The sequence below is a fragment of the Centropristis striata genome, chromosome 19, assembly GCF_030273125.1.
Source record: "Centropristis striata isolate RG_2023a ecotype Rhode Island chromosome 19, C.striata_1.0, whole genome shotgun sequence".
NCBI classification, from domain to species: Eukaryota; Metazoa; Chordata; class Actinopteri; order Perciformes; family Serranidae; genus Centropristis; species Centropristis striata.
In genome coordinates, this window is record NC_081535.1 from 33,957,883 (window position 1) to 34,102,061 (window position 144,179).

General features: G+C 37.1%; 4 protein-coding genes across 7 annotated transcripts in view; 2 read left to right on the forward strand and 2 right to left on the reverse strand.

The window, feature by feature from the left end:
* Positions 1-9,103: 9,103 nt before the first annotated feature.
* On the reverse strand, positions 9,104-10,351 carry LOC131992839 (beta-1,3-galactosyl-O-glycosyl-glycoprotein beta-1,6-N-acetylglucosaminyltransferase 4-like). Its single transcript, XM_059358533.1, has one exon. It carries the CDS (start codon positions 10,349-10,351, stop codon positions 9,104-9,106), a length of 1,248 nt encoding a protein of 415 aa, XP_059214516.1.
* A 5,766-nt stretch (positions 10,352-16,117) lies between these two features.
* LOC131992128 (3-hydroxy-3-methylglutaryl-coenzyme A reductase-like) lies at positions 16,118-35,850 on the forward strand. Its single transcript, XM_059357576.1, has 20 exons — positions 16,118-16,238; positions 19,791-19,994; positions 20,506-20,617; positions 20,747-20,834; positions 21,669-21,753; positions 21,864-21,969; positions 22,586-22,692; positions 22,797-22,916; positions 23,976-24,112; positions 24,215-24,495; positions 25,270-25,415; positions 25,516-25,710; positions 28,940-29,098; positions 29,205-29,362; positions 30,151-30,256; positions 30,393-30,563; positions 31,835-31,975; positions 33,125-33,283; positions 34,070-34,224; positions 35,072-35,850. Exons 2-20 carry the CDS (start codon positions 19,833-19,835, stop codon positions 35,118-35,120), a joined length of 2,637 nt encoding a protein of 878 aa, XP_059213559.1. The 5' UTR covers positions 16,118-16,238; positions 19,791-19,832; the 3' UTR covers positions 35,121-35,850.
* A 2,737-nt stretch (positions 35,851-38,587) lies between these two features.
* On the reverse strand, positions 38,588-72,773 carry LOC131992129 (ceramide transfer protein-like). Of its 4 annotated transcripts, XM_059357577.1 has the most exons (19): positions 72,148-72,772; positions 69,788-69,922; positions 60,175-60,291; positions 59,557-59,622; positions 51,813-51,920; positions 51,509-51,647; positions 49,214-49,297; positions 48,415-48,572; positions 47,493-47,585; positions 47,312-47,398; positions 46,383-46,475; positions 46,118-46,189; positions 44,543-44,638; positions 43,722-43,854; positions 43,023-43,093; positions 41,493-41,621; positions 41,277-41,406; positions 39,875-40,011; positions 38,588-38,976 (listed from the first exon to the last, which is right to left on the reverse strand). In XM_059357577.1, exons 1-18 carry the CDS (start codon positions 72,256-72,258, stop codon positions 39,884-39,886), a joined length of 1,950 nt encoding a protein of 649 aa, XP_059213560.1. In that variant the 5' UTR covers positions 72,259-72,772; the 3' UTR covers positions 38,588-38,976; positions 39,875-39,883. The 4 variants fall into 4 exon arrangements, with proteins under 4 accessions (XP_059213560.1, XP_059213562.1, XP_059213563.1 ...); XM_059357579.1 differs by lacking the exon at positions 59,557-59,622 and having other exon boundaries at positions 72,148-72,773; XM_059357580.1 differs by lacking the exon at positions 46,118-46,189.
* A 45,639-nt stretch (positions 72,774-118,412) lies between these two features.
* Positions 118,413-144,179, forward strand: part of LOC131992505 (synaptic vesicle glycoprotein 2C-like) — a 69,726-nt gene continuing 43,959 nt past the window's right edge. The window contains exons 1-2 of the mRNA XM_059358109.1: positions 118,413-118,577; positions 135,011-135,867. Coding sequence (XP_059214092.1) covers positions 135,282-135,867 — 586 coding nt within the window. The 5' untranslated portion in view covers positions 118,413-118,577; positions 135,011-135,281. The remainder of the gene's footprint in view (positions 118,578-135,010; positions 135,868-144,179) is intronic.

Consider the following 144,179-nt stretch of genomic DNA (forward strand, 5'->3'; position numbering starts at 1 on the left):
GTATTTATTGAACCTGCTGACAAAAATAAATAAATAAATTTGCATATATGAATTCTAATTTGTATCATATTTGATACATCAGGTCCTTTTTATACAATTTGTTGCTCACAGTTTGTTTTTCTTGAACTAACAAAAACATAAAACCTAACATTTTTATCCTATTAAGACTTTCCTTTTAACATTTAATTCAAATATGAAAGAAAAAAATGATTTATCTGCTGATATGAAGTTTTCACCCAGCAATGAACCTGTATAATTTTTGCTACATCTGGTATTTTTGTGCAATTTGTTGCTCAGTTTGTTTTTAATCTCCAACACATGTATACATCAGGTTTTTCAGGAAAAAATTTATCAGACTGATGATGTAGAGGTCTCAACAACATGTTTATCAAATATGATACACTTGGCTTTATAGGGTTAAGTCTATTTATTATCTTTAGAAAGAATGTCTGATGGTAATCTGTTTGTTGGTTGAATCAAGCTGCTGACTTTTGGCACAGACTTTTGTTGGTGAGGAGGAAAGCGTGACTCATCCCTGAAGCCTCAGACAGCCTCTCTGTGGCGGTGGCCCCCGCTAACCGTGTCACACAGGAGTCAAGTTTCCATCTGAGTCTACTTTGGGGCACCAGAGTCCTGCTAATGCTCATAGTGAAACCACAGACAGCACTTATACCAACTGAGAAGGTTTCAGACTGAGCAGCTCCGGCTAACTGATCTACAACGACCTCTGGTTCAGCTGTTCTCAACCTTGGGGTCGGGACCCCAATTGGGGTCGCGAGATGATTTCTGGGGGTCGCCAAATCATTTTGGAAGTCAGCTCTGTCTCCACTGTGTTAAAGTGTTCATGTGTTAATGTGTTTTAGTCTTTTTGGTCACTCAATGTCTTTTTTTGGTCATTTTGTGTTGTTTTTTTAGTCATTTTGTGTCTTTTTTGGTCATTTTGTTTCTTTTTTTGATAATTTTGTGGTCAATTTGTGTCTTTTTTGGTCATTTTGTTTCCTTTTTTTTGGTCATTTTGTTTCTTTTTGGGGTCATTTTGTGTCTTCTTTGGTAATTTTGTTTCTTTTTGGGGTCATTTTGTGTCTTTTTTGGTCAATTTGTGTCTTTTTTTTGGTAATTTTGTGTCTTTTTTGGTCATTTTGTGTTGTTTTTTGGTCATTTTGTTTCTTTTTTTGATCATTTTGTGTCTTTCTTTTGTCATTTTGTGTCTTTTTTGGTAATTTTGTTTCCTTTTTTTGGTAATTTTGTGTCTTTCTTTTGTCATTTTGTTTCTTTTTGGGGTCATTTTGTGTCTTTTTTGGTCAATTTGTGTCTTTTTTGGTCATTTTGTGTCTTTTTTGTTCATTTTGTGTCTTTTTGGTCATTTTGTGTCTTTTTTGATCATTTTGTGGTCAAATTGTATCTTTTTTGGTCATTTTGTTTCCTTTTTTTGGTCATTTTGTTTCTTTTTGGGTGATCTGAACTGTGCCTGTGAGATTGTGTTCAGTGAGCGGGGGTCACGGACAAAATGCATGTTAAATTGGGGGTCGCGACTCAAAAAGGTTGAGAACTACTGCTCTGGTTGTCTCTCCAGAGGCCGCGTGAGGTTACCCAGAAATTAGAAACCAATATAACCGCAGTGCTTTTATTGTGAAAAAAATAGCAAACATTAGCATTAGCACTAGAGCTAACAAGCACTTTTACAATAGTTAAGACAACAAATATAGCCACTAATATATATGACAGAATAAAATAAACTTTAACAAACCTTGTGTCCTGTCAGTCAGCCACTATAGAAGCCTTTTGATACTTTATATCAACTTTATATGAATTACTACGCACTCATTATTTTTTCATTTAACCGTTCCACCTGTTATTTCCTGTCACTACCTTTCAAAATGAAAGCACCCTTTTCACACTGGACGGCACCTTTTCAAAATAAAAGCATCACAACATTGTTAAACACCTTGAAAATGTACAAACATGAAAAACAAGCTAAATAATACAAAAACATAAATAGGAAGCTTACTAAAGGTCATTTACAGTTGTGTTTAAAACTAGGAAATTTTAGAGTAAAAAATAGTATACATAGAATGCATTACATAATATGGAAAATAAAATCTAACAGATAATAATCAAAATAAACTTAAAATAAAATGCAATTAGTAAATCCACCATGACATAAGATGGAAAATAATAATAATAATAATAAAGTTAAAATAATACATGGAGTGCATAACATAAGTTGGAAAATCATTACTAAAACTGTTTAAAAAAATAAAAATACTAATAACATACATCATTTTAAAATAACTGCAGCAATGCATAAGCTTTAAAAAAAGTTTCTGGCCTGTATCAAAAAAGCTTTTAGCTTTGTTTTCAAATGAATATGAGCACATGGGCAGATGATAAATGTTACTGCTCATAAAAACAACCGATGTTGAAATAAAGAAGGATGACGTGCAGCCTCAGACCTCAGCTGTGGATCATCCTGACACGACACAAACAAGCAGAGAAAAACAAAGAGCTCAGTGATTCTTCTGCTGCTGGAACTGAATCTGGAGCTTCATGTGAGAGATGCTGAGCTAAATGTCAACTGGACAAGAAGTGTTTCAAATAAACACAGACACACTGAATGTCCATTCAGAACTCATGCATTAATATTTGAAAAAAAATCTACTAATTCCAAAAGTCTAGACTACATCTTTTTTTTTTTTTACTTAGATAGATAGATAGATAGATAGATAGATAGATAGATAGATAGATAGATAGATAGATAGATAGATAGATAGATAGATAGATAGATAGATAGTTAGTTAGTTAGTTAGATAGATAGATAGATAGATAGATAGATAGATAGATAGATAGATAGATAGATAGATAGTTAGTTAGTTAGTTAGTTAGTTAGATAGATAGATAGATAGATAGATAGATAGATAGATAGATAGATAGATAGATAGATAGATAGACAGACAGACAGACAGACAGACAGACAGACAGACAGACAGACAGACAGACAGACAGACAGACAGACAGATAGATAGATAGATAGATAGATAGATAGATAGATAGATAGATAGATAGATAGATAGATAGATGATATGATGGTAACAATGCTATAGTGACTATACGGTATATAATTGTAATAATAGTACAGTATATATTATATAATATGTAATAATAAATAAATAGTAACAATATAAAATAAAATAATTATAAATAAATAAAATTATATGATATATAATATATAAATATATAATAATAGTAATGGTAATAATAATAATAAATAAGGCCGGTATAAGAATAATAGTAGTATATAACAGTATATAGTAATAATAATAATAGTAATGTCAGCAACAGTATATATAATAATAATAACATATATATATATAATATTAATAATAATAAATAATAATAATAGATATCACCATAAAACTTCGCCGGTTTGTTATTTACATTAAAACAAGATTTTTTTGCATAACAAATTTTCTGAAATGTTATGTTTAGATATGCAAATATGCACTATGATGCATGTACTTCCAGGAAATAGATCTGAACATTGGACAAAGCTAATTTCAAAGTTATTCTTTTATGTTGTTGATATATTAGACTCAAAGTTTTTTACAGAAGGAAATCTCCTTTTATCATTTCATAAATCAGAAAATACTGTCAAAAGCCATACAAAAATAGTCTATTTTCTTCATGTTTTAAGGAACAAAACCCCTCTGTAAAACCTTCAGAATAAAGTTAGGAATAAAACTGGTCAGTTTGGTGTCTGTAAGTGGAGCTAACATTGAGATTTATGAGAAAAAAATAATTTTGAGGAAACGTCCTTTAAAGATTTCATACCTTCTTAATGTAAATGACTATTTGAAGACAAAACATTGAATCTAATTCATAGAAACAGCAACATAGAACATGTAAAACACATAATATTGTGCAGAAGAGCAGGAGCTTTCTAACAAAGCTCTGCAATGCAACGCTGCAATGCAACGCTGCAATGCAACGCTCCAATGCAGCGCTCCAATGCAACGCTGCAATGCAACGCTCCAATGCAATGCTGCAATGCAACGCTGCAAAGCAACGCTGCAAAGCAACGCTGCAATGCAACGCTGCAATGCAACGCTGCAATGCAACGCTCCAATGCAGCGCTCCAATGCAACGCTGCAATGCAACGCTCCAATGCAACGCTCCAATGCAACGCTCCAATGCAACGCCGCAATGCAACACCGCAATGCAACACCGCAATGCAACACCGCAATGCAACACCGCAATGCAGCGCTCCAATGCAACGCTGCAATGCAACGCTCCAATGCAACGCTCCAATGCAACGCCCCAATGCAACGCCCCAATGCAACGCTCCAATGCAACGCCGCAATGCAACGCCCCAATGCAACGCCCCAATGCAACGCTCCAATGCAACGCTGCAATGCAACGCTGCAATGCAACGCTAACTTTTAGTGAATTTAGGAGAAATCTACATATTTAATCTACAAATATAGTAAAATATACATGTTAATGTTTGTTTTCTTTCTGTTATTCTGAAGGAAGACATGATTTACAAAGTTTACCAGTGCATGAAAAAAATAACGTTTCTGCAATCATGAGGTGTCATATTTTATAGGATATAAAACATATTGGCACTGCAAAAATGTTATTTTTTTGCCTTTTTTATACACTTTATTGCAGGAGTTTACAGAATAGTTTAAATATTTTAATGGCAATCCCATCTATCGTTACCTTTGGCTCTCGTCCACTAAAATGATGTTTTTGCCGTCTATTGTCTGCCTGATACAGTGTGTTCAACAGTGTTTTCCTGCACATAGTGACTTTATTTATTTGAATAATTTTGCCAAATTATGTCAACAGTCAGCTGAGTCCATCTCCAGCTTGTCATACAGGAACACTAAAGCCAATCACCTGGACACAGGTGAAGCATTGTCATGCCAGCTCATGTAGTGTTCCCCTAAAATCAATAATTTACAGGAATGTGAAACCCTGTTGTGGCTTCCTGAGCCATGAACTGTAAATAAACTGCAGTGAGGAGGAAGTTGGAGATGCTCTGAAAGTGATACGGAGGTGTGAACAAACAGCCCCGTGTGTGTAGGAGGTAGGAACAGGTATAGGTTTGACAGATTTTCCTCTAATTTGCATATCACAGTCACAGGTAAAAAACACAGGAGACACTACAGTTACACCTGATGTCTGTGTTTCACTTTACATTTTGACATTTCACATGTTGGAGATCAGTCTTCAGCCTCACATGATTAATGACTCATTAACCCTCTATGGTACGCATTATGATGCCAGTTAGGAAAAAATGTTTAGAGTGTTTTTTGTCTTAAAATAGACTAAATAAACATAATCTGAAAAAAAAAAGTCAGACGTTTTTGGGGTTTGTGGCCCGTAGGCAACATTGTACCATAATGGAAGTAAAAAAAATAAGTGAAAAAGAAAGTTTTTAAAATTAATTTTAACATAATTTATTTAATAAACACGTGTAAAAGATTCAGTAGCTTCAACAGGGTACAATACATAACATTTTAAATTCAAAAACATTATAAAAGGAACTTTAACCGGTTTCTTGTCTGAATGTTGCCTGTAGGAAATATTGTACCATTGAACCAATGAATCATTGAAATTAATGTCTTGAACAGTCTAAGTGTATGAAACTATCAAAAATGAAGGTTTACTCTCCTATCAGTAGGAATATATTTTTTCCAGATGGAAAAGGGCCAGGAAATGACGTTTTGAGTGATTTTTTGTGGCACAAATTGACAAAGCTGTTTCCTTTGGAAAAGTCTGCAAAATAGGGTTTCAGTATGGCCTCCTGGAGGTCATGTGACAAATTAAAGCTTTGCTATTGGTTCCCTATACTCTTCCCTCTTTTTTAAAGTATTGCATCACTCAAAAACATGCATTGTAGAAATTTGACAGGCCAAAAATGGGTATGTTACCTGAGAGCAACACCGTACCATAGAGGGTTAATCACGTGTTCCTTCAATGAGTCTAAAAGTACTGTGCGTCCCACTTACCTTTCCTTGTCCCCGCAGCGTTGACTGCCACTAAGTGATAAAACATGCAAATATGGTGTGGTGAATGTTTTCAGCACTAACCACAGAGCGCTTTTTCCTGTCAAAGTGTGATCTTAATTTCCATTCACAGTGTGTCGAGAATTAAAGAAGTGAGATTTAAAGTCTTTCACCTTTTTTCTATGTAAGCAGCTCTGCTGGTCTTGAATAGGAAGTCAAACTGTACAGTTCACTGTGACAAACCATTACTCCAAGAAGTGCCCTTTGTTTATAACCATTGTTCTAATTCCCATGAAAAACAACTTGATTGGAGCCAATATGTCTAAGATGATTACTAGATATTATTGAATGTGCTTTTGTGCTTTCAAGTGGAATAACTTCCTCATTAAACACAGATGTGACTGTGTATGAAGTGTTTCACAATGTTTCGTCATTCAACCCAAAAAAACTAAATCAACCACTCCCTTTTGAAATTGAACAGGCTCTAGGACATTCAATGGTTGGATGTTATAGCTGCAAATATGTTTTTTAAATTTTTTTTGTGGTGCCTTACACTAACCAGGTGTTAAAAAAGTGTTAATTAGTAATTACTTTTCTGAACAATTCATATAAATCCATTCATGAAACGTACGTTAAAATTATACATCTGGTGTCGGTCTTTTAAAATATTATTAAATGAAAGTATAAGCAAGTTCATGATGCTCATTAAACCACAAAGAAACAGTGAAACCCCTGAAAGGAAAAAAAGATTTTTACAAAAACGAAGTGAAACTCCAGATGAGCTGGTTATGTTACATTGGAGTTTTTGCATTTCCCATTTTTGCATTGTATCTTGCAAATGTGAAACTGTATATTTCTGTCACCCTGTAGAGCAGAAAGTGGAAGTGCTGCTTCAAGCTTCAGTTACGTTATCAAGGACAATCTACAGGAAACACTTCGACCTGTTACTGGGACAGATAAACTATATTTATATAGAAACTGAAATAAATGCTTCACAAAGGTCTCCTGAGATTTTTTTTTCTACTGTGTTTACTGTACTTTACCTGCATCAATCAACTGTGCAGAAGGGAAAAAAAAATTCTTTAAATTATATCTTCATATCATTTAAAGTGTTTTTATGTGACTTAAAATGCACTATTATTAATTATTAATTGTAGTACCATTATTAAGTTGACTCAATAACAGGAAACATTTAGTGTAATGTGTCAACTTTAAACTCTTATACATATACAGAAATGTAAAATTAAATACCAAAGTATCTCTTAACTATATAAAAAAGAGGTGAGATTATGGATCATATCATCCATGGATCCTACCGCCACTTTATTAGGTACACACTTCACAGAAAAAAGTGGCTGGTGAGCGTATGTAATGACATTTATGAAGACATAAAAAAAAGAAGCTACACAGTTGTGTTGTGGTTAGCACAAGAGGGTTGCAATTTCAAATCCGGCTTCGTGTCCACATGGGTTCTCTCTGTGTCCTCCGGCTTCCTCCCACAGTCCAAAACATGCAGCTTAGGTTAAATTGGTGACTCTAAATTGTCTGTAGAAGTCAATGAGAGTGTGAATGATTGTCCCCTGAGCTCAGGGGAAGGTATTGAGTATTTTAAAGGTTCAAGTCTAATGAAGTTTTTCTTCATTTTGTTGAGTCCCAACTTATCTTATTTGTGAGATGAGTCTGAAGTCCACGCCATGTGACTAAAACCTGTGAAAGAAACTTGGTGTTTCCTGCATGGTGGGACATGAGGTAGGCGACGACCTACTTGATATTCAAGACACAAGGCATTGTGGGAACTGACTCTGTGAACTTAACAATGATAACACCATGAGAGAGGGGAACATGTAGATCAGTGGGCTCTGTCCTGATGTGATGTTTAGGGCAGGAAGATAGGGCCACATTGAGGCTTACTGAAGAATCAATGCTGGGAACTACAACAGATATACACTACCGGTCAAAAGTTTTAGAACACCCCAATTTTTCCATTTTTTATTGAAATTCAAGCAGTTCAAGTCAAATGAACAGCTTGAAAGGGTCCAAAGGTAAGTGGTGAACTGCCAGAGGTAAATAAAAAAAGGTAAGCTTAACCAAAACTGGAAAATAATGTACATTTCAGAATTATACAAGTAGGCCTTTTTCAGGGAACAAGAAATGGGTTAACAACTTAACTCTATGGAGTCTTGGGCTATTTTGTCCATTTTTGAATTCTTTTCATGTCTTTGTAAGTCATTTTGTGTCTATTTTTTGTCATTTTGTGTCTTTTCTTTTGGTAATTTTGTGTCTTTTTTTTCCTTTAGTTCAACATAAAATGTGATTTTGAATCTTTTTTTTATTTTCAAAACACTATCATGCTCAATAAAGAATTGTAAATGTTGCAAATGTGCATTACTTTCAGAGTAGACTGAGACATTAAACTGCATCATTTTCAATTAAATTCTGGAAAAGTTGGTGTGTTCTAAAACTTTTGACCAGTAGTGTAAGTCGAGCGGTGTACGGGACTTTGTTGTACTGTAAAAGAGCCATTCGGGATTGTGCGGTGTATGGAACACGAATGTGCTAATAAATCTTGCTGAACAGAGTATTGAGTGCTTTATTTTTGGCCAGCTCACCCATTAACTTAGTGCAGTTGTCAAAATTATCACAACAAAGCCCACCATACTGTCTTCTACAGAAAACACACTAAATGTAGTCTTTTGGGACCAACCAAACACAGCCTCAACACAGACAACAACACACGCACATAAAGTTTGAAAGATCAGTGAGATGTTCAATCTCCAGATGCTTGGTTAAGGGGTGGTAACCAAGGCTTATCATTTACAAATTGACCAATTGCGTTAAAGAGCCCACCCATTGTCCGGGATTTCGCCAAAATCCAAGAAGCTGTGTGTAATATCAAGGTTTTTTGTAATCACTCTGTCCTGTGGTGCCATCAGGGTCACTTGGCAGAGTCCAGCGCTGAGCATTGCATTTGGCTATGATTCTTTCAATAAATGGTTGACTTTATTCATTTGTCCTGAGTGTTTTGTAAAACCAAGTTTAGGAAAAAGAACCCGGGTGAGAGGTAGAAGCTGTAAAAGCTTTACGCTCTAACATTACTCCTCTAGCTTCTCCTCCAGGCACTGGATGAGGATGGGGTCCACTTTGGGATCAAATTTATTGGCGAACCAGTGGCCGAAGTTGAGCAACCAACGCATTTCAGCCGCGCCGTAAATACAGATGCTGCGGACGTGTTTCCCCGAGCAGCGCGGGTACAGCTTCTCTTCCAGGTTTTTCCATTTTACCAGCCTGGTCTTAATCATCAGGTCGGTGATATCGGGGTGTGATCTGGGTACCTCTCCTGGCACGCCAGGCAGTCGCACCAGAGTGGCCCAGAAGTGTTCATCTGGAGAGTAGGTGTCCTCCGACCACGCCAAGAAATCCTTGACCACATCGGAGGAGTTGATGTAGACGACAAAGTCCCAGGACAAGACAAAGTAGGCACTGCCGGAGAACACCTCGATGCCGTGCGGCGCCGGGGTTTTTACTTGCTTCGTTTTCACCGGCAGTTTCTTATATTCAAACCTGGCGTCCCTCAGCTCGTATTGAAAGGTGAACCTCTGCTTTTTATACTCAGAGGGTCGACACGTCTCCAGCATGTTGGCTCCATTTAACTTCTTAAGCTCAGACACCAGCTTAATGTTGGACTTGAGGGGGAAATCTTGTCCACAGAGGTTAATGACATACTTCCACTTGACCTCTGACTCCAAAAGGTCAGACAGACAGTTGAGATCTGCCTTTAGTCGACTGATGCTGGCGTAAAAGACAAACTCTCTCTTGGTGGCGATGAAGACGTTGGGCAAACAGCGAGCTAAACCCTCCACAGCCGCGATGAACTGAGCTGAAGACTTCTGATCGTAGTGGATGCAGTAGATGTTGCTGGGTGAGTACAAAGCTCTGATGAGTCTCTCTACCATCCAGGCAGATTTATGCACAACCAGTGAGTAAGCGAGAGGAAAGTCTCTCTCCTCCTCTGAGACAAACACCTCATCATAACCTCTGGACTTGAGGAATAACGAGCAGCTCGTCGTGAGGTTAACCAGACTTTCATCCGTATCCTCCACAACTTGTTTCTGTCTGATGATCAAAGATTTACCCACCTCCACTGGGTCCATGTCATATATAGCCGAACAGTTAATATTGTACTTGTGAAATGTCTGGATGTCATCTAAAGTGTCGAAACTTCGAGTGACGAAGTTGTTCTTCACACTGACCAGCAGCAGGAGAGCCAGAGCCAGCAGCAGCAGGAGGGAAGGGATGAATCGTCTTCTTGCTTGTCGCAGCGCTGGACATCTTGTATTCATTCTGTGGGGAGAGGAAACAGCATGAGAGGGAGCAGAAACCACAACTAACTGGAGTTTCATTAACAAGACGGTTAAAGTGAGAAGCTGACATGAAACTTGAAAGCCACGTGTTTGACTATATGTGTGTGGCAAGCCCCTTAGGGGAGGTTTTAGTTTTCAGTCTCTTACCTTTAAACATATCAGTGTATTATTTTGACTCATTTAATTGTTAATTTAAGATATCGGTTTAACAATTTTCATGTTGCAAATACATTCTCACATCAATCAAAACTAATTTACAGATATCTTTAAAGCAGCTATAGGGAAGTCTTATGGTGTGTTTGGAGAAAAACAAGCGTTTCTATGAGCGCCAGACTCCCTTTATATTAGAAAACCTTTAATTTTACTGCAGCAGGGCCTGACAGTCTGCAACTCTCAGTCCTGGTTCTGGTTCTTCTCTGCCCCACTTTTCCCCCAAGTGGGTTTAGCCAAACGGCTTTACCTTTACGGCTTTACCTCAGTCTTTACCTTACTTTGATACGATTCCCAATCAACACAACTTTCATAACGATATTGATAAAAACCCCACCTCCAAACACTTTATCTCACAGTTTGTGGATCTTTTCTCACTGGCTACCTCCTCGCTCCACATTAAATCGACAGGATCAGAGCGTGCTCTATCAATGCAAGGCTTCAACTTATTCCATTTAAAGTCATCCATCAGCTGCACTTTTCTAAGTCCAAACTCAACAGGATCCTTCCCTCGGTCTCTGCTACATGTGATAAATGCGAATCCAGCATCGGGACCCTAAGTCATCTTTTCTGGGCCTGCCCCAAGCTCAAGAGGTTTTAGGATGACATTTTTCATCTGTACAGCACAATATACAATAGACAGCTAATCCCTGATGGTATCTTGGTGATATTGGGTTGCTCCACCTGTTCCATGACTCTCCTTTTAGCTTTACAACAAGCCCTCATAGTTGTAGCAAAAAGAGTTATCCTAAGTTATCCTATCCTTCTTAAGAAAATGGCTAAATTACTGTTTTCAATTCCTGTCTTGAAGAGACTCGTTACACCCTGTCTGATACCCGCCCACAGTTTCTTAACATCTGGGGCCGTTTGTAGAACATATCAGGCAGGTGAAATCTCAACCTGGGAAATAGATTTATCAATTTGTCTTTTACTGTGCTGTCTTACCTGTTCTGTCTTGTATTTGCTTCAAAAACAAGCTACAGCTGCAAAAAAAATTTTTTGGACTAAAACAGTGATTTAAGTTGGTAAAACTTGGAAATATAAATGATTGACATTTAGGGCAATAATGTAAGTTAGCACAACAAAGGAAGCCAGTTGTCTGCTCAAAAACAAGTTGGTGAGTTGTTGTTACTTATATCTTTAAGTTGGGGTTCACAACAAGGGACAATAGTTCTGATAACTCTTATTTCTTTGTTGTGAAAGCCAACTTTTCGAGTTGCACTTGAAGTCTCATTGTGGCTGTACTGCCTCCAGCTGGAGTCCACACAAAAATGACAAAAATTTTGAAATTTTGAGTTCACCCAACTTCTCTTTTCTTGCAGAGTAGTCCTCCAGGGATCCTATTTCTGTCTTATTGCCTCACTCACTGACTTATAGTTGCGGTGTAGACTGAATTCTACATGCACTCTTTCAATGAACTGGCAGGTGTTTTATTTATTTATATATTCGTATTTTTTTATTATCTTATCGTTATTGTTATGCATATTATTTTTTATCTTTGTGCTGTTGCATGTTTGTGTGTTTGTATTTGATATTGGTAAAAGGAAAAACATTCTGAAATAAAGTACAACAAAAAAAAAACAAGAAGAAAGAAATAGCCAAACTTCTCACAGGTCATACAGAGACATTAGTATTTAATAACCAATCAAAAAAGTGTGTAGTTACTTTACTTTAATTGTATATATTAGTTACTCCTTCTTGATTAGTAAGAACAATATATACAGATGTCTACAGTGAACATTGTCAGTAATAAAGTACATATTGAAACAAGAAGTTAAACATTAACTAGTGCTGTAGTTATCTATGATGACTTGATACTAGTCGGAATAACATTATGGATATGTTGGTTTGTAATTTAAACTCGTGAGAAGGCATATCCTGCATCTAAAATTAAATTATACTTCGTAATGACTGAACACACGCTCACCTTGCGCCAGCTGCCGCTCGCGTCTTTTCCAAACTGTTTCATCAAGTAAAACCCTAAAAGTTGTAGAAACCAGGAAAAAAAAATCCGATTTCATCCGCCTTTCTGTGCATCAAAGCCCAACATGTAAAATAGAAATCGTTTCCAATAGCAAAAAACATGAGAAGCAACTTGCTGATGACAGTAGAAATAAACAGGAGTTGATGTTTATCTTCCGTGTAGTTTCCATGTTTTACGCACGACTGGTGCGACATCTATTGGCAATATTAACTTGAACCAGCTCTTCGTTAATCGTCATTGCGAAATTTAATTTTCAACATGTTTATTAAAAGCATAAAGAGCGTCATGAAGTCCAGCACGCTCTGATTCTGTGTGTTAGTGAGGAGAAGAGAGGGCGGAGAGGAGGAGTGGCTCAGAAGCTGCTGACTTCTCTAATTACTCATAAGAATTTAAAAAAAAAGTTGTTTGGCGTTTCATATCTCACCACCTTGGTCAAAGAACAGCTTGTTTTCAAACGGAATGAAAGAGCTCCATTTTTAAAAGTCATCTTAAAACCTATTTTTATTCCTTGGCTTTAAACCACGCATGAGACTCTGCTCTTGTTTTTAGTGTTTTATGGTTTGCTTTTATTTATTGTTTTTTAAATTGTTTTTTAAAAAAAGCAATGAATCTATTTACACTGTAAAAAATGTTTGTAGAAATTACAGTAAAACACTGTCAAATTATATCAGAAATAGGGCGTGAAATTAAAAATGTAATATCACCGTAGTAGACACTTTTAATTACCGTAAATCAAAGAATAGCACAAAACTTTTACTTTTTCCTGTCATAAACTTTAGAAAACACAGTTTTGCTGTAAAAAATATTAGATTTTTCATTTAAAATGAATGGAGAAATACCATAACATCACAAGGACATAACTACCCTAAAAATAATAGCAGACCAAATGACCTAACAAAGGACCTAAAATGACCAAAAGAGTCACAAAACGACCAAAAAAAGAGACAGAAAACGACCAAAAGAGACACAAAACCATCAAAAAAGACACAAAATGACCAAAAGAGACACAAAACTATCTAAAAAGACACAAAATTACCCAAAAAAAAGACAGAAAAGGACCAAAAGAGACATGAAATTATCAAAAAAAGACACAAAATTACCAAAAAAATATGTAAAATTATCAAATGAGACACAAAATTACCAAAAAGAGACACAATAGGGATAAAATGGCAAGTGATTTTTCAGTCTAAATGACAGATTTTGCTGATATTTACATTTAAATTTACAGTAGAAAACCCACTCACTGTATTTTTTACGGTAAAGTTCTGGCAACCACAGCTGCCGGTATTTTACCGTAAATTAAACAGAATATTTTTTACAGTGTATTTGAGTGTTTATTCCTGTTTTATTTATTTTATTGTCTCTTGTTCTGTTTGTTTATGTACAGCACTTTGTTGTGGCTGTGGTTGTTTTAAAGCTTTACAAATAAAGTTGAGTTGAGTTGAGTTGTGTGAGCTCGAATGGAGCTGTGCGTAAATTACAGACAGACAGACAGACAGACAGACATGCAGCTGATTAAAGGGGATGGAAACCCCGTGGTTGCAGTCATATGAACTCATTTAAAGAAAGTGAGAGATGCAAAAGTTCAAGGAAACTTAAACTCAAGGACACTGTCTTCTTTTTTCTTTGTTTCAGTCAGTCAGGTGAGACCTGTAATTGAGATCTTGGAGAAATGAAATAAGCAAATTAGTTTAGAGTTTCAGTAACAAGATCAGGTGACAAAAATAGATGAATACACTAATTCAATATCTGCTTAACCCATAAGAACCCACGGTGTCACAAACATTTTAAATGTTCTAGTAATGTTCATGTATGTTTTCTCAAGTACATAAGTGTGTTTTTCAGTGTTCTACGGCTACAGTAGCTTGTTGAGAAGCCCTCAAATGAGGCAGTGTTATTTATTTATTATCGATTTATTATTATTTTGTTACTTAAAAACAAATCTGAAATGGAATTTGTTGTTCAACAGCACTATTAATGTCACAGTTTTTATATATGTGGTGGAGATGCAAAGAAAAAGGCAAATTTGTGTTTCTGTAAGCAGAAAATGTGTCTAGTTTATTCAATTAAAAATAAGAAATATCTTAATCATAAATACCATAAACGCCCAATGTAACGTATATGTCACATTACAGATCTTTGTTATTTAGCAGTAGTATTTTTTTTAAAAACATCATAAATGTGGACTATGTGGTCCACTTGTTCTGTGGTATATCCCCCATAATTTTCATTTTTAAGGATTACTGGGTCTGGGTTCTTATGGGTTAAAATAACCCAAATCAGTGGTCCTGTCATTTCACAAAAAAATTGTGACATTCTTTCAATATATGGGACAAGGGGTCATGTGCTTGGCACATTTGGTCCTTAATCCAGTCAATTTAGCTTTATGTATGAACAGTATCTAAACTAAACTAACTTTATTACCGGTGATAAAAGTATACAGTCGGACGACTTTTAACCTCACAGAAGACCCACATGACTAAAAAAATGAAGAAACAGAAAGAGAAAAGAAAAACATAAATGTGTAAGGCAATTTAATATTAACGGCTAGACAGGTCACCAAATAATTAGTTATAATAATGTATAGTTATTGTTTATATAAGTCTGCATTCATGTAATAAAATGAAAATAAAAAACGTATCTATGGCTGTAGAATCAGTTTAAAATAAAAAATAAAGATAAATTATCAAAATTATTTTAATAACTTTTTGTGAGGAGTGCCCAGTGTGCAAAGTTTGGTGCAAAACGATAAAATAAAATAAAAAAACAATAGATTATAAAATGTTTCACCATGTGTGATTTATATTCTAAGTTTGGTGAGTTTTGGGGAATGTTCAGGCAGTGAAAAATGTGATAATTTGGGCAGAAGAATAAAAACATTTTACATTTTATTGTATTTTAATATTTTATTGCTTGAAGTATGCCTAGGTTGTTCTTTTTATTTAATTGTGTTGTTATTGTCTCTGTGTGTAATGCTGCTGCTACACTGTCATTTCCCATCTTGGGATAAATAAAGTCTATCTATCTATCTATCTATCTATCTATCTATCTATCTATCTATCTATCTATCTATCTATCTACCTACCTATTTATCTATCTATCTATCTATCTATCTATCTAATCTGTCTATCTGTCTATCTATCTATCTATCTATCTATCTATCTATCTATCTATCTATCCATCCATCTATCTATCTATCTATCTATCTATCTATCTATCTATCTATCTATCTATCTACCTACCTATTTATCTATCTATCTATCTATCTATCTAATCTGTCTATCTGTCTATCTATCTATCTATCTATCTATCTATCTATCTATCCATCCATCTATCTATCTATCTATCTATCTATCTATCTATCTATCTATCTATCTATCTATCTATCTATCTATCTATCTATCTATCTAATCTGTCTATCTGTCTATCTATCTATCTATCTATCTATCTATCTATCTATCTATCTATCTGCTCGGGCCCTAATAAAGCAGCCTTCACCTCTGGTTCACCTTTCACCCTCGCCACAACGCGATGACGTAGGGATTGAGTGACGCTAGCGTGACGTCAGCAGCGCCATGTTGGTAGAGTTGCGTCAGGATCAAGTCAGCTAGAAAAGCGACCTTTATAATCATGGAAATTACTCTCTGACAACGGTGAAATTAATATTTAAAGGTAAGTGAATCCGATATGTTATATTAAACACTTCTTATGAAGGTTTTTAAAAAAGTCCTGAGAGGCGAAGTGACCTTGGTGACCGGCTAAATTAGTTTGGGGTGTGACAGTGGATGTAGCTAATGCTAACCAATGCTAGCGCTAGCTCCTGTAAGCCAGCGGCTACAAATGAAACCAAAACTAAACGATAAAACACGTTAACCACCCTTTTACAGCCTTAACAAATAAATGATAAACTACACTTGAGTTTCTTGTACAAAATGTACACATAAAGTTTGGTTTTCAGCGATAGTTAGCCACCAAGAGGGAGCTTCCGGTTTAACTCTATGGAGTCTTGGGCTATTATGTCCATTTCTGGACATCCGGCCTGTATACGTCACTTACTAGATATAATATAATGTAATTTTTATGCTCAAAAATCATGATGATTTATTTTACCTTTGACTCCAAAAATTTAGTTAGAGCACTCTGTTTTTTTTTGTAAAAGGTTCAAATAGTAATGCACAAACACAATGCAGTAACTATAATGTTTATTTAAAAGTGTTTAACAGCTCTATTCAAAGATCTGTGTGTTTTACACTTAATATAATAAAGTAATGCTAAATTTTAGTCTTTATATAATTTTAGCTCACATTTTTTCTTAATCACTATCTAGATAATAATTTCCCTATTAAATAAACTTATAATTTCTATTGTTTTTGTCTTCACTACACTGAATCACAGTCAAAGTTTAGCTTTAGTTTTGAGTTCTTACATTATTATTTCTCTGACATAAAGCAAAATTGAAATCTAAAACTTTGTCACAACATAAAACAGACATAGAGGAGTTCATTTTTAGTTATAACTCAATTTCGACCAAAAATGTAGTTACTGCAGTTAGGCTTTGTAGGGCAGAATACGCCACTTACAAATATATAAATGCCATGGTGGTATACTTTTTTTTTTCCAGCACAACCTCACCTAAATCAATTTTTTGAGCCAAAAAACAACATAAATGTGATCTTGTGTCTTTTTTTCGTTATTTTGTCTTTTTTTAAGTCATTTTGTGTCTTTTTTGTGTCTTTTGTTGTGTCTTTTTTAGTTATTTTGTGTATTTTTTAACATATAAGAGGGTTCCATCCAGTTCTATCATTTTATACCAAATATATTTCACCTTGTCTCCAGTTTTACTTGGTATATCATCATCAAACTGAAACTGGCCTCATGTTTTTATGTCTGTATGTGATGAAGAAGTCATGCAAAATATTTTATGAAGAAGTCATGTCAAAATATTTAAATGCCATGGTGGTATACTTTTTCCCCCCCAGCACAACCTCACCTAAATCAATTTTTTGAGCCAAAAAACAACATGAATGTGATCCTGTGTCTTTTTTTCGTTATTTTGTCTTTTTTTAAAGTCATGTTGTGTCTTTTTAGTCATTTTGTGTGTTTTGTTGTGTCTTTTTTAGTTATTTTGTGTATTTTTTTTAACATATAAGAGGGTTACATCCAGTTCTATCATTTTATACCAAATATATTTCACCTTGTCTCCAGTTTTACTTGCTATATCATCATCAAACTGAAACTGGCCTCATGTTTTTATGTCTGTATGTGATGAAGAAGTCATGCAAAATATTTTATGAAGAAGTCATGTCAAAATATTTAAATGCCATGGTGGTATACTTTTTTTTTTCCAGCACAACCTCACCTAAATCAATTTTTTGAGCCTAAAAACAACATAAATGTGATCTTGTGTCTTTTTTTCGTTATTTTGTAATTTTTTTTAAGTCATTTTGTGTCTTTTTGTCTTTTTTGTGTCTTTTGTTGTGTCTCTTTTAGTTATTTTGTGTATTTTTTTTAACATATAAGAGGGTTCCATCCAGTTCTATCATTTTATACCAAATATATTTCACCTTGTCTCCAGTTTTACTTGGTGTATCATCATCAAACTGAAACTGGCCTCATGGAGTTTACAGCCAGAACTTCAGAGGTAAATTTACAGTCTGACTCACTCCACGCTGCTTTGTTTTTATGTCTGTATGTGATGAAGAAGTCATGCTTCAAATGGGGCTTTTGGTGACTCCATACAGACACTTGGTAGGATATGGTTGACCATTAAAACGTTAAAACTGGGCCAATATTTAGATTCAACTGGATATAATCAGAAGATGTTCACACCCTCACTAATGAGCAGTAGTGAGTGACTACATGTAATTAAACTGGCAGTTTAACCCTCTGAAGTGTTTTTTGCTCTTTATGCATTTTACTCACAGTGGCCTTTTATTTCACTACAATATATGAAATATATTATTAGTCCTGAAGCTCTATGAAAATAGCACAATGGTTGCTAGAAGTGGGGGCAACTCAAAAGTCTTTAGTGCAGAATACCATTTATAATGACATCTATATATAAAAAGAAAACCCCCAGGTGGAATTTCGCTGATAAGCTATTTAAAAGAGAAATATTATAGAATTTATATATCCAACACTTTTCCAAGTGCCCACATTTTATGCCACTGAAACAATGATAATAGAGAATGCAAAGAGCAACAAATGTTTAATTTTTCAGTATATTAAGACATTGAAACTCTAATGTGAAAAAAAAAATAGGGTTTATATTGCTACTACCCATTAATTTGCCTTTTTGTATATGTGTATCCAGATTTATTTATTTTATTATTTTTTATACACATTGTTTACACTGTTTATTATTATTATTATTATTATTATTATTATACTGCCAATCTAGTTCCTCAGTGGTTGGGACTTTTGTTAACAAAAAGTGCAAAGTCAAGGCCTTATAATGCTGTTTTTCTGGCATCATGTTGGCTAAAAGGTTTAAGACATTGCCACACATTTTAACACAACGGGCGATATCCTATATGGCAGCGGTTCCCAAACTTTTTTAGCCGCGCACCCCCTTCTATGTCCCAACTGGGTTGACGCACCCCCAATCCCCCACACCTTCAAAAAAACAAAATGCAATAAGCTTTTTTATAGCTATATTAAAGGCGGCATGTTTAATCAAATGACCAGAACACACATATAATAAGATAATCACCATCACAATAATGAGCTCTTGCATTTGAATTCATCTGAAACACAGTTTCAATATAATGCAACAAAGTTATGCACAAACATATAATATTTTGAGCTGCGTTGAACAAAAATTGCAGCAAGTTTAAACGAGCGTGGAGCTAAAACAACCCCATCATCATAACACGGGTTGGAAAAATGGAAGAAGAGAACTTCTACGCTTCATTTTAAGATGAAGTGCATTTTGAATAGCCTTCATTTGTTAATTAATTAATATTACAGTTTTTGATTTTACATTTTACAATTTTTATTCACACGTCTTTATTGTGTGTGGGTAAAAAAATGTAATTGTGTAATTATCAGACCGCCATTACATTTTTCATCTCGCGCACCCCCTAGCGGCAGCCCGTGCACCCCTGGGGGTCCGCGCACCACACTTTGGGAATCCCTGCTGTATGGCATCGTATTTATTTCTGTGGAATCTTTGCTATGCTCTCAAGTATTTTTCCAAACACTGCTCATTCTTTTTTCTTCCAGGTGTGGCTGTGACCTTCGGTTGCAAGAAGGCATCCGGAGACCATGTTGGCTCGTCTGTTCAGGCTCCATGGCCTGCTGGTGGCCTCCCACCCGTGGGAGGTTATAGTGGGGACCCTCGCTCTCACCGTCTGCCTCGTGTCTATGAACAACCTGGCCACCAGCAGCCAGATGTGCAGCTGGAATGAGTGTCCCAAAGTTGAGGAGGTGAATCTGTTTGAGAGGAGATAGATAGATAGATAGATAGATAGATAGATAGATAGATAGATAGATAGATAGACTTTATTTATCCCAAGCTGGGAAATTACAGTGTAGCAGCAGCATTACACACAGAGACAATAACAACACAATTAAATAAAAAGAACAACTAGGCATACTTCAAGCAATAAAATATAAAAAAACAATAAAAATACAATAAAAAAAAAAAGTGTCTAAAGAAGGAGTATGTATTAAGGAGTAGAATAGAATTCCAGTGCAGAATAAATATGAATATACAGTATAAAAATGTTGGTGCTATGAAACAAATGAGGTGCAATGAACAGTGTGCATAAAAAACAAAGTGCATAGCGAGGAGGAGGAGGAGGAGGAGGAGGAGGAGGAGGAGGAGGAGGAGGAGGAGGAGGAGGAGGAGGAGGCTGGTGTGGGTGTGACAGCTTACCCTGAATGTTAGCAAGGAGAAGGAATTGCTAACAAGATGTCTGTGCTTGTTTTCTTCCAGAAAGTCCACAGCAGTGATGTCATCATCCTAACGATCACACGCTGTATGGCCGTGGTTTATATCTATTTCCAGTTCAAGAATTTGCGACAACTGGGCTCTAAATATATACTGGGTCAGTATGATGGGATGCTGTAGCTGCTTCAGCACCTGTAATGGCACTGTGTTTTATATTGTCCTGCTTTAATATAACAATGACGCACACAGTTTATATTTTAACTATCATCGTTTTCTCTCCCTGTAGGTATTGCGGGGGTATTCACAGTGTTTTCCAGCTTTGTTTTCAGCACAGTGGTGATCCACTTCTTCGGGAAAGAGCTGACAGGTCTTAAGTAAGTGTTCCAAATACACTAACATATACTTATTGTTCACCAGACTTATTTACATGATGCAATGTTTCTAGGGGGGGCGAGTGCAAATTTTTTCCTAACCCATTTTACTCCTTGTGGCCTTGTTTGTCCTCTACAATATAAATGTCCTGGCTGGAAATAGGCAGGACTCAAATGTCTTTTGTGCAGATGCAATTATAATTGCTTTGATAATATATTTTACAAACATTGGGAGAACTACTATATATATATATATATATATATATATATATATATATACACAAACACACCATTTATAGCTATACATATTGAACTATTTACAGCTGAACAGTAGTTCAGTCACAGGTTTACTAAATTTTTGTCACGCCCCTGTTGGTCAGAAGAGTGCAGTATTTTAGTTTTTTTACAGGATCTAGTTGGTGTAACTGGTTTATGTTTTGGTAAACTTTTAGGTGAGGCATCTAGAATAAAGTGGAAAAAAAAAAATCAGAAATCACTATTTCAAGCTAGGACTTGGTTATTTTTCCTGATTGGGAGAATTCATAACACACAACCTGTTGAAGATTATTGTAAAAGCTGATCATTTTATATTCTCACAGTTTCTGCCTCTATAAATAGTGTAGTTTTGGCAATGTTTGTTTATTTTTTGGAAACGAAAAAACTGCCATTTACATGCCAGTGGGTTGTGGGATTCAGATGGTGAAAACTTAACATTGTCACAGGATATATTTTTACCCATAAGAATGTCAGAGTCACTGGTGATGTTTTGTGGATCTCCAACAATGTAGACCAGCTTCAGCAGCGTCACTCCCTGATGTTCTTTTTGTCTCTCTGCAGTGAAGCTTTGCCGTTCTTCCTCCTGCTCATAGACCTGTCCAAAGCCTGCACATTGGCTAAATTTGCCCTCAGCTCAAACTCTCAGGTAATGTCACCAACTAAACTCCTTTTTTGTGTGTGTGTAAAGTGAAATAAGATATGTTTGTTCGTAAGAAGTATGCAGTTGAGGTGACTTTTGTTGTGGCTCATATATAGGAGGAGGTGAGGGAGAACATCTCTCAGGGCATGGCCATCTTGGGACCCACCTTCACCCTGGATGCTCTGGTTGAGTGTCTGGTCATTGGGATTGGAACCATGTCAGGTGAGGATATTTCTTTTTCTTCTAAATTGTCCCAGTCATGGTCTTTGTTTTAGATTCTCAATGATGATGGTGAATTGAGTAAAAAGTTAAATCATCATCAGGAATTTTATTGAGTAGGATAAACAAGAGAAATAAGAGGAATCCTCTGGTTTTGGAGGGGGTCCTAAAGTACATTACAAAACAAAACACTCAACAATTTACAGACATACAACAACAAAGACAACAGGCATCAACACAAACATAACAAACAAAAAATGAACACAAGAATAAACACAACCCCTCATTTTTAAAAATAAAAAAATAAATATGACATAATATTATCTGAAACATGTGCAGTTTAACTCAAAATAAGAAGACAGGGCATATTTAAAACTATGAAAAGAAGTCAATGATCGTATGTTTAAAGGAAGATTATTCCTCCGATGGCGCTTTGAACTTAAATGCTTTTTTACCAATTGTTTTGTTCACTGTAGGAATGAAAAAGAAATACTGAGATGAGTGTCGTAATTGATATGTTGAGGAATATGGAATCAAAAATTGTTGTAAATAGACAGGATAATTGCAATGTATACATTTAAAAATAAACTATTTAAATCTATTTCCTGTTGTTTTCCAGGTGTCCCTCAGTTAGAGATCATGTGTTGTTTCGGCTGTATGTCTGTCCTCGCCAATTATGTCGTCTTCATGACCTTCTTCCCTGCCTGTGTCTCCCTGGTCCTGGAGGTAAGCATGATATGAAGCATTTGGAAGAAATCTAGTCAGAAACTTGTTTCACACATCTCCCAGTGAATTCCCATGTGTGCTCATGCTGCATCATGTTTGTCCAGCTGTCCAGGGAGAGTCGTGAGGGCCGTCCCATCTGGCAGCTCAGCCACTTCGCCCGTGTGCTGGCTGAAGAAGAGGACAACAAGCCCAATCCTGTCACCCAAAGGGTTAAAATCATCATGGTGAGAAACTGGATTCAGCTCTGTTACCAGACATGTTTTAACCCATTAAGGCCTAAAACGCCTGGAAAAAACTGCCTGTAAAACCTCTGGGCGATTCTGAAAGACCCCCCTGAAACCTGAAGTTTTTCTGGAAATTCAACACCTACTAAATAATAGATTTTTCAGCCTCTGTAGCAGATAGAAATGAAATTCAAAAAGTATTTGAGAGCTTATACCCGTGGCTTTCATGAGAAGTTGAGTTTATTTGTCCAAACCTTCAATAAAGTTTTTTAAAAAATCAACAAACTCAGCAAATGTTACATTTGACTGAATAAAAATCCTATGCATAAAACTAATACATGCCCATTAGCAAGATGCTAACATGATATGACCACTGGAAGAACAAGACATAGTTCTCATTACCCTACTGTAATAAAAAAAAAAAATAATAATAATAATAATAATAAATGATAATAATACATTTTATATATTGCACTTTTCAGGGTACTCAAGGATGCATAAAGTAATATAAGACATAAACAGTCATGATTTCTGATATCATCATCACAATCAATTATTATTATAAAAGCATAAATGCCGGTCGATTGGTTCCGAGGGTTCAAAGTCGGATCAGCAATAAAATCATCGGTGCTGTTTTCATCAGATCTCTTCAGTCACTTCCTGCTGAGCTCCTCCGCTCATAGATATATATATATATATATATATATATATATATATATAGATAGATAGATAGATAGATAGATAGATATGCCTCCGCTATAGTCGTCCACCGCCATGATTTAAAGTTCTGGAAAAGTCCCATGTTGCATTGCGACACTCCCGCATGTATTCTGATCATGATTCTGATGCATTTCATTGGCCAAGAGACCGAAAATAGGTGGAAAAAAACTACAAATACTACAAAATGACATATCCGCTGTCCCGGCCTTAATGGTACAGTGACGCAACAGCGCTCCTGGTTTTAATGGTAGAAATGTGGTAATGCTTTCCAGGCGTCAATGGGTTAAAACACTTAAAGTGTCTCATTAAAATGTAAAATGTGTTTGATGTCCTCCTCAGTCTCTGGGCCTGGCCTTGGTACATGCACACACTCGACTAGCAGCGGAGCATCCGGGTCAGAACCGCTCAGCGGAGGGCTCCGTAGCGAAGAGTGGACCGGGTTCTGCTGGGACCACCTGGCCTCTGAAGCTCAGCAGGTAAAGGCTTTAATCAAGAGGGATCACTCATTATGAACTAGCATGGACTCCTGTGCAGTAACTTACAGATGCACCACTCTGTTTGTCTTCCTGTCTGCCCAGTATGGACCTGGAGCAGGTTATAACGCTCGGCCTCGCCCTGCTCCTCGCTGTCAAGTACGTCTTCTTTGAGCAAAGTGAGACGGAGTCTTCTCTGTCCCTCATGAGTCCCAGTATCAGCTCTCCTCTGACCCAGAAGTCCAGGCTGACGGGGGACTCCTGCAGGAAGGACCTCAGAGCTCTGAAACCGTCCATGAACGGGTTCATACCTAACCACGCCGCCTCGCCAGCTGTGTCCGTCTCTAAACTTTCCCCTGAGGCCGACATGGTGTCAGGAAAGAAGGGTGAGACTTACACATGGTCCTGTTACATTTCTAACATCTGCTCTTAACCCATAAGAACCTATGGTGACACCAGTGGAACAAACACTTTAAATCTTCTAGAATCTCCCATATTCAGCTTTATGCTTCACCTTAACTCATTAAATCCCTAAGAGACGTAAACTGTGTGACTGGAAACAGAAATGTAAAAGTAGCTAATTTTAAAAAGCTTATTTTTTGTTACTAGGCAAAGTTTAAACCCATTTAACACTTCTAATCCATTAATAGTTTGTCCTGTGTTGCATTTAACTTGTTCTGATCACATTTCCTGAACAAATTAAAGTCACAATTTTGATATATGCTATGGAGATGCAAACAAAAAAGCAAATGGTTATTGGTTTTTATTTATTATTGGGTTTTTTTGTTATTATTTTGTTACTGAAAGACAAATCTGAAAAATAATTTTGATAAATGTTTTGGAGATGCAAAGAAAAAGGCAAATGTGTGTCTCTGTAAGCAGAAAATGTGTCTAGTTGTTTTTATTTTAAAATAAGAAATATCATAAACATAAATACCATAAACGTCCAATGTAACATATATGTCACATCACAGATCTTTGACATTTAGGGGTAGTATTTTCGAAGAAAAAAAAACATCATAAATGTGTTCTATGTGGTCCACTTGGTCTGTGGTATATCCCCCAAAGGTTCTTATGGGTTAAAGATAAAAAGGGCAAAAACTTTGTCACTGCTTTGTTGCTTCCCATAACGTTTATCTGTCTTTATTCCCTAACAACAGAGACTCCAGCTGCACCAGTGGAGAATGGAGCCTGTGCTCCATGTTTTGAGGATTCTCCTGCTCCGACTACTTGTGTTCCTCCAAGTAGCTGCAGTTCAGACGCCCGAACACTGGAGGAATGTATGAGCATCCTCTCAGATCCTCAGGTGAGCTCCAGTCAAGATGGAAATCTGTCAAAAACATCTTCAGTGATTTCTTAATCCTTCAGACAAACAAAAAACTAAATTGTCCTTGTTGTGTTTCCAGAGGGGGCCCAGCTGTCTGAGTGATAAAGAGGTGATGAACCTGGTGACTTCCCGTAACATCCTGAACTATAAACTGGAAGCTGTGTTGGAGACTCCAGAGAGGGGCGTGGCCATCAGGAGGGAGATGCTTTCTCCTAAACTGCCTGTTAGCTCTGCGCTGGCTTCTCTGCCTTATAAGGACTACGACTATTCTAAGGTATTTCAGACTCATGTATATTTTACTTTTAATATGGTTAATATTGTCTGTTTTGTCCAACAGACAAGCATGTTCATTTTCTTTTCTATTGTCCGTCCTTTTCTTGTGAAGGTAGTATCATAAGAAAGCAGGAAATAATTTCTTTAAATTTGGTACAAGCATCGATTTGGATTCAAGGCTGAACTGGTTAGATACACTACTGGTCAAAAGTTTTAGAACACACCAACTTTTCCAGAATTTTATTGAAAATGATGCAGTTTAATGTCTCAGTGTACTCTGAAATGAATGCACATTTGCAACATTTAAAATTCTTTATTGAGCATGATAGTGTTTTGAAAGTAAAAAAAAGATTCAAAATCACATTTTATGTTGGACTGAAGGACTAAAAAAAAGACACAAAAAGACCAAAAAAGACACAAAATGTCTAAAAAAAGACACAAAATGACCAAAAAAAAGACACAAAATGACCAAAAAAGACACAAAATTACTAAAAAAAGACACAAAATTACAAAAAAAAGACACAAAATGACTAAAAAAAGACACAAAAGACAAAAAAGACACAAAATGACTTACAAAGACATGAAAAGAATTAAAAAATGGACAAAATAGCCCAAGACTCCATAGAGTTAAGTTGTTAACCCATTTCTTGTTCCCTGAAAAAGGCCTACTTGTATAATTCTGAAATGTACATTATTTTCCAGTTTTGGTTAAGCTTACCTTTTTTTTATTTACCTCTGGCAGTTCACCACTTACCTTTGGACCCTTTCAAGCTGTTCATTTGACTTGAACTGCTTGAATTTCAATAAAAAACTGGAAAAATTGGGGTGTTCTAAAACTTTTGACCGGTAGTGTATTTCTGGTGAAAGGTCACTGAAACACGTTTTAGGCCATTACTTATGATTTCATAAATATGACAAAATGTCACACAAATGTCTAGTAGGAAAAGAAACTGGAATGATATAAAGTTGGCCATTATACAGCACCATGACTCAGGAAGAGGAGGGGAGATGGTTTTTATGCTAGTTTGGTGGGTTTCTGTGTGTATATGAGTGTATGTAATCGTAATAAAAAGGTGTGCACTTTACACACCACAGTTTCTGTTAAAATAATCATTTTGCTACGTTTGAGGGAGCCGATTGTACCACAGATTTCTTATCTGGATGATACTTTGTACTTTTGTGTCTGAAGCATCAAGCTTTTTAGAATTTGTAGCTTCTTTGCAGCAATATCCATATTTGAAGCATCGTCTAATTTGGCTCCAACTCTTTGTTGTGTCCTGTTTCTCTGCTGGTCCAGAGCTCATTCCTGTTGCTGCTATTGAACTTGAGATGATTATTGTTGCTTGACAAAGCTCTCAATCAGTCCTCTGAAATAAAGGATTGCTCCCTAAAGCCTAAGAAGAAGACAACATGTCAGCATTCTCTCTAAAGAAAACACGGAACCAACAAATTCTGAAAATCCTCCACTTAATACCTGTTATTAATAGTCTAGATGGGATCGTCCAAAAAGTGAAAGTGAGGAGCATTTATGGGTACAAGTCAGGAACCGGCCTACTTTACTTATTTCAAGTATGCTGAATCCAAAAAAAATGGTTCCCAAGCAAAATTTTGAGTTTTTGACCTTCTAATTTGCATATCAAAATGGCGGCCGTTGGTCTTTGGACCATTTCCCCTTAGTTTTTTTGTAAGTAGGCAATCAAAGATGAGGAAATTAAGTTTCTGGATCTATAGTCTAGGGTCAGACTAAGGATATAGTGGAGGCTCAGTGTCTTTTTTATGTATATATATGTATATGCAAAATACCAACTTTTAAGGTGAAATTAAGCATTATTTGTGTCATTTTTTAAGGCCGACATAAATACTCAATCAATATCACTTTTAAATGTTCCAGTTGGTATTTTGCAAATATATATATACATAAAAAAGACACTGAGCCTCCACTATATCCTTGCTCTGACTCTAGACTATAGATCCAGAAACTTAATTTCCTCATCTTTGATTGCCTACTTACAAAAAAACTAAGGGGAAATGGTCCAATGACTGAGCAAGATGGGCAATTTGGTGGCCATTTGATACAAATTAGAAGGTCAAAAACTCAAAATTTTGCTTGGGAACCATTTTTTTGGACTCAGCACCCATGAGATATGTAAGGTAGGCCGGTTCCTGACTTGTACCCATAAATGCTCCTCACTTCTTATAGGAGGCCTTTATTCTGAAATCCGTCTAGACCAGGGGTCTCAAACTTGCGGCCCGCGGGCCAATTGCGGCCCTCGTGACGATATTTTGTGGCCCTCACCTTGATATTAAATGTTTTATATGAATGGCACTTTACCGTGTTGTGTGTGGAAGGTCCCTTTAATTACTTTTTTTTGGTAATTTTGTGTCTTTTTTTATATCATTTTGTGTCTTTTTTTAAATAATTCTGTGTCCTTTTTTTAAAATAATTGTGTCTTTTTGGTAATTTTGTGTCTTTTTTAAAATAATTCTGTGTCCTTTTTGGTAATTTTGTGTCTTTTTTAAATAATTTTGTGTCTTTTTTTGGTCATTTTGTGTCTTTTTGGGTCATTTTGTGTCTTTTTTTTTCTGTTATTTTTTGTCTTTTTTGGTCATTTTGTGTCTTTTTTAATAATGCTGTGTCTTTTTTGGTAATTCTGTGTATTTTTTGGTCATTTTGTGTCTTTTTTAGTAATTTTGTGTCTTTTTTTTATATCATTTTGTGTCTTTTTTAAAATAATTCTGTGTCCTTTTTGGTAATTTTGTGTCTTTTTTAAATAATTTTGTGTCTTTTTTGGTCATTTTGTGTCTTTTTGGGTCATTTTGTGTCTTTTTTTCTGTTATTTTTTGTCTTTTTTGGTCATTTTGTGTCTTTTTTAATAATGCTGTGTCTTTTTTGGTAATTCTGTGTATTTTTTGGTCATTTTGTGTCTGTTTTGTGATTTTGTGTATTTTTTAAGTAGTGTTTTTTCAGTCATATTGTGCCTTTTTTTTTTAATTTTGTGTCGTTTTTGGTCATTTTGTGTCTTTTTCAGTAATTTTGTGTCTTTTTTTTGGTCATTTTGATACTGTCTCCAACGGCCCCCAGGTAATTTGAGTTTGAGACCTCTGATCTAGACTTTATAGGAGTATGACTGGGTGGTGGAGGGATTTCCAGTTTATCAAGTAAAACGTTTGTGTGTGTTCATATAGCAGCAGTCGTATCTTGTTTATTTAGTCCGTGCTCTGTTCTCTAGGTGATGGGAACCTGCTGTGAGAACGTCATTGGCTACATGCCCGTGCCGGTAGGAGTGGCTGGTCCTCTTCTGTTGGATGAGAAGCAGCTGTACGTTCCCATGGCGACCACAGAGGGCTGCCTGGTCGCCAGCACCAACAGAGGCTGCAGGGCGCTTTCTGTAAGAGAGGGATATCTAACTTTAGCTGCTGTTTACCTTTGTGTGTGTGTGTGTGTGTAAATGTGCTGAGCTAACTGTTTTTTTTTGTCTTTTCCTGTGTTTCCAGCTGAGTGGGGGCTGCCGCAGCAGGATCCTGGCTGACAGTATGACCAGGGGTCCTGTGGTCAGGCTGCCCTCGGCGTGCCGGGCTGCAGAGGTCAAAGTCTGGCTGGAGACCTCGGACGGGTTCAGCCTGATCAAAGACGCTTTCGACCAGACCAGCAGGTTAGAACAAACAATCCATTTCCTTTGGTCACTCAGAAAACAAAGCTTGGAAAATGTTTAATTTTAACTGTTGTGTTTTTAAGGTTAGAAAAATGCTTTATTTTTAACGTAATCTGATGTTTCCATCTCATTATTTAAATGTCATGATCAAAACAAAAGGTGGTAACACTTTACAATAACCATCATTTATAAATGGTAAATAGATAGTTTATTAATGTTTAATCATCATTTATAAACCGTATATAGGCCATTTAGAATGGTGAATAGAAAATGTAATAATGTTGAACTATAATTTATAAATGCCAAATAGATTACTTTACCATAAACAAACATCATTATTAGTTTATTAATAGCTTTACACTCATTATAACATTTTTAACACCATATTAAGTATGTAAATGATTTCAAAATGATTCTTATACCTTTAAGAAATTGCTTGAAACCATTTAAAGATTAAATATGTATAGAATTTTGTAAATGGTTAATAATAATTGGTTTATAAACCATCTATAAACATCACTTAGATGGTTATTGTAAAGTGTTACCCAAAAGGTTAATTTTAACAGCTTGTAAAATAAAACTAAAATAAATTGCTGTGGGTATAAATGAGTTTTGTACTATGTATTGGTAGTAATCAATTTAGATGTGGTGATAGATTTTTGTTTTAGGGACCTAAAACATGCTTGAAAATGCCAAAATGTCCCTGTTAAAAAGGCGTAGAAACCCTAAATAAAATGCTCTTGTTGTGGAGGACACCGTGATGACATGTGTCTGTTTGCTCTCTGCAGGTTTGCTCGTCTGGAGAAGCTGCTGGTCGGTTTGGCGGGAAGGAACTTGTACATTCGCTTTGAGTCTCAGACGGGGGACGCCATGGGCATGAACATGGTCTCCAAGGTGAGACCAAGTCTCAGTGCAGTTTAAATGCATCCTTTGCTCCGTGTTTCGTCAGATCACTCTGCTATCTGAACACAGTTTTCTTGTATCTCCAGCTGTGTGAATACTGAGGAGTGTTGGTGTTTGTGTTGTGCAGGGCACTGAGAAGGCTCTGCAGCGGCTGCAGCAGCAGCATCCAGACCTGGAGGTGCTGTCGGTCAGCGGGAACTACTGCACCGACAAGAAGTCTGCAGCTATAAACTGGATCCTGGGCCGCGGGAAGTCTGCTGTGTGTGAGGCCACAATCCCTGCCAAGGTGGTCCGGGAGGTAAAGTCAAATCAAATCAAATCAAACAAATCAAATAGTCTTTATTCTCATTATATAGAGCAGTAGTTCTCAACCTTTTTGAGTCGCGACCCCCAATTTAACATGCATGTTGTCCGTGACCCCCACTCACTGAACACAATCTCACACACACAGTTCAGATCACCCAAAAAAAGAAACAAAATGACCAAAAAAAGAAACAAAATGACCAAAAAAAAGACACCAATTGACCAAAAAAAGACACAAAATGACCAAAAAAGAAACAAACTGACCAAAAAAGACAAAAATTGACCACAAAATGATCAAAAAAGACACAAAATGATTAAAAAAAAGACACAAAATGATTAAAAAAAGACACAAAATGATCAAAAAAAAGACACAAAATGACCAAAAAGACACAGAATTACAAAAAAACACACACAAAATGACCAAAAAAAAAAAATTAAGTGACCAAAAAGACTAAAACACATTAACACATGAACACTTTAACACAGTGGAGACAGAGCTGACTTCCAAAATGATTTGGCGACCCCCAGAAATCATCTCGCGACCCCAATTGGGGTCCCGACCCCAAGGTTGAGAATAGCTGATATAGATCACTATACAACGAAATTGAAAGTGCCGCTGCATAAGGTGCATAGTTATGACAATCATAACACAAAACAACATGAGTAAAAACATTTAAAAGAATACCGAGATAAACAAGGACAAAAACAAGAACAAGGACATGTGATGTAATAAATAAGTATATAAAAAAATAAATAAATGGCTACTAAAGATGACTAAAACTGAACTCCTCTGTTTGTATTTTAAGTTGTAACAGTGGAATCTACCTTCCCATATGCCAAAACTATTCCTATTAGTCATGAATCAAATCAAACATTTTATTTATTTATCAGTTTCTCTTTGTTAAATCACATATTTCTGACTAGAACAACCTCTGTTGAGCACTTTAAAACATTATTAAAAACCTATTTATTCTCCTTGGCGTTCAGTCCCAGCTAGGCAAGAATCCTTAGAAAGGCTTTCTTTTTTACTTTTTTACCCTTTTATTTGTCTTTTGTATCTCTAACTCTGTTTTGGATTGAGCTTTTATTACTATTTTATTTTATTGTTTTACTGTTTTTAGTATTTTATTGTTTTTATTTATACCTATTTGTGTGTGATTTATTCTATTTTAATAACTGTACAGCACTTTGGTCAACTGAGGTTGTTTTTAAATGTGCTCTATAAATAAACTTTGACTTGACAACTAATGCATGTGCCTTTTTTAGGTGTTGAAGAGCAGCACAGCGTCTCTGGTGGAGCTGAACATCAACAAGAACCTGGTGGGCTCGGCTCTGGCCGGCAGCATCGGGGGCTTTAATGCTCATGCTGCTAACATCGTAGCAGCCATCTACATCGCCTGTGGACAGGTAGTGGATCACTAATAATAATAATAATAATACATTTTATTTGCTATGCACTTTACATTACAGGAAATCTCAAAGTGCTACAGGTTAAAAGCATAACATTCTAATTATAAAAAGGATAAAAAAGGAAGAAAAAAAACAGCTACAAACAGAAAACATACATTCATAATCTAAAAACCATCTAGATGGGAGGAACCAAAGGTTTTTCTAAAAAGGAATGTTTTTAGTCCATGTGTTTAAACCTTTAATTACTGCTTTAGACATGCAGTGCAAGTAGGCCTGGGATGATAACAAATTTTGCTGGACGATATATTGTCCCACAAATTATTGCCAATAAACGATATTATTGTCAACATGATAATGTATCATAATAATGCACACCCTTTCAAATACAATACACTTTTATTTCTCAGTGTTTTTTACCATTGTAATTGTAATTTTAACCCTCAGGGCCCACTAAGGACATTTTCAGCCATTTCAGAAATTTTTCACTTGAATTTTGGCAATAATTTTGGCTGTGATACTGCAAATGACATGATTTTTGGAAGAAGGATTTCTTTTTGGATATATTTTGAAATTCTAATTGAATTTTTTCTAATGGCTCTATAATACACTGTGTACAAGCTTACTACCCTTTCGAGCCCTTTGGGCTGAAAATGTCCACCTCCAAAAAAATGCTATAAAAACTTTACAGATTCATATTTTTTTTCTACTTTTTTCTGCATAAACCTCTTAAACAAATTCTGCCCTGCTCAAAACTACCAAACATTCAAAGATTTTGAGAATTTTAACCCTTTAAATGCCAGTTTGATTGCACAATGTCACTGTTTTTCAAAGGAAAAACACAAAAAAAATTGAGTTATTTTCCATATGATGAATAATTTTTTGGCCACTTGATAGCAGACATATCCACTTCTAAATAACGCTTTAAAAATATTACTGAAATATATGTTTTTCCAACTTTTTGGGGTTAAATCTTTTGATCAACTTCAGTCCTGATAAAAACTATCAAATATTCAATTATTTTCAGGATTTTAACCCTTTAAATGCCAGCTTGATTCCATGATGTCACTGTTTTTCAAATAAAAAAATGCACAAAAATTGAGTTATTGAGTTTATTGGGGCATTTATTTTTTATCACGCTTGTTCCAGGACCCGGCTCAGACGGTGGGGAGCTCCAACTGCATCACCCAGATGGAGGCTGCTGGTCCTCAGGGGGAGGACCTGTACATCAGCTGCACCATGCCCTCCATCGAGCTGGGCACCGTGGGAGGAGGCACCAACCTGCCTCCACAGCAGGCCTGTCTGCAGGTAACCACACCTGACTTGAGTTCACTTTTACAGGTGGACAAGATAGCCTTAGGGTGTTTTCACACCTGAAAGTCTGGACCAAGGTCCGTGTTCTGTTCCATCGTCTACATTTGGTCCTGTTGGTTTTGGTTTCACACTGCAGAGTGCTTGGTATTCGCAAGATGAGCTTCCTGTACCGTAATTCCAGAGCAGAAGAAGAAAAAAAACTTCCTGTCATTGATACGAAGGTCCGAACTAAAAAAAAAGTTGTTTTCACACTGCAAAAGGTTCGGACCTTGGTTCGCTTGGTCCGGACCGAGACCACCTCTTTTGGTCGGACCAAACTTTGGTCCTTTGGTGCGGACCGTGGTCCGCGGCACCTTTCACACCTGGAATTTAGTTTGGATCAAACTGAAAAGTCCTAAAGTCCAGACCAAACCAGATAGGTGTGAAAGCGCCCTTAATGACATACTAAACTATGCCTTTTTTAGGTGATTTTAGACAACATACCATACTATGATCTTTTTATGCATAGACTATAGAATAGCCTGTCGTCCAAAATTGCATGATAAATGCCATAGTGACGTCAAAATCACAAAAAATGTCATAGTATAGTATGTCGTCCAAAATCCCCCCAAAAAGTAACTGTATGCTACTATTACTTTTTTCCTATTTAGTATATTATACCATGACTTTTTCTTGTGATTTTAGACGACATATTATGACTTTTCATGTTGTACACGTGAGATGATTGATAAGCTAGTTTTGTACATCTTTAACTATAGCTGTGTCTGTTTGTCTTTATAGATGCTTGGTGTCCAGGGAACCAGCTCCAGCCAGCCGGGTGAGAATGCCCGGCAGCTGGCCCGGGTGGTCTGTGGCACCGTGCTGGCAGCAGAACTCTCCCTGATGGCCGCTCTCGCTGCCGGACACCTCGTCAAGAGCCACATGACCCACAACAGGTACCTTATTTAATTATGTTCTTTGTGGTATTTAAATGTCAGCAGTGGTGGTTCTAGACAGGGGCCTCCAGGGGCCACTGCCCCTGTGAAGAAGCCTTTGGCCCCTGCTGTGGCCCCTGTGTCAAATTAATAATAAAATGATCAATTTATAACAATGAACAATGGAACAATTCCAACTTTTTTTTTTTTCAAACAATATCTCATTGTACACAAAAGGAACCCAGAATGTTACATTGTATAATAGTTTAACTCTATGGAGTCTAGAGGGATATTTTGTCTATTTTTGAATCCTTTTCATGTCTCTACGTGTCTTTGTAAGTCATTTTGTGTCTTTTTTGGTCATTTGTGTCTTTTTGTGTCTTTTTTTGGCAATTTTTTTGTCTGTTGTTGTGTCTTTTTTTTTGTTATTTTGTGTCTTTTTTTGTCATTTTTATGTCTTCTGTGGGGTTTTTTGGTTATTCTGTCTTCTCATTTTGTGCCTTTTTTGGTCATTTTATGTCTTTTTTGTCATTGGTGTCATTTATGTGTATTTTTTTGTCATTTTGTGTCTTTTTTTAGTTATTTTGTGTTTTTTTTTTGGTCATTTTTATGCCTTCTGTGTTTTTTTTGGTTATTCTTTCTTCTCATTTTGTGTCTTTTTTTGGTCATTTTATGTCTTTTTCAAGACATTCAAAGATTTTGAATGCTTAAATATCATCTTTGCCATTTTTTCATGTGCTAATGTGCCCCTCTGATTAAACACTGGCCCCTCCTTGGCCCCCACAGTAAAACTGGTCTAGAACCGCCACTGAATGTCAGATATTTGCTTGTGATTTCTAAATTGTTTTCCCCCTTTTTTCACTCCCAGATCTGCAACAAACCTGACAGAAACACCTTCGTCTAAATCGATGACATAAAATATCGACAGTCCATCTTAGAGTCGGCCGGACTGAAGAATCGCTCCAGTTAACAAAACTAAGAGGACTGAAGTGTCTCCTAATGACTGACGTGGATCTGAAGGGAACTTTAAAGACTAAAAACAAAAGCCAACACATGCTGAAGACGTTTTTCCTTCCTGTGTGTCGCCCCACTGACTGCATCAAGACTTTTTGGGTTGAGACCGCTACTTATTTGTCTGCAAGTGAGCATTGCAGGAGTGCTTTTTTTTTTTGTTGGCGCTGATCTTTCAGAAAACTGTGAATATTGATGTTGGACTGGTGATCTCCACCGTGCTGCAGAGTCTCTAACATGAATCCTGTGCCTCTTAAGAGTTGTACGGCCAAAAGCAAATCGCTTCTCTTATCATAATGAAGTAAGAACTGCTCTAACTGATCATTGCACTCGCCAAAAGCTGTTACTGCTGCAGGGAACAGCTGCTCAAGTTTAAAATGCCAACTTTCTGCCTGAATGTATGTGGAACTGAGTCAGTGTTGGAGGAAGCACTTGCACAAGCCTTCCTGTTTTAAGGTGCTGCAGTTACTGTAGAATGACTTGGTTGGACAAATTGTTACAGACAGGTTGATATTTTTGTGTTAAGTTTGAATATTATGTTTATACTGGAAAATCAAAGCCATATTCGCTAATTTAATATACTTCAATGGTACACTAATATACAGTACAGGCCAAAAGTTTGGACACACCTTCTCATTCAATGCGTTTTTTTCTTTATTTTCATGACTATTTACATTGTAGATTCATCAAAACTATTAATGAACACATGTGGAATTATGTACTTAACAAAAAAAGTGTGAAATAACTTAACTAATACTTTGAGGAATCTAAAATATAAGACATGTTTTCAGTTATTTCACACTTTTTTTGTTAAGTACATAATTCCACATGTGTTCATTCATAGTTTTGATGCCTTCAGTGAGAATCTACAATGTAAATAGTCATGAAAATAAAGAAAAACGCATTGAATGAGGTGTGTCCAAACTTTTGGCCTGTACTGTTTGTGCAGAACACTTGGAGGATTCATTGTAAAGTGAAATTCAGAAACTGCAGCTTCCTGTTTTTTTTTCCCCAGAAAGCAATGAAGCTCAATCGTGGCCTTACATACAGTTTTATGTTGGAGAAGTTGAGCCTTAGCATGTTCTAGATAGAATATTAAATTTTAATTTAACTTAAAAAGACTGTACAATGTTTTATTTAAAAAATAAATAACACCATGTTACCTCTTGATGTTGTCTCTCATTTGTAAAACAAAAACAAAGACTCCAAAATTCACACAAATTGACCCAAAAATACACGAAGTAACCAAAAAAAGACACAAAATGACAAAATAAAACCCACAAAATGGCCAAAGACACAAATTGACCACAAAGAGATGCAAACTAAACACAAAAAAACACAATGACAAAAGATGCTAAATAACCAAAAAAAGATGCAAAATAACTGAAAAGAGATACAAAATTGCCAAAGAAAGACAAAAATTGACAACAAAAAGAAAAAACTGACCAAAAAAGACACAAAATTACAAAACAAAAACAAAGACTCCAAACGAGGAAAAGTTGAGGATGAACTTATTTATTTCACTTTTAAAACAAACGGGGCAGAATGCGACGCTGTCACAGCACATTTGTAAGTTGATCCCAAAGCATTAGTATGAACAAATTATTTACAAAAAAAAATCTAATTACATTCACTAAAACTAGAATTTTTCTGCTTTAGGTGACAGATCTTCAGCCTGCTTCATGTTCCACTGAGCTGAGAGGCTCCGTATCATCTGGCTTCATCCTCACCTTCATCATCATCATCATCATCTACTGAACGCTCTAGAATTAAATCTAATCTATCAAAGATGTGACTGAAGGAAAAAAAAAAAGCATTTGTGCTGTCCACAGGTGGAAACAGTACTTTAATGTATCCACAGTTACAGTTACTGGAGTTTTACTTTGAAAAATATTGTCAGGTAATTTATCACGGACATGAAAATGATTTAACTTCCTCTGAAGAAGGTTTAACCCATAAGAACCCAGACCAGTTATCCAAAAAGGAAAGTTATGTTATATATCACAGACCAAGTGAACCACGCAGAACATATTTATGATGTGGGTTTTTTTTGGTCATTGTGTCTTTTTTTAAGTAATTTAGTTTTTTCTGTCATTTTGTGTCTTTTTTCTGTCATTTTGTGTCTTTTTTTTAAAGTAATTTAGTGTTTATTCAGTCATTTTGTGTCTTTTTTGGTCATTTTGTGTCTCTTTTTTAGTAATTTTGTGTCTTTTTTAAGTAATTTAGTTTTTTCTGTCATTTTGTGTCTTTTTTAAAGTAATTTAGTGTTTTTTTTCAGTCATTTTGTGTCTTTTTTGGTCATTTTGTGTCTCTTTTTTAGTAATTTTGTGTCTTTTTTAAGTAATTTCGTGTCCTTTTTTTTTAGTAATTTTGTGTCTTTTTTGGTCATTTTGTGTCTTTTTAAGTAATTTTGTCTGTCTTTTTTAAGTAATTTAGATTTTTTTGGTCATTTTGATACTGCCTCCAGCGGCCCCCAGGTAATTTGAGTTTGAGACCCCTGCTCTAGAATATTTAAAGTGTTTGTTACATGGCTGTCACCGTGGGTTCTTATGGGTTAATTTCAGCTTGACGACTTTGAAAAATGCAAAGTCCAGAGTTACGTATTTGTTAATTGAAATACTTTTGTTACTGTCACATAAAAATGACTTGAACTAAACTCTGGACTTTGCAGCACAGAATGATTTCAGAAAATAATGCTTAAACTGAAATTAAATTGAAATGTATCAAGTTTTTCACAACACTAGAACCTGTAAAAATCTCCTGCTGAATCATCTGCTTCTTTCATCAGTAAATATTCTGGAGGACACATTTTAATTAGATAAGAAGGGAAACTCAGCCACGAGGCACTTCACTAATTTGTCCGTCTCAAACTAGATTCTCTAAGGCATCTGGGCTCGACTCAAGTCACTAAAGCATTCTGAAATGTTAGTGACACTATTTACAATTCATTAAACATTCAAAATATGTGCTATTACACTACAACAGTCGACAATGACAAATATAAAGCCAAGCACATAATGTACATTAACTCTTTTATACATGAGAAACTCATGGCTCGCCCCTCCGTCAGCACCATAACAGGTGTTTTCATGAGAGGAGGCGGAGCCAAAGAGGTCAAAGGTCAAGTCTTCTATCATGGGGCTCATGAGTCATCAGCCCTCTGGACTTTTTTTAACCAATCAGTGATGTTTTTACTTGCAAAAAAAAAGTTAGCAGCTTAAAAAGAAAGCTTATGAAAAAGAAAATCAACACAGAATAGGAACTATAAATGGCAAGAATAAAATATTTCTGTCTTATTAGCAAAGATCTGTTTGTTTCTTTTTTTTACAAACTTCTTATAGAACATACATACATTTATATATTAATATATCTGTAAGAAAAGAGACGTGGCGTTTCAGCCTTCTACATGAGCATGAAGAGCTGCTGCAGGAGCCTCCAGGAGGAGGAGGAGGAGGGGCCCCGGGGCCCTCTGCTCCATGCATTCAGCTCTAAATAATATTCAATATTTACCATTTTATCAATTAAATCAACAAGCAGTCGTTGCTCCTGAAATGATTCTATCCTAGTTTGACTGACTTAAGAACATTCTTTTAGATGAATGTGTCCCAGAGGTCAAAGCCTGTGTGAATGCAGCCACCAGAGGGCCCCAGTATGAGCCCTCCTCCCTACAGGGACTCACTGGGAGCTGAGAACTGGGAGGGAGGAAACCATTGAGAGGAACTGGTCAGTGGAAGCAGCTGATGTGTTCCTGATGGCGCCACACTGGAAAGATGGAGAACATTCATGTTATCATTCTGCAAGATAGAGAAGTTCAGCTTTTATTTGGAACATGTGCAACAAAGTAAACACAAAAACAAATACATCCAATGAGAATAATCAAAACAAAAACAAAAAAAATAGCAATAGTCAAAACAAAAGCTGTAATGTGAACGCAACATGTCCGAAAGGAGTAGGATGAAGCATAATATGCTTATTTAAACCTTCTCCACTACTCAATTAACATTTTTTCCCCCCTAAACATACATATTTACAAAAAAAAAAAAAAAATTTTTGAAAATAAATACACTACTGGTCAAAAGTTTTAGAACACACCAACTTTTCCAGAATTTAATTGAAAATGATGCAGTTTTATTGCACATTTGCAACATTTAAAATTCTTTACTGAGCATGATAGTGTTTTGAAAATAAAAAAAAGATTCAAAATCACATTTTATGTTGGACTAAAGGACTAAAAAAAGACACAAAATGACAAAAAAAGACACAAAATGACTTCCAAAGACATGAAAAGAATTCAAAAATGGACAAAATAGCCCAAGACTCCATAGAGTTAAGTTGTTAACCCATTTCTTGTTCCCTGAAAAAGGCCTACTTGTATAATTCTGAAATGTACATTATTTTCCAGTTTTGGTTAAGCTTACCTTTTTTTATTTACCTCTGGCAGTTCACCACTTACCTTTGTACCCTTTCAAGCTGTTCATTTGACTTGAACTGCTTGAATTTCAATAAAAAACTGGAAAAATTGGGCTGTTCTAAAACTTTTGACCGGTAGTGTATATTACATAAACAAATACATGAATAATTTATCATTTATGAACAGATAAGTAAGTTCCCGTCAGTCCTGAATCTTTATGATCTGATTCTATATATCCAGGTGTTTTACCTGTTTGCCTCAGAATAAGATGGGTTTGCCAGCAGTTTTCTCCTGGACGTAGGAGGTGAAGCGCTTCAGGAACTTGGGATATTCTCTCTTCGCCACGGCCCGGAGCACCGAGGCAGGAGCCCAGCCGCCGGGATTCACTAACACACACACACACACACACACACACACACACACACACACACACACACACACACACACACACACACACACACACACACACACACACACACACACACACACACACACACACAGAAGGAGAGGAGCAACAATGTTTAAACTAACAAGCACATGATGATTAGTGAGAAAAATGACATTTTTCACCATTTGGGGCATTTTAAAGTGTTATGCCTTATTTTACACTTTTTTGACACATACTATAGTCAGACTTTCTTTTTTTTTCCTACTTTCAAACGTCTCATAATATGATGTTTTCTGTTATTTTTGGACAAACTATACTGCATGATGCTGATGCTTGATACTACATGTATCACCAGAGTGTAATTGGGCCATTTTTAGGCATTTTAAGACCTTCTTTGGACTATAGTATGACTTTTTTTTTGTCTTTTTCAAATTTTGGACGCTCATAATGTTTTTACCTTGTTGTTTTGTTTTTAAAGATGTTTATGATTTTAGACTTTGTAAGGTGACCTTGGGTGACATGAAAGGCGCCTATAAATTAAATGTATTATTATTATTATTATTATAATTTTGGAAAAATTATACAATAACATGCATCAACAGACTCTTTAGGAATTTGGGGCAGTTTAACATTTTTCTCCATATTATAGTACGCAGTTTTTTCCTCCAAATTTTTGGACATCAGATAATGTGGTGTTTTTTTGTCAGAATATAGAGGCTATAATAATTTTAGAAATCTGGGGCAGTTTAAAATTTTTCTGAAATTTTTTCGCCATATGATGCCATTTATATTCTTCCAATTTTCGGACATCCTACTATAGTTTGTCAAAATGAATTTTGTCCAAAATTGCAGTTGTTCAAAATGCAATAAACAAAATGCTGTAGTATAATATGTCATAAAAATGTCATAACATTTCACACATACTGAAGACAAGATACAAAATAAATGCACAAGAAATGTTCAAGATTTTTTAAATACCTTTTGAGGACCTTAGTTATCCTTTCATTGATTAAAATGTTTCAGTAACCCTGAGTTTGTCCTCACATCACGATCACAAACTGTCTTAAGTGGAAAAAAATATGCCAATATATAACACTGAATACATGGCATCAAAGTAGTAGTAGGAAATATTTTCTCTCTCCTCTATTTTCTTACATTTGAGACTTTGAAAAGGACTTTTCTGAAGGTTTTTAAGCCTTTTAGACCTTCACATTCCCTGATCATTAACCTCAGTGGAAGCCCAAAGACTAGAATGATACTCACCATTGGCTACGTAGGTGATTTTACACAGGATGTTGTCTCTGCTGATCTCCTTATCTCCCTCCGGGGGGCTGACCAGCGTCTGGCAGATCATGCCGATGTTGATTTTGGCTCGAACACACCTGTTGGAAGGCTGAGGGACAAAAAACAGACAGGATGAAGAACAGAGCAGCAGCAGGATTCAGGCTCATTACATGTCTTGTAGGCTTGATGGTTCACCTGAGCTTCATCGTGGTCCACAGAGAAGTTGCAGACCAGCCAGGTGTCGGGGTCGTTCTCGTTGTTGGCCAAGATCTTCCTCATGGCCGACAGGTAGAGCACGTCTCTCTGAGAGGCTGGCCACACCCGCTGAAACACACACACACACACACACCAGGGTTATTATAGGTAACCAAAACTAGAACTGAAAAAACATTTTCGTTAACTGAAATAAAAATAAAAACTAGAGTTTTTAAAAAAACGATAACTAACTGAAACTGTGTTGTCATTTGTGTCCGGTGTTCAACTAAATGTTATTGTTGACTTATTTGTGTTCAAGACAAAAACTTGCATACGGAACTTTACATAACAAATGTACTTATTCAGTTATTTAGTAGTTTTATAGTTAAATTCACAATGTTAACTACATGTTTAAAACTGTGACCGTATATGTGACAAGTTTGGAATGAGAACAGGCTGTTAAATGGCAAACGAAAAGCTTAATTTATCTGCCTTCTTATCATGTTACTTTACTAATAATTGCCCAATTGTTTTGTCTTTTGTATTTACTCTCGAAGAAATTGCATGAAAGTAAATATTTCCCCTCAGCTCCACTGTGCCTGTAAAATTACGTTTGAAGCCCAGTAGTGAGCATTTTTAACAGTGTGAATGCTTTTTTTAAATTGGAGAGACGTTTACGAAGATTTATCTTGTGATTTTTTTAATGCAGAATGTCTGTGCAGAGCAGCTAGCATCAGATATATTTCTAAGAATATTTTAGTGTAAAAGTGAAGGTTTGTTCCAGAAATAAAGCATCATATTAACAATTCATGGAAAGCATTCAAGGACATTTTTGAGATATGCCAGTGCACCCCAAGGTTATTATAGTTAACGAAAACTAACGAAATAACGAAAACTAGAATTTAAAAAACATTTTCCTTAACTGAAATAAAAATAAAAACGAGAGTTTTTTAAAAAACAATAACCAACTGAAACTGTATTGTGTGGTTACAAAACTAACTACAACTAACTAAAATTATAGTGAAAATGTCCTTAGTTTTCGTTTTTTTGTCAACTTTTTTCATTCATAATTCAGTGTTTCTATTGGAACATGCAACACATGGTGAATATGTTTACTGAGACTGGGATGTTTACACTAGAACCAAAATACAAAACAGTTAATAACCTTATTGGGGCTGAGATGATAAACCAAAGGAAATAAAGGAAAACTTTATTATGACCTCTTTGAATCTGGCACCCAACATATAAAACCATTACAAAAAAACTAAAACTAATAAAAACTAAACTAAAACTAAGCGTTTAAAAAAAATAAAAACTAAACCAAAACTAGCAAACTCACTCTAAAAACTAACTAAAACTAACTGAATTTGAAAACAAAAATTCACAACGAAATTAAAACTAAAACTAATGAAAAATCCAAAACTATTATAACCTTGGCACACACAGTAGTTTATTTCAGATCATATACAATAAACAGATCCATGACATTGTTGAACACGGTTATTTTCTTTATGATCTTGTTGTTCTTACCTTGTGTGTTTGATAAACAATCACTGCATTATCTGACAGCGTCTCCACAACGTTGAAGTTTTCAATGGTGGCTAGAAGAGGAAAGAGGCAGAGAATGTGGAGGATTAAAAACTTCAAAAAAACAAAATGCAATAAAACATTTTATAGCCATATTAAAGGTGGAGGATGATGACAGGCTCAGGATCAGAGGCAGAAAGCAGATCAGTTGGGACAAATGTTATAATATTTGAGCTGCGTTGAACAAAAATTGCAGCAAGTTTAAATGAGCGTGGAGTGAACACAACCCGTCATCATAACACGGGTTGGAAATGATATAAGAACAAGAAGATAACTTCTTCTACGCTTCATTATAAGATCTAAAACAACCAAAAATAGATGCAAAAATGACCAAAGATGACACAAAATTATCAAAATAGACACAAATTGACCAAAAATACATGTAAAAATTACCAAACAACCAAAAAATAGATGCAAAAATGAACAAAAAATTACACAAAATTAAATAGCCTGTATTTATTAATTAATTAATACACGTCTTTATTGTGTGGGGGGAAAAAAAATGAATTGTGTCATTATCAGACCGCCATTACATTTTTCATCTCGTGCACCCCCAGGGGTCCACGCACCACACTTTGGGAATCCCTGTTCTCAATCAATAGAAATGGTGATAAACTAAGAGTGAGTTAGTTAAATACGTACTCTCCCAGTCGTTGCGGTACGCGGTGTCCCAGAAGTAGTGGCAGACCTCGTGACCTGTGACCCCCTTCACTGAGTGAGTGGCCTTCAGAGGGTCCAACACGATCCCGTTCTCCTCCACCTCTCTCCTGTACACCTGCACACACAGGACAGAGGAAAGGTGAAATCATTTTATCATCACATGTTCTAATGGGTAGAAGGGTTTCATTTGGGTTTTAAAACATCACAGCAGTGTTTCCCCAAAGTGTTTTTCATGCAGTGGTGTTAAAGTTTGGTTTTGTAGATTTTTTTTTTTAGATATTTATCGTTTCAGCTGGGCTCTACACACATATATACACAGCTGAAGATGTCCAGTTACATCTGATAAAATGCAAGACTCTAAGTCAGAGGTCGATGGAGGTTATTGAGTCAGACTTCAGTGAATGAACATAAACTGGTTTGTGTTTGTGAAGTGCAGAAATAAAGTCACAACAAGTTCAAACACGTTCCAGTGTCTGTCTGTTTCAGGCTAAACAATATTTGTCTTATTGACAAATAATGTCATACAACCTGTATAGCCTTATACTTAACTTAATTATCTCTAACTAGATTTATCAACTTTAAACACGTTTTAAGATCCTGCTGTATAATCCTTGTTCTGCCCCGACTCTGGCTTCTTAAAGTGAAGAAGTGAGTTCAATGCTGCTGTTGAATGCATATTGGAGAAACACTGCTGTGGTACAAAAGTAAATTCCAGATTAATTTTAATTTAGTGCGCAACTTCTTTTCTTATGCATGTACAGTTATAAATACCTGAATGACATTGTTAGAAATGTTCCTCCTACCTTCATCTCTCCCTCCTCGACAACCAGCTGCCAGTTGGCGTCTCCACCAACATCCTGCAGCGAGTAGGTCATGTGATTCTGCACCATCTCCTCCACCTAAACACAAGGAGCAGAGAGGAGGAGCAGAGAGAGGAGGTGATCCATGATGTCATGCTGCTATCTGAAGGTGTCCTCACACAAACTCTGTTTTAACCCATTGAGGCCTAAAACTGCCTGTAAAACCTCTGGGCGATTTTAAAATCAGCCCCTAAAACCTGAAGTTTTTCTGGGAATTCAACAGAAGTGTCAACTCTTCCTACTAAATAATAGATTTTTCAGGCTCTGTAGCAGATAGAAATGAAATTCAAAAAGTATTTGAGAGCTTATACAAATACTACAAAACGACGTATCTGCTTTCCAGGCTTCAATGGGTTAATGCTAGACGCTCTACTTCCTGCAGACTAGAACTAACAAAGATCAGGTGCCAAAATGAACACAGGACACAAAGCCTTTATCCTATCAGGACCTATATTATCTGTTACGCAATAGACCTGGCAACACATTAATATAACAGATAAATATGAACAGTTATACAGTCATGGTGCTACAGTGAGTTCCAGTGTAATCAGAATTAGCTTTACAGTTACTGGGGATTCAACAGTCATGCAAACATGGAGTTTAGTCTAGACCAGCTGTTCTCAACCTTGGGGTCGGGACCCCAATTGGGGTCACGAGATGATTTCTGGGGGTCACCAAATCATTTTGGAAGTCAGCTCTGTCTCCACTGTGTTAAAGTGTTCATGTGTTAATGTGTTTTAGTCTTTTTGGTCACTTATTGTCTATTTATTGTCATATTGTGTCTTTTTTTGATCAATTTGTGGTCAATTTGTGTCTTTTTTAGTCATTTTGTTTCCTTTTTTTGGGTCATTTTCTGTCTTTTTGGTAATTTTATTTCTTTTTTTGGTCATTTTCTGTCTTTTCTAGTAAGTTTGTTTCTTTTTTTAGTCATTTTGTGTCTTTTTTTAACATTTTGTGGTCAATTTGTGTCTTTTTTTGACCATTTTGTGGTCAATTTGTGTCTTTTTTAGTCATTTTGTTTCCTTTTTTTGTCATTTTCTGTCTTTTTGGTCATTTTGTTTCTTTTTTTGGTCATTTTGTGTCTTTTCTGGTAGTTTTGTTTCCTTTTTTAGTCATTTTGTGTCTTTTTGGATCATTTTGTGGTCAATTTGTGTCTTTTTTTTAGTCATTTTGTTTCCTTTTTTGGGTCATTTTCTGTCTTTTTTTAGTAATTTTCTGTCTTTTTGGTAATTTTGTTTCTTTTTTTGGTCATTTTGTGTCTTTTCTGGTAATTTTGTTTCTTTTTTGGTCATTTTGTGTCTTTTCTGGTAGTTTTGTTTCCTTTTTTAGTCATTTTGTGTCTTTTTGTGGTCAATTTGTGTCTTTTTTGGTCATTTTGTTTCCTTTTTTGGTCATTTTGTTTATTTTTTGGTCATTTTGTTTCTTTTTTGGGTGATCTGAACGACTCAAAAAGGTTGAGAACTCCTGGTGTAGACAGGTGAAACACAGAAAGAGTGAGTGAGCTGGACAGTAGGTTACCTCGGTGCTGAATCTGTGGACTTCGTGAGGAGGGACGCTGACTAGCTGAGCAGGGGAGGACTGACTATGAGGCTACAGGGAAGATGAGAATCGAGGGGATGATGGACAAAAAAATGAAGGAGAGGAAGAGACAAGAGTTACACAAAAGGACGTGTGATGTAAAACTGAAAGACGTGTCAAATGAGAAAACTAAAGATGTGAAGACATGGAGGAGAAGCGGTGAAAACAGCGTGATGAAACAGTTTCAGAGATAAAGGTTGAATACCTTCTCAGAGAATCTGTGTGATCCTGTGTTGGAGTAGACGTCTCCAGGAGGGACGGGGCTGGACCTCTGGATCCTCGTCTTCTCAGTGTGACACTGCATACAAACACAATATAAATTAAAAAATCATTAAAAATAATGTGTTTTTAAACCCTCACTTTAAAAATGTCTGGGTAAAAAAAGCCAATAATTGATATTTATATAATTCCCCACTTTCAACCAACCTAAATATTAACTTATATATCAAGTTTGTCATAATTATCAATACTTCTGACATTTTATTCCTTTGATTGTCTAAATATTCAACTATTTCTTTTTATTTATTTACAAGATTAACACTAACTTTATAAATATGATATGTCAGAACTACTTATTTCTGTATTTAATTTATTTATTGTAATGTCTTAACACTTTTTTCTTGTATGATGCTCAGGATGTTTATTGTGATGTCTCTTACTTCAAATTCTGTCAGGAAATGTTATGTAAAATTATTAAAATGGTTAAATAAAAAGTAAAAAAAAAAACATATATATACATATCAACCAAAATCTGATTGTAACTAACACATATTCATTTATTAATTTTATTCAACCCTTGATGTTGATGTTTTTTATGAGAAAAATACATTAATAAAATGATTTGCTGAATACTAAATGCTAAGGAATTATTATTTTTACAGTCTACATTGATTTTTATACATCATTTTATACATTTATCCTTAATACAGCAGCAGTAACCTCAGTGGAAACCAGGAAAAGAAGCATTTAATTCATCAGGCAAACAAGAGAAATGCACTCAATCTGGTGGAAAATAGTAAATTGCAATTTTGAAGCCAGAGATCTAGATTGAAAGCGTGATATAATAGAATGCATCATTTTATTGTGTGTTGCCGTGGGCAGCTAATTAAAAACTGTATCCGATCTCTTGCTTACCTGTTCTTCTATCTTGTCTTGTCTGTCCAGAGCAGCTTCAACTGCATCGAAGAACTCGTCCTCGTTAATCAGGCTGTTTGGACCCTCCTACAGATATAATGGAGAGGGAACGTTATTTAAACAAGTCTTACACAACCCACAATTAATGGTGTATAATAGTTGGATAGATTTTATGCTCCACCTCATAATCTGGACCTCCAAAGTGAGACTTTTTCTTCAACTCATTGAGGGCCGATTTATAGCCCTCGTCTATTCTTCGCCGCTTCTCCATCTCCTGCATACACAAAAACACAAAATTATTTAAAAAGTGGTACACTTATTAAGGTTTTTTTTTTTTAATGAGCATACTTGGCATCCTGTGTTTATTTATGTATTGGTATTATTAGCATAATTGTTAATGTTTCTGTTTCTCTGCTTTTTTGCCTCCCTATATATTATTATTATATATTATTATAATACTATGTTTTTTGTTTTGTTTTGTATTTATTTTTCTTTTGTGGTTCTTTGTTCTAATGTACCCTTTAAAAAACAAAAATGTGGAAAACAGCTGTGGAATAAGTTATGTATTGTACTGATGCTTATGAATGCTAATTTCCAATAAAAAATATATATTAAAAAAAAAAAGGTACACTTTCTTTGCTATACGCCTCCCCCCTTTTTTTTTTTTACATTAGGATGCTTCTCTACTGTAGATAAATGAAGAAATAAAACCATCAGACAAATTAAAATGTTTGTAACACAGGCTCCTTTAAGCAATCCAATTATTTTTTTGTTGTGCACTTTCAGATGATTGTGTCTCTTTATTTTTTAACAAGCAGGATGGTTTGTCGTTATGGATGCATCATATTTTATTAGTTTTTCACATGTAAGAAAAATCTTAATTTGTAAAACTCTAGGTGTCAAATCAATGTAGTGGAGTAAAAAGTGCTATATTACCTCTGAAATGCAAATAAAAGTAGCATTAAAATAAGTCTTTCAGTGCCTTTAATGCATTTACTTTTTCTGCAACTTGAATAATAAACATTTGCAATTAATTTAACAAACATCAAAAAAAAAAAAGGCTCCTTTAAGCACGTAATTGATCAGATGTGAATGTTCCTCACCTTATCCACTCTCTTCTGCCAGCTCTCTTCTCTCTTCACCATGAGGTCGATGCAGTGAGACAGAGTGGCGAGGATCCCAGCTGTGGTAGCCTTGAACGTGATAGCCTCACCCTTAAAGTCTATGCCATTGATTCCCTTGGGACTCAACGCCTGGAACACTGCACAAAAGAAAAGCATGGGAGTGAAACAAATGATACTTGTAGCAAACACAGAATATGTCTGGAGCAATGACACATGGATTCTTAAAGTAATATTCTCTATTATTGTCATGTCTGTGGGCATCCCAAAAAGCATTTCAATTGAGAGATTTTTGTATTTTGTGTGTTTGTCTACGCCCTTTTCACTGGTTGTAGGCGGCTGAGACTCTTGTCAAATATCAGCTATATCAGCTGAGTCTGTGTATCATTTTAAAAAACTTTTAAAAACCCACTTGTACAGACTGGCATTTGTGCAATGATTTCTAACGTCTTACACATGTTTTAATTTAATTTTAATTTTGTATCCTATTATTTTTGCTTGTTCACTGTTTTTGATGATGTTCTGTTATTTTTGTTTTAACTGTTGTCTAAATGCCTCCGTGATAATGTACTTTGTAAAGCACCTTGTAACCCTGGTTTTGAAAGGTGCTATAGAAATATAGTAATAAATAAATAAATAAAATAAAATAAATAAATATCAAATATTTTGCATATGATGTTGCCAGGCCAAATCCAGTTGTGATTTTCCAAATTTTTAGCGTGATTATGCCCTTTTTTGTCTATAAGGTTATAGAAAAAACTTAGAATTCTGCACTACTCACATTTTTCTTTGCTGCCATTGTTGTTGTGCAGAAACTCTCCATCTGGCCGTGTGTTTGGGAAGTCATCTTCATCATCCTCCACGACTGGAAAAAAAAAGGGGAATAAAATGTCAGAGAGGAAAGGCCAGTAGGTAGCTGCTCCACCAAGCCTTTTCTCTGAGGACGCTACAGAAAGTCAAGCAGCGGTCCAAGGCAGCGCTCGGTGGCCCGTTCACAGCGTAAGCTGCAGCACAACGCACCATCAGACTGACAGAACAACATGACAATGGTCTGGTTTCATCTTCAGAATGGAGAGAGACAGAGAGAGAGAGAGAGAGAGGAGAGAGAGAGAGAGAGAGAGAGAGAGGAGAGAGGGAGGTGAGGAGAACAAAAGCAGGGCTTCATCCACAGGCCGCCATCAGCAAATGTTCAGCCAGCCAAGATGGGCCGAGGCTGAGGGGGAGAGGAGAAGAACTGCTGCCTGACTCACAACACACCAAGGTTATAATAGTTTTGGATTTTTCATTAGTTTTAGTTTTAATTTCGTTGTGAATTTTTGTTTTCAGTTTTCAGTTAGTTTTAGTTAGTTTTTAGAGTGAGTTTGCTAGTTTTAGTTTAGTTTTTATTTTTTGAAAATGCTTAGTTTTAGTTTAGTTTTTATTAGTTTTAGTGTTAGTTTTAGTTTTTTTGTAATGGGTATGTGTCTTCATTTCCTTTGGTTTATCATCTCAGCCCCAATAAGGTTATTAACTCTTACAGTTCTGGTGTTTTGTATTTTGGTTGGAGTGTAAACATCCCAGTCTCAGTAAACATATTCACCATGTGTTGCATGTTCAAATAGAAACACTGAATTATGAATGAAAAAAGTTGACAAAGACGAAAACTAAGGACATTTTCACTATAATTTTAGTTAGTTTTGTAACCACACAATACAGTTTCAGTTAGTTAGCGTTTTTGAAAAAACTCTTGTTTTTATTTTTATTTCAGTTAACGAAAATGTTTTTTCAATTTTAGTTTTCGTTATTTTGTTAGTTTTCGTTAACTATAATAACCTTGCAACACACACACACACACACACACACACACACACACACACACACACACACACACACACACACACACACACACACACACACTGCAGACAAGATTCACTGAAAGTTTAGACTAAACTCCAAACATTTTCATAACCTAAACATGGAATATATGAGCCAAAGACTCACTTAGACTGTCTTGTAAGAAACAAGTTTTGAGTAAAACCACATTTTTGTCATCAATTCTTTTTTTTTTTCAAAATTTTCTTTCACCAATTTAGGGCTGGGCGATATGGCCCTAAAAGAATATCACGATATTTCAGGCTATTTTTGCGATAACGATATTCTTGACGGATGGTCTCAAAAGTTGCCAAATACAAAAAATGTACTCTTGACTCTTGAGTATGAGCAAATAATAAGAATAACCATTTAGGGGTTCCGGGGGCTTATTTTAATGAAATTTTGTAAAGGAGAATAAAGGTTCTCGTATGTTTTATTTAAGGCATCTTATTTTGACAGTCTTCTTGTAAATTATGTGGTGGATTCTCTTAACACACTGTGCTTTTATTTTGAAAGCTGCATGTGTTTAGCAACAGGGAGTAAGTAGCTTTTTGTGATTAAAACAACTTTAACCACTACATCAAGAAGTAGGAATGTTGCCAATATCATGATATGCATTTTTTTAACCATAAAAAAAAATATACTGATATTATCGTGAACGATACGATATGGCACACCCCTACACCAATTTCACTTCTACTTATTTTAACATACTTTTCAGTCACACTGCATCATTCCATTATGGCCACACATTGCTTCCTAATGCAACAGCGATATGGAAAAATAAATAATAATAGTAAATAATAGTAAAATAGTAATCTACAGGTTGTTTTCTGGATTTATAAATTTTTTGTTTTTTCTTAAACAGCCATCTTCAAATAGTTTATCAAAAGAAAATGCACCATGTAGAAACTTTTTCTTCAGAAGATAATACAGGAAAAGATACATGGGTATTTTAAGAATGATGTCATAACACAGTTTAGCAGAATTTGATATATATATAATAAAAAAATATTTTTTTAGCTCCTTAATATCGGTATCAGCCCATAAAATACAGAGCTGCTCTGGCTCTAACTTGAATGCTGCTGGAAAGGTGCAGGAAAGTGATATTTTCACAATAAAATAATCTTCACTTCTCATCTAAAAAGCACAAAAATCTGATCTCCTACAAAGTAACAGAAATGATTTTAAGGTTAAAAGGAGTGTGGGTGTTTGTGGCTCTTACTTTTATCTCTCTGCAGCTCGTCCTTAGACTCTGCGTCTGAACAGCTGTCAAAGTATTTCTGCAGCGTGTCCACCTGTCTGCACAAGATATCTCTGAAGGTCTCCATCTCTGCCAGCTTCTCTCTCAGGCGGTGACCCTTCTGAACAAATCAGAAAGCAACCTTTGTTTAGATTTCCACAGACCACAATGCAACTATTCCAGTACGTGTTTGCTGACTAAATTAACGGCTTGTGTGTGAGCCTACGAATACAAACAGATAATTCCTCATGTGTGCTTGGTCAGCCAGAGTAAACAGAGATCTCACCTTGAAGGAGGATGTGGAGGTGGCAGAGAAGCCGCTGGTGGCTGAAGTGAGAGACAACATGGAGCCATGTCTCCTCAGACTGGACTCAGAGCCATATCCAGAATCAGCCTGAAGAAACAGAAAAGAAATCACACACGGAGATGAGTTAGGGATTTCACAAAGTAGCCTAATTCAATAAAATACACTACCGGTCAAAAGTTTTAGAACACCCCAATTTTTCCAGTTTTTTTATTGAAATTCAAGCAGTTCAAGTCAAATGAACAGCTTGAAAGGGTCCAAAGGTAAGTGGTGAACTGCCAGAGGTAAATAAAAAAAGGTAAGCTTAACCAAAACTGGAAAATAATGTACATTTCAGAATTATACAAGTAGGCCTTTTTTCAGGGAACAAGAAATGGGTTAACAACTTAACTCTATGGAGTCTTGGGCTATTTTGTCCATTTTTGAATTCTTTTCATGTCTTTGTAAGTCATTTTGTGTCTTTTTTTTTAGTAATTTTGTGTCTTTTGGTGCCTTTTTTTAGTAATTTTGTGTCTTTTGGTGCCTTTTTTAGCCATTTTGTGTCTTTTTTGATCATTTTGTGGTCAATTTGTGTCTTTTTTAGTCATTTTGTTTCCTTTTTTTGGGTCATTTTCTGTCTTTTTTTAGTAATTTTGTGTCTTTTTGGTCGTTTTGTTTCTTTTTTTGGTCATTTTGTGTCTTTTCTGGTAGTTTTGTTTCCTTTTTTAGTCATTTTGTGTCTTTTTTGATCATTTTGTGGTAAATTTGTGTCTTTTTTGGTCATTTTGTTTCCTTTTTTGGTCATTTTGTGTCTTTTTTGATCATTTTGTGGTCATTTTGTGTCTTTTTTTTGCTAATTTTGTATCTTTTTTTAATCCTTTAGTCCAACATAAAATGTGATTTTGAATCTTTTTTTTACTTTCAAAACACTATCATGCTCAATAAAGAATTTTAAATGTTGCAAATGTGCATTAATTTCAGAGTACACTGAGACATTAAACTGCATCATTTTCAATTAAATTCTGGAAAAGTTGGTGTGTTCTAAAACTTTTGACCGGTAGTGTAAATTAGAATGATTCATTTAAACACCTCAGTTCAGCAGTGACTTATTAAACAATCTTAGTGATACAAAACAATAGCTCAACTATTACTAATCCTTTCATTTAAAGAACCAGTGTTTAGGATTTAGTGTCGAGATTGCAAACAAATGAACACCCCTCCACCCACACCGCCCTTTCTCAAGAACGTAGCAGAACCTACGGTGTTTATTATGGATATGATATTCCATTTCTGGTAGAAGCTCCTCTGAAATCCAACACACTGCTCCTTTAAACTGATTGAAGTAACATCTGCACTAGCTGTCCTCCTAATCTGAAGTGCTGTCATCTATTCTGGAGACTTCAACATCATATAGATGTTTCATTAAAGCATTAAAAATACAGTTATCTTCAGTTGAAGCACAACATACAGTTTGTCATTTCAATCATGAATTGGCATTTTCTTAAAACTTACTTTTGTGTCAAATAGGGCTGGGCGATATGGCCATAAAAGAATATCACGATATTTCAGGCTATTTTTGCAATAACGATATTCTTGACGATATTACGAAATAATTAAATTTTTTTAGAAATATGATTTTTTTTAAGTCTGTATAAATAAATAAAAATCTAAAATGTAGTGTGATGTGCAAATCTCAACACTTGCCAAATAAAAATAAAAAATATGTATGAGCAAATAATAAAAATAACCATTTAGGGGTTCCGGGGGCATATTTTAATCACATTTTGTAAAGGAGAATAAAGGTTCTTTTATGTTTCATTTAAGGCATCTTATTTTGACAGTCTTCTTGTAAGTTCTGTGGTGGATTCTGTTAACACACTGTGCTCTTATTTTGAAAGCTGCATGTGTTTAGCGACAGAGAGTAAGTAGCTTTTTGTGATTAAAACAACTTTAACCACGACATCAAGAAGTAGGAATGTTGCCAATATCATGATATGCATTTTTTTTAACCATAAAAAAAAAAATACCGATATTATCATGAACGATACGATATGGCACACCCCTAGTGTCAACATTTAAATGTGTACACAAGGTTGAAATCCTATTAGAATGTTACAAAAACAGGTTTCTAGAAAACTAACTTAACTGGGAACCAATCGACCGGCATTTATGGATGAGGAATATGTTTTTAGACATATTTTCACCTAAGAAGAGACAGATTTGTGGCCATCTGGAGATAATAATAATATTAATAATAATACATTAATATTAATAATAATGATAGGCTAATTGATTGTGATGATGATATAAGAAATCATGACTGTATATGTCTTATATTACTTTATGCGTCGTTGAGTACCCTGAAAAGTGCAATATATAAAATGTATTATTATTATTTATTATTATTATTATGATAAAAACATTTTTTTATTACAGTAGGGTAATGAGAACTATGTCTATTTCTTCCAATGGTCATATCATGTTTGCATCTTGCTAATGGGCATGTATTAGTATTATGCATAGGATTTTTATTCAGTCAAATGTAACATTTGCTGAGTTTGTTGATTTTTTAAAATACTTTATTGAAGGTTTGGACAAATAAACTCAACTTCGTATGAAAGCCACGGGTATAAGCTCTCAAATACTTTTTGAATTTCATTTCTATCTGCTACAGAGGCTGAAAAATCTATTATTTAGTAGGTGTTGAATTTACAGAAAAACTTCAGGTTTTAGGAGGTCATTTGAAAATCGGCCAGAGGTTTTACAGGCATTTTAGGCCTTAATGGGTTAATGTAATGTAATGAATAGCTTTGACAGGATACAGTGAATCACAACATGACAGTAAGTCAGTGACTATGGCAACACAACTGAAACATCATATAGATGTTACATTAAAGCATTAAAAATACAGTTGTCTTCAGTTGAAGCACAACATATTGGCGAATTGGCATTTTCTTAAAACTTACTTTTGTGTCAACATTTAAATGTGTACACAAGGTTGAAATCCTATTAGAATGTTACAAAAACAGGTTTCCAGAACGTTAATGTAATGTAATGAATAGTTTTGACAGGATGCAGTGAATCACAACATGACAGTAAGTCAGTCACTATGGCAACACAACTGAAACATCAACTGACTTCCTGTAAAGCTGACTGGTTCCCCTCTCCTGTTACATAACAGCCAAGCCCTCAAAATAGACGGAGAGGAAAGGTTCAGCAGCACAGAGAGAGGCCGGTTAGAAAGAGAAACAGAGGTGTGTGTTCCCCTTTAAGAGACACTTCTGCTTTCCACCACCAGAGGGCATGAAATGCCAACACACATGACTGGCATTAGCAGGAGCTCGGGGTAACTGTCGGTCAACGGCCAGGAGTAACTCCGCCTGTGTTCTCAGGGATTGAAGCAGTCGGTTCTGCTTTGCCCTTTAGCCAACACACTGCTACCCTACTGACTCCATCAGCACAGATTGCACTATCTCACTGTTTGCATGAGGGCTGCTTAATCTGTTTAATGACAAAAAATCCAAGCAAGCAGCCATTCTATTTAATGAAATCAGGAAGTAATAATTATCAGCATCCCTTATCAACAATCTGTACTGTAGAACCTACACACATGCACGTGTTGTTAACCCATAAGAACCCAGACCCAAATATCCTTAAAGGAGAATTATGGGGGATATACCACAGACCAAGTGGATCACATAGAACACATTTATGACGTTTTAGAAAAAATACCACCCCTAAATGTCAAAGATCTGTGATGTGACATAAACGTTACATTGGCAGTTTATGGTATTTGTGTTCATAATATTTCTTATTTTGAAATAAACAGACTAGACGTTTTCTGCTTACAGAAACACAAATTTGACTTTTTCTTTGCATCTCCACAATATTTATCAAAATTGTGACATTAATAGTGCTGTTTAACAACTAATTATTTGTCAGATTTGTTTTTAAGTAACACATTAATAATACATAAAAACAAATAACCATTTGCCTTTTTGTTTGCATCTCCATAACATGTATAAAAAAATTGTGACAGGAAATATGGTCAGAACAAGTTAAATGCAATACATGACACCCTATTAATGGGTTAGAATTGTTAAATGGCTTTAATCTTAGATTCTAGAAGATTTAAAGTGTTTGTTACAAGGGTGTCACCATGGGTTCTTATGGGTTAAGATGCATGCAGCATGGTGAAGCTGTGTGAGTTTGTGTGTTTGTTTGTGTGTCGGGTGATGAAAGCCCAAGTGCACTCACACTACTGACTTTGGACAAAAGGAGATAAATAAAGCCAGCTGCTGATAAAAAGCTGCCCCGAGCAGAAACAGACTTATCCGAGTCACAAAGTGGTTTTTAGTAATGATAAAAAAAAAAAATAGACATAGAAGATGACCTTACATTGCTGGAATTTCTGCCAAAAGGCTGTCACCGTCTGCATTGAACGTCATGGTAAAAATTTATGCTTACCTCGTATACTCTTCTATAATCATTTAACTCTTTTTATAATCATGCCTTGTACTACTTAATATATATTATAATCATGTTAATATACATTATAATCATGTTACGATGAATGACTTCATGTTATTATCTGTATAAATGCTGTAATGATGTAATTGTGTAATAATTGTTTGATTTAATGTGGACCCCAGGAAGAATAGTCTTCATCTCTATAAAGACTAATGGGGATCCAAAGGATACAATAAACAACTAGAATACGGAAATTTACTGGGAGATTGACGTATATTCCAAAAATGGTGAGTTTTTGAATATGATAAAGCCCCCAAAAAGGCGATTTACTTTTGGGAATAATAATAATAAACGGACCAATTTCAATAGGGTCCTTGCACCGTTAGTGCTCGGTCCCTAATAAGCCGCACATTTAAAATACAAAACAAGCACAGCTTATTGCAACAGAGATTGTATCCTAGAAACAAGTGTTATGATATTTACAAGTTTCACTCTGAAACCGTCAGAAGGCTGTAGTGTTAGCGGTGATGTGTTGTGTCTCCTTGGAGACGCTGGGCCGCTGAGTGCTCTGACTAATGTGGGCTAGAGAGAGAAGAGGGGCCTTCTAGGAAGAAGAGCTCTCTGGTGACTCATGGTGGGTGGGTATGGGACGGAGGGAGGGGTGCATTTGCATGAGTCACGGTGGCTCCCTGGGATGTGAGAGTGTGGAAAGAAGAGGGGGGATTTCCTAAACTGAGGACTACAAATGAGCATGCATGTGTTTTGTCAGACAAGGTGTGGTGACGCCTTCTCCACATGGCAGACAGACTCACAACTATTGCTTCACTGTGGATTAAATCTGCCTTAGATTAAGACTTTCAGCACACAACCAGTTCAACCAGTTGTTGATGTTTTGCAATAATTTTTCTACCTCCTCTCTGCCGAGCGATTCTTTACATGTACAGTACAGGCCAAAAGTTTGGACACACACCTTCTCATTCAATGTTTTTCCTTTATTTTCATGACTATTGACATTGTAAATTCATCAAAACTATGAATGAACACATGTGGAATTATGTACTTAACAAAAGAAGTGTGAAATAACTGAAAACATGTCTTATATTCTAGTAAGCAAAGGGTGGTTACTTTGAGGAATCTAAAATACAAGACATGTTTTCAGTTATTTCACACTTTTTTTGTTAAGTACATAATTCCATATGTGTTTATCATAGTTTTGATGCCTTCAGTGAGAATCTACAATGTAAATAGTCATGAAAATAAAGAAAAACGTATTGAATGAGAAGGTGTGTCCAAACTTTTGGCCTGTACTGTATGATGCAAAACACAATTTGCATATTTGATGGTTGGTTGCTGTGTGTATATATAAACTTTTGTAAGTCTTTCCTGTCTCTACTGGTAGTAAATGGGGCAATATTTTCCTGCTATTTAAAGGATGCATTACTCACATATTAAGATGTGTCTACATACAGTACAGGCCAAAAGTTTGGACACCCACCTTCTCATTCAATGCGTTTTTCTTTATTTTCAGGACTATTTACATTGTAGATTCATCAAAACTATGAATGAACACATGTGGAATTATGTACTTAACAAAAAAAGTGTGAAATAACTGAAAACATGTCTTGTATTTTAGATTCCTCAAAGTAACCACCCTTTGCTTACTAGAATATAAGACATGTTTTCAGTTATTTCACACTTTTTTGTTAAGTACATAATTCCACATGTGTTCATTAATAGTTTTGATGAATCTACAATGTAAATAGTCATGAAAATAAAGGAAACGTATTGAATGAGAAGGTGTGTCCAAACTTTTGGCCTGTACTGTATATATAAACATTTTGTAGGTCTTTCCTGTCTCTACTGGTAGTAAATGTGGCAGTATTTTCCTGCTATTTAAAGGATGCATTACTCACATATTAAGATGTGTCTACCCAAAGCAAGTGCTAATGACGTGCGGATTAATTAATCTGCGTATTGGGCAGGTCAGGTTATAAAATTTAACATCTTGTTTATAGCGGATGGCTTGCAGGTGGGTGAAATAATACATCATTAATGAGGAAAAAACATATTACATTCTCTAAAATATGAACAAAACAGAGAGCAGAGCTGCTTCATTTTCAGGAAAGCGTGTCCACATTGACATAAGAAAGTTATTTTTTGCAAGGACATGGCTGCTTTGGCTCTACCTACACTACATGACATTTCACACAGCACTTAAAGGTTGAACCTGAACTGCAGCCCTGTGTAACTTCACATTGTACTGATATTCTAGGCAAACAACAAAGTAAGAAGGTCCTGATTATGGCCCAGAACACACTGACTCTCCTCCAGGACAGGTTCACCTCAACTTTCTAGGGTTGCCCCCAGAAATCATTAACAGGGTTAACTGTGTGTGTGTGATTTGTGTGAAACAGATTTCTCAGCAAGCCTCATACCAAGGTTATAACAGTTTTGTATTTTTCATTAGTTTTAGTTTTAATTTCGTTGTGAATTTTTGTTTTCAAATTCAGTTAGTTTTAGTTAGTTTATAGAGTGAGTTTTCTAGTTTTAGTTTAGTTTTTATTAGTTTTAGTTTTTTGTAATGGGCTATGTGTTGGGTGCCAGATTCAAAGTGGTCATAATAAATTTTGCGTTTATTTCCTTTGGTTTATCATCTCAGCCCCAATAAGGTTATTAACTCTTACAGTTCTGGGTGTTTTGAATTTTGTTTCGAGTGTAGATATCCCAGTCTCAGTAAACATATTTACCATGTGTTACATGTTATAATAGAAACACTGAATTATGAATGAAAAAAGTTGACAAAAACGAAAACTAAGGACATTTTCACTATAATTTCAGTTAGTTGTAGTTAGTTTTGTAACCTCACAATACAGTTTCAGTTAGTTATCGTTTTTTTAAAAACTCTAGTTTTTATTTTTATTTCAGTTAACGAAAATGTTTTTTCAATTCTAGTTTTCGTTATTTCGTTAGTTTTCGTTAACTATAATAACCTTGCCTCATACCCCTTTCAGTGTTCTCTGTGTGTTAGACGTCTGTGTAAGACAAACGATTATCCTAACCCTGATACTGTTAGTCCAAGGTCAAGATAACGTTCAGCTTAATGTGCGCTCTGTTAAAAGCCTTTACACAGGCCGTGCACTAATAGTGACTGTGAAAAAAACCTTTTATGGAGTAAATAAACACAGGTTGACACAAACACGCACTTACTCCTACGGAGTACTGTGCTAAAGAAAAGTGAAGCGATCAATAAGTCCTGCAGACTTGTTAACAAACGCACCAGTGGTGGAGGGACGATTATTGTTCCCTGGATTCCTCCTTTCTCTCTCCTCCCCTCTCTGATACTCTGATAGAAACACACACACACATGCATACAATAAACACACATTCAAAGATCAAACCTTGTTTTACATTAAACGTATTGGTAACACTTTACAATAACCATCTAAGTGGTGTTTATAGATGGTTTATAAACCAATTATTAACCATTTACAAAATTCTATACATATTTAATCATAAAACAATTTCTTAAAGGTATAAGAATCATTTTGAAATAATTTACATACTCAATATGGTGTTAAAAATGTTATAATGAGTGCAAAACTATTAATAAACTAATAATTATAATGTAATTGTTTGTTTATGGTAAAGTAACTATCAATTTACATTAATATACCATCTATTAAAAACATAAATTATAGTTCAACATTGATACATTTTCTATTTACCAATCTAAATGGCCTATATACGGTTTATAAATGATGATTAAACATTAATAAACTATCTGTTTACCATTTATAAATGATGGTTATTGTAAAGTGTTACCAACGTATTTCTTGCAAATGTATCAAAGATTTTGTTTCTTCTGATAGCAGCAGTTTGCTGTGTTAAGACTTACCCTGTGCAGCTCGATGGAGTCGATCCACTGGTGTCTGTGTTCTGGGTCTTGTGCTCTGAGGTACCACACGCTGTCGTTTACGCTTATATCCAGCCGGCACTCATCAAACTCATGAGGCTGAAATGAAAAAAGGGGAATAAAGTTAGATTAGTTAGTCAAAATATCCCAATGTTGAGGCAGAGCGCATTAGATACTGGAGGATTCGATATGAATACAACTGAATGATGCCCAACTGCTACAGACATTTATATTTATTTATTGATATTATGTATTTACTTTTTGCCTCCATACCCCTCTGGATGTAGATAGTTAAATTGTATGTCTTTGTTTTTTCTTTACATATTCATATTATTAAAAAGGGAATGGACAATGAACATTTGGAACAAGAAGCTATTGATACAAAACCTTTGGCTCTGTACAATTTTGATACTAACAGCTGTAAATCCATTTGTATTTGTCAATTGTTGTGAAATTTCCTAATAAAAAGATAATTACAAAAAAAAGATACTGGAGGATTCTGAGAAATAAAACCAGGCCAGTTGATATTTGAAATAATGCTTTATACATTTCTTAGCTTGCTCTCATGTTCTATTCATAGCAAGAGAAAAAACAAATCTCTTTCCTGCTCAGAAAGAACAGAGAGAGGCATAATGTGAGAGGTGGTGACCTATGTAAATAGCTATTAAAATGACATGGAAATAGCAACCTGCTGCCCTCTCTCCTGCATGCTACATGGTGGGCAACAATCTGTTCCTGCAATGGCTTTAACAGCTAGAAACCTGGCAATCTACAACAGTCACAATGATGGGATTAGGCTTTCTTTAATGTAGGCCTATCTTTAGATCTCACAGAGATAGAAGATAAAGAATTGTGTACTAGAAGCACGGCAGCCTCCATTTTCAAATGATGTCCCTTAAGAGGAGAAGTGGCAGATAACTGGCCTTTTAAGGCAACTTGCAGGATGGAGCATATTCCTAATAGCCCTCCAGTGTATCGTCAGCGCTGTGAAACTGCTGGGCTAGCATAGCCAGCAACCAGGGACTGTATGTGTGTGTGTGTGTGTGCTGGGGGAGGGTGATAGTGGAGGTAATGGTGGTGACAGCAGTGGTATTTACCTGTGTAGTATGTACCAAATGCATTAGGCCTTGTGAAAGGACACCTCTACACTCAGTCCCAATGCTAAATCACTCTCAAGGTCTAACTGCAGTGAAAGAACAGGCTGATATATGTGTGAGAGTCTGGCTGGCTCGAGAATGAACTGGAAAAGACTGAATGAGCACGAATAACACAGACTGCAGTTACAGCAAAAGAGAAACCGCTTCAGAGAAGAGACTTCTGCATTCCTGCATTTGACACAGTACAGTAAATTAATCACCGTTTTAGTATATTTATAACACACAAGTGCAGGAACTTACTAGAGTCTGCAAGAACTACAACAGCCTCATTTCACTGATAAACCCTTTCAGTCGGAGAGAAGAATTAGTGATTGAAATTAACATCTGTAGTGTTTAATTAATGCATTTATCGATTCTTTGGGTTTGCGAATCAATATGGTATTTTGAGTTTAAAAAATATAATTACACTTCATCGATTAATCCTATCTACCAACCATGTTTAATCCATACAAGATTAAAACCGTTATGTTTCACTGAGACAAGCTCTAATAAAAGAGGCACATTTGATCATTAACAACTGCAAGCTTGCAATCTAATATCACCTACAACATGCAAGTGCCCAGGGAGAGCCTAAGCCCAAGTCATTACCAAAGATTGTATTACTTCAGTGAGTTGGCAGTAATAAATGGCCCACTATGGTGTCTTTAAGGGGCTTTCATTGGAGGAGTGCGACTTGGCTGTGTTGCACGACACCTGGACGCCACCGAAGCCAAGACCAGATGCTCCGTGTCAATAATGCACAATATTAGACTGAATGCGGAGAGCTTGCCAAGCCACATGCTCATTTCAAAGTTACCAGCTGCATGTGCATGAGACCAGCACCAGTGGAAGAGACACACAAGAAGAGGAAGCACAAGTGAGGAAAGAAACGAGCATGATGCATCCTTCACACTTAATTTGTTATAATGAAACCAAAAGATGAGCAAACAACTTCAACAGCCTTTTTTTCTATTTCTAATATAGTCTGTAACTGGGGTCCACCTTCTCATAAAAACAGGGACTTTTAGCTGTAATTGGGCAGTCATATATTCCATCATGTAGACATGTTTTACTTTCTGTAACCACTGAGTGATCATGGGGGGGTCTTTCTTCATCCAATTTATAGTAATAATTTTTCTTGCAATCATCAACAAAATGTGTAATATATAACATTGTTCTGTGGTAAACAGGTGGTCAGGAAACACATCTAATAAAAATAACAAAGAGTCCATTGGAAGTTCTACTGCCAAAATTTTTTCCAGTTCTTCTTTGACATTTTTCCAAAATGTTTGTACTTTCGGGCGGTCCCAAAATATCTGAGTATGGTGGCCGACCATGCCACAGTTCCTCCAACATTTGTTGCTGGGATTGTTTTTACACACATTCTTCACAGATTTTTTTCTGAGGATTTCTTCCGATACAATTGTAAAAATGGGTAGAATAAAAAGTTAAAAAACAGGCCACACATTTGAGAAAAAATATCCCCACACTCCATTAATGACTACTACACTAAATCCAGAGAATGCTGGAGTGTTGCTGCACACAATTTGCAAGTGTTGGGTTGTTTGTATGGATTTGAGTGTCATTTGGTTGCTAGGAAAGTAAGAAAATGTATTCCTCTAGATCACCTCTGGACTATGGGGTCATGAGTATACTGAGTGGAGAGACAGGTTGAGGAATGAAAGCCTGAACTTTATCGGAGAAGGTTGCACGGATCCAGGGCTACAGTAAACAAGAAACTATCACAGGAAGGTCATCGTAGCTGCCTTGCACTTTAAAAAATGATCTCAGTCTGGACCCAATGTGAAAGGCAAGTATTTAAAGTATAAAAAAATGTATTGAGTGTTTGGTTTGTGTGTCTACTTGTGCATTTGTGTGTAAGTTGAATGAACTTCTAGTGAAATATATTGGGATCAAGTGGAAGGGATTTCTGTTGCAGGAATACCTTCTATTTTTATTTTAGATGCATTGCAGTGAAACACTTTGAATTCCAGGACAAATCAATATTTACAGTATTTCGGTGGGTTAAAAGGATAAAAATAAATTAATCAAGAGGCAGTAGTTTTTTATTGTGCTATAAAGCTTTGCACCACAATGTCACTTAATAATTTAAACTATCTGGTACAAGATGTAGACTCTGAAAATAAGCAGAACTGTCCGCCAAACTGTTTAAGTACACCGTGGTATCAGTGTGATATCTGAGGACCACAATGTATGTGTAAAAAAATAACTACTGTACACAATTAACCACTGCAAATTACACCCTAACCCTAAAGTCCTGAGTCACCAAGATACCAGCGTAGACACACAGCCGAGCAATTCCTCTTTTGTTAATTAAAGCGATTGTGTAATCATCCTGGCTTATTTTTGGTAGAGAGTAGCCTAATGTCTATCAAATACCTCCCTTTCTGTGGGGCCCAGCAACAGCTTATCAGTGTCAAAGTCTTTGATTCTAGGGACTCATATTGTTCTCATCATTCTTGCTTCCTTGGGATAGTTCTCAACTGTATAATTGAAGGAAGCACAACATGGGGAGAACAGAAGTTGTTGTTGTACAGCAAGTAATATGAATGACAAAATCTAAATGATGAGAAAAAACAGCTTCATTCCGTCAGAGACAAACTTCCTTCTCGGCTTCAAAAAGACGGCCCTTCTTTCCTCTCCCTGTACGTGTACGTGTTTGCAGTCACAGTGTCCAGAACTGAATGAATGGGAGCTCCCCTTTTAAAAAAGCTCATTTCATTTAAGCTCATTTCAAGAAGTCATTTTTAATACCAAGGTTGAAACTAATGCAAACATTGAAAAAACCTTAGCAAGCTACAGGAGCTCAAACTGGATTTCATTACTCATTTTGTGCAAATTTTAACATCATAATTATAATTATACTCTCTGCAGAGGAGATTCAGACAAATATAGTGTCTTGTTCCTTTATTTTTACTACTCAGGAACAGCTTTCTGTGAACGTGGAGACCAAAACAGGATCCTAGTGGCCCTAGTTCAGGAAACACTGACTCACCAAGTGGTCCAAGTGAGCGACAAGGAAAGGAAAGGTTAAATAAACAAGGTGAGAACACACACACACACACACACACACACACACACACACACACACACACACACACACACACACGGTGCCATGTGGTTCTTGACCCTCCCCATGACCCCCCAATATAGGGGAAGTCACATGCCGTGATGCTGTGAGGAAGAGTCTCATTTCCTGACTGAAGACACTTCTGCAATTTCCACCACAAACCTGACGTCATTCCCAATGTTCTATTCAACCGCAACTTGACCTGAAATCTTTCTTTCACTCTCTCTTTAACCACCTCAACTGGTTCACTGTGGCTTCTAACGAGGGCAAAGCCAAACCATTTGCTCCAGTACCACTGCTCTGAAGAACTAAAAACAATCTGGCACAAAGTCTGCACGACTCACCAATTCCAGTGAGAGAAAGAATCACAAGTAGGCCAGTGTGCTCTTATTAACTGACCAGAGATCTAAAAATGGCAATGGTGGTTAGCAGCCTTTGAAGGTGCAGTGTAGTGGAGACACATTTCAACTGACAAACTAACAACCACACGCACCCACAACTAGGAGTATCATGACAATATAATATACATACACTACCTGTCAAAAGTTTTAGAACACCCCAATTTTTCCAGTTTTTTATTGAAATTCAAGCAGTTCAAGTCAAATGAACAGCTTGAAAGGGTACAAAGGTAAGTGGTGAACTGCCAGAGGTAAATAAAAAAAGGTAAGCTTAACCAAAACTGGAAAATAATGTACATTTCAGAATTATACAAGTAGGCCTTTTTCAGGGAACAAGAAATGGGTTAACAACTTAACTCTATGGAGTCTTGGGCTATTTTGTCCATTTTTGAATTCTTTTCATGTCTTTGTAAGTCATTTTGTGTCTTTTTTTGGTCATTTTGTGTCTTTTTTAGTCATTTTGTGTCTTTTGGTGTCTTTTTTTGTCATTTTGTGTCTTTTTTTAGTCCTTTAGTGCAACATCATGCTCAATAAAGAATTTTAAATGTTGCAAATGTGCATTAATTTCAGAGTACACTGAGACATTAAACTGCATAATTTTCTATTAAATTCTGGAAAAGTTGGTGTGTTCTAAAACTTTTTCACCAGTAGTGTACATGTCAACTGTCAACACAGAGTTTAATGGTTTTCTTTCTTTGCCACTGAAAATACAGAACATAGGGAGATAAATGGTTAAGAGTAGCCGATGCTACAACTGAATTTTAAAGTGAGCTAGTTAACATTCTAGTATGCTCCAGCCAATGATAAGGATCACTTACTGGACAACTTGGGTTTATTTAATTGGGAATTAACTGTTAATTATTATTACATTTGTAAAACTTAATGTTTATGCTATGTGTCCATAACATTTTTTCTCTGTGCACATCTTAACTCAACAAATGTTGGTTGCAACACTGAATGGCATCCAATTCAGTAAGCATCATCAGGTTCCCCAGTAATGAAGGTGGTTATGAACACAAAGAGGGTGCTTATGACCCACCCATACTATTGTGTCGACAGGTGGTGGACACAATGGAACCAACAGTGTATAATGCAATCCAATCCAGCAGCTCTGCAATGAACAATCCCTTTTAGTTGAGACTGTGTCAAACAGACTGTGTTTCCCGTCTGTTGAAATTTGAGACAGAAGTTTATAGAGTAGATCAATTTAACTGCACTTTATTGTAAACTGTTTGTGGCTAATTTATTGTGTGTCACATCCACTAACAGTGCTCTTTTATGGTACGCTGGCAATGACAGAAAACAGCCACTGAATCAAGCATAAAGAAACACAACACAGGAGAGAAAAATTGCCCACCAGCAACGAGCTGCAGGAGTTTTGGGTTATTAAACTGTCTCAATTTGTTCTTTTGACAAACGCTTCTGTGCACCTGTTCTTGTTTTTGCAATGAAGAAACCACACATTTCGCGCTGCCCAAGTTTCTCAACCTAAGTGCTCTATCTGAAATTTGTGAATGACTCATAGTGCAACTTAAACCACAGTCTTTCCTCTGAACTAAATACACATACACACAGAATGCACAATAGAAATTAGAAAATTATTTTTGATAACATTTTGGCCTTTACATAAAAATGGCAAACATCTGCTGGTAGTAGTTTCTCAAATGTGAAAATGTAATTTCTTTTTGTCATATATTATAGTAAATTGAATATCTTTGGGTTTTGGACTATTGATCAGACCCAACAAGATATTTGGAAACTGCACAGTGGGCCCAAGAAGAGGGCACTTTTCACTATTTTCTGACCTTTTATATGAAAAAATACTACTGAAAAAATAGTCTGAAGCTTGATTGTTATTGAAAATAAATCACTGGTAACAGGGCTACTGCATACAGTATGATGACAGGGTAGCCTTCTGTGGCAGGGCTAGTTTATTCTTTGTTATTTATTATTATATTTTCCATCCCATGGTATCAACAGCTGCCAAACCTTGGGATGGTGGTTAGCCACACTCAAATGTTGTCACAATAGATGTGAAGGTAGAAGTATTTCATACTCCTGACAAATAAAAAATGAACACACCTAGAGACATTATAATGTCTAATGTCTGAGAACATACTGTATCATAGTGCAGCTGCATCTTATAGTTAATGTCAGAGCCCTAACGGGGAGAAATCAAAGAAGGAAATACTGTATAGAAATACAAAAAAATATTTCTCTTAAAAAAAGGCAATAACTGTTGGTGCAGCTATAACTTTCTGTTATTTACACCCCAGACTTTTGAGGCATATTTCCACTGGAATGAGAAATGACAGCGTGTCGAGGTTAATATTTACATAAGCTGGGAATGGATGAAGCTGAACAAATACGGTTAATAGCAAAGCCTGCTTTTTGCTTCCTGGGAACAGTGACTTATTCAGTTCCCTTGTTACTGTTTGGAGAGAGACGCAGACAGAGAGTTGGTCAATGACTGACTTGGGTTCCCACTGAAACACGATGAAAGGTGAGATGGTGTGAACATCCAGCATTAAACACCGTCGACACATTAGGATTTATTCTCTCTGTGCTTAGCATAGTGTGGCAGGCACTTTAGGATCTCTGAGACAGGATATTACTAAAAGGCTGATAGGCATGAGAGTATCTGCTTCAATATACTGTAAACTTCTGCTATCAAAGCTACAAGTTCCAGACGTATTCTCCTAACGGGCATCACTGCTGCCAAAAAGATGCTGGCTTTACGCTGGAAACCTCCACATACAGTTACCAAACCCCATTGGATTAACACATGCATTGACATAATAAATATGGAGCTTTCAGTGGCAAGAATGCACGGTGCTGCAGCTGATACTATTCTAGCATGGCAAACAATGGCAGATAAGATCAAGGAATTACTGTAATCAATATTTTTATTTGCATTACTTGAACATGGTCTCTCATGACCTGTAAGAGTTTTATAGAGATCCAAGTTGGGGGGGTGGGGGGTCGTTGCCTGGTCCCTTTTTATTTTTAATTTACATTTTTCCTCTTTTTCTTTCTATTTATTTCATTATTATTATTATTACTATTATTTTCAATTTGATTGTAATGTACCTTTTAATTTTATCAGACTGCTGTACTTGTTCTGTCTTTAAAAGCAATAAAAAAGTTGCTCACAAAAAAAAAAAGCTACAAGTTCGTGGTCTACGTATGCAGTGACGCAGCAATATTAATCTCATGAGTTTTCAGTAAAGCATTACCACACAGCATGTTGTTTTGAAACTAAAGCGGTCATCTGACATGCTTATTGCCTTCAAGCAGAGCTTGACACATAATCAGGAGGGTTTTTTTTGTAAAAATACATTAACTTATCTCCTTTAGTTGAAGAACAAGTTTGAGAAACTTCAGGGCAAAGTCCCTCATCCGTTTGGAACTGTCAACAGGGAGTCAAGCCTTAGGCCTGCATATGGATCCAGGAAAGAGCCATAGTCTTTCCTTCATGAATTCAATAGAAACATATGGTGGATGCCTAACATCTGCATCATATCGAATATATCATAGAAACTTCCAAATGGGAGGGAGGGAGAGGGAGGTGAGTAGTAGCATGGTAAGCAGAAAGAGAAATGCCTTTGCCTTTCACGTTTTCTCCTTATGTGCTTCTCATGCGATCAACTTATCCCTTCATATTCATTTGCACCGTATATTACAGTGTTAAAAGAAATCATGGCTTCATGTTAATAAAATGACAAACTTTGGTCAGCTTAAATTGAAGCCACATTATTTTTGACAAAGTTCAAACAGCACTGCAAGAACTAGAGACATCGTGAGAAGAAGAAACATGTTTTAGCTCCTGCTCAAAGTTTTTCCACATGCAAGCCAAGCCAAATGCACCAGCAACACACAACTAAAACTTTTTTTCTATGTGAAGCAGATAATTTTTGTTCTTTTTTTTTCCATTGCAACACATGTTGTGACTGCTTGAGATTTGAACAAAGCATGCAAAGTGGGGGGAAAGTGTGGCCAAAGGTTAAACCCTGTGAGTTTTATACAGTGTGTGCAGGAACCAATCTTTTGGCAGAAAACAGACCAAGATGTTTGCACAGTTCTTCTACCAGCCTTCATCTACCTGTTGATCACCTCATTACCAACAACAAAACCTGCCCATGGTTCATTTAGGCAGATGAATAAATATAAATAAATATGTTGTAGGCACTGAAATCAAGATAGATTAAACAGTTCATCAGCTAATGGCAACAGTTATTCTTTAGCTGATTTGTAATAGTTTAATCATATTCCCACAAAATCACTGAACTGATTATCAAAATGTTTACAAAGCTATGTCTACTCTAAACAGCAGAATAATTGAGTCACACTACACTGATTAGCCCCTCCCTATTACAGCTAGTCAACCAATGTAAGGAGGTCAAAACTCAACAGAAATTCAACCCTTTTACTATGGCTCATTTCTCAGTCACTCCATTTATAAGCATCAATGTGGACCATTTGCTGTGGTGGAAATATATATTCTGTGGTTTTCACAGAGCATGCAACCAAAATGACTGAACACCAAACCACTTGGTTGTTTGGCTTTCTGTGAATGTAAGGTTGAACTAGAACAACACATAGTCTGAAGCTGAAGCTGCAGGTGAAGTGACACACACAGGGAGTCTGAGACTACATTTGCAATTTAAATAAACATCCATGTAGTGACCTTTCAGGGCTTGGATGTGTGCCACAGTGAGTTTGACTGTAATGGTGAGAGCAATAGTTCCTCTCGTTTTGAGCAAACGTGGCCCTCTTACACAAACAATGCGTTCATTTTTGTAAGACTTTTTCAAAAAGGCCAATATTTCACAAAAAAAAGGCTGCAATCAGAGAAGGCAGAACTTCTGTCAAATATGGTCTAATGCTTACAGTTAAAAAGACACACAGTTAAGATAAAGGGTGCCGTTTTGTAGTCCTTCTTTTTGTAGAAGAAACTTAATAGTACTCACGGTAATAACAGCTTTGCTAAGGCAGAGGGAACCACGACATCCATACTCCGTCTCATCCTGGGACTTGTAGTAGCTCAGTGTGTTGTTCTTCAGGACCACCCAACGGTCCTGCCAGCCATGGATGTAATTTGTCCACTGAAAAATAAAGCAATTTAATCAGTATCTTTGTATGCTAAGGGGCAAGGAAAGTAAACACCATTACATTGTAATAGAATATGATATTATGTGAACTATATACCACCTTAAAATGTCCTTAAATATTTAGTTGCTATTGTTATTTAGTTAAGACTACATCTTATCTGCCTTATTTAAATAAAAAACAACAACTCACAAATTAATATAATTCAGTCTACAACAACAAAACCAAAACTACAGCCTTAACAACCACCACAAGGTTGAATTGTATTGCCTAATTGGAAAGTAGCTTTCATTTTATTGGTAACTCAGCGTACATTATAAACACTTATACATTGCACTTCTGGAAAAAGTTAGGACACACGTGGGATTTTATGGACTCATTAATCCTCACAAGATTTATGACGTGTATAGGGTTTAGTATGATTGAAGAGGTGAGCTTTTCTGGATGCAGATCTGCTTAATCTCACAATATGCTTGGTTAGCGGGTCAGCAAGCAATCTGTTTAGAGACAACCAGTGTACAGCGACATTAATACCACATTAGCTTGGGAGCAGCTTAACTGTGGTCAATTTCGCCAAAACAAAGGCTTGTACAAGTGAGCAGAAGCATATGGCCAAATAGGTTACCAAGACTGTCTAGCAGGAGACTTAACTGTCTGTTTACCAAAGAAAAACAGAACAGGTCAACAGTGTACAGTGTTGTTGTTGCTTACACAGTGCACTCAGTTAACAAGCGTATTTTACTTGAATCAGCATCCCTGCAAAAGGTTTTCCTGCACCTCGCATACTGTCGTCAAAGCAATATTTACAGTATCACTGGACATTTTCCCAAACCACTAACACCATTTGCTGTATCCACATTGTTAATACAGTAGAAATGGCTCAGGGATATGCAGCATGCCTGCTGTAACCTTTGAAATCACCCCTTTCATTCATCAGCAAGAAGGCTTTTTACTCTTTTTGATAGGGAAACAGCTGCCTAAATTATTTATACCAGTAACAGCACTGTGCAAACATTGCCAAACAATGTGTTAACCTTATACTAGCATAGGTTTATAATATATAGGTATACAATGACATGCATAAACCTGGAATGAGCTATAAACTTTTACCTCCACTCATTTCTCTAGTAAATGAATTTATCCTGGAGGGGTATATGAGCTAATGTAGCTAGCTGCTGCATAACATACCCCGCTGTTCAGTTTCAATGGGGGGGCTTTCCTTTTTGCTCCAGTGGGGATTACCGGTCTACCAGCCTATATTGCTGAGCACTAAGGTGGATATGTTGACGGATGGCAAAGAACTCTGAATAACCCTGCCCTCAAAATAGACATGCCATTTGTTAATAAACCGTTCCCAGATTACCTTATTTCACCCTGTTAAAATAATCGCCTAACTCATTTTTTCAAGTTTTGCAGGAAACAACTTCACCAAAAGTGTAACATATGACATTTATTGATCATTTCACTCAAAAATGATGTAACAAAGGACGGCTATTTTTTTTTTTTTTTTGTTAGATTGGGGGGCTTTGTTATGTCTCTATACTGTTGGTATATTATATGTTTATATGTTTATATTTGTACACATTACATGTATAAAACGGAAAATAAAATATAAAAAAAAACAAAAAGGATGGCTTTTGGCATAGTAATAACACTGTGTGTAAATTATGTAACTTAAATTATGAAATAAATGACTTAGGCAATGTTTTGAACATGCCTTTGTGACTTAAGCAAGATATGGTAACACTTTATGAAGGTGTCTACATAAGAGTCACACAAGCCTGTCAGAAACATGACATGACAAGTATCATGAGCATTAATGTTACTGCAAAGTGTCATTAATGTTCATGACACATCCCATGTCATGTTTATGACACGCTCATGTCACTCTTATGTAGACCCCTTCAAAATAAAGTGTTACCAATATTAGTGTCAACAATAAAACACTGATAAACTAAACTGATAACTAAACAATCTCCCTCTAGCTCTTCTTTGCTGGGTTCTTATCTGATGCCTATGAATGTGGCAAATTGTGAAAGAAGTGATGATCTTAAAAGGGGTAAAATCATGATCTGATCAACTGATGGAGGAGATTTTACCATAGGTGGCAATGAGGAGATGATTTAGGCAAAAAAACAACAGATTTTGACAAAAAATTACACCACTTGGCAGTGACATAGATCGAGGAAATCCAGTTTAGCCAAAAGGTGAATAAACCTACCTTACTGAGGACTCCACTCAAGTCGACGACCCCCACCAGGTGTCCGGACTCATCTCTGGGCTCCACATCCTCCTCCGAACCGGACGAGTTCCAGCTCTGGTTGTCTGACATTTTCCTCAACGCTATTTAGCTTAACGCTTTAGTATAAAAACAACACAAAGTGTGCATAAGACGCTCCACTCAGGTGAGTTTAAGCTTGACAGGTAGGTTCTGGGTCTGTGTTACGGCCCCAGCCGTATAGTCTGTATTTGTGCGTGTGTCTGTGCGCATGCGTGCTGGAGAACGACGATTGTGGAGCGTTCCGGCGTTCTGTCCAGGTAACCGTCAGCCGTTAGTTACGTCACGTTACTGGATGTTACGTTAGCTTCGACGTAGTAGTGCAGAAGTGCCAGAAAAAAGGATGGAATGCGGATAAATGTGCTCCGGACAGCTTCAGCGGTCACCGGGGGAATCCTTCGCGGGCTTTTAGAGAGAAGGAGCGGCCGCGGCGGTGGTTGTTGTGCCCCTCTGTAGACTGGTGGTGACAGCTCTCCGGCTCAGCGCCATGTTTCAACTGACGGCTCGAGCTGCTTCTGCTTCTTCTTCTCGGCGGAGCTGAGCGCGTGCTTCGACTTGTGTGTGGTGCGCAGGGGCAGGGGCGCTGGCTCCAGTGACGTCACCAAATCCACTCCTAAAATGGAAAACAGGCCCCGCCCCCCCTGTTTATAGCGCTGAAAATAGACAAGAGGAGCACAGGAAAACACACACTCACAGGAAAACACACACAATGTGATGACTCTTGACTTGATTTAGTTTTGATGCACTGAAAAGGGAATCCCTGAACTCGATTTAGATGCATCAACCTATTTTTATGCTTTCCCTTCCAAAACAAACAATAACTTAAAGTGATGGAAAGGACTACTAATAAATAAACCGCTTGGTAAAATACATCTTCAACGCTGTTAAAATGTGCACCTTTTCCTCCCGAGACATCATAACAACGCTGTAACTGATTCAGAGATCATCTGTTTGCTTTACACTGTGGATTAAAAAAAGTCAGGACACACACACACACACACACACACACACACAACAATGTGATGACTCTTAACTTGATTTAGTTTTGATGCACTGAAAAGGGAATCCCTGAACTCGATTTAGATGCATTTACAATGCTTTCCCTTCCAAAACAAACAATAACTTAAAGTGATGGAAAGGACTGTTGGTTTACTTACAGCAGCTTTTTAACTGGTTATAAAACAGCCCCAATGTAATATTAATGCCTCTATATGGCCTACATCAGTAAATTAGAAAAGTAAACACCTTTACATTGTAATAGAATATGATATTATGTGAACTGTATACCACCTTAAAATGTCCTTAAATATTTAGTTGCTATTGTTATTTAGTTAAGACTACATCTTCAGTTCTCTGTATGTTGATTCAAATGGTTAAGAGGCTCCACTTTGTGGGGATGCTGACGTCCAGTTCATATTATCTGCCTTATTTAAATAAAAAACAACAACTCACAAATTAATATAATTCAGTCTACAACAACACAACCAAAACTACAGCCTTAACAACCACCACAAAGTTGAATTGTATTGCTTAATTGGAAAGTAGCTTTCATTTTATTGGTAACTCAGCGTACATTATAAACACTTATACATTGCACTTCTGGGAAAAGTTAGGACACACACACAAACACACACACACACACAACAATGTGATGACTCTTAACTTGATTTAGTTTTGATGCACTGAAAAGGGAATCCCTGAACTCGATTTAGATGCATTTACAATGCTTTCCCTTCCAAAACAAACAATAACTTAAAGCGATGGAAAGGACTGTCTGTTTACTTACAGCAGCTTTTTAACTGGTTATAAAACAGCCCCAATGTAATACTGATGCCTCTATATGGCCTATATCAGTAAATTAGATAATCATTACAAGATTGCCTGTGTTTTTTAAGTGGCCCTTGTCGCTTGTCAGGCCGCCATTGTAAATAAGAATTTGTTCTTAATGCCCTGCCTGGTTAAATAAAGGTGGTAACACTTTACAATAACCATCTAAGTGATGTTTATAAATGTTTATAAACCAATTATTAACCATTTACAAAGTGCTATACATATTTAATCTTTAAATGTTTTAAACCAATTTCTTAAAGGTATATGAATCATTTCAAAATTATTAACATATGTTAAAATGAGAGCAAAACTATTAATAAACTATTAATTATAATTGAATTGTTTGTTAATGGGAAAGTAACTATCAATAACATTAATAAACCATCTATTTGCCATTTATAAATGATAATTAAACATTAATAAATTATGTATTTACCATTCTAAATGGCCTACATACGGTGTATAAATGATGATTAAACTTTAATAAACTATCTGTTTACCATTTATGAATGGTTTATTTACCATCTATAAATGATGGTTATTGTAAAGTGTTGCCATAAAGGTGAATGAATGAATGAATGAACTACTAATGAATAAACTGCTTGGTAAAATACATCTTCAACGCTGTTAAAATGTGCACCTTTTCCTCCCGAGACATCATAACATGGCTGTAACTGATTCAGAGATCATCTGTTTGCTTTACACTATGGATTAAAGTGAATTAAATTGTTATGAAATGAAGCACCTCCTCTTTATAATGAGGGCCTCCAGAGCCCCAGGAGCCCCAGGAGAGCCTCTCTAGAGCCACTTTACCAACCAGCAAACACTAAAGTCAGGATCAGCACTTAGTGGAGACATTTATGAGGCCTGTCCACTGGAACATTAGCAGATATATGTGAGGTCAGAGAAGGTTTCATTTGCAAGACAAAGGCAAAGATATTATCCACTGACAAATCTATTTATAGATCCATGTTCATGTCTTTGTTGCTACAACAATCTTTCATCTACCCACGTTCATAAACCAGAATACATTACACATTTGCTTTAAGAAGGTTTAGGTTTTTAGGTTTTATTTTATTTGCACAGTTAGAATTACATAAAATGACAAAGATAACATATAATGTAAAGTGCAGGGAGAGGCAGAAAACCCAGATGGGCTTATTTAAAGCCTCCACCTAAAATTTCATCAGAAAGTAATAAACTGATAATAGAAAAAACAAATGTATAACATCAACAAGTTATAATGACAATAACAAAAACAATTAAAAACAAAAATGAACATGTTAAAAAAGTATATTTGTGTGTGAACTAGAATTTCAAAACAGCAGTTAAATGAGCTTTCAGACATCATAACTTACATAACAACATAATAACTTCATAATGTGCAATGTTGTGTTGGTTTTCTACAACATTTTTCTTTTTTATTTGTTTTTGGGTTTATCACAGTTTATGGTGTGGGGGAGTGACATTATTCTTCAGTTTAACATTACTTTGGGTTTCTATTGAAACAAATTTAAATAAAAATATCAAAAAAATAAGCACAGTAAGTTATCTAACTTGCCCATTTGATGTCCAAAGTGGCCCTTTTTATTTTATTGTCTCCTTGTTAATAAGAGCATTTAACAAATATTAATCATTTATCTTTAAATCAAATGAGTGAGTGTCATTTGTGTTGATTGATAATCACGTTATTTTCATAGTATTGGCGTCAAACAGCCTTAACTTCAAATCTTGCATCAGTTGTTATAAAGAGATAAAAAAAATAAAATAAAATAAATAGCTAAATAAACATATCAGTCGCTTCCTGACCATTTAGGGGGGAAAAAATAAAATAAAAATCTAAAAAATATCAGCATTGTATGTTGAATGTCAGTCAATTGCTGACCATTTATATAAAACATACATTAAAAATAAAATAAATAGCTAAATAAACATATCAGTCACTTCCTGACCATTTAAAATCTTTCATCAGTTGTGCTGTAAATAAGGAGTCACTAGCTGTATTCAGTGGTACATTTACTGTGCTTAAGTACAATTTTGAGTTATAAGTACTTTACTTGAGTATTTCTGTTTTATGTAACTTTATGCTGCTTCACTACATTTGGCTGCCAGCTTTAGTTACTTTTTCAGGTTGTGATTTAACATAAAAAACATCTAAAGTTAATAAACCTTTTCTTAAAACTAAACCTCATAACAGTATATTAAAGTAGTTAAATTCGCCCTACCTAAATAAATGCATCAATAACAATGATCCAATAATATATTTAGATTATATAAAACAATCTGAGTGGGTCCATTCTGCATAATACGTCATTTTACTTTACTTTTACTTCAGTAAGTTTTGAATGCAGGACTTTAACTTGTAGTGGAGTAATTTCACTGTGAGGTATTAGTACTTTTACTTAAGAAAGGGATCTAAATACTTCTTACCACACTGGCTGTAATTTGATACATGCATTGATACTTTTCGATATTGACATAATGCACACAGATGCATATGCATACACCCAATATTTATATTTATTTATAGTATTCAGTATGCTACTGATCTCTGCCTATTTGCTTTGTACACTGTATATAAAAAACATGCAAGCCATTTATCAAGCATTGTATGATAAAAGTAAGTACATTTATTAGAGTTTGGCATTTTTGGGAAGTTTAAAATGTTGTAAAGTGGGCGTGTCATGCTTTATAATAAAATATTTTATTTTTTTTATAATACAGGAGCTATTTAACATCATAATAAGTGACATAACACATTCATTAATGAACATTGTCCCTTCTCTCCGTCTCTTTCCTCCCTTGACATAATCCTGTCCCAGTCCTGTACTCATGTGAGCCATGAGTCATGTGATAATCCTTGTGAGATTTAACACTTAAATACACAAGCACACACACACACACACACACACACACACTTCTCTCAGACACACTCCTTGGAGAGGAGAGGTTTTAGCCCTGTCATGGGTTTTGTGAGTCTGATGCAGTTCCGTGAAATCATGAGATCTGGATCTGAAGAAACCACAAGACTTCTTTTAGCTGCACAATCCAACTCGTCTCTTCCATTAGAAGGAAACAGGAAACAGGAAGCTGATATATAATATTATAAGCTCACTTATCCAAACTATATGTGATAAGAAATGTACACAACAACTTTTATAATGGTTTCTGGAAATATTGTTGGTTTGATCATTTAGATAATAGAGAAATAATAAAATAAAATAAAAGTCACTTCCTGACTACTTCCTGACCATTTAAGAAAAAATAAAATAAAATAACTGACCACTTAAATTAAGAATAAATACAAATAAAATAAATAGCTTAATAAACATCTGAACTGTATTGTCAGTGTCAGTCAATTGCTGACAATTTAAATATCAGGACCTACTGGTACTAAACCACATCAGGACCTACTGGTACTAAACCACGTCGGGACCTACTGGTACTAAACCACATCGGGACCTACTGGTACTAAACCACATTGGGACCTACTGGTACTAAACCACATCGGGACCTACTGGTACTAAACCACATTGGGACCTACTGGTACTAAACCACAATGGGACCTACTGGTACTAAACCACGTCAAGACCTACCGGTACTAAACCACATCAGGACCTACTGGTACTAAACCACGTCAGGACCTACTGGTACTAAACCACATCGGGACCTACTGGTACTAAACCACGTCAGGACCTACTGGTATTAAACCACATCAGGACCTACTGGTACTAAACCACATCGGGACCTACTGGTACTAAACCACATCGGGACCTACTGGTACTAAACCACATCACGACCAACTGGTACTAAACCACATCAGGACCTACTGGTACTAAACCACGTCAGGACCTACTGGTACTAAACCACATCAGGACCTACTGGTACTAAACCACATCAGGACCTACTGGTACTAAACCACGTCAGGACCTACTGGTACTAAACCACGTCAGGACCTACTGGTACTAAACCACATCAGGATGTACTGGTACTAAACCACATCAGGACCTACTGGTACTAAACCACGTCAGGACCTACTGGTACTAAACCACATCAGGACCTACTGGTACTAAACCACGTCAGGACCTATTGGTACTAAACCACGTCGGGACCTACTGGTACTAAACCACGTCAGGACCTACTGGTACTAAACCACATCAGGACCTGCTGGTACTAAACCACTTCAGGACCTACTGGTACTAAACCACATCGGGACCTACTGGTACTAAACCACATCGGGACCTACTGGTACTAAACCACGTCAGGACCTGCTGGTACTAAACCACGTCAGGACCTACTGGTACTAAACCACGTCAGGACCTACTGGTACTAAACCACGTCAGGACCTACTGGTACTAAACCACATCAGGACGTACTGGACCAGACCTGCAGCCACGTTCTGGATCATCTGCAGAGGCTTGGTGGTGCAGCATGAAGACCCGCCAGAAGAGAGTTGCAGTAGTCTAAAGGGGATAACACAAATTTGAAATTTGGTGTTTCCTGCATGGTGGGACATGAAGTAGGCGGCGACCTACTTGATATTCAAGACACAAAGCCTTCTGGGAACTCACTCTTTGAACTCAACTCTTCTAACACCATGACTGAGGGGAACGTGTTGACCAGTGGGGTCTGTCCTAATGTGATGTGTAGGTCAGGAAGATAAGGCCGCATTGAGTCTTGTTGAAGAGCCAATGCTGAAAAGTGCAACAGTCATAAGTCGAGCGGTGTATGGGACTTTGTTGTACTGTAAAAGAGCCATTTGGAATTGTGCGGTGTAAGGAACACGAATGTGCTAATAAAACTCGCTGAACAGAGTATTGAGTGCTTTGTGTTTGGCCAGCTCACCCATTAACTTAGTGCAATTGTTAAAATTGCCACGACAGTGGATTGCTGGGTCAGATAGGGTCTGATCTCCTGATGTTGTACGGAGAATCGATAAAATCATAAACACTTGGATACCCCGATAGATATATTTGATACCCAATATCAGTCGATAAAACGACTCTATACGCTGTAGTAAAACTTGGTTAAGAAAACAACACAAGGTCTTTATTTTTTACTTTTTAACTAGTTAAACCACTTACAACCTATCTCTTCTTTCCACATTAACAACACAGTGATACTGCCTGGGGAAGGGTGTGGACAGAACCTGTTGTTTGACCCGCTCGGGTTTCAGCAGCTGATCGAATCATGGTGACATACAAATTGTCCCTGACTTAGTGGATCTGTGATTCATTTAGAGGCCAGGAGTCAAGCAGCATGACTCAGCCAGGGCTGATCAAGCGCTAATGTGATTAAATCACATCCTCTTTCGAGCTGCATATTCCACACGGGTCAGCAGCTCCGAGTGGGCAAAAGGGAAGGAAGCAGCTGGCTCCTCACCAGGACGCATTATTTCACTACATGTTGATGTCATACGTTTCCTCTTCTCAGGAACAAAACAATAGAGTAAGTTAAGGGAAAGTATTAGTGCTCTTTTATGGGACATTACCACTTAAGCTGGCAGCTACTTTCTCAAGTTGTTTGGCTGCACTGATTTATTAAAAAGATGTCAGAGTGGGAAGGTTTCTAAAAGTTATTTATGAAGAGCTGCATGTGGACGTGACTGCTGAGCAGTGAGCAGCTTCATGAGGGAGGACAGTCTGAGGAAAACCTCAGGAAAGGCTGGAGCACGGTGAGTACGCCCCCTGCTGGTCACCCCAGCTGATATAAACACCCTGCAGACAGACCATAGTGTGTGTGTGTGTGTGTGTGTGTTGTTGTACTTCCTACATAGTGAGGACCGGAACACGTTTTTAACCAACAGAGTGAGGACATTTTTGCAAAGTGAAGACATTTCGGCCGGCGATCACTTCTTTAAAGGCTTTTTTGAGATTTCAGACTTTGTTTTAAGGGTTAAAGGTTACATGATAATGATAACTAACTGAAACTGTATTTTGTAGTTACAAAACTAACTAAATTATAGTGAAAATGTCCTTCGTTTTCATCTTTATCAACTTTTTTCATAAGGAAGATGGACCAGACAAAGGAAATAAAGGCAAAATTTACTGTGACCTCTTTTAATCTCCCACCCAACAAATACCCCATTACAAAAAACTACAACTAATAAAAACTAAACTAAAACTAAAGCATTTCAAAAAAGTAAATACTAAACTAAAACTAGCAAACTCACTCTAAAAACTCATTAAAACTAACTGAATTTGAAAACAAAATTAAAACTAAAACTAGTGAAAAATCCAAAACTATCATAACCTTGCAAGGGAATTCACTGTTCCAATGATGGTCCTCACAAAGATAGAAGTACAAGAATGTGTGTGTGTGTGTGTGTGTGTGTGTGAGGGTTTATCTCATCAAGGTGCAACAGCTGTGACACTAATCCTGACACCATCACATCCTGGACAAGACGACTTGGAAACAGTTTCCAAGAGGAAATATTAGAATGTTTACAGACTGCATGTGACACAAGTGGAGTTTAACGTTAACCCTTTATCAGGCAAAGAACTATATTTGGTAATATTTTGAGAAAAAAAGTTGTAAATTTACTATATTAAAGTGGCAAATCTACAAGAAAAAAAGTCACAGATTTAAGAGATTTAAAGTGGCAAATCTGGGCCAAAAAAGTTGCAGATTTACGAGAAAAAAGTGGGAAAAAAACAACTTTTTTCTCCCAGATTCACCACTTTAACCCTTAATAGGACACTCATTGAAATACTTGCAAATTCCAAATTTCAACCCTAGAGAATATTGGAGGATATTACATACAGCCAGAATGTGTAAAAGAAACATACAGAAATAATATTTTAAGAAAAAAGTTTACGAGATTAAAGTGGCAAATCTGCAAGAAAAAAAGTTGCAGATTTAAGAGATTTTAAGTGACAAATCTGTACCAAAAAAGTTGCAGATTTACGAGAAAAAAGTGGAAAAAAAGCAGCTTTTTTCTCCCAGATTCACCACTTTAAATCTCATAAATCTGCACATTTTTTTCTCGTAGATTTGCCACTTTAATCTCGTAAACTTTTTTCTCCAAATATTATTTTTGTATGTTTTTTATACACATTCTGGCTGTATGTAATATCCTCCAATATTCTCTAGGGTTGAAATTTGCAAGTATTTCAATGAGTGCCCTATTAAGGGTTAACTGGAGGTCAGAAACGGCTTCACAGTTCAAAAGAAAATCCTTTTGTTAATCTGAATTTCCTTCATGTACCCTGTAATAGTTCATCTACTGTCAATTGATACTTAAAATAAAGTATTTTCATTTTATTTTTAATAAAATAAAATGTATGTATTAGTATGTTAACCTTTCTATTTTATTAAATAAAAATAAAATAGGTTAACTCTATTCTATTATATAAACTCGTACAAAGTCTTATTTTACTGTATTTTTTATTTTTAAGTGTAGTTAAAATTGAATTCCTTATTGACATTCTTGGACATGTTTATGGTTTTAAATTTCACAACAATTTTTAAAAACGACAAAAATATAAAAATATAAATAAAAATGTTAAACTTTTAACTTAAGTTTAGAATCTTTAAAAAAATGTATTTATAATAATAATAATAATAATAATAATAATAATAATAACAGCTGTTGGCTGTTGATTAATGTGCTTATTTATATTTGTAGCACTTGTGTTGAATGTAAAGTTCATTATAAATAACATGTATTGTTATAATTATAATTATTTATGTATTTAGAACAAATTTACAAAATGTTTTACAGTAAATCTAAATGAATAAACAAATAAAATAAAAGAGAGTCAGAAGCTAGAGGAAGTGCCGCCCTCTGCTGGCTCAGCTTAGTACATACACTATAAATCTTTATCCTGCTGCCATAACAAATAAAATCCAAATATTTAAAAGTTTCAAGCACTTTGAGCTACTTTATACAAAAGGGGTGCACACAAACATAACCCCAAAGGAATATTTATATAGTATTTATATCTTTGACTGTCCACAGAGCACTGTGTGTGAGAATGAAGAGATACACTGTACAAAGAAGAAGAAGCAGCACACACACACACACACACACACACACACACAGCCTCATAGTGTGGGCTCATGCATTATGGATGCTGTCTAACCAGTTTCTGTCCTCGCTGCTCTCTTGTCCAGACGGATGAGAAATATTTGCCTTGAGTGGCTCCAATTTCCTCCTCAGCACAGAACGGGAAAACTGTTGAATTTAATTTAAATGTGTCACAGTCCATCTTCTCAACACACACACACACACACACACACACACACCTGCTTAGGAACTAATGTTTGACTCGTCAGTTCAGTCTGAAGACTCGTGGCTAATATTAATGGAAACTTACTGTCTACTTTGAAACTAAAACATTAGTTTCTGCACTGCAAAAAAGCCAACTTGTGTTTTTTGGCCTAAAACAGTGATTTAAGTTGGTAAAACTTGGAAATATAAATTATTGACATTTAGGGCAATCATGTAAGTTAGCACAACAAAGGAAGCCAGTTGTCTGCTCAAAAACAAGTTGGTGAGTTGTTGTTACTTATATCTTTAAGTTGGGGTTCACAACAAGGGACAATAGTTCTGATAACTCTTATTTCTTTGTTGGGAAATTCGGTCATTAGCGAAAGCTAGCGGCTAACTGATGCTAGCAGCTAACTGATGCTAGCGGCTAACTGATGCTAGCGGCGCTGCTTGTTACAGCTACAAGAGTAGCCATTATCGTATCAATGCTAACTCAAAATTGTGGTTGCAACATTAGCTGACATTTCATAGCGGCGTTACAATCGTGCTAATTCAGCACATTGCAGAAGTTAGCAGAAGTAAGAATTAAAAGTTATTACAATGTAAAATTATAAGTTAGTACAACTTACAGTTGAGTTGACAAAAATCAGAATTCAGAGTTGAGCAAACTCAAAAAACAAAACTTAAAATATTTAGTTTAATTGTCCAACTTAAAATTTTATCTAAGTTTGTTGCCTTGAAATTTTGAGTTCACCCAACTTTTGTTTTTTTTGCAGTAAGTGTGAATGTAATTCAGTTATAAAAGTTGAGGAATGATATGACCAGACCTGAATATATTATAGTGTTATTAAACTACACTTAGATTAACACATTCATTTTCCCTTCACATAAAATCTTTTCAAACCTTCTTTTATTTTAGGATTTTCACTTTGATGCATCGTTCAAGCAACTGATGCTGCACCAATGCAAAGAAAAATAAATATTCAAAATTTAAAATTGCTCTCTGTAACAATGATTGTCACATACTGAACCTTAATATCACTTTTGCAGGCAGATATACAGATATACAGAACTCTGTGAAACGACACAGAGATTAACAAATCAAGTTTCTTTACCAAATGTTTTCAGATAGATAACTACTTTTCTTTCAGATTCTCTTTAAAGACTTTAATTCAGCCCACATTTACTACACAGAAGTCATATTTATGCAGACAGCAGCTCATTAGTTTTCTCTGCTCGTGCTCCTTTTTTATGTTGAATAAAAAGTATTTTTCTTTCTCTCTTCAGTGTCTTGAGTGCAGCGCTGCAAACTGAAGCTGACATTGTATTTTTAAATGGTGCTAAAGTTCAATTTATGCTTCTGAAGCAGCAACCTCAGTAGAAATAGTGGTTTAGTGTCAGAAATGTTAATATAAAGTTAGAGAGAGTTATCTGTCGCATTAGCCGTCAGTAATGGAATAATTCCATATAACAGGGAGGAAAAGGAAACTTCTTTATATCTGGGATGTCCAGTAGGGGGCAGTGTGGTGTTTTGGATCAGCTGACTGAATGAAACCTTTAGGAGATACAGTTTAAAGAAATGGTTTTGCTAGAAGCTCATATTTACCTTTTTTTTGAGGGAACTGTGAGACATCATATCATCTGCTTGAAACAGCTGATTAGACATTTTTCTTAGCCTATATTTAGCATTTTGTCAGCCTTCACTGAGCTTTAGTTAGCAACTTGTTTATTGAAATAGATTAAATACAAAGGATATATAGAATGCAGCTGACAAAATAAACGTACAGCATTTTAAATCAGGGACAATAAGAATTACAGAGAACATGTAAACATTGTGCAGGAGAGGTTGGAAGCAAAAACTGTCTCATGAAGAAACCTCCTTATTGTCCTTATCATCCTTATAAAACATCATTTTATAAAACATCATTTTTAGGAGGGAGGTGCTTTCAGAAGTGGCAGTTATAAATGGTGATGATTACACACACACACACACACACACACAGGGCCCTCCATTAAGGTACTTTGTCACGCTACACATGCTGCTCTATTCCCATAATTGATTTACAGAATCTAACTTGTCTGGTGAAAGAGAGACACTGAACCCTTTCAAGCCTTCAAACTGTTTCACATGATGACTCAGTGTGAGATTTAGACTCTTATTTATTTATTTATTTCCTGTCATTCACCACGTCCACACCCCGCCTGCTGCTTCACACTGCTTTACAGTTAGGTGGAGTCAAAGTGTGCTGAAGGGTAACATTGAAAGACTATAAATCTTTCATTTTTATGTGTTTAATCATATTCTGTTCACAAGTTGTGGAGTTGTGCATTGGATTGCAACTACTTTATATCAATATATTGCATTCTAGATATACAGTATAAAAATATCCCTGTAATCTGCATGTTATACTGAATTATTTTGTTATGCTTTGATCAGTTATGTTAATAACAGCAAAACTTTGGCTGCAAGAAATAAAAATCCTCAAAATCCTCTCTGGAAAGCTCCTCCAGGGTGTCCTGAAGAAATAGTTTGAAATATGTTCATTAACTTTCTTGCCAAAAGTAAGATGAGATATTGATTTATATTGATATTAGATAGATAGATAGATAGATAGATAGATAGATAGATAGATAGATAGATAGATAGATAGATAGATAGATAGATAGATAGATTACTTTATTCATCCCCGAAGGGAAATTCGGTTGTCACAGCAGTCCGGTATTCAAGTACAATAAAAATAAAATAGAATAAATAGAATAAAATAAAATACTTAGCATAAATAAAAACAACAATAGAAAAAAACAGAATAGAACAGAACAAGGACACTTAAGAAGTTAAAAAAAGTAGATCAGTTGGTAGGATGGTTGACTAGATGAAGGTAATTATACTGATGATATGATGGCAACAATGCTATAATGTTGATGATGATTATCTTAGCTAAACATAACGACTGGAGGCAAACAATAATAAATATATGAGCATCTTTAATGAAGATGCTTCCTCAGCAGGTTACATGTGCCAGCTTCCCTTTTTCCAAACAGAGCTGGCATTTCTCTCCTCACCACAATAAGCCGTCCTCTACAGGCTCCAGCATCCTCCACAGGCTCCAGCATCCTCCACATCCAGGAGCACCATGATGGAGAGAGAGAGAGAGAGAGAGAGAGAGAGAGAGAGAGAGAGAGAGAGAGAGAGAGAGAGAGAGAGAGAGAGAGAGAGAGAGAGAGACTGAGACTGAGCCAGGTCTGGACCACGTTACCAGAGGAGCTCAACCCATTTATCCATTTAAAGGTACCGTAAAGACATAATATCACATCCAGCCAATGTTTTGTCACCTCATACAGAAAAACATTCTGCACACAGTTAGTACAGTCTCTATTAGTCTCTCTCTATTTCCTTTTGAGGATGAAACTAAAGTTTCCGTTATAAAGAAATAGTAAATTACTTGACTGTGATGTATTTATTAATGGTGTCAGTACAGAAGCCCTGAGAAATCTAGTGTTTGAAGTCTGATATAAATAAATAAATTAACAATTGGAAGTCCTAATGTCAATAATTTATATTTCCAAGTTTTACCAACTTAAATCACTGTTTTAGGCCAAAAAGCACAAGTTGGCTTTTTTGCAGTGAACCAAGGTTTAGTGGATTACTCAGTGACCTTCACCACACAGAGACAGACAACAGAGACATAAAGAGAGACACAAAAAAGAAGCAGAGTAATCAAATCATTTTAACAAAGCTTAACTTCCAACACAGTGCATACACTCTGATCAGCTTCCTGTCTGTCTGAGAGGAGCAGTGGGTGAGGAGGTGGGAGGAGAACCAGTGTGTACCTCCCTCTCTCCCTCCCTGTTTTAAAGACAACAGAGCAGAACCCCAGCCTGAAATACAACTCGTTTGTCAGTGACACAGGAATGCTTTGACCTTCCCCAAGACAGGCAGGCTTTGCCGACTCAGCACTTTCTGTTTCTGGCCGAATTATCGTCGTCATCCGCATGAGTGAACGGCTCCAATACACAGCGAGCAGCATCACCAGGAGCTGAGGGAAGAATAACACTTCCTATGGAAATGGCTGGAAAATGAAAACTTGAAAGTGGAGGATTTAATAATTCAGAACAGCTTCAGAACTAGTCAGTCGGTAGTCAGGATACTGAAGCTTTTTTAATGGATAGAAAAGTATTTTTTCTGAGCTGAGGGGAAGTCTGTTTTTCTCCAGAACAAAACCAAAAATATCCTAATGATGTTTACTGGAGACGACATGGAGACATTTCCTTTCATTTGAAGACCGAAAATGGACAGAAAATGTCATTTTGAAATATTGGAACATCATAGACAAATTAAATATGTTTTATACGTTTCCCATTAAAACATTTTGTATTATAAACATACTTATAATGCATTATAATCTGATTATAGCAGTGCATAATGCTTTGATCTTATTCATAATGGGGCAGCCCTTGTGTTTACATTCGAAAATATTTGAATGAAGAAATGTATTTATGAGGAAATATTGTATTTTATTGTATTCATTTGCTATGTAAACAACATGTGTTGTTAATATCAATGAAGTTTTGTGGATACCAATAAAGTTATTTCAATTGAATTTTTTTTATTTTTTTAAACTACACCTCCTCCAGTGTGTCCAACCTGGCTCCAACCACAGAACCAGCTCTTTAGACCAGAACCAGCTCTGTAGACCAGAACCAGCTCTGTAGACCAGAACCAGCTCTGTAGACCAGTCTGATCATCTCTGTGTGTGATGCTGCCTCCCCAGCAGACTGCAGCAGAAAACAGCACACTACCACCACAGACTGATAAAACATCTGCAGCATCGCACTACACATGTCCAGAGATCTGAGCTTCAAGAAGAAAAAGGGGAGGCTCCGCCCCTTTTTGTAGAGAGCGTCTGTGTTTAGGGACCAGTCCAACTTATTATCCAGGTAAACACCTAGATACTTAGAACTTGGCACCTCCTCCATGTCCACCCCACAGGTATTCACTGGCTGAAGGGGGGCTTGAACCTGTGGAAATATACGATAATTTCCTTAGTAGATAGTTCTTGTGACTCCAGTCACTGAAGGATTTTATCAGATCCCTATATTCAGATTCCTGTCCATTCCTGATACACGCCACAATAGCAGTGTCGTCGGAGTACTTCTGGATGTGGCAGGACTCAGAGTTGTATTTGAAGTCGGCTGTGTACACTGTGAACAGGAGTGGAGCCAGAACAGTGCCTTGTGGAGCCCCTGTGTACAGTGAGAACAGGAGTGGAGCCAGAACAGTGCCTTGTGGAGCCCCTGTATAGTGTGAACAGGAGTGGAGCCAGAACAGTGCCTTGTGGAGCCCCTGTATAGTGTGAACAGGAGTGGAACCAGAACAGTGCCTTGTGGAGCCCCTGTACAGTGTGAACAGGAGTGGAGCCAGAACAGTGCCTTGTGGAGCTCCTGTACAGTGTGAACAGGAGTGGAGCCAGAACAGTGCCTTGTGGAGCCCCTGTACAGTGTGAACAGGAGTGGAGCCAGAACAGTGCCTTGTGGAGCCCCTGTACAGTGTGAACAGGAGTGGAGCCAGAACAGTGCCTTGTGGAGCCCCTGTACAGTGTGAACAGGAGTGGAGCCAGAACAGTGCCTTGTGGAGCCCCTGTACAGTGTGAACAGGAGTGGAGCCAGAACAGTGCCTTGTGGAGCCCCTGTACAGTGTGAACAGGGATGGAGCCAGAACAGTGCCTTGTGGAGCCCCTGTACAGTGTGAACAGGAGTGGAGCCAGAACAGTGCCTTGTGGAGCCCCTGTACAGTGTGAACAGGGATGGAGCCAGAACAGTGCCTTGTGGAGCCCCTGTACAGTGTGAACAGGAGTGGAGCCAGAACAGTGCCTTGTGGAGCCCCTGTACAGTGTGAACAGGAGTGGAGCCAGAACAGTGCCTTGTGGAGCCCCTGTACAGTGTGAACAGGAGTGGAGCCAGAACAGTGCCTTGTGGAGCCCCTGTACAGTGTGAACAGGGATGGAGCCAGAACAGTGCCTTGTGGAGCCCCTGTACAGTGTGAACAGGAGTGGAGCCAGAACAGTGCCTTGTGGAGCCCCTGTACAGTGTGAACAGGGATGGAGCCAGAACAGTGCCTTGTGGAGCCCCTGTACAGTGTGAACAGGAGTGGAGCCAGAACAGTGCCTTGTGGAGCCCCTGTACAGTGTGAACAGGAGTGGAGCCAGAACAGTGCCTTGTGGAGCCCCTGTGTACAGTGAGAACAGGAGTGGAGCCAGAACAGTGCCTTGTGGAGCCCCTGTGTACAGTGTGAACAGGAGTGGAGCCAGAACAGTGCCTTGTGGAGCCCCTGTGCTGCTCATTAATGTCCCAGAAACACAGTTCCCCAACCTGACATACTGTGGTTTTCCTGTCAGCTAATCTGTGATCCAGGAGATGAAGGAAAGATCCACTCCATCTCTGTTAGCTTGTTTTTGAGTATGTTGGGTTGGATGGTGTTGAATACTCTTGAAAAATCAAAGAACATGATTCTCACATAAGTGGTTTAATTGTGGAAAAATGTTAAATAAGATATGTAGAATATAATAACCTTGACGAATAATCACTAATCATTAATTGACACAGTTGGGCAGCACAGTTTTATAGAAAGGGAAGTCTTATGTTTAGATTTTCAAAGGTTGTAAAGAAAAATTTGTAATTTTGGAGGTTTTATAAAAAGAAAAAGACCAGATTTAACACGCTCTCTATCTTTTTACTCAGTAGTTTTATAGTATTTCTTCTGAGTTCTGCAGCATGAGGGCCAGGTTTGCATAAAATACCAGCTGTGTAAAATACATAAACTTTAAATCTCTGCTTTAAAAGAAAAACATGATTAAACAGAGCTATGAATAAACACCAGCAGGCTACACTGCTGCGCTGCCCTCAGCCATGATGTTCCTCCTTCTCTTCTCTCTTCATTTTCATGCTTTATTTATTTACTTTTCCCTTGACAAGTGTTATGATTTTATCTGGCTCACGGAGGCAAATGGAGCAAAAACTTTATGCAGGCGGCTCTTTTTTTTAGTCCACAGTAACTGAACAAAAAAAAATATAAAACTGTGCAAAATATGAAAAAAGAAACACAGCCAGACACTATTTTATCTTCATGCATTTGGATATGTTACTCAAATTGCACAGCAGACATTTTAACTTGTCCTAGCAAGAGAAGCACAGGTGTTACTAATAACATTAATGATGAATCTGATCCACTTAAGTGTGGCACTCAGTCCTGCAGAGAGGCACCATGAACACATTTCATGTTATTAATTACACCACAGAAACCCAGCCTCATTCTGTCTCTCAACATATTCTTCTAACGAATTAAACATTGTAATTTTACACCACCTTATATTTTAAACAGATTGTAAAGAGTTCTGTGGGTAGGTGTTTGCTCACATTTAGCTCTAAAAGTGGACAAGATTGATCACATTGTACTTAAAAATGTACAAAGTCTTCTCCTGGGGGGTCAGCCCGATTTCTGACCTCTAGGCCAGCTGTTCTCAACCTTGGGGTCGGGACCCCAATTGGGGTCGCAAGATGGTTTCTGGGGGTCGCCAAATCATTTTGTTAGTCAGCTCTGTCTCCACTGTGTTAAAGTGTTTAAGTCTTTTTGGTCACATAATGTCTTTTTTTGGTCATTTTGTGGGGGGGGTTTTTAGTCATTTTGTGTATTTTTTGGTCATTTTGTCCCTTTTTTAAAATCATTTTGTGGTTAATTTGTGTCTTTTTTGGTCAATTTGTTTCCTTTTTTTGGTAATTTTGTGTCTTTTTTTGTCATTTTGTGTCTTTTTTGGTAATTTTGTTTCTTTTTGGGGTCATTTTGTGTCTTTTTTGGTCATTTTGTTTCTTTTTTGTGAGATTGTGTTCAGTGAGCGGGGGTCGCGGACAACATGGATGTCAAATTGGGGGTCGCGACTCAAAAAGGTTGAGAACTACTGCTCTAGGCCACAGACTGCCCACTCTACACTACATTTTAGATTTCTGATTGATTTTTATTTTGTATACAGACTAAAAAAAACACATTTTCTTTTTATATTTTTTTGTAATATCGTCAAGAATATCATTATCGCAGAAATACCCTGAAATATCGTGATACTCTTTTAGGGTTCTGGTTTTCTCTCCATTTGAAAGCATTGAGATCATTTTAGCTGAACAGCCTATAATTGTTTGCACCTCTTTATAAGTTTTCTCCTCTCCAATCAACTTTTTAATCAGAGTACACTGTTCTTCTGAACAATGTCTTAACCACCCATTCTCCTCAGGCTTTCAGAGAGAAATGCATGTTCAACAAGTGCTGCTTCATCTTAAATAGAGAACACCTGATTCACACCTGGTTATTCACTAAATTGATGACCTCACTGATCGAATGCCACACTGCTATATTTTTGAACACACCCCTTTCAACTAATTTCCCAATGTGACAGCCTTAACCCATAAGAACCCAGAGCCAGTTATCCATAAAGGAAAGTTATGGGGGATATATCACAGACCAAGTGAACAACGCAGAACATATTTATGATGTTTTTTTTAGTAATTTTGTGGGGGTTTTTGTGTCTTTTTTTAAGTAATTTAGTTTTTTCTGTCATTTTGTGTCTTTTTTCTGTCATTTTTTTGGTCATTTTGTGTCTTTTTTAAGTAATTTAGTGTTTCTCAGTCATTTTGTGTCTTTTTTGGTCATTTTGTGTCTCTTTTTTAGTAATTTTGTGTCTTTTTTGTGTCTTTTTTAAGTAATTTAGTTTTTTTTGGTCATTTTGTGTCCTTTTTTTAGTCATTTTGTGTCTTTTTTGGTCATTATGTGTCTTTTTAAGTCATTTTGTCTGTCTTTTTTGTGTCTTTTTTAAGTAATTTAGTTTTTTCTGTCATTTTGTGTCTTTTTTTCTGTCATTTTTTTGATCATTTTGTGTCTTTTTTAAAGTAATTTAGTGTTTCTCAATCATTTTGTGTCTCTTTTTTAGTAATTTTGTGTCTTTTTTGTGTCTTTTTTAAGTAATTTAGTTTTTTTTGGTAATTTTGTGTCCTTTTTTTAGTAATTTCGTGTCTTTTTTGGTCATTTTGTGTCTTTTTAAGTCATTTTGTCTGTCTTTTTTGTGTCTTTTTTAAGTAATTTAGATTTTTTGGTCATTTTGATACTGCCTCCAGCGGCCCCCAGGTAATTTGAGTTTGAGACCCTGTACTAGAATATTTAAAGTGTTTGTTACATGGGTGTCACTGTGGGTTCTTATGGGTTAAGAGCTGCATATCACCAATGCTGGTCTGGTTGGTTTTCTGAGAATCTACTGCACCTACTGGTATCTTGTTTACCATGTAGCAATAAAAATATACTAAAAACCTGGATTCATCTGGTTAGACACATTGGACTGCTATTATGTTGATCACTACTGTATAAAACTATCTAAATTGGGCCATTCTGCAAAACGAGTACTTTTTCTTTTGATACTTTAAGTACATATCTTAACCTTCAGACCATCGACAGTTTCTAAGAGGAGAAGGACTGTTGAGAATGATTCCTGCATGCACAGATTCACAGATTCTCAGAGGAATCAGAGTGTGCAGCCTTTAGCTATAGGAGATACTATAAGATATGCTGTCCAGGCTTTTCTTCAGTCTGCAGATAGACCTTTCCACTTCTAATCTTAATTAAATTACATAGAGGAGCAGAGACAAATAGGCCTGGGGGCAGGCGCTGACACTTTGACGACTCTGTGCTGGATAGTTACCAGGACGGTCATAAATCCAGGTAGCTTTTATAACCTGGACGTCAGCGTGTCTGTCTGAGCTTCTGCCTCAGTCAAACAGTGAAACAGTGAAACAGGCGACCTTTTCTGACCAACAGCCACTCCACGACTATAATCATTACTTTTTAATGATGTTATTCTGTTATCTTTGTTTCCTGCTGTTGTACTTTCCTCTTAACATGTCTGTTTTTTTTAAATAGGGAAAATGTAGGTGGTTTTAAATTAGATTAGGTTTTCCAAACAATTGTCAGACATTTGCATTTTTACACGTTTTTCCCCTTTATTTTAGGATGTTTGTAGTTAAGTGATTGGCTAAAAAGGCTGCAAAATGTTCTATGTTCACTAGTCCCTTAGTTTGTCCGTCTCCTGTCTGGTGAGTTCATCAGAACTTTTACACTTGAAACAGCTGCATCTTAGGCTCCGTTTACACGAGGACGGTCTGAACAGAAGACGCAAAAGTGGCGTCGCATCTTCACTTTTTATTCCTCGTTTAGACGAGCGTTTTCAGGAGGAAATCTGCTGCATACGGTGACGCAAAAGTGTGTGAAATGTGATTGTATGCAGCCAGGCGGCATCACTTAAAGCCATAAGAGCATCTTTGGGCATGCAGAAGTTTTCACGCCACACATTTCCATCAGCTACTCCTTCCACAAAGTTCTCCACCATCACTAGATCTCCCAGGTCTCGTTCACAGCCGTCTGGCTCCTCCCACCAATCGCTGCATCCAGAATGTGATGGAGGTAATTCCAGATCCTTCTCTGTTCACTAATACTATCTGTACATATCCTGGACATTTGGTGGAAAGACTCCTGTAAGTTTATTAGAGCTGCCAGAGCAGCTTGAAGGTCCCACCATGGAAATAATCCCACGTTTCTTTATTTCCTGTCCTGGAGCATGTATGTGACGTAAACACATACGTGACGTGAGCAGATCAGATCAGAGTTTTGTGTCTTGTCAGTGTAGACGACACGCTACGGAGGAGAGGATCTAACTTTTACACTTTGGAGGGTGGTTTCAGATTTTTGCGTCTTTAAGCCCCAAAAACGCCGTCACCGTCTAAACGAAAGGCACTTCCCATAAAATATTTTGTCGTTTTTACCCGCAAGCGTCCTCGTGTAAACAGGGCCATAAAATGAAAAGAAAATGATGGGAGGAAAACTGTGAAGTTGCAGTTATTAAAATCAAAACTAGGCACCGTCTTGCATTGTGATCACACCAGCTGCAACGCCACATCTGGCCAGGGGAGCGCTGTGGAGGTACCAATGTCCCCTTCACTACTTTTACCCCTTTATTTCTCTGTACATCCATCTTCAATGCCTTCAGCCTTCATTTTCATCATAACGGCACGCCTGTAAAGTTTCATGGCTGCATCCTGTACCAGTGTGATGCTATTGCAGTGACAAAATCAGATTTAAGAGTTTGATTTATGTGATTTTGTGAGCGGTTTGCCACTACAAACAATGCCTTTGCACTTTGAGCAGTGATGGTTGAAGGAATAATCGTGAAGGTTAAGAAAAAGAAAGAAGTGGTGGCCCACTGTCTCCTACAGGAGAACCACTGAAACGCCGGTTATCCTTTGAAATGTTCCTCAAACACCAAAGCTGTTCCTTCAAACGTCTCTGCTTAAAGTCCTAAATAATGAATGCAGCAGCAGCAACAGCTTTAATCTGTTGGTTTCCTATCATTGATCTACCCAACAGCTGAAAAAGCACCATCCAATAAATAATGTGTGCAGCTTTTCTTAGCTTGCTATTTGCAAAATAATGTTCTCTTTGGAATTGAAGCCAGGAGTGGCAGGTGTTTCTAGCACCTAGCGGATCTAATTGTGAGGATCATAAATAGAAATAGTCCAGAGAGCTGAACAGGAACAGGAAGCTGCTGCTACTGTATCTATCTCCTCTGCAGTAACTGCTGGATTGTGCCAGTCCAGTAATGGCCGCAGTGCGTCTGGAAACACATTATATGTTCACTAACTACAGCAAAAGGAGCTCTGATGGATATGACACATGGTGTTGGAGCTAATAGCAGAAAGCAGTGTCACATCCTAATGGCTGCTTGTTATGGAGCTAATTAAGAGAAGGATTCATTTATGGCTTTAACCTGTCAGCTCAATCCAGATGAAAGTGCTGAGCCAAGGATATACTGTAGCAGCCAGATTCACCAGCCGAGGAATTCCCAGCTGTGAGTCATCCGATGGTTTATTGTGTGTGTGTGTGTGTGTGTGTGTGTGTGTGTGTGTGTGGGAGGGGAAGCCGCCTTGCACGAATCCTTGATTCCCTTCACTGATCATCCGCCTCGTTCTTTGAGCGACGGCTCCTCTGTGTAATGCAAATCAGCTCTGATCAATGTCAGTGAAGACATGAAAGACAGCTCACAATATCTGCCTCTTCTACATCTTTCTCTATCTTCCACACATCTGGACCAGTCTTTCACAGGCTTATACAAGGTTTTATTTCTAACCACATGCTCTGATTTTGTGTCCGTCTTTTTTTATTTTTTATTTTGCTCGGCTCTTTCTGCGATTCGTGACAGCACGCTGACATATTTGAAAGGTTCGTGCTGACATCGGTACTGAAAGACTTAAAGTTTTTGTTTTCTTTTAAAATGAATAATAGAATTATTATAATTTATTGTAAATATTGCTTTCAATATTCCTTACTGTTATCTTTTTCTGAAGCTTGCTTTGGCAATATATACAGTGTTATGTCATGCCAATAAAGCCAATTGAATTGAAAAATTTAATTGACTCAATGGCCAACATTTCCAAATATCCTATTTCACATTTATAAGATAATAATCTTAACATAACAAGTCTAAAAATTTTAATAATCCTAATCAAACATTTTTTTAAGAAATAAAGAATTCCTTTGCATTTTCATGCTGCTGTTATTCACAGTTTGTTGTGAAAAGTAATGCACTGTAGTTAGATAATCTACATAATCATGAGCCAGGAGGAGCAGCTTTAATCCACCAATATTGATGTTTCTAGTTAAACGGCGCCCTCTAGTGGCCGTAGTGGTTATGACAGGACGGATGCAAACATTCAAGTCAAGACAATGTAATTCATGTAGCACCAAATCACTATACATGTTATTCAGGCATTCAGGGCTGGGAGGTTTGTCCCGTTTGCCAAATAAAAAAATTATTTAAAAAAAACACTTGCGAGGGAGCAGAAGAAAGTTTTGCGAGCGAACAGAGAAGAACAGAGCAGACTCTACGTGTGCGAGCAGGTGAAAATTGTTGCGAGCAAGCAGAGGAAAGTTTCGCTTGCGGACTCTGTGCACGCAAAGACTATTTTTTCTTCCCACAGGCTACAATGTTGCTGTTAAATGTTGCTCTAGGGCAGCTATTCTCAACCTTGGGGTCCCGACCCCAATTGGGGTCGCGAGATGATTTCTGGGGGTCGCCAAATCATTTTGGAAGTCAGTGTTCATGTGTTAATGTGTTTTAGTCTTTTTTGGGTCATTTTGTGTATTATTTTTAGTCATTTTATGTCTTTTTTGGTCATTTTGTGTCTTTTTTTGGTCATTTTGTGTTTTATTTTTTGTCATTTTGTGTCTTTTTTTGGTCATTTTGTGTCTTTTTTGGTCATTTTGTTTCCGTTTTTTAGTCATTTTATGTCTTTTTTTTAGTCATTTTGTGTCTTTTTTTGGTTATTATGTTTCTTTTTTTGGTCAATTTTGTGTCTTTTTTTGGTCATTTTTTTTTCTCATTTTGTGGTCAATTTGAGTCCCTTTTTGCTTCATTTTATGTAATTTTTTGGTCATTTTGGTCAGAGAGATGTTTTAGTTGTTGTCTGCTTCATTATTTGTCCAAAATTCGTCGTATCAACTGAGTTTGGGTGATTCGAACTGTGCGTGTGAGATTGTAACATGCATGTTAAATTGGGGGTCGCGACTCAAAAAGGTTGAGAACTACTGATCTAGGGAGCAGTGATGTAGGATACAAATACAAAATAGCTTGCAAGTTATTTGAAAGCACTTGAAAAAACAATATGCGCGCGCAGATGTTTGATTTGCGCGTGCGTACGAGTGCATTCAGCATTCTAATCCCATATATCTCCGGCCGAAAACACCTTTACAGTGTTCTTGTTTCAAATAGATTCAGCTTGAAGACAAAGTTTGCCTACAGCAGATGAAAAAGCTGCCCTTTCTCTTCTGAACTCAAGGATATATTGTTTAAAAAAAGACATAGAATGTTACTTGGTGAGCCTGCCACTGTTATAATAGTAAATGAGGCGTGTGAGAATATAAAACTTGACGGGCAGAGAGTGTCACCTCATCAGTCCTGTCTCAGATCACCTTCATCCTGCTTCATTTCTGCAGTGATGATGAGGATTGCTGAATGATAATGACTCTGGTGATCAAATTATCTGTATACCTGCTTCGTCTTCTTCTTCCAAGATGACTCTGCTTTTTTTTTTACCTCTTGCTGAGTCACAGTGACAGCAGATGAGGTAAAATATCTTCGACACTCACAAGGAAATTGTTCAAATGTGTCTGCAGATTGCTTTTCGCCTCTTTTCCCTCCTAAGCTGGAGCCGTATGACACCGTCAGACCGTGAAGTTGTTAGAGGGGCGGCTGAATGGCACCGTAATAGGATTAGCCTTGTCATATGCAGTTATTTCTGGAGGAGCTGTGCACTGTAATACTGGCTCCTGTCCTGGGCATTGATTCAATTACATATATGCATAACACACACACACCAGGACAAACACATCTACTCACTAGAAGCTCTTTAAAAAGGCGGCTGACAGGAGAATGTAAGTAATGGATCGACAAGTGAACCTTCCCTTCCTCCTGATGTTATAAACTGCTCCGTCTCCTGCCCCCGCTCTGTTCACCGCCTGACCATTGATCAATATTAGTCGTCTCTTCTTTAACCCTCACCTTTGGCTCTCTTGTATCACCTCCTGGACAATAAATCTGATGTGAATCCCTGCGAGGAGGAGTGGTCAATACTTCACTCCACGCTCCATATTTCACCCCGAGGTGCTCGGCCTTCTTGACCGAGCTTTCCTCAATAATACCTGGCCATAAAAGTCTATTTAATTGCTGAGCAGGCTGTTTAATTTTCATTGATATTCAGTATTGGTATTAAGTGCAGCTCTTGTGTTTTGTGATCAGTGGACTGATTGAGGTTCAATAAATGTGAGAGGAAAGTATTTTATGTCAAACTTAAATTTGACTTCTCTTAATGTTAATAAAGGTTAATGTTAATAAAGGTTGGTGTGGTGAATGGATCCTGAAACACAGGTCTTCCACCAAAGGATACCAGGGTTTGCATATTGTGTCAAACTAAAATTGTTGAATGAAAAGTAATTTTTCATGTGTGTACGTAAGTTTTTGGTAATATTAAGGCATTTAATCCAAACAAGGATATTTTTTTAAACTTTCTTTTTAAGATTAAGTAAATCTTGTACTTTCTTTTTTCCTAAACTGAACCATTTAATTTTGCATGAAATTGCAACTGCACCATTTAATGTTGTGATTGTGACGTCTTGCACAGTAGATGGAGCAGGAACCTTCTAATCCACATTTATGGAGCTGATACCAACTGATTACAGCTATATATTGATCTGTATAAAAGAAGTGGACTTTGAGGCCTCAATTTTGCCATTTGGCCATTGCCATCTTGGTTTTTTGGAGCCAGAAGTTAAAATATTTGGACAAGAGGGTGGAGCAGGGTGGGAGGACACTGGTAAGCAAGATGCATTTGTAATTTACGTTAACTGTGATATAAATTGCTTACTTTGGGTTAACAAAAAACAGGCTTCAAAACAAAGTTTGTATTTTATTTAAGACATTTTTCGGCAACCAAAATGTTCCAGTTAGTTTTGATGAAATGAAAACACACTGCAGACCTTATCAATCATAAGGTAGCCACGCCCTAAAGCACACCCTGCTTTATCATCTATTTTACTCTAAATAGGACCATCATTTAAAAAAAATAATATCACGCTGTATTGAAGAAGATTTGAAACTAGTAATTGAGACCGTAAACTCATTATGGTAGTAAAACAAATGAGAGAATCAGACTTCTTGTTGCAGCCAGTGGAGTCGCCCCCTGCTGGACATCAGACAGAATGCAGGTTTAAGGCACTTCAACATTACCCTCATTTATTTAGATCAGGTGGAGTTTCATCTATGCTGCAAGCATGGAGGTGGAATATAAAATATATAAAAGCAGAGAAGTCATGCATAGGATCAGTAATGAGACAGTGGAATTAAAAACACTGATGTAGATGGATTTGGCCGGCAAGTGAATGAACCGAGAGGCTGAAACAGAGTTTGTGGGAGAAAACAAGAACTGGAAGAAGAGAAGAAGAAAGGGAGAACATGACAGAGTGTTTAAAAATGTATGGATGTTCTTTCTTTCTTCTTCTTTCTTTTCTTTCTCTTCTCTCCTGCTGTCTCTGCACCAACCTCTGGCTGACAAGGAGGGGGAAAGCAATTAACATCACTGTCACTATCCATCTATTATCCTCCATCCTAATGGAAGATGACAAATTATGGAGAGCAATATGGGATGCCGTGGCCCACCTCCTACACCTCGTATGTGTGTGTGTGTGTGTGTGTGTGTGTGTGTAGGTGGATGCCAGAAAGAGAGCGTGTCGATTCCTTCAAACCCCCCAAAGTGAATCTATAACTCAGAAACACGGCCTGTTTAATCTGTGTTACTGGATCTGAGGCATCAGAAAGATCTCATGTAGGACACAGAAGCTTTCACTTCACTCGTCATGTGACATAAAATGTCATCTGAATCCTGAACAGTGACGTACAATTACCTCGGACACAAGCTTGACAGGGAGTAAATGTCCTGAGTGACAGCTGGAGTGATGCAGCTGAGGTCTTCATGAGATCCTCAGTACTGTACAGCACAGTTAGTAGTGCTGCTGGTACATTTTCACTATTTAGGTCAGGGGTGTCAAACTCAAATACCCCGTTCACACGAGGACGGTCTGAACAGAAGACGCAAAAGTGGCGTCTCGTCTTCACTTTTTATTCCTCGTTTAGACGAGCGTTTTCAGGAGGAAATCTGCTGCATACGGTGATCTAAAGTATGTGAAATGTGATTGTATGCAGCCAGGCGGCATCACTTAAAGCCATAAGAGCATCTTTGGGCATGCAGAAGTTTTCACGCCACACATTTTCATCAGCTACTCCTTCCACAAAGTTCTCCTCCATCACTAGATCTCCCAGGTCTCGTTCACAGCCGTCTGGCTCCTCCCACCAATCGCTGCATCCAGAATGTGATGGAGGTAATTCCAGATCCTTCTCTGTTCACTAATACTATCTGTACATATCCTGGACATTTGGTGGAAAGACTCCTGTAAGTTTATTAGAGCTGCCAGAGCAGCTTGAAGGTCCCACCATGGAAATAATCCCACGTTTCTTTATTTCCTGTCCTGGAGCATGGATGTGATGTAAACACATATTTATTTTTCTTTGCATTGGTGCAGCATCACTTGCTTGAACGACGCATCAAAGTGAAAATCCTAAAATAAAAGAAGGTTTGAAAAGATTTTATGTGAAGGGAAAATGAATGTCTTAATCTAAGTGTAGTTTAATAACACTATAATATATGCAGGTCTGGTCATATCATTCCTCAACTTTTATAACTGAATTACATTCACACACACTGCAAAAAAACAAAAGTTGGGTGAACTCAAAATTTCAAGGCAACAAACTTCAATAAAATTTTAAGTTGGACAATTAAACTAAATATTTTAAGTTTTGTTTTTGAGTTTGCTCAACTCTGAATTCAGATTTTTGAACTTGTAACATGTAACGCCGCTATGAATGTCAGCTAATGTTGTGACCACAATTTTGAGTTAGCATTGATACGCTAATGGCTACTCTTGTAGCTGTAACAAGCAGCGCCGCTAGCATCAGTTAGCCGCTAGCATCAGTTAGCCGCTAGCATCAGTTAGCCGCTAGCGTCAGTTAGCCGCTAGCATCAGTTAGCCGCTAGCGTCAGTTAGCCGCTAGCGTCAGTTAGCCGCTAGCATCAGTTAGCCGCTAGCATCAGTTAGCCGCTAGCTTTCGCTAATGACCGAATTTCACCACTTTCCCTCATTTCCCAACAAAGAAATAAGAGTTATCAGAACTATTGTCCCTTGTTGTGAACCCCAACTTAAAGATATAAGTAGCAACAACTCACCAACTTGTTTTTGAGCAGACAACTGGCTTCCTTTGTTGTGCTAACTTACATTATTGCCCTAAATGTCAATAATTTATATTTCCAAGTTTTACCAACTTAAATCACTGTTTTAGGCCAAAAAATACAAGTTGGCTTTTTTTGCAGTGCATGAGTAATCAAAGCAGTGTGTTTATGTGCTCATGATAATAATCCTAACACGTATTTTAACGGGAATAAAGTTTACCATGCTCATCATTTTTAGTTCAGCATGTTAGCATTAGCATCACTCATCCTGAGTGAGACATGAATGTGTGAAATCCATCACAACAAACCTGAGCAGATAAAATCTAATAATCTATCTGCATAAAAGTAAGAGACAAATATCAAAATATATATATATTATATAGGAATTGGCTGCAAATCCTGACTCCTCACAAAGACACCTCGTCATGTTCAGTCTTCATATTGTCAGAGATTTTATGTTCAGCTCTCCAAACCTCCCTGGGGAGAAAATTGGTCACTTCCAGCCTTTCAGTCACAATTTCCTCCCACACACCAGGTAGCTACACATGTCTATGTGTCAGAAATACTTCTAGTTCTAGCAGATAACTCACTGCTGAACCACAACTTGGAATTTCTACACATCTGTGTTTAGAATGGATTAAATAATAATAATATATGTGATTAATGAGCTTTGAGGTGGCCGCAAGGTTATTATAGTTAACGAAAACTAACAAAATAACGAAAACTAAAATTGAAAAAACATTTTCGTTAACTGAAAAAAAATGATAACTAACTGAAACTGTATTGTGTGGTTACAAAACTAACTAAAATTATAGTGAAAATGTCCTTAGTTTTCGATTTTGTCAACTTTTTTCATTCATAACTCAGTGTTTCTATTTGAACATGCAACACATGGTGAATATGTTTACTGAGACTGGGATGTTTACACTAGAACCAAAATACAAAACACCCAGAACTGTAAGAGTTAATAACCTTATTGGGGCTGAGATGATAAACCAAAGGAAATAAAGGAAACATTTATTATGACCTCTTTGAATCTGGCACCAACACATAGCCCATTACAAAAAAACTAAAACTAACACTAAAACTAATAAAAACTAAACTAAAACTAAGAATTTTCAAAAAATAAAAACTAAACGAAAACTAGAAAACTCACTCTAAAAACTAACTAAAACTAACTGAATTTGAAAACAAAAATTCACAACGAAATTAAAACTAAAACTAATGAAAAATCCAAAACTATTATAACCTTGGGTGGCGGTAGGTGGATGTTTCCTCTTGCTTCCATTTTTTTCCTCTGCAATAGAGCAAATAAACACAGTTAAAAAAAAAATCTTCTAAAGGTCTCTTGCACATTCTCTCCCCTCAGATCGTGGTCACCACCTCCGTCGGGTTATTTATCTGGTCATGCTGATATATGACTTGGTGCTTCTGCACCTGAGGGATAAACCCAGTCAGTGTTCATTTCTCTTCTAATAGAAAGGTCTTCTTTACCCGAGGCAAGCTGTGGTTCTTGGTGCGGACCACAAATGTTGTCTTTTTATCTCAGGGACCATCGACCTCCAGGCCTCCACCCTCCTTCCTCCCAGTCTCTCCATCTCTTCCTCCATATTTAACACTCAAGATCTCCACATTGAGGCCCTGTTTACACTTACACTCTACTTCAAGCTGCTCTGGCAGCTCTAAAAAAAACTTACAGGAGTCTTTCCACCAAATGTCCAGGATATGTACAGATAGTATTAGTGAACAGAGAAGGATCTGGAATTACCTCCATCACATTCTGGATGCAGCGGAAGGAAGGAGAGGAGGAAGAGATGGAGAGACTGGGAGGAAGGATGGAGTGGAGGCCTGGAGGTTGATTGGTGGGAGGAGCCAGACGGCTGTGAACGAGACCTGGGAGATCTAGTGATGGACGAGAACTTTGTGGAAGGAGGAGTAATGGACAAAAAAAGACACAAAATGACAAAAAAAGACACAAATTGACCATAAAAAGACACAAAATGACAAAAAAAAAAATACACAAAATGGCCAAAGACAAAAATTGACCACAAAAAGACGCAAAATAAGCAAAAAAAGAGACACAAAATGACCAAAAAAGACACTAAATGACCAAAAAAGATGCAAAATAACCAAAGAAAGACACAAATTGACCACAAAAAGATGCAAAATGGCCAAAAACCAGCCAGACGGCTGTGAACGAGACCTGGGAGATCTAGTGATGGTGGAGAACTTTGTGGAAGGAGTAGCTGATGAAAATGTGTGGCGTGAAAACTTCTGCATGCCCAAAGATGCTCTTATGGCTTTAAGTGATGCCGCCTGGCTGCATACAATCACATTTCACACACTTTAGATCACCGTATGCAGCAGATTTCCTCCTGAAAACGCTCGTCTAAACGAGGAATAAAAAGTGAAGACGAGACGCCACTTTTGCGTCTTCTGTTCAGACCGTCATCATGTAAACGGGGCCTGAGTGTGCACTTTTTATCCCAGGAGATGTTGCACACACACTCCTTTCTTATAACTTTATGACTTATTATTCGTATGTCACACATAGTGTTCTCGTCCATAGTTCAGCTCAATAACCTGAGTGATCACATGTTGCTCTGACTGATGCTCCCTGGCTGCAGGACGCCCACACACGCCTCATTACATTAAACTTCACATGACAACACTTACTCACACATGCCCTTGACAGCTTCTACACACCCACACACACACACACACACACACACACACACACACACACTTCTATCATTAGGACCTCGAGCCTGTCAATCCAAAACATCTGTCTCTGGAAAATATATTTAGGAATATCTCCTCCTCTAATGAGACGAACATTTATTCAGGTCAGTGAACTGCAGAGAGTCCACACTTTAGTCTGTTTTAGAATTTAAAAAACAAAACATATGTTATTATAGGGGAGGCTGATTTTACAAAATACTGAAAAATATATAGAAAATATGATTTTTAGTCTGTTTAAATAATTAAATAACTTTCAACAACAAAACAAATCAAAAGAAACATCAAAAAGAATTTGAAACATCAAAAAGAATTTTGATGTTTCCGTCAAGCTTTTCTCACGAGATTCTTCAAAATGTGCAAAGAAATGTGTTGATGGAAACACCACTAAAGTCAGTTTGCTAAACTGATACTTTCTTCAGGTTTCCACTGCTGTAGCTGCCATTCATCCTCTCCGACGGGGAACTGAAGCTCTTATCTATGTTCTCCTCAAAGCCACCAGGCTCCATTGACAAAAAAAAAAACTGTTTTACCTTCCAGATCATAAGGCTGGCTTTCAGCCAGGCCAACAGGGTTTGTGTCCCATGTGAAAACAAAACTAAACTATTTTTACTTAACCTTTTACTTACATTTTTTCTTAATTTACTTAACTTCTGTGGCTCACGTCCAGTGGCGGTTCTAGACCAGTTTTACTGTGGGGGCCAAAGAGGGGCCAGTGTTTAATCAGAGGGGCACATTAGCACATGAAAAATGGCAAAGATGATATTTAAGCATTCAAAATCTTTGAATGTCTTGAAAAAGACACAAAATGACCAAAAAAGGCACTAAATGAGAAGACAGAATAACCAAAAAAAAACCCACAGAAGACATAAAAATGACAAAAAAAGACACAAAATGACCAAAAAAAGACACAAAATAACTAAATCAGACACAAAAAAAGACACAAATTACCAAAAAAGACACAAAATGAGAAGACAGAATAACCAAAAAAAACCCACAGAAGACATAAAAATGACAAAAAAGACACAAAATTACCCAAAAAGACACTAAATGAGAAGACAGAATAACAAACAAAAAAAAACCCACAGAAGAAATAAAAATGACAAAAAAAGACACAAAATGACCAAAAAAAGACACAAAATACCTAAAACAGACACAACAACAGACACAAAATTACAAAAAAAAAGACACAAAAAAGACACAAATTACCAAAAAATACACAAAATGACCTACAAAGACGCGTAAAGACATGAAAATGATTTTTAAAAAATGGACAAAATAGTGCTATAAGACTCCATAGAGTTAAACTTTTATACAGTGTTCACATTCTGGGTTTCTTTTGTGTTCAATGAGATATTGTTTGAACAAAAAAAAGGTTAGTATTGTTCCATTGTTCATTGTTATAAATTGATCATTTTATTATTAATTTGACACAGGGGCCACAGCCGTAGAACCGCCACTACTCACGTCACCCTGGTAACTACCTCACTTCTGGCATTAATGTACATTTAATCACTATTTATACTGTCTGACACCTAACCAGGAGGATTTTGCCCTAAACCTATAGGTCAGTGGTGTTGTAGCATCAATTCACACAAACTGCAGCCTTTTTTACAGCTGGAAACTGTACGTGTATGTATAATGCAACCTGGTCTCACAGGAATCCGTGGAATAGCAACGGAATCACTCAAATTTCCGTGAAACTGCCACGGATTTGGCTACAATGCAAGTTAATGCCAGTCATATCCCGTGGCTATTCCAACATACAAAGTGATTATGTACATTCACTGAGTGAATATTTAGAAAATAAAACATATATTTCTCGCTAGAAATGTGATCAAAATCCATTTTTATGCAGAAACTAAGTCAAAATATTGATTTTTCACTAAAAATGAGAGAACTGTCCGCCATGTTTGTTGTTCTGACTGCTGGGACCTTGAAAGTCACGTGACTTGGAACAAACCAATAGGAACAAATATCCATGGAATAGCCACGGGATATGACTGGCATTAACTTGCATTGTAGCCAAATCCGTGTCAGTTTCACGGAAATAGCGATTCCGTGGCTATTCCACGGATTCCTGTGAGACCAGGTTCGTATAATGACATGTGCGATATTTTCAGAATGCTCTGCTCTGTCCCATGAAACTCTCATATGTGTAGTTATGGTGGAACTTTCTCTTGTTTAGGTTGCAGATCTTGTTGCACCTCCTGTAGTAAAACACTGATAGAAACCTCATACAACCCCACACCAGAAAAAACCCACCCTATCCCTTTAAGAGCTCCAGAGATGGTAGTTTCCCTCTGCTCTAATCCTCTGTCGTCCGTTTGTTCCAGTGATGGGAAAAGAAAGTGAAAGAACAGAGGAAGGTTACAGCCCTGAAGCATTTTCCAACATCATCAGGTTCATGTCACACCGGCTAGTTTGCTCCTTTTACTGCTCTGTGTTTGTGCCTGAACTAAGAGAAAACACTCATTTCTGCAGAAGAATGATCAGAATTATAGTAAAATCATGGTAAGCAGTATAATAAAAGTAATTTCTTGCACTCACATGATGATTGCTTGGCAGATTTTTATGTCATCTATGCAATCAAACAACAATAGTATACATGTTGTGATGCTTAAAGCACAGGAAAAAAAACAGACAAAGAGTGAAATAGTTGGTTTTGAAACACACTGTTACATAAGAAGCAAAAGAGCAAAAATCTCAAACTCCAGTACCTCTAAATAGCTATTTGCGTCATTTTTTCTCTCCAAGGAGCTCCATGACTTGACACTTTGGCATTTGCAGGTTTGTAGACAAAAGTATGTGCTCTCTGTGGGGTTTGAGACGTGACACAGAGGAGCACAGGGCGGCTCAAACCAGGCTGTTGTCAGGGAACTTTCCAGGTCGGAAACAATGAACAGACGTCAAAAACAGCCTTTCCACTCGCTCATTGATTGGATTTATTATGTGTCCTTTATTATGTTAACCCTCTATGCTACGCATCATGATGCCAAGTGTATCATATTTGCTACATAAGTTTTTGAGACCTCTACATCATCAGTGTGATATTTTTTTCCTGAAAAACCTGATGAATACATGAATTGATGATTAAAAAAACTGAGCTACAAATTTCACAAAAATACCAGATGTAACAAAAATGATTTGCTGGTTCCACTGGTGGATCAGTCATTGCTGCGTGAAAACTTCATATCAGCAGATGTATGATGTTGTTTTATATGGAAAAAAATATTTTGTATGTTTGAGGAAAATGTTAAAAGGAAAGTCAAAGTTTTATTTGGTTAAAAATATTAGGTTTTATGTGATTATGTGAGTTCAAGAAAAGCAAATTGTGAGCAACAAATTGCACAAAAAGACCTGATGTATCAGATATGATCCAAATTAAATTCATATATGAAAATTGATGTTGAATTAAAAAAAATGCTAGCCGGTTCAACAAAAATTTAGAATTTTCGGGCAATTATTTCACGGTTCAGGCTTTATAGGGTTAAAATAAACTAAAAAAAAAAAAAGGATTATAAAATGTCTTCAGATTATATTTATTTAAAGTTTTTGGGGTTTGTTGCCCAAAGGCAATGCTGTAGCATATTGGTGCACAAGTGAAAAAGACATTTTTTTAAATTAATTTGAACATCATTTATTTAATAAACATGTGTTAAAGGTTCAGTAGCTTCAACAGGGTAAAGTTAAAAACGTTATAAAGGAACTTTTTAAACTGGTTTCTTGATTGTAACATTGTACCATTGAACCAACGACCCACTGAAATAATTGTCTTGAACAGTCACACAAGTGTACGAAAGTATCAAAAATGAAGGTTTACTCACCCATCAGTAGGAATATTTTTTTTTACCAGATGGAAAAGGGCCAGGAAATGACGTTTTAAGTTATTCTTTTGTGGCGTAAAATGGCAAAGCTGTTTACTTTGGAAAAGTCTGCAAAATAGGGTTTCAATATGGCCTCCTGGAGATCATGTGACAAATTAAAGCATTTCTATTGGTTCCCTATACTCATCCCTCTTTATTATTCTTTATTATAAATATTGCATCACTCAAAAACATGCATTGTAGAAATTTGACAGGCCAAAAATGGGTATGTTGCCTGAGGGCAACACTGTACCATAGACCAGCTATTCTCAACCTTGGGGTCGGGACCCCAATTGGGGTCGCGAGATGATTTCTGGGGGTCACCAAATCATTTTGGAAGTCAGCTCTGTCTCCACTGTGTTAAAGTGTTCATGTGTTAATGTGTTTTAGTCTTTTTAGTCACTTAATATCTTTTTTTGGGGTCATTTTGTGTGTTTTTTGGTCATTTTGTGTGTTTTTTGATCATTTTGTGGTCATTTTGTGTGTTTTTGGTCATTTCGTGTCTTTTTTTGATCATTTTGTGGTCAATTTGTGACTTTTTTGGTCATTTTGTTTCTTTTTTTGGTAATTTTGTGTCTTTTTTTGGTAATTTTGTGTCTTTTTTTTGTCATTTTGTGTCTTTTTTTGGTAATGTTGTGTCTTTTTTTAGTCATTTTGTGTCTTTTTTGGTCATTTTGTTTTCTTTTTTAGGTCATTTTGTTTCTTTTTGGGTGATCTGAACTGTGCGTGTGAGATTGTGTTCAGTGAGTGGGGGTCGCGGACAACATGCATGTTAAATTGGGGGTCGCGACTCAAAAAGGTTGAGAACTACTGCCATAGAGGGTTAAGTGCAGCTTAAAAAAAACATTCATTATATGCAACATCATGTGAAGGTGTTGCACAGAAGTCTGCTGAGATTATTCTTATAAAGATCACAGTGACTTAAACATTTGGAGCCACCAAGGACTTCTTTTATTAGCAAGAGGCTGCAAATGACTTCTCACACCCTGGATAAATCCTGGTGGTGTCCAGCAACATGAGAAATAATTATGTTTTTAAATATTTCCACCTCTCTGAGCTGATCATCCTCCTGTGGTCTCCTCTTCCTCTCACCCTGTGTGTTAAGAAATGTAATTAACCTTTACAGCTCGGCTCTTCTGGAGGCCATTCGTCTTGTTACTTCACACTCAACAGGAGCTCAAACCCTCACCAGCTCCTCCATGTGGCTCCATGAGAGGAAACAAGAAGAAGAGAGATGAGAGAGTCCGCTGCAGAGCTTCAGGCTGAATAAACTCTCCTCTCTGTGTGTGTGACGGTTGAATTGAGTTCATTGTTGATAGCATAATTGCAAAATCAGTCTCTGATTTTAGATGACAAACGATAAACGATAGGTGAATTGGCTACAAATTTAACCCTCTATGGCAGTAGTTCTCAACCTTTTTGAGTCGCGACCCCCAATTTAACATGCATGTTGTCCGTGACCCCCGCTCACTGAACACAATCTCACACGCACAGTTCAGATCACCCAAAAAAGAAACAAAATGACCAAAAAAAGGAAACAAAGTTACCAAAAAAGACACAAAATGACCAAAAAAGACACAAAATGACCAAAAAAGACACAAAATGACCAAAAAAAGAAACAAAATGACCAAAAAAAAGACAAAATGACAAAAAAAAAGACACAAAATTACCAAAAAAGACACAAATTGGCCACAAAATGGTCAAAAAAGACACAAAATTACCAAAAAAAAAAGACACAAAATGACCAAAAAAAGTCACAAAATGACAAAAAAAACACATACAAAGTGACCAAAAAAAGACATGAAATGACCAAAAAGACTAAAACACATTAACACATGAACACTTTAACACAGTGGAGACAGAGCTGACTTCCAAAATGATTTGGCGACCCCCAGAAATCATCTCGCGACCCCAATTGGGGTCCCGACCCCAAGGTTGAGAACAGCTGCTCTATGGTACGGTGTTTCCCTCAGGCAACATCCCCATTTTTGGCCTGTCAAATTTCTACAATGCATCTTTTTGAGTGATGCAGTACTTTAAAAAAGAGGGAAGAGTATGGGGAACCACTAGCAATGCTTTAATTTGTCACATGACCTCCAGGCGGCCATATTGAAACACTTCTTTGCAGACTTTTCCAAAGGAAACAGCTTTGCCATTTTGCGCCAAAATGACTTAAAACGCAATTTTCTGGCCCTTTTCCATCTGGAAAAAATATTCCTACTAATAAGTGAATAAACCTTCATTTCTGATAGTTTCATACACTTAGACTGTTCAAGGCATTCATTTCAATGGGTCGTTGGTTCAATGTTTCCTACAGGCAACATTCAGACAAGAAACCGTTTAAAAAAGTTCCTTTTATAATGTTTTTAGATTTAAAATGTTTATGTATTGTACCCTGTTGAAGCTACTGAATCTTTTACACATCTTTATTAAATAAATGATGTTCAAATTCATTTTAAAAACTTTCTTTTTCACTTGTGCACCGTAATGGTACAATGTTGCCTACGGGCAACAAACCCCAGAAACTTCCACAAAAAAAATAATTATAAAATTTCTTCAGTTTATGTTTATTTATTCTATTTTAAGACAAAAACACTCCAAACATTTTTTTCCTAACTGGCATCATAATGCGTACCATAGAGGTTTAAAATAGCTAAAAATCGGAATTTGACAAGTGATGAGAAAGAATGTTTGTCCATTACTTTATATGAATCAGTCAGTCTTGTCCAAAGTATTAACTGAGTGGTTTGCATGTTATAGCAGAAACAAGTAATTACCACCTCTCAAAATGCATTTTTTTTTTCCAAAGGTGTGCGTGTGTGCAGGTATGAGCGGGAGGATGAGTGGAGTGTGTAATTACAGGGAAAACAAAGCCGAGCGTCCTGATGCATTCCAGAGCAGACCTTGCTAACAACCCCCTTTGTTTTTTTACCCATGAAATTATGCGCCCACCAGCGCATATAATTAGAAATCAATTAAACTCCATATCACACATCCAACTAAATTGCTCAAAACACTTTTGCAGTATATCATCTAAACACACTGCCTGCAGGCTGTAACATTGAGAGGTTGGGAGAAGATTGCAGAAATGTCAAGTTCATTCACAAGTAGTGAAGAGGATGAAAGAACAGTTATGAGCATGTATGAGTGTCTCTATAAAGTGGCTGTTTATAGTCATATTCCACATTAAAGTGTTTGTTTGAATACTTGTGTTATCCAGACACAATTTGTCATGTATTTCTTTTCTCTTTATTTAAAATAAGTAAATGAGGGGATTTAATACAGTTATACAGGACTTAGATTACAAAGACTTTAGGTTATGAAAAATGATATGCTAAAAAAGTATAGGTTGCAAACTGGATGAGGACGTTCTTGTAACTGCCTTCAGTGTTTTGTTTTGTTGTTGTTTGTTTGTTTTCTTTGCGGGAGTAATATAAATTCTCAGATCTAATTTGTTTGATATACTATGGTTGACTGATAAGAAAGTAAATAAATAAATAATAATAATAATAATTAGGGCCGGGACTTTAACGTGTTAATTAAGATTAATTAATTACACAAAAATTAACGCGTTAAAAAAAAAGACAAATTTTAATCGCACTTATTTTTGCACGGTGGAACGTTTCTCACTGGATGGAGTTTCAGGCGGACTGATTACACTGGAGCACCAACTAACTATGAAGGAAGAAGCTGATGAGACCTTTGGTTGGCCCCGTGGATGATGGGACATTTAGTTACTAAAAACCCTTGCAATGATGACTCAAAGTCTTCTCTCTTGGCAACTTTATTTACTTAAAAGCTCGGTTCTCGGTTCAGCCGGAGCATGTTGGGCAACAGGCAGGAAGATCTTCTACGATTCACAAGACAGCGCACTCTGCAAAGATCATCAATTAAAGGAACTGTGCCACAACAAAACAAACGAAAAACTACAGCCACTTTATGTCCAGCCTATAATACATTAATTTTTTTCAGGGTGCAATACATAGTTGTGTGCAAGCTATGACCCTTAAACCAAAGTATTCTAGTTTACAGGAGGTCTACCTACCTCTAGGCCAGTAGTTCTCAACCTTTTTGAGTCGCGACCCCCAATTTAACATGCATGTTGTCCGTGACCCCCGCTCACTGAACACAATCTCACACGCACAGTTCAGATCACCCAAAAAAGAAACAAAATGACCAAAAAAAGGAAACAAAATGACCAAAAAAGACTCAAAATGACCACAAAATGACCAAAAAATACACAAAATGATCAGAAAAGACACAAAATGACCAAGAAGACACTAAATTACCAAAAAAGACTCAAAATGACCAAAAAAAGAGACACAAAATGACAAAAAAGAAAAAAAATGACCAAAAAAGAAAAAAAATGACCAAAAAATGATCAAAAAAATAAATAAAAAGACTAAAACACATGAACACTTTAACACAGTGGAGACAGAGCTGACTTCCAAAATGATTTGGTGACCCCCAGAAATCATCTCGAGACCCCAATTGGGGTCCCGACCCCAAGGTTGAGAATAGCTGGTCTAGGCTACCTGAATTTATGAAATGTACTAAATTTCCAAATTGCTAAACTTAATGGCAAAAATGTCACTGGTCTGTTGGACTTGAACAAAAATAAACAATATTTTTGTTGCTTAAGCTTATGTATTCAGTCATTATTCAATGGTATACTAAAAATCCATGTGAAAAAAAATTACTTCTCACTGTTCTCAGGTCAAATATTTATATGCGATTAAAATGCGATTAATTTCGATTAATTAATTACAAAGCCTCTAATTAATTTGATTATTTTTTTAAATTGAGTCCCGGCCCTAATAATAATTCATATTTATTTGACATTAAGTGGCTATATATATATAGAGAAAATCTTTTATTTGAAGTGTTGAGTATCAGGGGAGAGGCCTAGATAAGTATTTTTTACTTCAGCCTACTCCCTTTTTTTCCGGACCAAAATGATAAAAGGAAATGCATATTGAATATTAAGTTAATTGGGTCTTATTATATCTTATTACTTAAACGGGGCAGATGCATGTATATGTATAGGGCTTTATATACTGTATGTGTGTAAATGTTTATATGTTTATGTATCTTTTTAATGGTGCCTATGTGAGTATGTGTATGTATATGTATATGCATCTAGCCTACGCTGTTGTAGTTTATGTTGTTGTTTATTTTTTCGGTTCGAAAAGAAGAATTAAAAAAAAAAAATTACAAATGCTGTCTATTAACGTTGTACACTGTGAGCGATATGCTAGCCTCTTCTGTGACAAGAACTCACGATTCCTTCAACCACTACTAAATAATAATATGGTAATTTGATTATAATAATATTCATAATTAATAATCAGTGTTCCAAATTGATCGTTTAGTAACTCTATGAGACTGATTTAGGTGAATTGGCTAAATTTTTCTGTTTTTACAGATGGTGCCCCCAACGAGCTTTGACTTAGAGCAAATCAAATCATATCATTTCTTATAATTAATAATTATTTATGATAATAATTAATAATTCTGAGAGCCATCTTACCACACTTTTGAAACGTGAGATCCAACAAGTGTCGCTAAGGTTCATCCTCACATATCTGATATCTTTATGGGAGGCATAGCACACATAACACCCTTTTATTTACATATATTATATACACATATACATATATACATATACATTAATTCATAAAAGAGGCGTCCTTAATTCCCAACAGTAGATAAAGATAAAGATTTCACCAGAGCATGTTTGAAAAGTTTTAAATGAAGAAAGATTCACTAAATATTTTCTCTGTTTTTATTGATTCACTGTCAAACTTGAGTCAGCAGGTTGAGGTCGATGTTGTCGTACTTGGAGTTTTTGTGATATTGTTGGTCAAATGACTTTTAATGGATTTTTATGGATTTGCCTGCTAAGTGCTGAACCTGATGGGGACATTAGCTTGTTGTTAGGTTTTTATCAGCACATTTCACTCTCAGTTCGGTTTGGTTTAAAGAAGACAGCTTTTTAATTCAGTTTAAGCTGCAAAACTACTTCTTAAAGATTAAGGCTGAAAGGTTCCTGGTTAGGCATTATAAAAGATGGTTCAAAATGTAAATATATGCACGTAAAAGCCAAAAATCTAATAGCTAATACCAGAAGAGACGTATGACATTGCTTACTACGGGTGCAGCGCTACAGGTAATCCACGGTTTCAGAAGGTGCATTGTGTGTAAAGGGAACTTTTTTTCTAACAAAATTAAAAAAATACGTCATTGAGGAAAGAGATGCGTGTGATTGGCGATCCACAGATGCAGAGTCACACTTCACAAGCACAATTTTCAGTTTTACAAATGGCTTTTTTGTTTTTACGAATGGAAAATTGTGTATTTACAAATACACAATTTATTTACAAATACACACTTATTTGTAATAACCAAAATACAAGTTACAAACTAGAAAATTTCCTCTGGGGAAATTCTGAAAGGGCCACGGGGGCTACTGCCGGTGTGTGTACTCTATGATGAGATTCTTCAGAGATTTCAAACTATGCCCTTTAACCTCAAAATGTGTGTGTGTGTGTGTGTGTGTGTGTGTGTGTGTGTGTGTGTAATTAAAATCATATAAAGTTACTGTGTGTGTGTGTGTGTGTGTGTAATTAAAATCATATAAAGTTACTGTGTGTGTGTGTGTGTAATTAAAATCACATAAAGTTACCGTGTGTGTGTGCATGTGTGAGGAGTGTGCGTGCTTACGTGCATGTGTGTGTGTGTATCTGTAACTGTAATCACATCAAAGATCAAAGCAATCAACAGAATTAACTGACACCTGTTAATGTCCCAGAACATTGACAGGTGGAATTTCTTGCCTCTCGCCTATGTTTTTTTTAAAGAAAAATAAAAAAAATAGCTTTGTTAGAGCGATCTAAAAAAACTGTTCCATCTTCCTTTTTTTAGAAATCTTCCTGTGTTTTTAATATAGGAGCCAATGAGGCTGTTGGTGGTGTTGGTGGATCATCTGTGCGTCCTAAGCCCAAACTATAACTCTGACAGCTTTACCAGAGGATTGTGAGGGAGAAGACTAATTTTCCTACGTTTCTATGTATAAATTATTTCTGTAGAGTGGAATTTGCGGCCTGGAGCGCAGTTTTCAAATTTATTTTTTGGCAGTTTTTTCTCTCCCTCTACACTCTGGTGATGATGTCACACACTGTGACACGAACATTCCGTGCAATACACACCCATTATAATCTCAGAATTTCTCCAAAAATGATCATGGTCATTGAACAGGGATTGATAAAAAACTATATGACCTATCGAAACGTGGATTAATACACCGATACACAAGACTTGTGTCTACTGTTTAAAGTTTAAATGGAGTCTCTAGGTGAAATTATGCCGGAGAAGTAGACGTTTAAAAATCTCCAATTATTGTTCTTTTTCGCTCATTTTTTGTCGGCCGTCCCATTCATTTCAATGCAAAATTTTGGGCAGTTTTTCGCGACTTACGTCGCGAAAAAATTTGTATTCTGTAGAGAAAAGTAATAGCACACCGATCCCGATCAAACCGCACGTTTTGATATATAATTTGTCCTGCAACTCTTCAAGTTGTAGGACTAGTAGCGGGACGAAATTGCGTCTGGAAGAGGAAGAAGAAGAAATCCACAGTATAACAGTAGTGCTCGGTGCGATTGCCCCGAGGCCCTAATTAGAAATTTGTATTTGTGGAAAGCAAAACACGTGTGCAAATCACGGACTATTTGTAGATCAGCCTATATAGGCTAGTGATAAAACATATATATATGTGTGTGTGTGTGTGTGGGTGGGTGTGCGTTTCTTGTGTATGTTCCTCTAGGATGGCAGCCGGCGCCGAAGTTTGCAGCTAAAATAGTTGAATGTGGCCGTCTGGGCAGAGAGAGTAAGCAATCCCCCAAAAAGCCATCATCCCATTCTGCCTGGCTAGAGAAGAGCCATTATGAACCAGTGAATGAGCTCTCAGAAATAAAAACCATTACAGAGAACTGGAGCAGCGAGGAAGGAAGCCCGGGAGGACGGCCCCTCTCTCTCTCTGATAAAAATCAGATACATTTGCATTTCTATCCAGCAGCTGTTGTTTAATTTGAGGGTTGAAATGAATAAAGGCAAACACACACACACACACACACACACACACACACAGAGACACACACACACACACACACACACACATGCTAAACACAAAAGTGCTCATCTGGCACTCATTGGCTCCATAAGTTCTTAATGTCAGAAATGATGACATGGGCATACAAATAATGATCTCTCTTTCTCTTTTATCATCGTTTTCCTTCATTTGATCATTTATTATATAAATTATAGACTAGAATGATAATATTGGACAATTCAGCAAAACTCCTGATTTTATTTAATAGACATCTTTTAATTTTTTTTTTTACCGTAACGCCGGTGATCTGGCTACGAGCCGGGGGACAGCGGAGCCCCCAGAGACCTTTCGCCTTTCAACTTTGGCTCTAAACTATTTAAAACACCATCTACAGCTAAAGAGAATTTCGCGTCTGCAGCAGCCATGTTGGATCCGTAAGAAAACTACAAAACTACAAGCTTCCGTCTGCCGAGTAGTACGCGTCATCGTCTCGCCGTCCCTCCCCGCTCTGTGATTGGATCCTAAAACAGGGCTAAGAAACCTCCCTGGTTTCCAGACCCTTTTGCAGTTCGAAATGAAATCGAGCGCGCAAGGCAGTCTGGGTATACCAGGCTACAAAATTACCCAAAAAAAGAATCAAATTGACCACAAAATGACCAAAAAAGGAAACAAAATGCCCAAAAAAGACACAAATTGACCAAGAGACACAAAATGACCAAAAGAAACACAAAATTACCAAAAAAAGACACGATATTACCAAAAAAACCCCACATGAAATGCCCAAAAAGATGAAAACACATTAACACATGAACACTTTAACACAGTGACTAAGACCAAAATGACTAAAAAAAGACACAAAATGACTAAGAAAAGACACAAATTGACCAAAAAAAGACACAAAATGACCAAAAAAAGACACAAAATGACCAAAAAAAGACACAAAATGACCAAAAAAATTACACAAAATGACCAAAAAAAGACACAAAATGACCCAAAAAAAGACATGAAATTACGAAAAAGACATTAACACATGAACACTTTAACACAGTGGAGACAGAGCTGACTTCCAAAATGATTTGGCGACCCCCAGAAATCATCTCGCGACCCCAATTGGGGTCCCAACCCCAAGGTTGAGAATAGCTGGTGTCCAGGATATTTTGGCTTCATGTCCAGTCTACTCTTATTAAATTTTATTCAGGTCAGACAAGTAATGTTGTAGCCACAAAACCTCTAAGTGTATTCAATTTAGTAACAGATTTACATAGTGTAATTTTAATTTAGTAAAACTCTTAACTTGACATGCAGACATGCAGTTAGATCCATGATTCTCTCTCTTTCAGGCCAAATATTCAGGTTTTGTGCTCCTTCCATTCATCTTCAGCCTCTCTGAGTTACTCATTAGCTTCAAATGTGACTGAATTGCACATTTTTCTCTCCCGGAGTTATTTGAAAATGGAGGAATATTTGATGTGGACAGCTGCAGGCAAGAATTATAATCGTAAAAAATAAAAAAATATCAAATTTATGTTCAGCTAGAAAAACGTAACAAAATAGTTTTAATAGGATTCTGAGGGTGAATATTATATAAGACAGTGGAGATATTTAAACTTCACAGTAGGAAAAGCACAGCTATAAATAATAAAATTTCTCACTGTCAAACCGGAATATAAAAGAGTTATTAAGCAACAAATCCTCATCCAGTGTTACTTTTATTTATCTTTTTCTCAAGTCAAACCATGTCACTGAACACCTAGAGTCAGTTATCAGGGACTGGGGCTGTTCAGGGAGAGCTGGTTCTACTTTTATTATCACAAATTCTTCCTTAAAAAAGAACGATTTGTTCACGAATCTAACAAACAACAGAACAGGCCATTTGTCAAACCCATAACGACACATATGAGCGTTTCGCAGCTTGCATTAAAGAGGAGTGTTTTAACAATAGCACACAATTATATATACACAATTATACATATACTGCAAAAAAGCCAACTTGTATTTTTTGGCCTAAAACAGTGATTTAAGTTGGTAAAACTTGGAAATATAAATGATTGACATTTAGGGCAATAATGTAAGTTAGCACAACAAAGGAAGCCAGTTGTCTGCTCAAAAACAAGTTGGTGAGTTGTTGTTACTTATATCTTTAAGTTGGGGTTCACAACAAGGGACAATAGTTCTGATAACTCTTATTTCTTTGTTGGGAAATTCGGTCATTAGTGAAAGCTAGCGGCTAACTGATGCTAGCGGCTAACTGATGCTAGCGGCTAACTGATGCTAGCGGCTAACTGATGCTAGCGGCTAACTGATGCTAGCGGCGCTGCTTGTTACAGCTACAAGAGTAGCCATTAGCGTATCAATGCTAACTCAAAATTGTGGTCGCAACATTAGCTGACATTTCAGCACATTGCAGAAGTTAGCAGAAGTAAGGATTTTATTACAGAAGTCATTACAATGTAAAATTATAAGTTAGTACAACTTACAGTTCAGTTGACAAAATTCTGAATTCAGAGTTGAGCAAACTCAAAAACAAAACTTAAAATATTAAGTTTAATTGTCCAACTTAAAATTTTATCGAAGTTTGTTGCCTTGAAATTTTGAAAAATGACAAAAAAAACAACACAAAATGACCAAAAAAAAGACATTAAATGACCAAAAAGACTAAAACACATTAACACATGAACACTTTAACACAGTGGAGACAGAGCTGACTAACAAAATGATTTGGCGACCCCCAGAAATCATCTTGCGACCCCAATTGGGGTCTCGCCCCCAAGGTTGAGAATAGCTGATTTAGACAACAAAGGCAGTTGGATGACATCACCTTGGGTGGAAAGAAACTCAAGCACTAAAAACTATGGATAAAGGGATTATGTCATGTATAACTTGTTGCATGATTGCTGTACACTGTGGAAGACTTAGTCCAGCCTTAATATGATTTGAAAGCTAATTAAAGATGACATTGTTCTCTTTTTGCAACATTATACCTACTTTTTGTTATTTTCTTTTCATTTTTAAAAACTGTCCATTGTCATTTTCTTGTATTTTATCATAATTTATCGTATTGTCTTGTCACTGTGGACCTCAGAAGACTCGCTGGTGCCTCAATCTAAACTCAGTTGACATAAATGCTTTGTCAGATGTTGTTTGAGGCTATGTGAAGTCATAAAATATTCATTATTATTCATTAAATGACATTTGTGGTGGTGTAGTACTCCGGTGGTTTTAAGTTGACGTTGCAGATCCAGCAACAGTCTCTTCATCCCTCACTAAACTTCTTCCCGAGAGTCACATTTCAGCTCCTCACTGCTCCTCTTTCATCCTCTCTGCTCCTCTTTAAACTGCAGCAGCTCCTCCTGCATCATGAGCCTCACACTCACCCACCGCTCCACTATATCATACTGAAAATGCTCACTATTGTGTGTAGGATACAGGCCTACTATTGATTTCTGCCTATTCCATCCCTCCTCCTCCTCCTCCTCCTCTCCTCCTCCTCCCCCCATCGCACTCACGCTTCCCACCTCCCCTCCTCTCCTCTTTCAGCCTCTTTCTTTCCTTGGACTGCAGCAGAGAAAACCGCTGCATCGAAGAAGAAGAAACAAGAAAATCTCTGCGCGATGCTTTCTATCTCTGTAGCTGAGTAGAGAGAGGAGAGAAACAAGGAAAGCACCGAGCTCTTCACCATGCATCAATCCCTCTGCAGGCTGTGAGTATTCCTCTTTTTTCTTTTTTTTTTCTCCCCAAATGTGCCAAACTTCATCTCCCTCCGCACTCCGCTGCACAGTGATCCACATTGATTGTATCTTTATCCGCCTGTTTGCATCATTTAATGTGCAACATGGGAAGAGGAGATGTCGTGTGCACCTGCTGGCTGCAGATTTATCATATTTTGTGATGGTAATAACATTAATAATAAAGCCCCTGTGCGCATAATTGACGGAAAAGTTGGGGAACTTTCTGAGAGTTGTCCTGCATAAGCATCTTTAAGAAATCACACCACATATTTGAGCAGAATATGCATTTTTTATTATAACACATGCACCTGTTTTATTCCAAAAGGCAAAGTTTTTTTTATGATGAAATGCAGCAAATTTAAAATGCGCATAATTTAACCTGCATTTACTTTCTGCATTTAACGTGTATAGTGGTGGTGGTGGTGGTGGTGGTGTTGGGGTGTTTCCATCCTATAGCGTGCAGGAAACATGAGTTGCACACAGCAGAGGCAACCCCCGAGCTTTCCCGTCCGCGCAGCGCGCACATGCAAGCGGCGTGGATCTGCAGTGAGCTGCGCAGAGAGACAGAAAGAGAGAGAGAGAGGGAGAGAGAGGGAGGTAGAGAGGGAGAGGAAGCACAGATCCATCCATTACTCAGGAGTCAGGGCTCGCTGCGGTGTGTGCGGACAGTCAGCTCACTGTACAGCGCAGGCACGATTGATTTCCAGGCAGCAGGACAGCCCCCAAAATCTAATTACGGGACGCGACTTGCGTCAAAAAGACTCCGCGGTGATTGATGCTCCTTCCTGTTGGTGGCTGAGCTCAGCTGGCTGCAGCACCGTGCACGGTGTGAGTGGAACAAAGAGCATGGGAAAGTGACAGACAGACGAGTTTTGCATTGAGGCTGAATGGGAAGTTTGATTGCATCAAACCTGTGGAAACATAAAGCAGGTGTTTCCTGCAGAGCAGCTCTCAGGCTGACTGGCTGCAGCTTGAATAGATGTTTGTCAGTAAGTGAGTGTTTGCTTTAGCTCAGCAGATGACAATGCAGCCACCTATTCAGCCTCATTTATTATTGGTTGTTATCTCAGCAAACCATCTGAACACAAAGGAAGGTTTTGGCTTGCTTGGGTCTGCACCACATGTCATGATGAAGGCCATGCAGGGCACACAGAGGCAATCTGTCAGCCAATCAGCAGCCTGGAAAGAGTCGAGCAGGGAGCTCCATCAAGCCATTCAAACATGCAACTCCAACAAAAAGATGGTTGCAGTACATGTGGGTTCTTAATGGAAACGCAGCTTCCTCCGAAGGAAGGGTGCAGATACATTGAGAATCTTATTTGTGGTTAAAAAATATATTCGTTTGCAGAAACGCACCATGCAAACATTTATTTTGGCGACTAGATTGTAAGTTAGTCAAAGAATGAAGTGGTGCAGAAACATTGAGAATCTTATTTGTGGTTAAAAAATATATTCGTTTGCAGAAACGTACCATGCAAACATTTATTCTGGCGACTATAGGTTGTAAGTTAGGCGCTAACATAACCAGCTACTGACTTTGTCTTTGTATTTACCACACTGTAAAAAAAAAAATCTGTTTAATTTACGGTAAAATACCGGCAGCTGTGGTTGCCAGAACTTCACCGTAAGAAATACAGTGAGCGTATGTTAATGTAAATATCAGCAAAAAAACTGTAATTTATACTGAATAATCCCATTACTTTCAGGATAATTGTGTCATCATGGTATTCCTCCATTCATTTTACATGAAACTTGTTTATTTTTACAGCACAACTGTGTGTTTTCTACAGTTTATGACAGTAGAATATAAAGTTTTATGCTATTTGTACAATGTTCAATTTTACGACCTATTTCTGGTGCAATTTGACAGTGTTTTACTGTCATTTCTACAAACATTTTTTACAGTGCATAAAGACGTGACGATGATCTTCTGTCAGAGAGAAAACAAGCAAGTGTAGTTTTCCAAAATGCTGAACTTTGATTATATCGGAAATACTGCAGAAAAGGTGTTTTTTTTCCTAGTAAAATCTTCATCAAAGACAAAAGCTACATTTTATTTGATTTTTTTGGTTAAGATGAAAATGAGACTGCAGAAATATTGACAAACATTGCAAAAAACACAAACACTCTCCATCAAATCAGGGTTCTGGCCTCCACACAGGGACCCACAGCAGTAAACCAGTAAACCCTCACAGCCACCATTATACACCAGCAATCAGCAGCTGTGTGTGTGTGTGTGTGTGTGTGTGTGTGTGCACATCAGGAGGAGAGCCCAAATTAAGTGTTGTGTGGTTTGATGGTTCCCTCTGCTGCAGAGCGTTTGTGAATCTGTGACTTTATGTGTTTGTCTCCTGATGCTGCTCTATAATGTCGTGTGTGTTCATTACTTTAATCTGAACCGTCTCCGCCGGCTGCTCCAGCAGCCTCTGGAGGCTTTAAATCAGGGGTCTCAAACTCAAATTACCTGGGGGCCGCAGTATCAAAATGACCAAAAAAAAAAGACACAAAATTATTAAAAAAAAGACATAAAATGACAGAAAAAAACAAAATTACTTAAAAAGACACAAAATGACCCCAAAAAAGACACAAAATGACTGAAAAAACACTAAATTACTTTAAAAAGACACAAAATGACCCCAAAAATACACTAAATTACTAAGAAAAGACACAAAATTATTTAAAAAAAGACACAAAATGACTGAAAAAAACGAAATTACTTAAAAAGACACAAAATGACCCCAAAAAAGACACAAAATGACTGAAAAAACACTAAATTACTTTAAAAAGACACAAAATAACCCCAAAAAAGACACAAAATGACTGAAAAAACACTAAATTACTTTAAAAAGACACAAAATGACCGCAAAAATACACTAAATTACTAAGAAAAGACACAAAATTATTAGAAAAAGACACAAAATTTCTACCAAAAAAAAGACACAAAATTACATCACATAACATTTCCACTTTTTCCAGTAAAAACAATACAGCAGATAATAAAGGGACCTTCCACACACAACACAGTAAAGTGCCATTCATATAAAACTCACATTAAACTTTCATATCAAGGTGGGGGCCACAAAATATCGTCACGAGGGCCGCGACTTTGAGACCCCTGCTTTAAATGCTTTAAATGCTTCTTCATCAGCCCTGGACCCTTTTTGTATGTTTCCAGAGTTTGACATTTTTTCATTTTTTTACCTGTTTTGCATGTGATCAAGCTTTTCATCCAAGAAAACCAACGTTTGCTTACAAAGTCTGCGTCAGCTGTAAAAAGACGTCACACTGGTGTTTTAGCTCACACTCAAAAAAAAATGATCCAAGCCCTTCTTAGATGTGACACATTAATGTTTGTTTAATGTTGTTATTGTTTGTCTAATGAAAATATATCAATTAAAATCAAATCAAAAGAAGTTTAAGAAGTGTCTCTGTCCTTCCCTTCAACCCAAAAAGAATGACTTTCAGTTTTCCAATTCTATGTTTTTAGGTTGAACGAACACAATTTCTTTATTTTAGCTCTCCTCGACATAAATGAGTTGAGGTAACTCAATTTAAATACAATACATACATGTTTTTAATTTGAGTTCGACCAAATGTAAAAAAGTGAGCTACATTAACTCAAATATATTATATTGCATCGATGCACTTGTTTTGAGTTTGGGCTACAGATATTTGTTGGATGGAAATTCTGCCCACAATTGAATTGAGTTCATCCAATGAGTTATTTTTTTTAGCTCAGCTCCATCTGTGACCTCTGACCTCTGCTCTCTGCTCCGTCACTTTGTGTCACTTGTATTACAGTTACTCACTCGTGTCAGTGTTATGAGGGAAAAAGGTCATTTTTTCACCTATTTTCCAGCAGATCTTTGAAGCATTACATCATGACTGCAGTCTCATGCAGAAAGCATATATATATACAAACAAATTCCCTGTTTTTTGTCTGTAAACGAATAAAAAGAAACAACAATTTGCATTTATTTTTGATAGATTTACCAGAATGATCAGCGTTTTCTTATTTGTGCTCTTTGAAAGCACTCCTATGTTGCATCCACATGAGATTGGGCGGCTGAATAGAATAGAATAGAATAGGTCTTTATTTGTCATTGTCACATGTACAACGAAATTCAAAGTGCTCTCCAGTAAGTGCAACATTTAAGAGTCTCTAAAAATATAAATATTAGGCGGCTGTGTGCCACTTAAATGGCAATTTGTGTGACGTAAAAACCGCCTTGATTGGACACAAAACTGCATGATAGTTATAAGGGAGACGTCCAGATGGTTGTTTCCAAGTCCAGTAAGGATCCAGTCAGACCCTCTCTTAAAAACTAGCAAATATTGATAATAATATTACTATAAAAAAAGGCAAATGCATGTGTCTTTGTGTTCATTGATGATTTATTTGGCTGTGGACAAGAGAAGATGTAGGGACTTTGTGCTGCAGGAAACTTGGCTGGTCATTTAGTTTTTCACCCTCATAGATCTGTAAAGTTGTTTTCAGATGTTTACTTTTCCACCAACGTTCTGGTTCCATGATTGGCCATCGGTCTGTGTTCTTCATTACACTGTAAAAAATGTTTGCAGAAATGACAGTAAAACTCTGTCAAATTGCTTGAGAAATATAGGGCGTAAAATAAAAAATTGGATATCAGCGTAGCGTAGTAGACACTTTTAATTACCGTGAATCAAAGAATAGCACAAAACTTTAACTTTTACTGCCATAAACTGTAGGAAACACACCATTTTGCTGCAAAAATATAACATTTTCATGTAAAGTTAATGGAGAAATACCATGATGTGTGAATGAATGACACATTTACCCTAAACATAATGGGAATATTTAGTCTAAATTACAGTTTTTGCTGATTTTTACATTAAATTTAAAGTAGGAAACCCGCTCACAGTCATTTTTACGGTGAAGTTCTAGGCTGCAGGTATTTTACCGTAAATTAAACAGATTATTTTCTACAGTGTAGTTGAGTCTCTTTTTACATCTTACATCTTATATCATGTTTAGGCAGTGTTTCCTGTGCTCATAATCACTTATGATCAATATCAATCTTTTGTGTTTTTTTTGTATTTGACTCAGCTATTTCCAAGTTGTTTTTGTTGTTGTTGCCAGAATCACAAAATCAAGTTAGTATTGAAGAAATGTATTTGATTTCAAATGCACTGTAAAAAAGGTTTGTAGAAATAACAGTAAAACTCTGTCAAATACATCAGAAATAGGGCATAAAATGAAAAATTGTATATCACCGTATTAGACACTTTTAATTACCGTAAATCAAAGAATAGCGCAAAACTTTTACTTTTTTCTGTCATAAACTGGAAGAAACACACAGGTTTTAGGTAAAATCTAACATTTTCATGCAAAATTTATGGAGAAATACCATGATGTGTGAATGAATGACACAATTACCCTAAAAATAACAGGAATACTCAGTCTAAATTACAGTTTTTGCTGATATTTCCATTTAAATTTGGAATAGAAAATCCACTCACTGTAATTTTTACGGTGAAGTTCTGGCAACCACAGCTGCCGGTATTTTACCGTAAATTAAACAGATTTTTTTTTACAGTGTGTATTAAATCAGGAAAAACGTTATCAAGAATGAAACTCTCCTTTAACCCTATAAAGCCAAGGGTATCATATTAGATACAGTAATTTTTGAGACCTCTACATCATCAAAAACCTGATGTATACATGTGTTGAAGATAAACAAACTGAGCAACAAATTGCACAAAAATACCAGATGTAGCAAAAATGATATGCAGGTTCCACGAGTGGATCAGTCATTGCTGCATTAAAAAACTTCATATCAGCAGATGTAGCCTATGATGTCGTGTTATATGGAAAAAATATGTATTTTGCATGTTTGAGGAAAAAGGAAAAGTTAAAAATGTTGTTGTTTGATGTTTTTGTTAGTTCAAGAAAAACAAACTGTGAGCAACAAATTGCACAAAAAGACCTGATGTATCAAATATGATACAAATTAGAATTCATATATGCAATTTATTTATTTTTTAAAATTCGTCAGCAAGTTAATAAGCACTCAGTTTTTTAAAAAAACTTGAATTTTCTGGCAATTATTTCATGGTTCAGGCTTTATAGGATTAAGAGTGTTCTGGAATTTCATTCAATGAAGTGTAAGCAGCCCAAAAAACAAACGCATTTCTATTTTTTTTAGGAAAAGACTCTTGGATCTTTGGTTCTCTTGCCTTATTTCTGTCCCAACCTAAACCTCATCCATGCAGCATCTGCTGATGTTGGCGTGTAGTTTGATTCACACGATGTGCATTAGCCGCTGCCCGCTGCAGCCATCTGTGGGCGCCGCAGAACGCCTGCAGGGCTCTGCACACACCGCTCGCATCTACATATCATGGAAACGTGATGTTGCATGCACAGACTGGATCTTATCCTCCCAACTTACATGATAATATTCCTCATTTTGATCTGCTCAGAGAAAGTTTCTTATAATGCATAAATGTCCTGCAGAAAACACTTTCTCCATTTCATCCTGCACAGTGTGAGTATGTCCCTGAGTGTGTACCTGCAGTGTGTGCATGTGTGTGTGTGTGTGTGTGTGTGTGTGTGTGTGTGTTTCCTTGAGTGATTAATGAACGTAGCTGGATGGCGTCAGCGGGCCATGACAGCACGACTGCGAGGAAATCATTTCTCCTCTCTCCGTGGACTGCTGATTCAGAGCTCGCAGGAATTTTTTTTTTGCTGATTGCTAAAATCACATCATAAGGGTGCTGTTATAATAACCCCCAATCACAGCGGAAGGCTGGGGGAGTCGCCATCGAAAAGGAAATAAAAGCGGCCATAAATGATATTAGCTTGCCTGTTTATGGGGGGAGAGGCCAAGGTGGCGTGTAGCTTCCTGTATAACCATATATATATAATATGCATCAGCAATAAAACGCTGCAGGCTATAGGCGGCTTCAAAAGAGAGCTGGACATTTGGACTTTAAAGAATTATCTCTGTGGATAAAAGTGCACGGAAAGACTTCTAAATGTCAGCATTAATGACCATTTTGCATAACGGGCAGCCTATCATGAATAATGAAATGTCAACAGAAGAGGCATATCTTTCATATTCTGCATCACCGTCAAGACGACGACTTTCAAATCCTTGGCGGATGAAGAGATGATAGAAGGAGGAATAAAGGAAGAAGTGGAGAGAGATTGACAGTCGTAGAGGGGAAGCAGCGATCAGCATGGAGGAGGTGAATTGAGAGCAGGATTACACAGAGCTGGCCGCCTCTTATGCATCATTATTCATTTTCACCTCTATTATAAGAAAGTTCTCTGGGTGTTGCAGTGCAGCCACTTGATTGGCTATTTTCTTCGTGGCCGTTTGGTGCAGAAACTCTCGGAGCATATCATGAGCTTTATCACAGAGGCCGACCTTTAGTCTCACCCGTCAGACTCTCACCGGAGGAGCTGCTGCTGCTGCTGCTGCTGCTGGAAATGAGTTCAGGGGAAGTCTGCAAAGTGGACTGTCTGAGGTAGAAGACAGGTCTGTTCCTGGTGTTTTTCACTGATGCAAAAGTAGAAAATCTAAAGATTTGTTGTGTGGCATTGGAGTCTTTTTCAAACCATATATTTCAAGTTTTTTTTAACCTAATTTGCAAAATGTGTAGTTATCAGATGCCTGGAGAAACATTTCCCTTTGGGTTTTGCAGGATTATACAACATTTGTATCAAGCACAAATATAATTCAACTTTTACAATGTGACATTCAAGGAACAAAGGCGGAAATTTCTTGAGAAAGAAGAAGGAACTGATTCTGCTCGACCCAGAACTAGAACCAACCTGGTCTCACAGGAATCCGTGAAATAGCCACGGATTTGCTTAACTCAAAATCCGTGGAATAGCCACGGAATCACTCAAATTTCCGTGAAACTGACATGGATTTAACTACAATGCAAGTTAATGACAGTCATATCCCGTGGCTATTCCAACATACAAAGTGATTATGTACATTCACTGAGTGAATATTTTGAAAATAAAACATATATTTCTCGCTAGAAATGTGATCAAAATCCATTTTTATGCAGAAACTAAGTCAAAATATAGATTTTTTTTTATTAAAAATGAGAGAACTGTCCGCCATGTTTTTTGTTCTGACCATCGGGACCTTGAAAGTCACGTGACTTGGAACAAACCAATAGGAACAAATATCCATGGAATAGCCACGGGATATGACTGTCATTAACTTGCATTGTAGCCAAATCCGTGTCAGTTTCACGGAAATTTGAGTGATTCCGTGGCTATTCCACGGATTCCTGTGAGACCAGGTTCTGTTTTTCAGTCATGCAAAAGTAGAGAATCTAAAGCTTTGGTGTGTGGCATTGGAGTCTTTTTCAAACCATATATTGCAACAAGTTTTTCTTTTTTACCTAATTTGCAAAATGTGTAGTTATCAGATACCTGGATTTCCCCTGGGTTTTGCAGGATTATACAACATTTGTATCAAGCACAAATATAATTCAACTTTTACAATGTGACATTCAAGGAACAAAGGCGAGTATTTCTTGAGAAAGAAGTGGGAACTGATTCTGCTCGACCCAGAACTAGAACACACACACACATATCAGCAGGGAAAGCAATAATAAGACATAATAATGAAGATGTTCAACAGCACATTAATGCTGTAGCCCTTCTCTTTAACCCTTTATAGGGGACCCTGAAGTGTTATTGGAGGATATTACAAGCCTTTTTGCAAAATGTTTCATTTTTTTTTTGCAAATCAAGGTCAATTGAGTCGTTATTATTATTATATTTATAGTCTCTTTCCCACAGCAACCCTAAATAGACAATAACACATCATCTGCATACATCACCACTTTATCTTTTACCTTTAAACTATTTATTATCTTTTTAGACTACTTATTACATATGCGTAATGTCTGAATGTCTTTTTTAAAGCACCTTATATATGAGAAGCACACGTAAATTTAGTTGTATACTTTTTTAATACAATGAAAATAAAGGAAAGCTTGAATCATGTATGATTTTCTGATTGGTCAGATGCCATTGTGTCACTATCTGTGATGGAGAAATCCATATGGTTCTATGAGGAGACCTGTTATAGATGTCTCAAGACTCAAGTTACCAAATATGGTTCTTTGCCTGATAAAGGGTTAAAACTAAAGAATAGAAAAAGAAACAGAATGCCACATTTGCACAACTTACCTCTCCACAATGACTTTATTAGATTAGAATATCTGAGAAGTTAGTATTCTTGATGGGCTTTGGATGCATTGGACCTTCTTTGACTTATAAATCTTATTTTCTCTAGTTTTAGAAAGAAGTCTGAGGCTGCAGGAGATTTACTCTTTGGCCTCCAAAATGACCATTTATAAAAACCTGGAACTTTCATGTTGATGCTCTTCTTTAAAGATGCAATTACTGATTTTTTTGGCCACTTGGAAGCAACGGAAACTAAATTGCTGAAGCAGGGAGGTGAATTCTTTTTTTATTTTAGCATAGTTTAGCTTAGCGTTAACACTGGTAGGGTCAGTTTATTCAGATTTACTAACACGGTAAACAAGAGAAGATAAGTGGTGATATTCAACATTTAACACTGTCATGAAGTCAGAATATTGTCCATTTCTTGATTATTTATATTCCTTCAGTCCGTACGGGTCCACAACCAAAAGAATCAAAATGTTATTTAATTATTATTCATCCAAATTGTAAATATTTTCATGTGAACTTCATTAGCACGCCATAATTCCTTGGGTGCCCTGAACGACTGAATTATCTTTGGCTTTTATCCTTTTTAAGGTGTTTTGGTCTATTAATCATGAGTGACTGATCAATGATCAGAGCCATTTTCATTTCATTTATTTCATTTATTTATTTATTTAACAGAGACAGTGCATGGCTCTCAGCCGTACCAGAATTAGCTACGAGCTAAATTTCATCTGTCGTCCCTGTGCAGGAACAAATAACATCAATCTAACACAAACAAACAAGCTTTTCAAACAGCAACAACAAAGTTTCACACTCTTAAAACACAATAGAACACAGAACAACAGCAAGAGTAAAAAGTAAAGTGACAGTATTAAGACACAACACGAAACAATGTTATAATACAAGACTTAAGAGATTGCAAAATAGTGAGCTAATGTTTGAGTTTATAGCTGGTGGATGCATGATTGAGTGGATTTAAAATAAAATAGCCATAGATTATAACTAAACCTCAGTCAGATAAAGCAGCTGTTCTCAACCTTGGGGTCGGGACCCCAATTGGGGTCGCGAGATGATTTCTGGGGGTCGCCAAATCATTTTGGAAGTCAGCTCTGTCTCCACTGTGTTAAAGTGTTCATGTGTTAATGTGTTTTAGTCTTTTTGGTCACTTAATGTCTTGTTTGGGGGGTTATTTTGTGTGTTTTATGGTCATTTTGTGTCTTTTTTTGCTAATTTTGTGGTCAATTTGTGTGCTTTTTGGTCATTTTGTGGTCAATTGTGACTTTTTTGGTAATTTTGTGTCTTTTTTTGATCATTTTGTGGTCAATTTGTGTGTTTTTTGATCATTTTGTGGTCAATTTGTGACTTTTTTGGTCATTTTGTTTCTTTTTTGGTCATTTTGTGTCTTTTTTTGGTCATTTTTTGGTAAATCTGTCTTTTTTGGTCATTTTGTGTCTTTTTTTGGTCATTTTTTCTTTTTGGGTGATCTGAACTGTGCGTGTGAGATTCTGTTCAGTGAGCGGGGGTCACGGACAACATGCATGTTAAATTGGGGGGTCGCGACTCAAAAAGGTTGAGAACTACTGAGATAAAGGATCCAGTCAGGCAGAGAAGACATAAACAGAAATATTCAACTATGCAATCACATTGATTTCAACAGTTACTGTTCTTTTTCCAGTGAAGTCAGAGCCACATATGTAGTTCTGACAGCCTTTTTTAGTACATAAATTTAGATTTAGAGGTGATGAAACCAAGTCAAATATAAACCCTCGACCCTCAAACTGAACTCATTTTACTAAAGTATTGACTGTTAAACCCAGCAGCGACCGCTCTTTAATATTTTTAGTCCTGGAGCTTGAGGACGGTGAGATTTCTAAGAGTTTAGACGTTTTGGTGACCAGGAGGAGTCAGAGTCTCCTCATCTGTCCGTGCACAAAGTTAGTTAGAAACACATTTCCACTTCATTTCATTGCTGCATTGCACCAAAAACCTCTCCGGGGCGCTGCTTTACGTGGCTGCGGAGCCCCGGACGCTCCGTTCATGTGACAGATCCCGACTGATGTTTTATCTAATCCTGCAGAGCAAAGGTGAGCAGCAGCACCATACATCAAGCTGCCAGCGGCTATTTGGGGCTCTTAACCCGCTCCAGGACTCAGAGTAGGGACGCTCCCACTCTGGGGACTGCAGACACTAACAGAGACTAAAGCTGCTTTTATTTCACTACTGATACACTCTGAATATATGGCTGCACTGTATCATCTCACCACTATTTACACCAACTGAAATAAAAAAACAATGGCTTTGAACACATATGAATCATTTCACAGATGATATGTTTGTGTTTTTATGTGTTCTGGTGTTTGTGTTTGTGTTTTTGATCAGCAGATGTTGTTCTTCCTGAGATCAACAGATCATTTAACAAATTCCTTTAACCATTCTGCCTCATCAGGGACTTTTTTATTTAAGATTATTATATAATATATAATTACTCATTACTGGGTCTGGGGAGCTGTGCAGGCTGGGATTCGAACCGGCGACTCTCCAGTTACAAGCCCGATTTCTAAAACATGCCACGGACTGGCCTAGTTTCCAAATTTTCCCAAAATTTGGCAGTGTTATGCATACATTTTGACTAGGGTGTCATTTCCCCCCAAAATGATTATTATAACTATTATTATTTTTACCTCAGCTCCTGTAGTAAGTTTCTAATATAATATTTTTACCCAAAATTCAGACACTCTATTGTCTCCATTAAAATCCATGAAAACCATTTTCCTTTTAAATCCCACAGTCATTAAAGTATAAAACATTCTATTATAGCAGGCTGTTAATGTAGAGCTTTAAAAAGTTACTTTTTATTTGTATTTTTTTACTATTTTCCACCAGATTAAACAATGTTTCTCATGTTTGCCTATGGTGTAAATATATGCTATTTTCCTGATTTCCACTACAGTTATTACTTCTGTATTCAGTAACAAAGACAACATCAATATAGATTTGAGTCCAGAAAAAGAAGAATGCATTTTGCTTTCCTAATCTATGAAGTGTTCTGAGTTTCAGGCGTGATCTTTGTTCCTCATCCTAGTTTTAACTCAATTTAAGGAATAGTAAAAATGCATCAACATGAATATAGTTGCTAATCACTAACATATCACAGACTGTGAAAAAGGAAATACCATCCCAGAAACCGCATTAAGTATATAGAAAAAAAATAATCTTTGTATATTTTTCATAAAATAACAGTGGACTTTTGTAAACAAACTATTTTTAAAGGGTTAAACTTGTAATGGTAGTTATTGGTAATAATCAGGACGGATGTTGGTTTAATTCAGTGAAAGTGAAATATAATATTGTATAATATTTTTTAGCACTTTTAAAGAAGGGAACATTTTGGTCTCCTAGGTAACACAATGGGAGTTTCTTTAAAATCGAAGATGACACAAAATGTTAAAAAATGCATAAAAATCAACGTTTTTGCTAATCATTGACAAATCCTAGATTGTTAAAAACTAGAAACATTTATTAGCATTTAGAATGCAGCAAATAATTAAATATTTGTATTATTTATGTGTTCATTAAGGTTAGCTTCACTGTGACATCAAACTGTTTCTGCAGAAATCGTTTCAACGACAGGAACAGAAGGGAAAACATTCGGTTGGATACTGAATCGGTGAATTTAATCTTGAAACTGTGGTCACTGGAGAGATTTTCTCTTATTTCTTTAAATGCATATCCACATTTGAAGCATAGTCTGCTGTCATATTATAAGTTTGGAAAGACATGGATGTAAAGAGGCAAACAACATTTGCTTTTGTTTCGTTTCATTTGCATTAAAGAATGATTAATATTAGCTTCAGTAAGTTTATGTCACACATTAACAAAAGAAAATAGTAGTATATTAGTCTGAGTGGGTTTTTTTAAGTCAAATGTCCATGAAATGCTCCTCCAAGTCTTTTGCATGTGCAGTGTGTGAGTGTGTGTTCTCTGAGGCCCAGAGCTGCTGCTGCTCCTCCTGCAGCTCTGCAGGTCGAAGGCTCTCTGACCGCTGGCTGCAGCCTGACAGACACACAGACAGCTGCTGCCTGATGTGTTGACAGGTCCGGTGAGGGGCCCCGGCAGAGAGAGAGGGGCCCCTAGGGGAGCCAGTCACACACTCTGACATGTAGTCCCAGCTCAGAAACACAGGAAGGAATAAACTGTGACAGGAAACATGAAGCTCCATCTCCCTCAATGTGTAACACACATGAATAAATGAAGTCGGGTATGAATGATATTTAATTAATTAAACTAAATTTGGTTCTTCTGGACACAATTCTGCAAAAACACTGTACCACATATAATATTAGCCTCTCTGTGTGTCTGAAAAGCTGCAGCAGAACCCCAATTGGGGTCGCGAGATGATTTCTGGGGGTCGCCAAATAATTTTGGAAGTCAGCTCTGTCTCCACTGTGTTAAAGTGTTCATGTGTTGTAGTCTTTTTGGTCACTTAATGTCTTTTTTGGGGGGTTATTTTGTGTTTCTTTTGGTCATTTTGTGTCTTTTTTTGATCATTTTATGGTCAATTTGTGACTTTTTTGGTAATTTTGTGTGTTTTTTGGTAATGTTGTGTCTTTTTTTGGTCATTTTGTGGTCAATTTGTGTCTTTTTGGGTCATTTTGTTTCCTTTTTTTGGTCATTTTGTTTCTTTTTTGGGTGATCTGAACTGTGCGTGTGAGATTGTGTTCAGTGAGCGGGGGTCACGGACAACATGCATGTTAAATTGGGGGTCGCGACTCCAAAAGGTTGAGAACTACTGCTTTAAAGAACCTCCTGACTGCAGCCTCTTTGCAGAAAGCAACATGTTTTTGCTGTAACCCAGCAGGCACCTTTTTATAGCCGCTGCTGCAGTCAGAGAGCATGAAGTCTGAATAGTGTTGTGGAGGCTGAGGGGTCATCGTGACTTTCCAGGCTGCTGCTGCTGTGTTTTCCTGAACACTGCAGAGATGTTAGAGACCCTGAGAGGTCATCAGAGCTGTGGAGCTGCTCCCTGTTGGCTGTTCTCCTCTTAATGAGTACAGTAATGACCACAAACTGCTCTTTTGTCTCACTGACTGATGTCCACACCAGGCTTTGAGGGGTTTTTCAGCCCCAGATGAATAGACCTGCTGCTGTCATGTCATCAGCAAACTGATAGTGGAAGGAAAGAGCACGTCGGTACACTAAGCTCAGAGTGACACAGTGCTGGAAACACTCCAGTTACACCTCAAGGACACAACTTGTAATTAAGTGGAAGTCAGTTCTTGAGTTGCAGTTGTTAGTTTTCAAGCTTGCCTGACAGAGAAAAGACTTCTCACAATTACAGAACATAGATTTCTTTTGCAGTCAATTATGTTGGTTTGGACTAAATATAGGCTCCGTTTACACAAGGACGGTCTGAACAGAAGACGCAAAAGTGGCGTCTCGTCTTCACTTTTTATTCCTCGTTTAGACGAGCGTTTTCAGGAGGAAATCTGCTGCATACGGTGACGCAAAAGTGTGTGAATGTGATTGTATGCAGCCAGGCGGCATCACTTAAAGCCATAAGAGCATCTTTGGGCATGCAGAAGTTTTCACACCACACATTTTCATCAGCTACTCCTTCCACAAAGTTCTCCTCCATCACTAGATCTCCCAGGTCTCGTTCACAGCCGTCTGGCTCCTCCCACCAATCGCTGCATCCAGAATGTGATGGAGGTAATTCCAGATCCTTCTCTGTTCACTAATACTATCTGTACATATCCTGGACATTTGGTGGAAAGACTCCTGTAAGTTTATTAGAGCTGCCAGAGCAGCTTGAAGGTCCCACCATGGAAATAATCCCACGTTTCTTTATTTCCTGTCCTGGAGCATGTATGTGACGTAAACACATACGTGACGTGAGCAGATCAGATCAGAGTTTTGTGTCTTGTCAGTGTAGACGACACGCTACGGAGGAGAGGATTACACTTTTACACTTTGGAGGGTGGTTTCAGATTTTTGCGTTTTTAAGCCCCAAAAACGGCGTCACCGTCTAAACGAAAGGCACTTCACATAAAATATTTTGTCGTTTTTACCTGCAAGCGTCCTGGTGTAAACGGGGCCTAAAATTGGAAACTGTTTCTCTGCGTCCACTTTTCACCAAAGTTCTTGAAGATTCATCTCTACCTTCTCAGTTTGACAGTTGCATACTATAATGCTTGTAGTTGGTGGTTTGTGGTTCCGCTCTGGTGGTTGATTAAGGCATATTTTTGCAGATTGACTTTTATAACGGGTCAGGTAGGTACATATTTAAAAAAATCCTGACCTATAACTCACTAATTCAAGACATAACTTCCAACAATGGGGAACAAAAATGTTATTTTGGAGAAAATGTGGACCTATAAATGTGTCTTTTAACATCATATTGGTTCGTTGCAAAAAGTTGCAGATTAATCTTCCCTGAGGTTTGCAGAAACATTTACTGCCTCACTAATATATAAGTAAAATACTCTAAAAAAAGATCATAGAATGTGTGAGGATGGGCTCAAAAGTGCAAAAAAAAATAAAAATAAGAATGTTTAAACAAGAATAAACACGTCCATCATGATGTTGCACTTTGGACATTGTGGTATGTCAATTTGGTTATGAATAGCATTGTAAAAATGTAAATAAACAACAACAATATCATGCAATAAGTCAGCAAAACATGCAGTGTATTGGGAACATCCAGCCGCATAAACCCAAATATAAAATCCCTGCAATAAATAAAATAAATCTAACCTTTCCAAGCTCTTCATGTTCTGTTTTTGTTTGTAATGTGTAAATAAAAGTGTTTATTCAGCACTTGTTGTGCGTATGAATTGCATTGCATTATATTCAGAGGTGAAATATTATCTGCACTTAATGCTTTGCAAAACTGGGCTAAAATGGGGCAGTTACTTTTGTTTGGATACGATGATTAAAATATAATCTCATAACTTTCCGTCTGAAAATACTCCATGCATTTGCACAGTTTGTTGTCAATGAATCATTCTCTTTCATTACAGCTCTCTTAGCAAAGCATTCCCATTTCAGTAGTAGACTGCAGCTTTATCAGCTTCAGTTTGGCAGTTTCAGTGTCAAAATGCTCTTTTGAAGTTCTTTTCAGTGCCAAGAAAATCTGCAGTCAAGTATCTGTGACAGACAGCTTTTAATCAAGCTAAATGTGCTTTTCTCTCTCTGTCCCTGCAGGCTGGTGGTCTCTGACAGGACAGGGAGCTTTCCAATCTGAGACCAACTGTATCTATTTCAGCACTGTCTGGCTGCTCCCATCCAATGGAATTGGACATCATTACTTAATCATTAGCATCCTGGCAGCTGGCTGGCTCCTAATAAACTGCCTTAAGTCCTGCTCTGTCTGCTGAGCGGAGAAAGAAAATATAACTTTGTGTTGCACCTGGTGGAATAAAATCTCAATAGATTTGAATTAAAGACTTTTCGTGCCAAAGTTCCTCGTGCCAAGATGGATGAAACACACAACAACAGGACTTCCTTGGCTAAAGGTGCCAAGGACATCGCTAAAGAAGCCAAGAGGCAAGCTGCCAAAAACCTCAGCAAAGCTGTTGACCGAGCCTCAGACGAATACTCCACCCACCGCAGCTACAACCGCTTCCAGAACGAGGACGAAGAGGAGAACAACTACAACACTTATGGCGACAACGCGGCCAACGACGAGGACGGGGCCTCCAGCGACGCCACCGAGGGCCACGACGACGAGGACGAGATCTACGAGGGGGAGTACCAGGGCGTGCCGGGCCACGGCGAGGGGAAGCTGCGGGACGGGCAGGTGGCGCTGGGCCAGCCGCTGTCCGACAGCTCAAAGAGCCGCAAGGAGCTGGAGAACGAGAGGCAGGCGGACGAGGAGGAGCTGGCCCAGCAGTACGAGCTCATCATGCAGGAGTGCGGCCACGGGAGGTTCCAGTGGCAGCTCTTCTTCGTGCTCGGCCTGGCGCTCATGTCGGACGGCGTGGAGGTCTTCGTGGTGGGCTTCGTCCTGCCCAGTGCTGAGACGGACATGTGTGTCCCAAACTCTGGTGCCGGATGGCTCGGTAAGATCTCTATCCTAACTTCTCTGAGTTGTTTGGTTTGTGACACAGATACTTTACAAGTCTGACCTGTTGGGAGAGAGTTCATCACATGTGATGGAGCCCAAAGAGCAACTTTACTCCACTTAGACATTTAGTCTTTGATGACCTCCATCCTTCCTGCAGTGATGAAGAAGTTTACTCCAGGGTTATGGCTGCATGATATGATGATATGCATCATCAAAATTGAATGAAAATCCAATGTATCGTCTCCATCCTGTACGGGGTCCTTGGCTGAAAGAAGATTTAGGGACCCTCTGGTTTGTGATGTGCAGGACTGTGCAGATTTGTGCAGACCTGGTGTAGTCTGGTGCAGTCTGGTGCAGACCAAGTACATACTGGTGCAGATCTGGTGCAAACCTGCTAGATACCTGGTGCAGACCAGGTGAAGACTGGTGCAGACTGGTGCAATCTGGTGCAGACCAAGTACAGACTGGTGCAGACCTGTTGCAAACCTGCTGGATACCCGGTGCAGTCTGGTGCAGATCTGGTGCAAACCTGCTAGATACCTGGGGGCAGACCTGGTGCACACCAGGTGCAGACTGGGTAAAAACCTGGTGCAATCTGGTGCAGACCTGGTCTAGTGCAGTCTAGTGCAAACCAAGTACAGACTGGTGCAGTCTAGTGCAAACCAAGTACAGACTGGTGCAGGCCTAGTGCAAACCTGCTTGATACCTGGTGCAGACTGATTCAGACTGGTGCAGACTGGGTGAAGACCGGGTGCAGACCTGGCACAGATTGGTGCAGACCTGCTGCAGACCTGGTGAAGACTGGTGTAGACCTGGTGCAGTCTGGTGCAGACCAAGTACAGACTGATTTAGAACTGGTGCAGGGTGACACTTGCAGCTATAATGTAATTGCTTTAGGTGCTTGCCAGTGGGTTGTCATGGCACCAGGTATTTGGATCCATGAGTAGGAGGTGTGCTATGCTGGTGTAGATAGATCTCTCCCACACGAAGAGAAAAAGTTGTGTGTTTTTGCGCCACTAATGTGACTGAATGTGTGATTTGGCTTCGTTATTTGTCTCTCTAATATCAAAAATAGCTGTGAGACTCTGGCACAGTTTTCTCTCAGTATATTCATGCTTACAGTTCAATCAAAGCAGCCCACAGAAAGATGAAAAGAAAACATGTTTTCTTCTCATTGTGCCGTTGTGTAACCCAACAGAGAATGCCTACCTTGTTTTGTTTTTTTGTGGGGAGTATAGGACGGTTTATTATTCACCCAGATTTCACCCATATTCTGACTCATCTCTCAGTGGGAGACAGGAAGGAGAATAGAAAAGAATGAGTCATTTTACCAACTCACACACACACACACACACACACTGCATAAATAAAGGATGTGTGTAGATGCTCACTTGTGGATGCACTTAGAGGAGTAAACCTTACACAATAGAAGTGATTGGTGTTTTTACCACAGTTTCTCTGTGAAGGTCAGTGACTCTGTAAGTGGTCAATGAGAGTCTCTTCTGTGACATCTGGCTGCAAAAAGACTCATGAGAGAAATGTTAAAATAGAGAAAATGATGCAGAGATCATCCAGCACAGAGAAATATGGTTAAAACACAAATTACTCTGCACGTTCTAACGTTTGTGCATTATAATAAATGCATAATTCATTCACAGTATTTGTGCACAGGAGCAACTGTAGTTTGTAAATATAAGCAGACTGTTAGTCGATGAGGTTTGTTTTGTCTGGATCATGTTCTGTGTGTTTCATCAACAACTTACACACAGATACTGTAGATATTGATTAGGCAGAAAGGGATTTTCCAGCCACGTGCAGCTGAATCAGTGTGAGGTCAGGACGGCTGCCAGGAAGTGTGTGATGAGGGAGGTTCATGTGCTGTGAGGCATGCTGCATATCTTTGCTTTTCACTTCAAATGTCGCACCGTGGACTGGAGCAAGAGGGTGGAGCTTCAATGTTATGATGAAGTTGTTATTTGCAGTTGTTTGCATACTGCATGCAACAGTACGTACCTGGAAATGTAGCTGATTTGCACCATTAGTTTGAAGCCAAAGCCAAAGTCAAATTTATTTATATAGCGCATTTACAGACGGCTGAGCTGCACCAAAGTGCTTCACATAAAAGTGCAAAAAGTGCAATAAAATACAGAATTGACAAAGGTAAAAAAAGAGACAAAACAAAACAAAACAAAACAAAACAAACAAAAAAAAACTTGTTATACTGACTTGTTATACTGACCCCTTTAATCTGAACTAATTTGGAGAAATGGGAGGATATTTTATAATGCATCAACAATAATGCCTACATGCCACGTAGCATAGCATGTAGCATAGCACCGTGGAGCTGTCGTAAACCTGCATTCTTTCTTACAGCCAGCAGGGGGCGACTCCACAAGAAGCAGTCTGATTGGATGAGAAAATGACCTCTCACTTAATTTCTTTAAACATTCTCATAATGAGTTTATGGTCTCAATCACTAGTTTCAAGTCTTCTTCAATACAGTATGATGGTCATTAAATAAATGATGTTCCCATTTAGAGTAAAATAAATGCTGAAGCAGAGTATGCTTTATAGAGAAGCTACCTTGTGATTGATAAGAGGTACCATGGTATTTATCAGTGTTTGGTTGTTATTTTAACCTTTCAGTGATTGTTATAAATGATGATTTCTAACATTTTAAACACTTACAGATGTCTTGTTCAGCGTTCAAATGTACCAAAAATGATGCGGTTATTTTGCTTTCAAAAACACAATCATGCTCGATGAAGAAGTTTAAACGTTGGTTACAAATATATCATCTAAGAGGTAAAATGAGGAAAACATCTAATTCTATATTTCTATACTAAATATATGAAGTTTTTACGTTGTGATGTCATAAAGAAGTCATGTGGTCTAAACCAAATAATGCCTGATCCTGAATAAAAGGGATGGATATCTTCCAAAGCACCCTATTCAGGCTTTTGTAATGGGACTAAAATGCTTCAATATGATATCTTTAAATTAACATTTTTACTGCACATGATTCAATTTTCTCCTAAAACAGCTTATTCATGCCTTCATATGCATGAATTACCAGTATTTCTTTCCATAATCCACTCGTTCTACGCTGCTTTTTGCCCCCTAAAGTCTTTCCCTGTAATATAATATAAAAGGGGAGATGCTATCCAGATATGGGATGTTCAGGTCTTTCCCTCCGTGCTCCCGTCTGTCCTCTCCGTTACCTCCTGCTGTAATCCTCCTCTTACACTCTGTGTGTCTCATAGCCATGCAGGCGATCTGGAGATATGTGCTGAGTTAATCTCTGCAGCATTGTGCTTCACTGCAGTTTAGCCATGGTAGACTGGCTCACGTAGGAGAAAGAGAAGGAGAGCTGCTTTCTCTCACTTCTATCAGCCCCTCCTCTCTCTTTCCTCTTCCTCCACGTATGGCTTTCATTTGTCTGCACTGTAAACTATTTTCTTGTAAATTAACAGTAGAATACTGGCAGCAGGGTTGCAGCATTCTACTGTTAATTTTACAGTTCCCTTACTGTTATTTACTTTACAGTATGTTACTTTGATAAAACCACATACTGAATTATAGTACAATCCTGTATCTCCTTGATTTGACAGTAAAATACTGATACTGCAAACATCATCTAACAAATAAAACAGAGTTCAACTTACCCTGTGATTTGCTCAAGAAATGCAGGATTAAAATGGATGTTCTAAGAAAGGAAAGACCAAAGTTGGCTGAATGTCTCCTCTAGAAATACAGCAGCTTTCTGTATTTTCTCAGCCTCACCGCTGTTGATTCTACCATAACTCCCAGAATGCAATGCTATTTATGGCCTCGGGGCAATCGCACCGAGCACTGGTCCCATACAGCAATAGCTGTAGGGACCAGTGCTGCACTACTGTTATACTGTAGATTTTTTCTTATTCCTCTTCCGGACGCAATTTCGTCCCGCTACTAGACAAATTATAAATCAAAACGTGATCGGGATCAGTGTGCTATTACTTTTCTCTACAGAATACTAATTTTTCTGAAAAACTGCTCAAAATTTTGCATTGAAAAAGAACAATAATTGGAGATTTTTAACCGTCTACTTCTCCGGCATAATTTCACCTAGAGACTCCATTTAAACTTTAAACAGTAGACACAAGTCTTGTGTATCGGTGTATTAATCCACGTTTCGATAGGTCATATAGTTTTTTATCAATCCCTGTTCAATGACCATGATCATTTTTGGAGAAATTCTGAGATTATAATGGGTGTGTATTGCACGGAATGTTCGTGTCACAGTGTGTGACATCATCGCCAGAGTGTAGAGGGAGAGAAAAAACTGTCAAAAAATAAATTTGAAAACTGCGCTCCAGGCCGCAAATTCCACTCTACAGAAATAATTTATACATAGAAACGTAGGAAAATTAGTCTTCTCCCTCACAATCCTCTGGTAAAGCTGTCAGAGTTATAGTTTTGGCGTAGGACGCACAGATGATCCACCAACACCACCAACAGCCTCATTGGCTCCCATATTAAAAACACAGGAAGATTTGGAAAAAAGGAAGATGAAACAGTTTTTTTAGATCGCTCTAACAAAGCTATTTTTTCATTTTTCTTAAAAAAAACATATGTAGATGTTCAGGAAGAACTCAGGACGCTCAAAGTGAAGTCGGATCAATAATAGGTATTATGGTTTTGCCAAAAATGCTTTCTGTTCGAGGACAGAAATTCCAGTCTGTCCACCTCTGCTGTCGCTGTTCCGGACCAGGTGTCAGTTAATTCTGTTGATTGCTTTGATCTGATTGCCTTTGATCTTTGATGTGATTACAGTTACAGATACACACACACACACACACATGCTCGTAAGTGCGCACACTCCTCACACATGCATACACATGCTTCATACACGCACACACAGGTAACTAAAAATCTAAATCTCATCATAGTGTACACACACCGGCAGTAGCCCCCGTGGCCCTTTCAAAATTTCCCCAGAGGAAATTTTCTAGTTATGGTATATTACAGTATTTTATGGGAAACGGCAAACTACCTACAAATATTGCCCAGAATGCATTGTTTTGTACAGTATAATACCTTTTTAATGGAAAAAAAAGTATGTTACTGTCACAATTTGGCTGTTTTCTTACAGCAATTTGTTACAGTGTGCTGGTGGTTTGTGTGTCTGCAGGTGAAACACAGACCTCAAGGAGAAAGTCTGCTTTGTGTAATCAATGCCAATCTTTTTTTTGTTCTGTGTGTTGCGGTTACTTTACAATCACAAACACAATCGACAGCTGAAGTTGTAATAAATGGGCTCTGCTGCAGCCAGAGATTAGCTCATTTAAAATCCAGAGGCACAACATTAGTTCACATCTCTTCATTCCCCATCCGCCTCTCTTTCTCTCTTTCTCTCTTTCTCTCTTTCTCCGTCACAACTAAACACCACCTCAGGGTCTATTCTCCCATTCACTGTCCAGGCTGAGAGGTCACCATTCAGAGTGGATTTACTGTGAAACCTGATTGAGTCGTTGTGTTTCTTGTAGTGCAGAGTATTGATTAGAGGTTGCAACATGAACCAGGAGGTGAATTCCTCCTGTAAGGTCTCAGTCAGCACGCTGAGGATGGAAGCTTTGAAAGAATTTGTGCTGATATATTTTGACGGATCAAATTAACTGATAAATGATCAGAAGAGGGAGAAAAAAAATCCTTGTGTCGTTTGTGAATTCTTCTATCTGGTGCACTTACTAACAACATAGAATATGATGCATTCATGTGATGCCAGAATAATTGGAAAACAGTTTGAGAAATTCAAATTCTCTGGTAAGAAAAACAACTCAGAATATCGTTGAAAATGTTGGTATATGAGTTTACGTTATATTCCACAGAAACGTGATGTGAATATTGGGTTCATGGTAACAAATTTGAACAAATTTAAACATCAGAGTGATGAGAACGATTCTGGGATTTTTCCATTCTATGTTGGATTATTGCAAAAACTAATTTTACACATTTTATTCAGCAAGATAATCTTACAAAATCACTGAGGTTATGCTGTTAAATGTCCCCTGACCAGCCACTTGTTGCCTTTTTTTAAGACACAAAATTAATGAGGGAGGTATTTACTCACATATTTTATTTCGTGGAACAAAACGTGAAAATCTAACCACAGACTTTATTTCGGGATTGAAACAAAAACCCTTAAAAAACCCTTCCACTGATTTAGAGGTGATGGAACCAGAAGTGGAAAAAGTGCAACTAATTTCTGGGTTACTTCAGCCCAGTTCAAAACAAAAAACACAAATCTGCAGCTGAACACAAATTTCCTGAATGATCCTGAAGTCATCCTGATCAGCTGATTGGAGTAAAGAATGGATTGTTTAGTCTTACATGGACGGAGCTCTTTGTGGATCAGGAGGTCTGAAGATGTTGCTGATGTTTTAATTCGTTCAGGCTCCGTTTACACGAGGACGGTCTGAACAGAAGACGCAAAAGTGGCGTCTCGTCTTCACTTTTTATTCCTCGTTTAGACGAGCGTTTTCAGGAGGAAATCTGCTGCATACGGTGATCTAAAGTGTGTGAAATTGGATTGCATGCAGCCAGGCGGCATCACTTAAAGCCATAAGAGCATCTTTGGGCATGCAGAAGTTTTCACGCCACACATTTCCATCAGCTACTCCTTCCACAAAGTTCTCCACCATCACTAGATCTCCCAGGTCTCGTTCACAGCCGTCTGGCTCCTCCCACCAATCGCTGCATCCAGAATGTGATGGAGGTAATTCCAGATCCTTCTCTGTTCACTAATACTATCTGTACATATCCTGGACATTTGGTGGAAAGACTCCTGTAAGTTTATTAGAGCTGCCAGAGCAGCTTGAAGGTCCCACCATGGAAATAATCCCACGTTTCTTTATTTCCTGTCCTGGAGCATGTATGTGACGTAAACACATACGTGACGTGAGCAGATCAGATCAGAGTTTTGTGTCTTGTCAGTGTAGACGACACGCTACGGAGGAGAGGATTACACTTTTACACTTTGGAGGGTGGTTTCAGATTTTTGGGTCTTTAAGCAACAAAAACGCCGTCACCGTCTAAACGAAAGGCACTTCCCATAAAATATTTTGTCGTTTTTACCCGCAAGCGTCCTCGTGCCTCAGACAGTAAAAACATAAAGTAGACGAAGTGGAATAAGACAGAAGAGTATTTTGACTGAACTCCACAGTTATGGAAACAAAGCAGCAGGTATTGGTGTAATTAATATCAGAGGAATGTGTTTTCCTCTCAGGGGGTCTCCTCTCTCCTCCTCCTGCTCCTCCTGCTCCTCTGCTCTCAGTCTCTGCTCTAGCCCACCTGTCAATCACTCGGGGTCTTCTGGGAAATCCTGCAGCTCTCACATAATGTCCTGAATGTTCCTGCGGAGGAAACGAGTGCTGGATCCTCCTGACTGCTGTCTGTCTCCTCTCATCCATGGCTGGACGCTGCTGCGTGGCGGAGCAGGAAGGTGTCAACAGAGAATTACACTTACACAGAAGAGCTAATTACTACAGGAACAAAAAACAAGTTAAGAGTTGGCTGAAAGAATCCCAGTGGATGCAGAGAGGAGCTGCACAGTGTACCGTTAAAACCAGCCCAGACGACGTCTGCTGGGAGCTCCAGCTGGAGGAAAGATGAACACTTTACCAACTTTACCAAGGAGCCTCAAACCACAGGTTTATACTGGACGGATCTAAGACTTTACATTATTTAGTGTTGGGTTGTGTAGCCATTTTACATTATTTCAAATGTTTTCAGCGACTTGCAAACCCAGAAAGTCTGAACGTAAACCCTCCACAATATCCCTTACATTTCCACCAATTGCACATCTGTTCTAGCCTGGTATACCCAGTGGTAGAAAAAGTATTCAGATCCTTTACTTCAGTAAAAGTACTAATACCACCCTGGTAAATTACTCCACTACAAGTAAAAGTTCTGCATCCAAATCTTACTGAAGTAAAAGTAGAAAAGTATCAGCATCAAAATCTACTTAAAGTATGAAAAGTAAAAGTACTCGGGTTATGCAGAATGGACCCACTATGATTGTTTTATATATTCTAAATATATTATTACATTATTTGTATTGGTGTTTTAATGTATGCAGTGTTTTAATTTTGTAAAGATTGGGCTCATTTAATTACTTAATATACTGTTAATAGATTTAATAAAAAAAAATATCACTTTACATTGATCATATATATTATGTTAAATCTCCACCTGAAAAGTAACTAAAGCTGGCAGCTAAATCCTAGAGTAAAAAGTACAATATTTGCCTAAAAATGTAGTGGAGTA

Bases quoted from the DNA above. Each gene is read 5' to 3' on its own strand.
- LOC131992839 (XM_059358533.1), bottom strand. From the start codon at position 10,351: ATGAATACAAGATGTCCAGCGCTGCGACAAGCAAGAAGACGATTCATC.
- LOC131992128 (XM_059357576.1), top strand. From the start codon at position 19,833: ATGTTGGCTCGTCTGTTCAGGCTCCATGGCCTGCTGGTGGCCTCCCAC. The intron at 20,835-21,668 runs GTAAGTGTTCCA...GTCTCTCTGCAG, and splicing joins AAAGAGCTGACAGGTCTTAA to TGAAGCTTTGCCGTTCTTCC. The intron at 29,099-29,204 runs GTAAGAGAGGGA...CTGTGTTTCCAG, and splicing joins GAGGCTGCAGGGCGCTTTCT to CTGAGTGGGGGCTGCCGCAG.
- LOC131992129 (XM_059357577.1), bottom strand. From the start codon at position 72,258: ATGTCAGACAACCAGAGCTGGAACTCGTCCGGTTCGGAGGAGGATGTG. The intron at 51,921-59,556 runs GTGCGTTTGTTA...CTGTTTCTTCAG, and splicing joins TAATCGTCCCTCCACCACTG to GCTGATTCTGGATATGGCTC. The intron at 46,476-47,311 runs GTAAGCAAGAGA...GTTTGTATGCAG, and splicing joins AAGACAAGATAGAAGAACAG to TGTCACACTGAGAAGACGAG.